A 144,179-nucleotide genomic window follows, 5' to 3' on the forward strand; every position below is an offset into this window, starting at 1 on the left:
AGATTCGATGAGTATATTTAAATAGTGATGAGTGGAACTTGAATAGAGCATTGCTAATAGGGATAGACCATGGAAGAAAGAAGTGAGAACGTGTTAGAGCGGCTGAGAAGGGGCGCCAAGCTACAGGAACTCATTGGTGACTTTCCTCATGGCATTTGCTGGTGTGTATGAGAGTTAAATGAAAAAGAGATTGGCTCCATGATGGTCCCTGATCCTTGTTTTCAAATCCCTCCAAGGCCTCACCCCTCGCTATCTCTGTAATCTCCTTCAGCCTCACAGCCCCCCGCCCCCAAGCTATCTGCGCTCCTCAAATTCTGCCCTCTTGAGCATCTCTGATTATAATCGCTCAACCATCAGTGGCTGTGCCTTCAGCTGCCTAGGCCCCGAGCTCTGGAACTCCCTCCCTAAACCACTCCACCTCTCTACCTTTCTTTCCTCCTTTAAGACGCTCCTTAAAACCTACCTATTTGTCCAAGCTTTTGGTCATCTGCCGTAACTTCTTATGTGGTTCGGTGTCAAATTTTTGTCTTAACACTCTTGTAAAATGCCTTGGGATGTTTTACTACTTTAAAGACGCTATATAATTACAAGTTGTTGTTAAGCAATTAATTAACTAATTAATAATCTGGAGACCCATAATCCACCATGTAATTATACAAATAATTTGACCTGGGATGAGAGGGTTGCTCTATGAGGAGAGATTGAGTAGAATGGGCCTATACTCTCTGGAGTTTAGAAGAATGAGAGGTGATCTCATTGAAACATATAAGATTCTGAGGGGGATTGACCAGGTAGATGCTGAGAGGTTGTTTCCCCTGTTTGGAGAATCTAGAAGTAGGGAGCATAGTCTCAGGGGTCGGCCATTTAAGATTGAGATGGGGAGGAGTTTCTTCACTCAGAGGATTGTGAATCTATGGAATTCTCTGCCCCAAACAGGTGTGGATGTGGAGTTGTTGAGTATATTCAAGGCTGAGATATAGATTTTGGACTCTAGGGGAATCAAGGAAGATGGGGATGGGGTGGGAAAGCGGAATTGAGGTCGAAAATCAGCCAGAATCTTATTGGATGGTGGAGCAGGCTTAAGAGACCGAATGGCCTACTCCTGCTCCTAGTTCTTAAGAATCCATTAATCTTTCCCTGAAACAATCGGATCTCAATTGTTGCCCATCATAATGGCAAACCTTTAATCCAAGTAACAAAGTGAAATAGCTTATGAACACTTGTCATGGAATTTGATTACCAATACTTTTTATTCTTGTAAAGGACATTCAAATAAAGGAGTTTCCATTACATTATTGTGCATATAAGCAACATAACAATACCTCTTATAACAAAAGTTAAATTATGTTAAAGTATCACAACCACAAACTATTATATACTTTTTTAAAAACATGCCACTTTTTTAAATAGTGTTCAGTATAAAAAACATTGTGCAGGTTATAACTGAGAACAAAGCTGCTTGGCTTTGTATCAAGCCAGATGTATAGTCCCAATTTAGTCATTTGCACTTGGCCATCTGTGATACAGTACCCGTTAAATAAAATGAATTTCACTTTTGCTCTGGTTATGTTTATATGATTAATAATGGTAATTATTATAAGGAATCATTGACTGCACTGAAGATAAGAGATACAACAGCTACTGAAAAACAAGGGAGATGAGATGTTCCACACTGCACTGAAAAAGACACCTATATAATAACCAGACTCTCCTTTGCCATGGGGCATATTTGCCCATTTTACTAAATTGGTAGTAATGCATCGCTTGTTTGTGTACTTCTGTGTTTCAGCTGCAAAAGAACACCTCTTCGGGCAGCTATTTTTGTACATGTCTCATCTATCCAACCTCTGATGATCTAGTGGTTGAATTTCCCAGGATTCTCTGTTGGTTGAGGGAGTCTCCATCAGTCTTGGTCAGTTTTTATTTGGCCTTTACCACAACACAAACGTTAGTGAAAGAGGAGGAGTTAAAAATGCCAATCTCAGTACAATATTTGTGCCAAGCGTGGCAGTGCCGTCCCACTCACGAAATTCGGGGAACCGCCCCCGATAGGAAGTGGAGTGCAAAATAACACACTCCACTTCCTTTCTCGCATGGTAGTGGGATGGGAGCGGGGTGCAGCGCTACGCACTGGGCCAGGTAGAGGGGCTCTTCCCTTAATTACTCGGCCTACCTGGACCACCGGGGAGCGGGGGTGCCATGCCAACAGCCCTGCAGTCAAGCAGAGTGCCTGGCTGATGAATCGCGGCAGGGGCTCCACATTCAAAGCGCCCACAGGGCAAAGGGGAAAAAGCGACAATTTTTTTTTGTTTTTAAAAGGCCCACACCTCCCCTTTAACTAGCCCCCTGCGAGCAGCCGGCCACCCTCTACGCGCTCCCTGAAGCTGTTGCTGGCATCGACCGGTCTGGGGTGCTAATGGGATGCCGCATACGGAGATGACGTTGCCATCGCAATCGCAGCAGAGCGGCGCGCTACGGGTTATTGCTGCCGCTAAACTCCCACAGAATTTAGTGGGGGTCGTTAGCGGTGCCGCGCTCAGGTGAAAAGTCACTGGCACACCATTGGTGCCCCCGGGATGCTAATGGGAGGTACAAATGACCTGACTTTTTAAGCCTATAATTTCCTCTTTTAAAATTGTACTGTGTAAAATGAAGATTTGCCATTTATTTAACTTGCATTGGCATGGATTCCTTTTAATGGTGAGACCTTTATGGAAGTTAATTTCCCACTATGAAAATACCAGGGATTAAATGCAATAAATTGGTGAGGGGGTGCAAGGTTTGTGTGCTTTTACACACAGTCGGAATCAGAGGATTAGTCTCTAGCCTTGGAATCAATTACTGATGTTACTGGAGGTATTTTCTTGAATGTAATTGCCCTTGTTAATGTTACTGTTTTCAGCCATGGAACCTGTGCAGGGTAAGGAGCGATAAAACCAAAAAACTCTCTGACCATAACTCACCTGTAATAATGCTCAATTTGCATCTCTTAAGGGAATTAACAACCACTTAATGGGCCAAGTAATAGCTAAGGATGTTAACCCAACTTCATAGAGTGGCAAGTGCAGGAAATTAAAAAAGATAAGAACAGTTAATTTGTTCTGCTTGATTTACTACTTCAGGATTGTAAAAGACTTACTGTTAGACATGTAATCAGTATCTTAGATTAAACTGCAACTGAAAATGATGTGCCTTCTCTGCATGTGTAGTTTGTAGTGAAAATATAGCTTCATTGGTTATCTCTGGCCTTTTTGTGCTTTGAATGATATATTTAAATAACGAAAGCCTGAGTTTTTTGATTTTCCATGAGGGAAGATGAAACATATGATAGAGCAGTGTAATAACACTGTTAAACAATTTACTGCTCACTTCCCTAAGGATGGAATGATGCTCAGCTGATTAAAATGCTGATGATTGCAGACCAGTTGACTGTTTAAAAGCCAGGGTGGTGGTTGGTTGCTTGGTTGGGGCGGGGGGCAAGGGGCTTAATTTCTAGGGGAGCTGGTGGTCTTGTGCAGCCCTCTGTCATAACACTGACACTGAACCAATTAATCTAACAATCACAGTCAAACCCACATTAAACAGTTACTATGTAAATGTTTAGTTGAATTAACTCCAATTCAATGGATGCGTTGATTTCTACCAAGTCATTTTAATTTCTCCCAGAGAAAACTGCTGCACCTTTCCATTAAAGTTCATTAATGACTTGCCTTTGTGAGTAATGGCAGAGTTTCCCCCCAAAAAATGACAGATTTGAATTTGCTTTTTTTTCCAGATTGGAAAGCAGGGTTTATAGTATGCTGAAAACTGCAGTCTCAGCTGATGCCCTGGTCTTCCATCAGTTTTGACAGTCATCTCTTATCTCCCTTGTTGTTTCCAATAAACTTCAGCAGAAAATTGGCTCCTATTTGATAAAAGAGAGAATCTAAAAAGGAAACAGCATGTAGTAATTAATCCATTGATAAAATACTGCTCACAATGAAATGTTTTAGCAATGTCTTCCCTCGATGCCATAGTTCTTCCTTGACCGTGCTCATTAAAAATCTTCCTCTTCATGGAAAGAATTTTATGAATGTAATGTCTTCTTGCAACGTCGTTACAAAATATTTGCTTCAAAATATTGCAATTTGAATTTTTGTCAAAACGTTGGTCATTCAAAATGCAGAGAATTAAGGTAATAGAAGGATGAACTTTTGATTGGCTGAATGGCCATTTCCTGTTCTTGGTCTTTCTTATGCTAATATTCACCTTGGTTTTTCAAAAATAAATTTTCATATTGAGGAATGAAGAATATTATACCTAAAGGGAAGTACTCTGCATTCCACCCTGACTTGGAAGTATATCGCCGTTCCTTCATCGTCGCTGGGTCAAAATCCTGGAACTCCCTCCCTAATAGAGCTGTGGGAGAATCTTCACCACATGGACTGCAGCGGTTCAAGAAGGCGGCTCACCACCACCTCCTCAAGGGCAATTCAAGATGGGCAATAAATGCTGGCCTTGCCAACGACCCCCATATCCCATGAATGAAAAAAAATTAGAACTGGTTGTCTAGTTATGCTAGTAACCATCAAGTACTGGCAACTCTTTCGGAAGAATAAAACATCTTCAACTCACGAGTCAAGGCGCAAGTGATCTACGGTGATTTTTCACGAATGAAGATTCAGCTGTAGGGAGGCATTCCGCTTATTCTATGATCACTCACCACAAAGGGAAATTGCACATGTAAAATACAACTAAACATTCCTGATATCATGGAATTGTGTCGTGGCAAATAGGATTAATTTATAAAAGGGTTCATTGAATTTTAAAAATATTTAATCTTCTAAAAATTACTTGGTTGTCACAAACCACCTTTTTTACAAAAGCTAATTGCCAACATGCATAATGGCAGTTTGATAAATTGCACCTGTATGCACTTCACTCAATTGAACGTTTTACATCGATTCTCTTTATAAGTCATCATCATAGGCAGTCTCTCGGAATCGAGGAAGACTTGCTTCCACTCCTGAAGTGAGTTCTTTGGTGGCTGAACAGTCCAATATGAGAGCCAGAGCCACAGACACTGTCACAGGCGGGACAGATAGTCGTTGAGGGAAGGGGTGGGTGGGACTGGTTTGCCACATGCTCTTTCCGCTGCCTGCGCTTGATTTCTGCACGCTCTTGACGTTGAGACTCAAAGTGCTCAGCGCCCTCTCGGATGCACTTCCTCCACTTAGGGCGGTCTTGGGCCTGGGTCTTCCAGGTGTCAGTGGGGATGTCGCACTTTATCAGGAAGGCTTTGAGGGTGTCCTTGTAGCGTTTCCTCTGCCCACCTTTGGCTCATTTGCCATGAAGGAGCTCCGAGTAGAGCACTGGCTTTGGGAGTCTTGTGTCTGGCATGAGAACTATGTGGCCTGCCCAGTGGAGCTAATCAAGTGTGGCCAGTGCTTCAATGCTGGGGATGTTAGCCTGAATGGGGACACTGATGTTGGTGCGCCTGTCCTCCCAGAGGATTTGTAAGTACACACAAGCTGGTTGTACGAATGCACACTCCCGATAGGGCGCCTTACCCGCTGGGAGTGCAATTTCATAAAATCTGCCCTATGGTCTTTGACTAGCTGCAGTTCATTTCTATGGTACCTTAAGTATTTTATAAAGATAAAGGACCATATTCTTTGAGCTCAATTCTTCCCTTTTGCAAAAATTTATCTTTTCGTCATTTACTTACTTGGTAGGGCTCAGCTGGAGGAAGATTTCCTCTGGGTGCTTGTGTAGTAAAATCATCAACACCTTTTTGAAGAATAAGTTTTGCTACCTCTAGCATGCAGAGGGAATATTCCCCCAGCCTTCAAGTGTTAATATTGAACTTGAAATTCTTTATTAATCCTCATTAGTCCAGTACTATTAATAGAAATATTATTTTTTCCAGATAAATTAGTTTGGATTCTACAGCATAATTTCTGTGGTCAATATGGATCCCTTGTTAGCATATATCCCAAAAAGCAATCAAAAGAATGCAGAAATTCAATTCTACACTTGATCAGAGTGCAGTGTAGTCATACATTTGCTTTTCATGTGTGTAAACTATCACCAACTTCTGCAATGAAATTTACCTCAAACCATCCAATGGACCTGTATGTCTTGTATCTGTTCAAAGATCAGAAGGTGGGACAGGACTATCATTGGGTTGTTACAGCTACGAGCGGACCCAGCGAGCTGGTACCCAGAATGATTCCCTTTCTATACTATCCAGAATGATTTTAAATTCATTGCATGCAGTCTGAAGGTCACCTTTCACCATGACCTTGTCGATGAGATGACCGTACTGCTCTTCAATGTCAGCTGCTGACTGAATCATTTCCTGGTATTCTTCTTCCTGCAATTGGAGAACAGAATTTTTACTGCAAGGCCAATACCATTCTGAATACAAACAAAGATTGAATTAAAAAGATAGGCAATCACACTGGAGATGGAAATCCTTTCACAAGTGGGAATGACTCAAACCACAAAGGTGCCAATTATCTAGGGCCAGATTTTGCAGTAGAAATAATGGTGAGACTTGCAGCGCTTACTGTTATTTAAGTGGCTGGCTCACCATTCAAATACATTGAACAGTGTGAAGTTGCTGTACTGATCTCGTAGACATGGACTAAACTCGCCAGAAAAAGTTAGGGACTTATCCATTCTAGTGTCAGTGCCCTTTTAATCGCGTGGTAAGTTTTAATTACTGCCAAGCAATCACTCTGACACAGAAAATTAACTCTTACAAATGTGGAGTCTCATTCTTTCAGATTTTAATTGTGGGAGATTTAAAAAAATTAAATACATTTTTAAACTTTTTTTTTCTGACTCTTTTATCTCTTAATACAATCTTTCTTTCCCTCTCCTTATTTCACTTTCTGCACCTGATTTGACATTGAATTCAATATTCCAACTTGCACTTCCTGGTTCACACTCTGCACTGCTCACTAACGATACTTCAATTCTTTTTGGTTATGGGGATACACAGTTGTTTGCCCTGTACAGGTTCCAAATTTCTTGTATAGTGCACTGGACTTTTAAGTACTCCAATTTACAGTAAGTTCCAGTGCAAAACCCCATAGAAAGCCTATGGGCAAGTTGAAGTCTAATGAGAGGCCGGCACTGCTTTTAAAATGATTTCCAAACATTGTTGGTGTACAGTCTGCCACACACTTGTATTTTGCCACTACAGTAAAATGCTATATAATTGACCTTGATGGAACCAAAGTAAGGAACCATTTTCTTGCTTCTTTCCTCTCCCACTATTTCCTCTGTCAGGGCATGTGAAAGTTAAAGTGAAATTCTCAGTAACAAAAAACCTTTACATGCAGCTTTGAACTGATTGGACTTACTCCTAATTCTTTAATAATGTCATTTCCTGATGTTTCAGCCGTTGATGAGTTTGGCTTTGGTTCTTGAATAAATGGCTTGATAAATATCACATATGGTTTAAATTCTGCTGTCCTGAGGTGTTTGATTGTCTGTAAATTTAGCAAAGGAGCAACTTACTTACACCCAAAAGAGAACTCTTACAGAATAGATCTATCTATAGAATGGATATTATATCCAGTACTAGACATCATACCCCAGTACAGGGTATATTCATAAAAGACTTACATTTATATAGCAGCTTATTACTTCTGTCAGAAAGACCTCAAAGTGCTTCACAATGAATAACTTTGAACTGCAAACTGTTGTTATGTAGCATCAAATAATGTAGTTATTTTCCACACAGTAGGATCCCACAAATAACAGAGAGATAAATGACCAGCTAATCTGTTTTTGCTGGCATTAGTTGGGGATAATGTTGGCCAACACACCAGGCTCCATGCTCTGTCAGTGCTGCATGTCAGCGTACACTAGGGGCTTGTTCAAGAGTTTGTCCTCGGCCTGCCCTAATTTAGAGGTAAGAGTATTACCAACAAACTGTTATTTATAAATGCCTAATTATAATGGCTTTCAGATTACTAAAACACTTGCTTGAGTTTCTTCATTCACTAAGAAAATCTTCCCTTTTAACAGAATTATTCAAATGGAATCTACATTACATTAGATTTAATTTCTTGTGTAACTTAAATAATCAAATTACATTGAACACTCGAGATCTAAGGGTGCATTTTTTCAAGACACTTCTCCCAGCATGGAGTCTCGCTTGATGCCAACATGGGTAGGAGAATCAGGGGCAGAGATCAGCATGCCCAATTCATGGCACGCATGCCTTTCTGGTCATTAAAATGAATGAATCTGCTCATACGATTCTCAGATCTGGGAGCGCACTGAGCAAGGCTCCACAGCAGGACCTGAGTCTCAATGACTTGGTACTTTTCTCCTCCAGGCTCAGAAGCCAACCGAACCTGTACCAGAAACAGAAAGGCCTGAATTTTCCCCTAAAATAATGGGTGGGTTTGGAGTCCGGGGGCAGTTAAATTGTAAAAGAATGGGTTTCCTAACCTGCCTCCAACCCGCCCACTTCCGGTTTTAACGGAGGCAGGGCGGGGGTCGGGGACTGCTGCATCCAGGAGGTAAGTGACTTCATACCTACCTGCTGGATCCAGGGTCTCTACCTGCTGGATCCAGGGTCTCTACCTAACCTACTCCCAGTGATCGGAGACCACCTCACAAGGCCTACGATCACACCCAAGGCCTCTGATCCCCACCACCCCCCCTCCCCCCATTAAACAGGAGGGCACGCTGCAAGCTGTGCAGTGGGGCAAGGGGCTTTCACTGTGCCACCGGGGATGATGGGTGTCTGCTGCAGCCAGGCACAGAACCGATTAAGATAGAAGCTGGAGATTCTCTGTTGTTATGGATATTGCTGCAGGCTTAGCATTGCTGAGAGAGTGAAGATATGAAAGTCAAAAGTTCTGTAATTAAGCAAAATCTTCTGCATTGACTTTATTCTTGGTTTTACCTTTACTTTTAATACATCTGATTCAGAGTTTATCACCATATGGCCTGACAGAATTTATTCTTTCAGTATCTGAAAGATGGACCACAAAAGGGTTTGTATCAATCAGTGAGTAATGAGGATTTCTGTTCAATCATAGAATCTTAGAAACTTACAGCACAGAAGGAGGCCATTTGGCCTGTCATGCCTGTTGCACATCCCCCATGAAAGTTCCTCACCCTCAAGTACCTGTCCAACTTCCTTTTAACTCCCTTATGGAATCGGCTTCCACCACCTTTTCAGGCAAGGGTTCCAGATCCCGACAACTCTCTGAGTGAAAACATTTCTCCTCATCTCCCCTTAGATCTTTTTCCAATTTATGACCTCTAATTATTGACCCACTCGAGAGAGGGGATATGTTTTCCCTATTTACTCTAGGAAACTCCACGTTACCAGGTATTGTACAGCTAAAGTCAGGAGTCAGGGCCTGCTTAAGTGAATGGTCTTTGGAGCAGAGCGTGAGAGGTATCTAGGTGGTCTAAAAACACAACAGGCGACGTGAAGGTGCAACAATATAAGGCACTGATGGGGACCAAAGCAAAAACTGGACATCATAAATGCTGGAAATAAATGCTGAATCAGAGAGACAGCTCTATACTATAAATGAGACAGTGTACATGCCTCTGATGGGATAAGGACACCAGTTTGTAACGTGGTCGTGCTCCTAGCCTTTCGTATTCCTGACCTCACAGACCTTCCCCCGGCTTTAGGGAAAATCTGTGGCCAAGGATACAAAGTGGGGAATATGACTTCTGAGTGTGTGTGCAGGTGTTGGTCATGCAGGTGCCCATCCTATGTTATGCCCCAGGGCAGGGCCTAACTCACATCTCATGAGATTCTTGAGCCACTTACTAAGGAAGAATAGCTGAGGTGACTTCCCATTGCCTTCCTCACGGTTTCTTTCAGACTACCTTTTCCTAGGGAGGCTGCAAGCAATGCTAAGGAGCCCCACCTACTCTTTATGATGTGGGGAGGAGGGTAGGTCCTGAACTCATCAGATGCAAGCACCTCAGTGGACATCAACCCAGTATTTAGAGACCATGTTCTCATCTCCAGTCAGCGGGCCTGTATGGAGTGGGTCTCAAACCCTTCACCTTCTAACGCAGAGATGGGAATGCTACCTCTAAGCAAGGCTCACTTCCACGCAGTTATACAGTTTTAATATTGCTGTCACTGCCCTTAATTCTCCTGCAGTCCTGGAACCTTCACCACGAGAACTGCAGCGGTTCAAGGTGGTGGCTCACCACTGTAATGTATTTGCTTCTTGGGTTCTTTGCTTAAGAATTCACAGCAACATATTAGCCATGAAATTCCGGTCGGAGGCTTCTTTCGGACGAACGCCTCCGACCGGAGAATTTTTACAAATTTACCTGGTGGTCCCGGAGGAGCATGTGATTCCGTTGGGGAGGCCTTCTCTTTCCACGCCGTGAAGCGCGCTCCCATCCTCCAGGTTTCCACGCAGAAGGTGTAGTCACGTGTGAATGCGCAACCATCAGGTACAGTATTCCACAGCATACTCATTAATAGCAATGAGAACTCCGTATCTACGAGTTCTCATTGCTGTTAATGAGAAAAAAAATAAACACACTAAACACCATAATAAAAAATAAAAACACACCTCTCATAATTAAAATTAATTGAAATTAAAGTTAATAAATGTCTTGGAGAAAAAAAATTCCGATTTTTGAAAAAAGTTTTTAAAATTATGGTTTAAAATAAACTTACTATAGTGGGCAGGGTTTTTAACAATAAAATGTGTTTTTAAAATGTAATTTTATTTTGTTGTTCTATGTTTTAAAACTCTTACGCCTGTAAAAGTAGGTTATGCTCCTGCTTTTATCAGGCACAAGGGTTTTTGAGAACATTTGCCCAATGGATAAATCCCGCAATCTTGCTCTTGCAAATGTCCTCACTCCCAAGGTACGGAAGATCTGTCAAGCTCCAGCCGTCCAGGGTCTGTGCACGCTCAGTACGGACCCGGGAGACTGGAATTTCCAGGCTATTGCTAATAGGAACTAGTTGGTTTATTACCAAAGTTTTAACAATCACACTACACATTACCAGATCATCCAGCAGGCTCACAACTACCTGCCTCGTCGTGGATCCCCTGAACCCAACGGGCTGGGGTTTTATTAAGTCTTGTGAACATCACGTGACTAGCTAAGTCACTCCCAACTCAACAGCTCTACAACTATTTTAGTAGAAACGTAAATCAATGCTCCCTTTTGGCAAGGGCACTAGAACCCACAAATTAACAATTTAAACTGGAATGAAACCTTAAAACAAATTAAAATTTGTTTGCCGGGGGTGATGATGCACTCCAGTCCCTCTGGCATCCACCTCTCGCAGAAGACTGCGTGCGTACCAGTGGACACCGCGTGCTCCATCTCCAGGGACACCCTAGCTCGAACATAACCGCGGAAGAGAGGCAGGCAGTCGGGCTCAATGACCCCCTTAACCGCCCGCTGCCTGGATCGGTTAATGGCCACCTTGGCCATGCCCAGGAGCAGTCCTACGAGGAGGCCTTTTGACCTGCCCGCTCCCCTCGCACAGGATGCCCAAAGATCAGGAGTGTGGGACTGAAGTGCAACCAGAATTTGAGGAGCAGCCCCTTTCAACAGCTCTGCAACTATTTTAGTTGCATCCGTAACTCTATAAATCAAATGCCCCTTTTTTAAAGGGGTAAATTAGATGGCAATCTTTAATACAAGTGCCCCCTTATTAAAGGGGGGGCACTAAAACCGACATAAACATGTTAAATTTTGGCCATCAGCTTAATTCAAATTAAAATTTGGTTGCCGGGGGTGATGATGCACTCCAGTCCCTCCGGCGCCCACCTTTCGTGAAAGGCCGCGAGCGTACCAGTGGACACCGCGTGCTCCATCTCCAGGGGCACCCTGGCTCGGATGTAACCGTGGAAGAGAGGCAGGCAGTCGAACTGAATGACTCCCTCGACTGCCCGCTGCCTGGACCCGTTGATGGGCCCCTTGGCCGTGCCCAGGAGCAGTCTTACAAGGAGGCCTTCTGACCTGCCCGCTCCCCTCCGCACAGGATGCTCAAAGATCAGGAGTGTGGGACTGAAGTGCAACTAGAATTTGAGGAGCAGCCCCTTTCAACAGCTCTGCAAACCTGTGAGCATACTCACAGGTGCATACATTACAACCACCACCTCCTTAAGGGCAATTAGGGATGGGCAATAAATGCTGGCCTTGTCAGCAACGCCCACATCCCAGGAACAAATTTTTAAAATCCTCCTGCAGTGTAAATGGAGTGAATTTGGAACATCAGGATTTTACAAGTGACTCTATAACATAAGTAAGCTCTTCAAGCTTTATTTGACAGACATATTTTCACACTTATCACACCTAGTACTGTGAATTATTCTACCTCACTATAATTGCTTTGATTGGAATGGAAAGAAACAATTACCAAAGCACTTACTTGAGGATTTGCATCCACTAAGCAAATCTTCTTTTTTAACATAACTGTACGAATGGAATCTATATTTATTCCATACAGATTGTCTTTGTATTCTCCATGCTCAACAAACCTAAAATAAAGCACAAAAAGCAACAATTCAACCTGTTGTACTCAATTTCAAACCATTTCAGTTTGAAGCATATTGGACACAGTCTGGATGCCACTTTTTGTATTGGTTACAATTTGAAGAAGACCAGAGAGTTTGCCTGGCCTTCTGGTCAGTACTGCTCCCTCGACCAACACCACCAAAAACATGAACTCAGTTGCTGTTTGTACAACCTTGGGCACACTTTGGCTGTTGAGTTTTCCTACATAACAACAGTGACTTTAAAAATAATGAATTGGTTATGATGTGCTTTGGGATGTTCTGAGGATGTGACGTTATTATATAAATACAAGGTTTTGTTCTCTTGATTCAAGGACACATTGCTGTTCATGGTGCTATTTAACAATTACTACAGGCCCACGCTGCTCTTAAAGGTGAAGAAGATTTTTCATACATGGGCTGTAAAGTTCCATTTACCTTAAAGCACTGATGCAAATACAGGTTTGACCTCCAAAATCCGGAGTTCCTGAATCCTGAATGTTCCAGAATCTGGACACCGGGCCGATCCGTGGCAGGGTCGTCTGGAAACCGGAAAATGTTTTGATATCTGGACTCCCCCTGCCTTGGCAAACTGACTTCGCCCACTCCGATTTCGCGGGGCCTGACCTCGCCCCGGCCTGACCTCGCCCCGGCCGCCTTCCCTCCCTTTACCTCGGCTGCCTGACCCTACCTACCTCGGGCCAGACAAGGAACTCCTCCACGGCGGCGGGGCCCCGCCCAATCAGGTCCTCGACGGCTTGGCCCCGCCCAATGGCCTCATTGACGGGGCCAGCGACCCGAACAGCTCCCCGGCGAGTACCCCCCCCCCCCTTGCCCTCCGCCTTTCTGACGTTCTGAAATCCGGAAATACCTGAACCTGAGCTCGGGTGTTTCTGGATTCGAGACGTTAGAAAGACGTTCCGAAGTCCGGAAAAACACGAAAAACGGTCCCGCGGTTGCCGGATTCAGGAGGTCAATCCTGTAGCAGTCCTGGCTTCAACAATAGTATGCAAAAGCAAATGAGCCAGTGCTGTTGCCTCCTGAAGCTTTATGACTGGACTAAAGTGGCAGTAGCAGGTCAGCAGACAGTGCTTTCAGAGACAGACGTTGCCATGTTTTCTGGCTGCCAGCAGGTGGAGAGGCTCAGTCTGCCTGTATTGCATAACAGTTTAGGGGGAAAATTCGCTATCGGCCCAGTTGGGGTGCTAATTTTTTTTAAGTTTGAAAAGTTAGCGCTCCAAGAAGGAAGTGGAGCACTAAATCAAGCATTCCACTTCCTTCTTGGAAGACAATCGACAGCAGGCGGAGCGGTGACTTCAGCATCGCTGCACACTGGGCCGTGCCGTGCTGCCAGGTTCAAAGGCTCCTTCCCTCCCTTAAAGGGAAGGACCATCGCCATTGGCTCTGCAAAATAAAGAGTACCTACCTGGACCACCATAGCAGCTGCGATCCTGCCCGATCAGCCCGGCACTCAAGCAGACCAAGCGGCCAGGAATTCGGGGGAGAAAACGGGCTGAGAAAAGGGAACGATTTTTTTTTTTTTTACTTACCTCGGTCACCTCGCCTTTAAGCATCAGCCCCCGAAGCGGCCGGCCACCCGATGCCCGCCTCCTGTAGTTGTCGGTGGTTTCGCCCGGCGTTGCTGCAGGGGGCAGAACGCAATTTCAGGTCCGGGGCGACGCACACGATCTTCGGGCGAAGGAGATTGGGGCGCAATGCTATAGCACCGCAGCAAAAACTCCCACCGAACATGGTGGGGGTCGATATCAGCGCCGCGCCCCGTCGCAAAAACCATTTGCGCCCCATTAGCGCTCCTCTGCTAACGGGAGGTGCAGAGGCACCCAATCTTGCCCCTGGATTTTTTGCTTTCTGATCTGCAGGAGCCTTCCTCACTTGGTGGGCCGGTGGGATTTTTGTCTTGTTACAATGCTGTCGAATTGTCCCAAATAACTGAAATAAAATGGGCTCTGCCACATTAGAAAGCTCAGCTTCTTAAATGCAGCATAAATAATTGCATTACTTCTGCCCAATCAAAAGCAAGATAAGAGACCAAGAGCACATCTTCACCCACTGAGAAATGCTCCTGAATGACAATGCTGTAACCAGCAGAGGGCAGCAAGTTTAGAAGAGATGGAGGAAGTGGAAGAACACATTGCAGTATGTTTGATAAATAAACCAGCAAATTTTAGTAACAGGATGTTGGTTTTAAGCTGACTCTTTAGGAACAGAGGAATTTATGGACAAAAAAGACCAAGGCCCATCGAGGTCGCCTTCTACCATCCTGGTAGTCACATGATACAATGATAATAGAGTTGTTGAGTAATCATAGAAATAATAAAATATTCATTGTTGCAGCAGTGTCCCAGGCAGATTGGTTAACATGGAATCCCATTTAAGGTTAACCATTTTTAATCATCTCTGTCAAAAATAAATTGACTTCATTATATAATGGCAGTTGGCCTTCCTGATGTTTAAAGGATAATTTGTTTAATAGAACTTACCTGTTCTTCTGAATATCTGCTTCAAATGATAGTTTACTGACAAAATGATACTCCATTCCTTGCCTCTCATGGACTTTCTTTTGCCGTGTTGTTGCTGCATTTAAGTAAAAGGAGCAGTTAGAGATACAGGGGCCAAAATTGTCCAACGCCCGAAACGAGTCGCATCTACCACTCTTGAAGTGTTCCGTCTGCCCCAATTCTGGAGAAATTCAGCTTTTTGGTTGCTACGGTCAGAGCGGTGTTGGTGCAGGGAGAGGGCCGGAAGTGAGGTCGGATCGGAGTGGCCGCCACTAGCGGGGTGGAAGTGGGGGTGGGTTGGAGTGGCTGACACTCAAAGTCATCAGCACTGCGCTGATGATGTCATCACGCTGACGTGTCACAACGTCCCTCCCCTTCAGTTAACGGGGAGGGCCGCTGTGAACTCTGCAGCCACTTCAGTGGCAAACACTGGGCCACCAGGGAGGGTTTCTGCCGGGCCGGCAGCCTGGCATCCAAGAGGGGGGGGGTGCCAGGCTGCCTGTTGGTGGCCCAGCCGAACCCACGGGCATAACTGACGCCTTGACCTGGCAGTCAGTCGACAAAAAAAACATGGAGTCGCCGGCAGCACCACCTCCCCCTTTAAGGGCGGCCGCACGCCAAACCACAGAAAGGACACCGACAGAAAAAGTTGTCGGGGGCACCGACCGCCGGCACAGTTCCCACGGGGCAATTTCTGAACGTCACAATTTCCCGCGGGGCAATTTCTGAACGTCACAATTTCCCGCGGGGCAATTTCTGAACGTCACAATTTCCCGCGGGGCAATTTCTGAACGTCACAATTTCCCGCGGGGCAATTTCTGAACGTCACAATTTCCCGCGGGGCAATTTCTGAACGGTGTCGCTGCTGGTCGGAAGAGGTGGACACGTGCATGACGTGGCGAGGAAATGGACGGAGCGATCCCCTACATCACTCCAAAAGTAAAGGAGGGCAATGTCAAAATGGCGGCCCCTCCGCAGCCAGTCCGCTTCGACCCATGGCCACCGCTTTCGGGCTTTATGGAAAGGGGAAATTACGGACCCCGCAGTAATCTTTGAATATAGAACACTAGGTCACTCCGTTAATTATCCATTTTGTTCATGCCAGCCTTTGAACTAATGTGATATGGGTAGTTCAGTCAGTTGAACATCATGCTCGGGACCGGGAGGTTTAAATCCCAGCGGGATTCACTCGTGCTTACAAGTTTTAGAAATGAGCAACGTGAATATTAGGATGTGGAGAGCAAAGACAAAACTGCCTGCTGTGCTTGTCACAAATTGTCACAGTATCTGTCCACAAACATCTGGAGATCAGCCCTGAACCCAATAAACAGTCACATCTCTTGGACATTAATCTAAGTAGGTAATCTCTCTTGAAAATTAGCCCCAGTGTTTATAATACAGTTTAGGTCTGAACTTGTTGTCTCTCTGCCATTTGTCCGAATAAATTGCTTACTTGAAGGTCTTACTCGCCACTTTGAGATCTGCGGTATTTTCTGATCAGCTTTCCACAGAACGGATTTGAAAAAGAAAAGTGACTTTCATTTTGTTTTTTTAAGCAAAGTGTATACTAAAAGTCTTTAAAAAAGACACTTAAGAGAAAGATCGTTACTATGCTAAATGGAAGCTGCTTTTCCCAGAGACTAAGTAATTAGAAATTCATTAGCTTGTTGAGATAATCAGAAAACACCTCCTGTGATGAGCATCATAGGCCAGGCCATTTCCAGTAGCAACACTAGAACATAAATACACCTTAGTGCACCGTAAGTTGGGTGCCTTCTGAATGGACCCAGGTGATTCATTTTGCATCAAGGATGAGCACACACAATGGCTTGAAAATGTGTTTGTCGTTTATGAGGTTTGCTCGGGTCAGAGCTTCATATAATGCCACCCGCTGGGTAGTTTCATTAAGCACAGCCGTAGGCTAAAAAATCTAAAGCTCCACTACAGGAAGTCGAGGAAAGAACGTGTATCTGAAATGGAGGTTTGGATTAACCCAACCATACTCAGCTCTATTTTATACAGGGGAAAAAAAGTCAAGAAACGTAAATCTGCTTTTACACTGAAGTGTTGGGAATAATTATTTATATGGAATAATTATTTATTGAGAATCTGGTACTGGCTACAATATAATCTCAGGATCCTGATGATGAGTGTAAAAATCTGCAGAGGTTCACTTAGGATCCGTCATTGAAAGCTTCTAATTGTACAACTGTCATGTAATGTCATTTCAGTCCAGCTGTTCCATATAAAAGGTATATTCTATTGAAATATTACAATGATGAGCTGTTGGCCTATGTGAACTTTTCCTAATTGTCATTTGGAACATGTGAGTTATTTAACATCACCAGTCTGCATAGAATTAATGTACATCACCCAAATCTGCTTAAGTTAAATGAGCAAACTAGTATACGTACAAGGAACAGCTACATTGTAGCGATTGGGATTGTCCGCTATTATTCTTTGTCTCATCTCATTAATCTTTGCTCCTATCGAACCTGTAAATAAAAAGAAAAAAGAAAGACTTGCATTTATATAGCGTCTTTCACGACTACCGGACGTCTCAATGCGCTTTATAGCCAATGAAGTACTTTTGGAGTGCAGTCACTGTGGTAATGTGTGAAACGAGGCAGCCAATTTATGCACAGCACGCTATCACAAATGGCAATGTGATAATGACCAGATAATCTATTTTTGTTATGTTGATGGAGGGATAAATATTGGCCGGGACACCAGGGATAACTCTCCTGCTCTTCTTCGAAATAGTGCCATGGGATCTTTTACATTCACCTGAAAGGGTTGACAGGGTCTCGGTATAACGTCTCAAGTGAAAGACAATACAGCACTCCCTCAGCACTGCACTGCAAAAATGTGGCAATAAAGGCAAGAGATAAAATATAATGGCTCCAAAAAGGTCTGAACTCTGCATTACTGCATACTGTTAATATACTTCTAGATTTTTATTAGTACTCAAGAAGTCTGTTTTTTAACCAGTTTAACCCATTAAGAGGTCTTATACTAGCCCAGCACTGAGCAGTGGTATGAATGAGCTTGGTGCGATAATATAAAAAATCTGGTGTCCTTTCTTCCTTGTAGCGATCTCCATCTCTCTCATTGTATGGAACTGTATAAGTCTGGAAGTGTTCATGTCATCATAACATATTTACTGAATGATGGAACTTACCAACTAGAACCACCAGTCTGTGGAAATCATTCGGGCGACGGTGGTAGACAACTACTTCTTCGTAGGTTAGATATTCTATGTTGTCGTTCTGCTCAGTCTGTTTCTCTTCATTTTGGTTTGCTTGTCGGTCTTTCCGACTTAGCCGAAAACTTCTCCGTAAACCAGCTGAAACGCAACATCAAGGACAACTTAGAAAGGACCAAGAGCTCAATGGGGCTCAGTATATACAACACTGCCACCACACTTAATGTACCTGTGCGATACACCACGGTATGAAATGCTATGTGAACACAATGTAAACTGACATGAAGGCTTTCTGTTGAAATAAATACATCTAAGTCCATTGGATAGATCACAGTGATACGAACAGCTGAGAGAGTCAATTTGGCCATGCTGCTCATCATTCTACAGAATCCGATGGTCTTCCCATGTTAACTGCAACTTATTAGGTTATAGTTATATAAGTAATCCTTAACTTTGTTCCTCATGGTTGATTCCATTATTTTGGAAGTTTCTGACTTAAGACTTAAGAGTCTGTAGTTACTTGGGTTTTTTCCTCACATTTTTTTGACTTTGGCTTGAGTTTAGTGCACTGACATCTCCTGTCTTCATTAGCTCTCTCATGGTGCTTATCTAGGACATCTATGCAAATGCTATCAAAGTCGTTAAATTTAATTGTTGAGCCTCCTATAATTAATAGCATTCTACTGGTGTCCTCTCTAGCGAATACTTCCAGAAAGTAATAAATTAGTATGTTAGCTGTTTTTAGTTTATCCTCAATATTAATCCCATTTGTATCCTTAAGGATCTCGTTTTTTTCTCTGATAACTTTCTTGCTGTTATAATATTGTTGCTTTTGCCTTCTGTAACTATATTTACTTGTACTTGCTTCTTTTTTCTCTGTTTGCCTTTTTTGGCATATTTTTGATGGTCCGGTATTCTTCCCAGTGATATTCCTCATCTTTTTCCATGCAGGTGTTGTAGAGTTCCTTTTCCTTGTTTGTCTTGGTAGTGTCATATTAAACCACTTAGGGTCGTAATTGTTTAATCTGTGCTCATTAGTCCTTCATATGTACTGCAAGCCGACTACAATGTCCATAAATTTGTCCTCAATTAAGTTTTTCTTCAGTGCTATTTCCGCAGCCCCCAACCCCGCTGATTTCTTTAAGCTCATCCCTCGTTGCCTTGAAGCTGGTCCGTTTAAAGTTGTATTCTTGAACATTGATTTGCAGTATGTTTGCTGTTGCCCAGGGGTGCTGCTACATTTATTCCTACTACGTTACCTGAATGTCATCAGATTGTCAAGGGCCATCTGATTTTCTGGAGGCCGTCAGCTGCTTTCTTTTTCATCAACATGCCACCCATTCCAGGCAGGAAGAGGACTGGTGGCACAAGAACATAAAAAATAGGAGCAGGAGTAGGCTATTTGGCCCTTCGAGTATTCTAGATGTGGTCTCACCAAGGCCCTATACAATTGCAGTAAGATTTCTTTACTCTTATATGTCAATGGCTGATCTATCTCAACTCCACTTCCCTGCACTATCCCCATATCCCTTGATTCCCTTAATATCCAAAAATCTTTTGATCTGTCTTGACTATACTCAATGACTGAGCCTCCATAGCCCTCTGGCGTAGAGAATTCCAAAGATTCACAACCCTTTGAGTGAAGAAATTTCTCCTCATCTTAATCCTAAATGGCCGTCCCCTTATTCTGAGAGTGCAATCTTTAGTTTTATACTCCCGTGCCACGGGAAACATTCTCCCAACATCTACCCTGCCAAGTCCTGTAAGAATCTTATGTTTCAATGAGATCACCTCTCATTCATCTACATTCTAAGGAATATAGGCCTAGTCTCCTCAATCTTTCCTCATAGGGAAATTCCCCCCTCCCAGGAATCAGTTTGATGAACCTTTGTTGCACTCCCTATAAGGCAATTATATCCTTCCATCGGTAAAGACACAGGCCCTATACAATTGCAGTAAAACTTCTTTACTCTTATATGCCAATCCTTTTGTAATAAAGGCCAACATACCATTTGCTTTCCTAATTGCATGCTGAACCTGCATGCTAACTTTCAGTGATTGGTGTACAAGGACATCCAGGTCCTTCTGAGGACCAACATTTTCCAATCTCTTGTCATTTAAAAAATATTCTGCTTCTCTATTTTTCCTACCAAAGTGGGTAGCTTCACATTTCGCCACATTATAATCCATCTGCCATGTTCTTGCTCACTCACTTAACCTGTCTCTATCCCTTTGCAGCCTCTTTGCATCCTCCTCACAACTTGCTTTCCCATCTAGCTTTGTATCGTCAGCAAACTTGGATACATAACACTTGGTCCCCTCATCTAAGTCATTGTTATAGATTGTAAATAGCTGAGGCTGAAACACTGATCCTTGTGGTACCCCACTAGTTACAGCCTGCCAACCCGAAAATGACCCGTTTATTCCTACTCTCCATTTTCTGTCTGTTAACCAATCCCCAATCCATGCTAGTATATTACCTCCAATCCCATTTTATCCATGCTAGTATATTACCTCCAATCCCATTAACCCTAATTTTGTTTAATCACCTCTTGTGTGGCACCTTATCAATTGCCTTTTGAAAATCCAAATACACCACAGTTCCCCTCTTATCTATTATGCTAGTTACAACCTCAAAAAACTCTAACAGATTCGTCAAACATGATTTCCCTTTCATAAATCCGTGTTGACTCTGCCCAATCCTATTATTATTTTCTAAGTGCCCTGTTACCACGTCCTTAATAATAGATTCTAGCAGTTTCCCTACTACTGATGTCAGGCTAAGTGGTCTGTAGCTGCCCCGTTTTCTCTCTCCCTCCTTTCTTAAATAGTGGGGTTACATTTGCTACCTTCTAATTCACGGGAACTGTTCTAGAATCCATGGAATTTTTGAAGATGACAACCAATGCATCCACTATCTCTATAGCCACCTCTTTCAAAACCTTAGGATGTAGACCATCAGGTCCAGGGGATTTCAGTGTCATTAAGTTCTCCAGTACTTTTTTCTTTCAGTTCCTCATTCTCGCTTGACCCTTGGTTGTCCACTATTTCTGAGAGGTTATTTGCGTGAATATTAGATTATGCAGTCACTGATTTAGAGCGAGATACAATACCAGTGCTAATGTAACAGTTTACACACAGCACTGAATAAAATATATAAGTGAACTGAGAAACATTTGGTTGAGACAAACCTTTTTAAGCAAGAGCAGAAATGACAAAGTACTAAAATTCTAATGAGATTATATTTGTGAATACGGTTTTATTGTAAGCTTGTCACATGTCTGGGAAAGCAGATATAATCAAGGCCACTGTTTATGGTATTTCAAAAGAAGCCAGATTCTGCTATCATTACCTGGGATTCTGGAATTTTTCCTGGTGTCAGGGGAATCACTTTCAATTATTCCATCAGTCTGTAATTAGGCCATTGGTTTATATCATGACTGAAGGATCAAATACTACTTTTGTTTGTGATTCCAAGATTTTTCCTGGTATTTTGGGATCAAATTTGATGCTTTTTTCCCCTTGAAAATCATAAATCTGTGGTCTTGATTTTAACTTCAAAAGAAGTACGAGATGGTTTAGCAGAATCTAGACTCTCACCTATGTACTGTCCATTCAAATACCCATCACAATCACAGTCCTCTGAAGAGACAGGGAAGCAGCAGATAGAAGGAGAAGGAATGATCAAGGTCAGAAACCAAAGAGGTTTGCTGGAGAAAACCAATCTGTGTTTGACAACAATTACACAGCACTCCATGTACAAGGGGCCAAAACCGGAAAACATTGCAAGGTGAATAAATCTCAATCCATATTTCCTGGAGTTGTTCAGCCTTGCACTGATCAATAAATCCATGAGCAATTTCAGTGTGACTTGTTATGATTTTACACATATAGTAATGATAAGGATGGAACTGTGGCTGACTCTGGTTAACCTTTTCATTGCCTACTTTGTCAGAAATGTATTTGTATTACTAGATAGTTGATAAGTTATCTAGTTGGTATTGGAAGTTTTAATTTTCTTGAATGGTTCACAATTCTCGATACAGTTAAAGGATGTTGGTTCAATTTTGAAAACAGTTCCGCCTGAGATTAATTTGTTACAATTCTAAGATTTATGAAAATTCTGTAATTTAATCATAATTCTTTCATCTTTCCAGATGTGGGCAGAAAAGAACAGTCTCCTAATATACACTGTGGCAAAATTGACCCTTTTTATAGCCTCCTTAGCAAGGCACTTTTCGCTAGGGATGGGGCCATTACCACCTCCTGGGAAATTGCACGGGAGTTTGCAGAGGTGCCTCGGGCCTCACAACCAGTGATGCAATCCCGCGCCGACCCCTTAACGCCCGACGGGGAAATTTCCCCGCGGGTCGCGAAGCTGGCGGACATCCGATCTCTGGGTGCTCCTCAAAAGGGTGGATGCCAGTGCCTCAGGCCGCCATCTTTTCTTGTCAGCCGATTCTTGGGTCGGCTCAACGATGGCAGCCCTAGTGTGGTCTGAGCCGCCCTTGTGCAGTCTGGCACTCCATCTTGGGTGCCGGGCTACTGGCCCGGTCTCACACTGCCCTGGTGGCCCAGTGGAAGCCTTGCAGAGTACGCAGCGCCCTCCCCTTTAATCGGAGTGGAGGGGCATTGAAGCGTGTTCGCTACGTGGAGTATCTGCATAGCGCTACCTTCAGCACCCCAGTAGTGCCCCGCTTACCGCCCCCAAACGAAGTGGAGCGTAAGAGATTGCACTCTGTTTCCTTGAGTGGCAGTAAGGGCCATTCCGCTGCGGGAGCGGCACTTCTGCGCCGGGCGCTAAAAGTCCCGGCCCCCAGAAGCTTACCGTCCCCAATTGGGGCGCAGTGGGGCAATTTCGCCCCACTGTTTTATGTCATGAAAACATCGAGAAGACACAATTGTTCCTTTATGCCGCTTAAAGAGTAACCAGAGCCATTGCAAGTGCTGGTGTGGTTGTGCTCAGTCCAGGATTTAGGTAGGAGATGGATGGAAAGTGAGAATAGAAATACAGAATAACTGAGACTGGGATGGAGAGATGAGTAACAAGGACTACATGGAGATGGAGTGGTGGGGGTGTGGGGGAAGAAGCAACAAAATAAAAGGTACTGCAGAAAAGGGTAAAGAAAAGGCAAAGGAAACAAGGAGGAAGGAGAAGAATATCAAAAGCACGGAATGGAAAAGCAAAGTAAATTAAGTATAAAATTACATATAAATATATAATGATATGTTTCGTACATGCTGGGCATTTTTGAAGTTTGGATTAAAATATCTCAATAGTTTAATAGTTTCTATTCTTGGTGTGCTCTCTCATGAGTATTAAAGCAAGCAATACAGGGAAAGTACAGTCTGATCACGTTTTGGGAACATTGATCTACTAACACCAATAGCACAGCTTTCAGTCGGATCTATAACAAAATAAAGGATCTCAAGCTGAGATCTCCCCTTCTGCACCAAACAGTTCTCTATCCCCAGTGCATTAATGATACATTTATAGTTTGCAAGTCAGAAATTAAGCATTATTTATATAACCAATATCCATTTCATGTTTCCATATGGATGGAAAGTGGAGCAGTGTTCCTATTCTATTTAATATTTGATGCAATTCTGCTTTGGCACATTAATTTTAAATCTAAAATATTGCAGTTCATGGCTTAATTTGTGTGCCTTAATCCTTCAGTAATCATCTTGAGCTACTTAGAAATAAATCTAACATGTCAATATATGTGCATGCCCAAATATTGATAGTCCTAAAGATTTACAATCATTACTGCGGATGTACAGGCTCTGTATAAATCTGCATGCGAATTAGAAGACTTGGAGTACGCACCTTTCTCACAGCTTTGGTCATCTAACGATAGCATTAATGGGGAAAAGGAAAATATTGAAGAGTTTCAAATTTGTCAGTAAAAGTTGATCGGGCTTATTGGGTTAGATAGGGCATAGCTTTCAAATCAATGCTTTTCAGAAATTCAAATTTATAATAACTGAAATTTCCTTTTTAAACAAAACACTTCAACTGTAACAGGGTGAACCATCAATTAACTCTTAATCAAAAGGGGGTCAATCTGCATCTGTAATGAGAAAAGAGAGATTACTAATATTTTAGGGGACAAAATTGCCCCTTTTTATAGCCCCGTTAGCGCCTCTGGCAAGACACTTTTCACCCGGGGGAGGGGAACGCTACCTGGAAGCTTGCAGAGGCACTGCCACGGCTAGCGGTTAACGCCCCGGGCCGCCGCGCAACCGACAATGACCTCATCGCCGTGCGCGGCGACCCCCTTACCGCCACGCACGGGAAATTGCCCCGTGGGCCATAAGGCTGGCGTGAGAGGATGTCAACAGCAGCTTTGTGGGTCGTGAACCTAGCTGACATCCGCTCTTGGGGTGGTGCTTCAAGGGGAGAGTGCCTGTGCCCTGGACTGCCATCTTTTTTGTGTCGGTCAAATTTCGGGTCGGCTCAACAATGGCGGCTCTCGCGTGGTCCTGGCTGTCCTCATGCAGCCCAGCAACTCCGTCTTGTGTGCCGGGCTGCTGGCCCGGTTTCACGCTGCGGGGAAGGGGCATTGAAGCACGTTAGCTCCACGTGGAGCATCCGCACAGCGCTTCCTTCAGCGCCCCGGTTATACCCACCAAAGGGAGTGGAGCGTGCGAGATTGCGCTCCGCTGCCTTTGCGGACAGTAAGGGCAATTTCACAGTGGGGACGGGGCCCCTGCGCAGGTTGCTGCCCCCAATCGGGGCGCGGGACAACTTTGCCCCCTTTGTGTGTCTACCCTTCATCAGACTCAGACTCATTCTGATGAAGAGTGCATCCCCAAAGCCTCATAACCTGTCTTTTCTCTTTACAGATGTTCTGTATTTCTAACAATTTCTCTTTTCATTTCAGATTTGCAGCATTTTTGGTTATTTCCTTTTTTATTTCAATTGAAACTCTTTGCTGGAGGTGAGGAGAATTTTTTTCACTCGGAGAGATGCTGGGATCTGAAACGCTCTGCCTGGAAGCTGTGTCCATAAATAACTTTAAAAGGGAGTTGGACAGCTACTTGGGCATGAGGAACTTACAGGGTTACGGACAAAAAGCAGGGATGTGGGATGAAGCATCACTGGTCTTTCAAAGAGCCAGCACAGGCACGATGGGCCGAATGGCCTCTTTCTGTGCTGGACCTTTCTATGATTCTATGATCTGGTACTTCAGATGCTGGTCACACTCACCAAGATCTCCGTTCTTTGTGGTTTGAGCCTAGACAATGAGTAATGACGAGCATCGGAACGGACCCCAATCCTGCCCACATACGTGCACTTGCAGCAGGGGTCACTGGGTAACAATCAGCACTGGCAACCATGCTTGAAATTTAAAAAAAACTCCTAATATGGGGTACTGAGATCAAGTGTAGCGGCCCAGTGCCATCTTGCTGAGATCTGCTAACTCAGCACAGACTAGATATTAAACCTGCAATGTTCTTCCTCTATACAACTCAGCTTCTCACTGTCCTACTTAGCTGAGGCACTATGGGTATGCTTTTGAAAACCTGCCCTGTACAATAATTTAAATTCCCCTTTTCTGAATTTTCTAGACAGCAGCAGCAAGCAACATAGGAAAATAGGAACAGGAGTAGGCCATTCAGCCCCTCGAGCCTGTAGTGCCATTCAATGAGATCATGACTGATCTGCAACCTAACTCCATATTCCTGCCTTTGGCCCGTATCTCTTAATACCTTTGGTTAACTAAAAGCTATCAGTCTCCAATTTAAAATTAACAATTGATCTAGCATCAATTGCCGTTTGTGGAAGAGAGTTCCAAACTTCTACCCCACTTTGTGTGTAGAAGTGTTCCCTAATTTCACCCCTGAAAAGTCTGGCTCTAATTTTTAGACTATGCCTCCAGTCCTAGATCCCTAACCAGCAGAAATAGTTTCTCTCTAACTACCCTATCTATTCCCCTTAATTTCCTGAAAACTTCGATCAGGTCATCCCTTAACCTTCTAAATTTTAGGGATTACAACCCTAATTTGTGTAATCTCTCCTCATAATTTAACCCTTGAAATCTGGATATCACTCAATTATACACATTGCCAAAAGGCTAGAACTACTTCCTTGAAATAACTAATGGTTGCTATGAATAACTGGAATATATTCACCTTGAAACTAGATAAATAAGATTAGGTAGGAAAGTGCCTGTGTACAAAATAAAGGTAACTTGGAACTTTCAATTAAAAAGAATTTAAAAATAATATTTGTTGTATCTTATTTACCTTTTCAAAATGCTGCCAACTTTTGGATTATGAACATGGACAGTTAATGTCACATTAGTAGAGAAATGCTCTTCCTACCTTAGTCATCGTTACAGGATACATGCAGCCACACAGTGAGGTAAGCAACCCAGACATGTTCTCAGGAGCAGATCAGCACAGCTCTGTTCTGCAATTCTTGCAGGAGCCAGAAAATAGCACTTAAATGGCACGATTTAAATAGCCAGAGCACCAGTTGAGACCCAAAGAGCTCACCCAAATGATTCAAAGACAGTCCCAGGAATGTCTTTGAATCACAGACATTCCTGGGACTCAAACTTGACGACTCAGCTTCAACAACTGGGATTAATCCACAGGAACCTGAGCATTTCAGTACTGTACAAGATTGATTTTTGGACTGGATTAGGCCATAGATAGTTAAAGCATAGTGTACAGAAAGCAAAATAAAACTCTTTTTTTTTTTTGCTGCCTCCTTACAAGATGGCCTTTTACTGCTTTTCTCTTGTTCCAAAGTAATGCTTTTTCGTCTGAAGGCAAGTCGCCTGAAAATAAAAGAGAGAGAATGTTTAATCTTGTAAGAGTGCTTTGTTGATGGTTGGTAGAAAGGAACTTCTCGTGCAAAAGCCCATAAAAAGTCTGTGGGCAAATGCAAGTGTAACAAATGGAAAATCCAACCTCATGTTTTCTCACAGGCATACCCCAAACAGTAATTTTATGGCAGAAAATATGGGCACATAGGAGCATTAAAGGATACCATTAATTGTGCATATATCTTGACAAAACATATATAAATGTGTTGCATTTCCAATGAATTAATTTATAATGTAATCTCACAAATGAAGCCTGACTGAAATAACCAACATCTCAGATTTTTAATTGTCCCAGAGGCAGCAATTTTTAATTACACATTTTAATAGGTCAACGTTTTACAGGGAAATCTTTTCTGATTATTATGAACTGGATGAAGTAGACTGAAGAAAATTGGAGTACCACAGTATTAGTTAGCAGAAGGAACAATTGAGATGAGTTGGATAATGTTTGTGTTGTATTGTTAGTGAAGCAGAACTTCTGTCATCTGAGAACAAGCCTAAATTAAGCAGATGAGGTCAAGAGGTAGTCAGCCTTCAGACTTAAACTTGCCTTGTGGCTGGATATCCATCCGTTAGCCATTTAATTTGACAGGTGAACAGGGCAATGTTAATGGTTTCTAACCCATCCTTGACCTATAAGCTGCTGAAGAACAAATATGTACAGATACTCACTTTTCTTGAAATCTTTTTGATGGAATAAGGCCTGCCCGGAGGTTTGCATCTCCAACACGCTTCGCTTGCCACCACACAGAATCATCCTGGCTCACAACCTGAAGTATGTCTCCTTTCCTGAAAGGTAACCCTGCTTCCTTACAGGGAATTGCTTTATCCTCACTTGGGTCATAGTCAAACAAGGCTCTCATGTGTATCTATGGAAAAAAAAATCATTAATTTAGAACCAGTTCATAGTTTAATAATGCTGGTGTGGCTTTCCCAGGTAACCTATTCTACAAGTTTATTATTCTTTAAGTGAAGAAAATTTGACTGACTTTACTTTTTACTCATTTTTACCTTGTGTCCCCTGGTATTCAAGCTGTTCACCAAGGTGAACAAAATTCCTTCATAATCTTGAAAACTTCCATTAGGAGACCTCAGTACTACTACTTTGCCAAAGCAGTCCAACTCCCTTAATTATTACTTAATTTTCTGATACCTGAAATGATCCTCATTGCTCACCTTTGTACCCTGTCAAGAGTAATATTCATCCTGTATTTAGGTGACCAGAACAGCACACACTACTCCAGGTGGATTTAACATCCTGTACAATATAACCACTCTACAAAAGTAACCCAATATATTATTTTCTTTTTTCCACTGTAGTTAAGCATTCTGTTGATAGTTTTGCAGTTTTATACACTATGATCCCCTGATCACTTTCTTGATCAGCATAACTCACTGCTGTTCCATTAACCCCTGCTAACTTTTTAGGTTCCTTACCCCATACCAATTATTTTAGTTATTCATATTAAACTGTTTCTACCACCTATTGGCCCTGTTTCCTAAAAGATTTAAAATAGTAAGGCCCCAACGTCAAACCCTGGAGTGTCTCATTCAGAATCTCTTTCCAGCCTGAAGGGTTCCCTTTATGGCTATCTTGGTTCCTAATTCTGAGCCAATTATTTAATCAGCACCATACTTTACCTCCTATTCCGGGACTCCTTACCTTAGACCTTAATCGTCGACGTGGAACCTTGTGAAAAGCTTTCTGAAAATCCAAGTATAAAATATCAACTTATAATGCTGCTGTACTTGAATCTTCTTGTATCTCTGTTCACAATCAAGAGAATTATCTTACTACTTAATGTTATTTGACTATAAATTCAATTAGCATCAGTTTTTTTCTTGATGCATAGCCTCTTACAGAGTTCCGCCTCACATGCCTCCAACTACCTCTTTTCACCGAGTTGCAGGTTCTGGAGCTCGTCTGCTGATCCCCAACAAAAACATAAGCTCAGACAAAAGGTCATCGACCCGAAACGTTAACTCTGTTCCTCTCTCCACAGATGCTGCCTGACCTGCTGAGTATTTCCAGCATTTTCTGTTTTTATTTAAAACTTAAGCTCGGTCGTCTGAGTTCACTGAACGGAGAATTCAGCTCCACAACTAACGATATTAGGTATAATCAACAACTCAGAGCAACTTCTGGTTTTTAACTTTTTGCACTAACTCTGCCTCTTTTGTCACGGTCTGCCTTTCTTTGACTAAATTTGGCCTCTTCTCTTCCAGTGTATGTTCAGATGCTGAGAGATCAGAAGCCTCCAACATGGTACAGCAAGGCTTGAGCATGTTTTACACTGCAATGCCAGCCAGCTCATTTGTATCCATGACAATACAAGGCATTCAGGCTGCAGCATAAAATTTCACATTTTGGGCCTAGTCAACTCCTTTCTAGTTGGACAGTATTGAGGATCAAAATAAACCTAGTGAATATTTTGTGGAAAACTATCAAACTATTCGTTTTATAAAATTTACAGCAGCAGTTAACTTATTAAATTGAAGCAGGAAATCTGACTGATCTAATACAATATTTATTTTAATTTAATAAGGGCTCTGATCCTTCTGGTGACTCATCTGATGAATTCACCTCTGGGCATGAAACCAAGCCATATAGATCACTCGGGATTCTAGGGTTATGATCACAGCTATGTAGCAGTAGGGACATCACAGTTGGTTTCAATGACCTGGATTAGAAATGAGAACAAAAAAGCAGCTAGGTTTCTCATGATTGCCCATGAGCCAGTAAACCCTGCTGGTAAGTGTGTAGGTATGAGCATCAGATAAATATACAACTGGGCTTGGCTGTGATTACCCCATAATAAAATAGTCAGCTGACACTTGCTGTGCAGGCTTGTGCATGAAGAATGGGTGAAGAACTGGAGAGCACCCATTGCCTGTTAAGCCTTACCTCAGCATTAGCCAACATCTTCAGGGGCATAAAGGAGATTGTGAATAAAATACATAATCCTGGCAACAAGGCTTTAAAATATAATTAACAGTTATTGATATATTCATGTGATGTGCATTATTATAATAAACTCCTCCTGCGTTCCTGTGGAATGTTGGCTGACAGAAGATCCCGTGTGTCTGAAAATGATAGAAGCAGAATAACTTATGAATGCTTCATGGGTCTTGAACAAATTTGTTCCAATAATGATAAGCTACTATTGCTTGAAAGTAGTTGGATCAGATAGAATTTAGACTAACACATCCACTTGCCTTTGGTGTGTGGCAAATGAACATATAATGGACAATTAGAATTTTAGTGCTGATCAATGAGATGTATAAATCAGCCTGTAGTGGAGTGTTATTTATTGTATTGAGAAATGAAGGTGTAGGGCCAAGGCCCACACTGCAGGAAACCATCAATATTGGAACAAGAGGAACAAGGCAAATCAAGCAGCAGTGATTAGATGATGCCGAGCTTGAGTTTTATAAGCCTGATGATTATAGGAGGAAGAAAAGACTAGCGGATGTCAGGAATTCTACAGCTTTGAGGTCCTGGAAAAAAAAAATCAGCTAAGCTTAGAGACTATACAATGAGTCTTGACTTCAATACAGTGAGGATATAGTGAGGAGGAAGAGTAGGCAACAGCAGGAATAGGCTAGATGTTACGCAGCTCTTCATTTCCCAGAGAGTAGTGAGCCTCTGGAATGCGTTATTAGTTAATGCTGTCTGTTTGCCTTCCTCAGGGAGCTGCACCGGTGCTTGGCTTGGGCAGAGATTGCATCATATAAACGATAAATGGATTAACAGTTAACGTATGCACGGTCAATGTGATCTCCTGTTCTGTTTTCAATCGCCTGAGAGGGTTGGAGAGAAATTGTTGAGAGTTTTTCTTTCCTCTTATTGACTGTTTTTTTGCCTCTCCCAGGGGAGTCCATGCCTGTGGGGGTCTATGGTTGAAGGATGTGGGGGAGGGAGGGGTGGGGGGTTAGGAAGTGTCTATCCATGATGCTCCAGGCCTCTTGAGTGTGAGACAGGCTTGAAGAAACCCACTGATTTTTTTCCTGCCCGTCATTTTTGCATGTTCATTTGTGGAATGGAATATTTGGAAAGTTCAGAGGAGTACGGGTCATAATTTGTATTGATGAAATAGAAAGAGACACGAAAGCTTGAAATGGAGAGAGGTTGGAGACTAACAGTAAGAAAAGGATCATCTATCAGATTCATAAGAACATAAGGATCAGGAACAGGAGTAGGCCATCTAGCCCCTCGAGCCTGCTCCACCATTCAACAAGATCACGGCTGATCTGGCTGTGGACTCAGCTTCACTTAGCCGCCCGCTCCCTATAACCCTTAATTCCCTTATTGGTTAAAAATCTATCTCTCTGTGATTTGAATACATTCAATGAGCTAGCCTCAACTGCTTCCTTGGGCAGAGAATTCCACAGATTCACAACCCTCTGGGAGAAGAAATTCCTTCTCGAACTCTGTTTTAAATTGGCTCCCCCGTATTTTGAGGCTGTGCCCCCTAGTTCTAGTCTCCCCGACCAGTGGAAACAACCTCTCTGCCTCTATCTTGTCTATCCCTTTCATTATTTTAAATGTTTCTATAAGATCACCCCTCATCCTTCTGAACTCCAACGAGTAAAGACCCAATCTACTCAATCTATTATCATAAGGTAACCCCCTCATCTCCGGAATCAGCCTAGTGATTCGTCTCTGTATCCCCTCCAAATCTAGTATATCCTTCCTTAAGTAAGGTGACCAAAACTGCACGGAGTACTCCAGGTGAGGCCTCACCAATACCCTGTACAATTGCAGCAGGACCTCCCTACTTTTGTACTCCATCCCTCTTGCAATGAAGGCCAACATTCCATTCACCTTCCTGATTACCTGCTGCACCTGCAAACTAACTTTTTGGGATTCACCGGAGGGACTGGAGTGCATCGTCACGCCCGGCAACCAAATTTTAATTTGATTTTATGTTTTTGAAGTTAATTTGTTTTAATTGCCGGTGCTTTTAGTGTCCCCTTCCCCTTTTATAGGGGGCACTTGGGAAAAAAAAATTCGATTCTGTGCCAAAAAAAAAAAAATGGCATTGTAAATGTTGGTGTTTCCCCCAGATCGGGGGGCACGGTTTAATGTTTTTCTGTTAACTCCTAAAAGAGTTTCATGCACAAGGACCCCCAGGTCCCTCTGCACCGCAGCATGTTGTAATTTCTCCCCATTCAAATAATATTCCCTTTTACTGTTTTTTTTCCAAGGTGGATGACCTCACATTTTCCGACATTGTATTCCATCTGCCAAATCTTAGCCCATTCGCTTAACCTATCTAAATCTCTTTGCAGCCTCTCTATGTCCTCTACACAACCCGCTTTCCCACTAATCTTTGTGTCATCTGCAAATTTTGTTACACTACACTCTGTCCCCTCTTCCAGGTCATCTATGTATATTGTAAACAGTTGTGGTCCCAGCACCGATCCCTGTGGCACACCAGTAACCATCGATTTCGAACCCGAAAAGGACCCATTTATCCCGACTCTCTGCTTTCTGTTAGCCAGCCAATTCTATATCCATGCTAATACATTTTCTCTGACTCCGTGTACCTTTATCTTCTGCAGTAACCTTTTGTGTGGCATCTTATCGAATGCCTTTTGGAAATCTAAATACACCACATCCATCGGTACACCTCTATCCACCATGCTCGTTATATCCTCAAAGAATTCCAGTAAATTAGTTAAACATGATTTCCCCTTCATGAATCCATGTTGTGTCTGCTTGATTGCACTATTCCTATCTAGGTGACCCGCTATTTCTTCCTTAATGATAGCTTCAAGCATTTTCACCACTACAGATGTTAAACTAACCGGTCTATAGTTACCTGCCTTTTGTCTGCCCCTTTTTTAAACAGAGGCGTTACATTAGCTGCTTTCCAATCCGCTGGTACCTCCCCAGAGTCCAGAGAATTTTGGTAGATTATAACGAATGCATCTGCTATAACTTCCGCCATCTCTTTTAATACCCTGGAATGCATTTCATCAGGACCAGGGGACTTGTCTACCTTGAGCCCCATTAGCCTGTCCAGCACTACCCCACTAGTGATAGTGATTATCTCAAGGTCCTCCCTTCCCACATTCCCGTGACCAGCAATTTTTGGCATGGTTTTTTGTGTCTTCCACTGTAAAGACCGAAGCAAAATAATTGTTTAAGGTCTCAGCCATTTCCACATTTCCCATTATTAAATCCCCCTTCTCATCTTCTAAGGGACCAACATTTACTTTAGTCACTCTTTTCCGTTTTATATATTGGTAAAAGCTTTTACTATCCGTTTTATGTTTTTCGCAAGTTTACTTTTGTAATCTATCTTTCCTTTCTTTATTGCTTTCTTAGTCATTCTTTGCTGTCATTTAAAATTTTCCCAATCTTCTAGTTTCTCACTAACCTTGGCCACCTTATACGCATTGGTTTTTAATTTGATACTCTCCTTTATTTCCTTGGTTATCCACGGCTGGTTATCCCTTCTCTTACCGCCCTTCTTTTTCACTGGAATATATTTTTGTTGAGCACTATGAAAGAGCTCATTAAAAGTCCTCCACCGTTCCTCAATTGTGCCACCATTTAGTCTGTGTTCCCAGTCTACTTTAGCCAACTCTGCCCTCACCCCACTATAGTCCCCTTTGTTTAAGCATAGTATGCTCATTTGAGACACTACTTCCTCACCCTCAATCTGCATTACAAATTCAACCATACTGTAATCACTCATTCCGAGAGGATCTTTTACTCGGAGATCGTTTATTATTCCTGTCTGATTACACAGGACCAGATCTAAAATAGCTTGCTCCCTTGTAGGTTCTGTAACATACTGTTATAAGAAACAATCCCGAATGCATTCTATAAATTCCTCCTCAAGGCTACCCCGTGCGATTTGATTTGACCAATCGATATGTAGGTTAAAATCCCCCATGATTACTGCCGTTCCTTTTTCACATGCTTCCATTATTCCCTTGATTATTGTCCGCCCCACCGTGAAGTTATTATTTGGGGGCCTATAAACTACGCCCACCAGTGACTTTTTCCCCTTACTATCTCTAATCTCCACCTACAATGATTCAACATTTTGTTCATTAGAGCCAATATCGTCTCTCGCAACTGCCCTGATATCATCCTTTATTAACAGAGCTACCCCACCTCCTTTCCCTTCTTGTCTATCTTTCCAAATTGTCAGATACCCCTGTATGTTTAATTCCCAGTCTTGGCCACCCTGCAACCATTTTTCTGTAATGGCCACCAAATCATACCCATTTTTAATGATTTGTGCCGTCAGCTCATTTACTTTATTTCGAATGTTGCGTGCGTTTAGATAGAGTGTATTAATACTAGTTTTTAAACCATGATTTTTAGTTTTGACCCCTCCTGCAGCCCCTTTATATTCATACATATTGTCCCTTCCTATCACCTTGTGGTCTACACTTACCCCAGTGCTACTCTGCTCTGTTGCCTCCTGCCTTTTGCATTCTTTCTTGGGGTCCTGTTCATCTGAGCTCTCCCCCACTCTAACTAGCTCAGAGCCCTCTCCTGGGTTCCGAATACTCCTCGCATTGAGGCACCGAGCTTTCATGCTTGCCTTTTTATTACACTTTGACTGTTTAGAATTTTGCTGTACAATGGCCCTTTTTGTTTTTTGCCTTGGGTTTCTCTCCCCTCCACTTTTACTCATCTCCTTTCTGTCTTTTGCTTCTTTCTCCATTTTGTCTCCCTCTATCTCCCTGCATTGGTTCCCATCCCCCTGCCATATTAGTTTAACTCCTCCCCAACAGCACTAGCAAACACTCCCCCTAGGACATTGGTTCCGGTCCTGCCCAGGTGCAGACCGTCCGGTTTGTACTGGTACCACCCCCCCCAGAACCGGTTCCAATGCCCCAGGAATTTGAATCCCTCCCTGCTGCACCACTGCTCAAGCCACGTATTCATCTGAGCTATCCTGCGATTCCTACTCTGACTAGCACGTGGCACTGATAGAAATCCAGAGATTACTACTTTTGAGGTCCTACGTTTTAATTTAGCTCCTAGCTCCTTAAATTCGTCTCGAAGGACCTCATCCCTTTTTTTAACCTATATCATTGGTACCAATGTGCACCACGACAACTGGCTGTTCACCCTCCCTTTTCAGAATGTCCTGCACCCGCTCCGAGACATTCTTGGCCCTTGCACCAGGGAGGCAACATACCATCCTGGAGTGTCGGTTGCAGCCACAGAAACGCCTATCTATTCCCCTTACAATCGGATCCCCTATCACTATCGCTCTCCCACTCTTTTTCCTGCCCTCCTGTGCAGCAGAGCCAGCCACGGTGCCATGAACTTGGCTGCTGCTGTCCTCCCCTGATGAGTCATCCCCCTCAACAGTACCCAAAGCAGTGTATCTGTTTTGCAGGGCTTTTTTCTCGCAGTCTGCCCAGGAGTGCTCGAGGACCATTAGAACAACCTCTTTCGACGAAAAAAGCATGTTTCAAGCCTTAGAGAGATGTATGCTTTATAGAAAGTTCAGAGTTGTTGAGGAGAAAATATATGGCATGAAAAAGAAACCAAACTTCCTGGAGCCAACGTTAGTAATGAAGGAGTTCTGTGAATTCCATTTGAGGTCAGAGGAGATAATAAGGCCAATAATGTTGATAGATGAGGGGTGAAACCAACATAAATAAGACTTATTAGAGACTTAAAGAAACTGCACCTTTACAGAAATAAATAAGAATTTCATCATCCCATTTAAAGGTATGGCGGAGATCAAAATGTAGTTACTGAGCCATTGCATCATGAAAAGACTCCTGATTGAATGCAGTGATGCTGTGCAATCTAAAGGAATTTGATGACTGGATAGTGGAATCATCTATAAAGTAGATAGGCTTGAACGATGAGTGGAATAAATCATTTCTATGAAGAAGGAACAGAGTGAAAGAGAAGACACTCCTGAAGTAATTGAAAAAGAATCCCAGGATGAGTCATCAACTGCAGCACAGATGATACCATTTGAGTGGAAACTAGATCACCATGAACATAGCTGTGGTGGAAAACCATATGGTGACATTTTCTTTTTATAACTGTACAATGACAGATCGTGTCAAAGCCTTTGGGGATTACTAAAGCAATGAAAATGTTTAAGGGTAGAATGCCAATGCATAACATAGGCAACAAGTTCACCATTAGAAAGGCCAGGCAAAAAATAAAAATACTTCCATCTTGGTTTAGGCCAGAGCTTTTAAGGTGACAGGTAATTTGAGAGCTAGCAGCTGCCATAATGTTAGGATGTGCCAATGCGCAAGGGCAATAAGATGGCAAAGGATAAGAGACATTACTGTCCTTAGAAATATGATGAACATTAACACATTTCTAGGGAACAGGAAAGATAGATTGTGGCAGCAAGAGAGTGAAGAGATGGCTTAGGACAGGGGTAAGTTCAGAAGCACACATTTAGAGTCAAAGAGAGATACCATCAGGACCAACAATCTTACTGTATTTCAGAGAGTGGAGGTTTCAACAGACTTCGTGGAGATAAAACTTGATATCAGTCACAATGTGGATTATAGTACAGCAGAGAGGTTCGCCACCAAAATCTCTGGGAGGAAAAAAGCAGGGTCCAATCGATCAGTCTTTGGAAAGCTAGCATCTACATCAGGATGGAAGATGGGTAGAGAAGGAATTCAGCAGAATTACAAGCTGCATCTTCAGCAGGAGCCTAGGCAACAACTGCTGAAGAGGCAGGAAGACAACCGTTGGAGCTTCTTTTTCTAAAGATGCATTTATTAGCTTTAATTGTAGAGTTTTGCACCATAGGAGCAAAGTTAATGTTGGTTTAGGATGCTTTTGACTGATCAAAGGGCCAGGTGTGATGTGCAGAACATTTGCAGAACAGTAGGCACAATGGAACCAAGATGCAGCAGCAGATTTGATGGAAAGGGATGAATGAGGCATCAACCTTCCATGCCAGTTGGAATACCTCATTGGCACAGGTGAAGCATCATAAGAATAGGCTTAGATGAATAAAATCAGCAGTTGGACCAAGTTTGTAACTAGAGGAAGGAGAGTGTATCTGAGTTTGATAAGTATTTTGATGACATTTTCTTCAAGGCACCAATCATTTTAAGAATTACATTACAACAGTGACTACACTTCATTGGCTGTAAAGCACTTTGAGACATTCAGTGGTCATGAAAGGCACTATATAAATGCACGTCTTTCTTTCATAAGAATTTTTAATGAAATAACCATTAGGCCCAACAAGCCCACCTACTTTTGATCATTTAAATCCCACTTACTCTCCTCCTCATCATACCCCTGAATTCCTTTGCTCTCCAATAATTTATGTATTTGCCTCAACTCTATTTATACTATCCACTTCTTTGGCATTTCCTGGTAATTTATTCCATATTTATTCTTCTTTCGTTGAAACAGTTCCTAATTTTTAACTTGTGTCCCTTGGTACAGGTATTTGAATCTTTCACCATAGTGAATAATTTCTCTAGACCAACTTTGTCAATTCCCTTTCTTGTCTAGAAAACCTCCATTTGGTCATCTTTCTAATTGCTCCAACCCTTTTGTTATTGGCCGAATAGCCAATTATTCATCCATTCAAATCTAATACATGTTTAGTGTTTGTGACAGTTCAACTGCTCAACTAATTCCTTTCAAAAACTTTAGTTAAGCTAGTGACACTGCAGTATTACCTACCAGTTTAATTAAAGAGCAAGTACACGATATACAGGCTCTCCTTACCTTGCTTTCATTGAGCGGATCCTCTTCTTTGACTGCGGGGATGAGCTTTAAGGTTATTGAACCCTGACACTGGGCCTGCATGGATAAAATGTGAAAAATATCATACCACCACTGTATCAATGGGACATTTTCACCTTCCTTTGTTTATAGCTGGAGGTAGCACTTAGCTTTCAGCTTCGGAGAATGTCTTGTTTATCTCAGGTTTAAATTAAGTCACATTCAAAATTTTACAGTAAATCTTACGAAGGATTCGAGGTTTTCCATTTTTTTGATGCTGTCAAATTATATCCAGGAATGCTCTAAAACAATAAAACAATAAAATAGCGGATTCCCTTTCAGTAAAGTACTACCTTTATGCCATTAATGCTGTTACGTCCTTATATGCGCTCGTACGTGAAGTTTACTAATTGGACCTTCTACCCTTATGATATAGAAACTAATGATGTCGGGTTATCAACAAACATTTATTTAATCTACATCAAATTCCTATCTTTGCAACTTAAAACAAAAATGTTACATTTAAATAGATCAACGCCACTGTCAAAATAGCAGAGAGAGGAATTTGATACAAATGTGTTAAGCATTCATACACAGTAATTTTCAATGTTCTGTGCAAGTAATCTTTCATATAAATTTGCATATTCAATCCTGGCACTTCACTTAGGTTTTGAGATGTTTCGATGCCTCATTTGCTTGTTAAGGCATCATTGCCTCTGTTTGTTTCCTTCTGTCTGATTAGCGTGAAATTGCTTCATCGTGCAATGCCGTCTTTTGCCAGAACTTGGGTCAAGGGCTAGCTAGCACTGAGAGAAGCATTGCTAATGGTTTCCTCCAGATGCAGACACTAAATTGATCAATAGAGGCTGAAAGGACTATTGTTCTCGCTGATTTATACCGAAGAGGAGAGTTTAAAATCCTCATTGAGCAGCCAGCTGACAGATAAGGAAGTCAATACACGCATGACTGCAAGTAAAGGTTGGCCAAATCTGAGGTCTGAATCTGTAGTTAAATAGCTATCAGTTAAGTTAAAATATTTCATGTCTGTCAGTGCAACACTAACTTAGACTTTTCTTGAATATGTATTCAATAAATAAGACTACATATTTAGAATTGATGTAGAATTTAATGACCTAACATAAAAGATGCTTGCATGCTTACTCAAAGCAAAAATAACAAATGGAAAACGAAAATCATTTTTAAAGAGAAATTATATACCAGAATCTGACTGATCTCTTCAGGTGTCTTGTGCTCAACTGGAATTTCATTGACTTCTCTTAGTTCATCTCCGACATGAACCAAACCTGTAGAGACAAAAACAAAATGAACGTACATCTTTATAAAGGAATGCTTAGTTAAAGGGAGAGATAATCCTGGCCTGTGCTGAGTGAGCTGATCCAGCCGGGGGGTGGGGGAGGGGCGGGGAGGGCAGTTGTGGGTGCTACAACTGGCCTTAGACTAGTGAGGAGAAAATCAATCAGGGTTCCCGTTCCCTTTGTATATGTTTAGATGTTGGGTGGAGATAGTGCTGGGCATAGTTGTGAAGCCCTCCACAGTCAAACAACTTAACAGCACTCACTGTCTAGGCTCACACATCAAGAATGGCTACCTGGAAGTTGACTTATACCTATTGAATGCTACCCCTGCAATAGTCAGCACCTCAAAGAGGTACAAGAAACATGGAGGGACATAAAACGCTGAAAAATTACAATTTTAATCCAATAGTACTCTCAGAGATCACAGTATGCCACTTATATTTTTTCTTTTCAAAATTAATTATTTTGCAACAAGCAGTGTGTTACAACCAAGCATAGATCAAATGCTGCATTGCAAAAGGAAATTACAATCAATTACTCTTAAAAGAATACTGAATGAGCTAGTGGTCTGAGCACGTGTCGGTGGCTGGGAAAAGCTTTAAAAGGTTTTTTTTTGCATTTCAGGAAATGGTGGACATGCTGCCCGCAATTTATGGACATACGGTGACGAGATTCCCAGCCACCAGTAGTACTTGGAAAATTATCCCCAATATGTGAAGGGGGTAATTTTGTCTTTGGGCGACAATGTGTGATATTGTTCACCCGCCTGTTCATCCGCTTCCAAATAAAAATCGGGAGAGCTATATTGACGGTGGGCCAAGATAGCCCTTTAAATTTAAGAAGCTCCCCCGCCCCCATCCCACCAACCACAGCAACCATAGATACCAGGAATGCACCAACATTTTTAAGCCTCAGTGTTTCCAGGGTTTAAATATATTGGATGATGCCCTCCCTTCATTTGTATGTCATTAGAATAGGCCTGGCCTTAATAGAGCGGACATATTCTAGGTCCCATGCCACTTCTGGCAGAAAACCCACAAGTAGCAGCAGCGAGTGAGGAACTGGTAAAATAGCTGTCAAAGAACCTTCTGCTCCGCCCCATGGAGTTATGCCAGGGATCTTGTTTAACTCTAGTGGAGAACGGTGCCCAGTTACTGCAGGACTGAAGAGCCAGTGCAGCAATAGCTGGGGAGAAAGATCCCGGATCTTTCCTCAGTTCAACTGTTACAGAGCAGCACTGTCCAAATGTGACAAAGTGGTAAATTAGAATTTTGAAAAATCGGATAAAGACTGGAAGGGGAAAAATTTGCACGGATGCAGGGAAAGGGCAAGGGAGCTGGACTAATTGGTTCGCTCTTTCGAAGAGCAAGCACAGGAGCGAATGGCCCTCTTCTGTGCCGTATCATGCTATGATTCTATGAAAAAGGATGTTTTCCCAAGGAGAACAGCATCCACCATTACAGCGCGATGGACACTTACCGCTGCGGTCTGCGGCCCCACCGCGCATGATCCGTGCAACAACAACCGCGCCCGTTTGTTCATCCATCCGAATTGTGGCTCCCTGTTGAGGTAAAAGAATGAATAGTTGCTGCCAAGCTGTGAGGAGTGGTGTTTATTCTGGCATTTTAATATTCCCACTAATCTGTCACCCATATTTCTTTCAATCAATTAATCATGCTGCGGTTTAATCACAAAACGGAAAGGCAGGCACAAACAGCTTTTCCTGCTTCTGGGTAAACTCATTTGATTATTGAGCTAAAGAATGACAGGACTGTGTAACGAAATACCTTTTATTTTATATTGCACCTTAAATCTAGCAAAATCATACAGCGCTTGAAGAGTCAGGTTCAGGTACAATATTAAAATCTTTCCAAACAACAATGACATTTCTACTGGCATTTTCAAAATTAACTTTTAAATGTTGCAAATATGTTACCACAAAAAATAATCAGTTAGATGCTAATTTGATCCTATCCTGTGACGTTACTCCTGCTCTCGGCAGAAATTACTTCATTTTCCCCCAGTCCAATTAAATGCATTTAAAGGCCTTTCTCAAACTAAAATGAAAGCAATTTGAAATAAAAGAAACGTAACTGCATTATGTACCTGACGTTGACAATATTCATTTCATATTTATTCCATTCTGCCATGAATGAGTTATGCACTTGGCCTCCCTTGAGGAATAAAGTTTGTTCTTGTTAGATGTGTATACTATAGATATACTCTCTGTGTAGCCACTGTATAATTGCATAAGATGGAGATTTGTTTACTGGAGGTACCATCAACAAGGTTCACACAGTATACATTATGCTGGCACCACCAGAGGGTGCAACTGGTGGAGGCCCAGGGGTCACCTGTACACCACAGGTTACCAGGTATAAAAGGGAGTCCATAATGTGGTATCCTCACTCTGGAATTATATTAAATGGACTAAGGTCACTACAGTTCAAGTACAATACTTTGCCTCGTGGAATCATTATCAGAGCATCTAAAGACATAACAATTGGCGACGAGATTATGGACTTTCACGCGAAAATGGCCAACCTTGGTACATTGCAGCAGTTCGCCGATGGTGATGATTGGGACGCCTTTGTGGAGAGGCTCAACCACTTCTTCACAGCAAACGACCTGGCAGGTGATAATCCGGCCACACTGGCTGATAAGCGCAGAGCTATCCTGCTCACCAGTTGTGGGCCCACCGTCTATGGCCTCATCAGGGACTTGCTGGCACCAGCGAAGACAATGACCAAGACGTACGAGGAGCTTGTAACGCTGATCCAAGAACAGCTCAAGCCCAAAGAGAGCATCCTCACAGCCAGACACCGGTTTTACATCCACCAACGGCCCGAAGGTCAGGAAATTGTGAAAGATGCTGCAGACCTCAGGAGGCTGGCGGCACTGTGTGATTTCGGCGAACACCTCACTGAAGTGCTGCGGGATATTTTGTCATCGGAATCGGCCACGAGGGCCTTTTTCACAGGCTACTATCTGCGGATACCACAGTCACACTGCAGAAGGCCATCACCATGAGCCAGGCATTCATGACCTCGACCTGCGGCTCTAGGTGGATGACTCATCCTCAGGACTCAAACCCGGCAAGTACTGTACACAGAATGGCGCCTTTTAGAGGCTGGACTGTAGAACGTGAACCTCCTCAGGGGAGAGAGAACAGGCCCCCGAGTCCCTTAACTCTGAGTCTGCCGAGGGGGGCTAATCGGTTAGCATCATGCTGGCATTGCGGAGGAAATCACCGGGCTCACCAGTGCCGTTTTATGGACTATGGGCCACCTCCAGCGAATGTGTAAAAGAAATAGGATTCACCGTGTTGATGAAGAGCCTGCAGAGGGCCATGAATCCACCGTGGATTATGAAGAGGTGGTCAGAGTCAGCTCAGTCCCACGATGAGGTGTACGGAATGTTAACCTGCACCACAGAATGTTCCCCGTTGAGGATGGAAATCGAGATAAATGGTGCTCCAGTCTTCATGGAGGTGGACATGGGGGCAAGCTCGTCAGTAATAAATCAAGAAGCCTTTGAGAGGCTATGGGACAATCAAACTGAACGACCCAAGTTGGTCCCGGTTCAGGCAAAGCTGCTCACTTTCACCAATGAACTTATCCCAGTGGTTGGTAGTGCGAATGTTAAGGTACTCCATGATGGCGCGGTGCACAAGTTACCCTTGTGGATTGTTGCAGGTGAAAGACCAACGCTAGTTGGAAGAAGGTGGACGGAGAAGATCCACTGGAGCTTGGAAGATTTCATCCCTCCAGCGATCGATATCCCCCGCGCTCAGAGGCAAAGCAAACCCCCACCTGAGGTTGGATCCGGCACCAGAGAACAGACCAGCACAGCACCCGAGGCACAGACCGCTCAGCACGACTCCGTGGAGATGATCCAGCTGAGACGACTCGAACGCACCTTCCAGCCTCCAGTGGCAGGACTCCGGAGGAAGAAAATTGGATCCAAAGGCGACTTCCCAGCTTCAGTGGCAGAACCCGGGGAGAAGAGGATCACAGCAGTCGATATCGTGGATGGAAGAAAGATGGCGCCCAAACCACAAGGTGAAGCGCTGAAGGAAAAGATGGCGGCAGCCAGACCATGAGGTGCAGCGCTGATGGAGCAACACATGGTACCAAGTGAAGAAGAGGATTGGGGTAAAGACAGCAAGGCTCTCTTAAAGGAGGCCAGCAACCCACCACATTTAAAGGGACAGTCCCACATTCGCACTCAATGTAATAACTGATATGTCCTTACTATACAGTATAAATGCACACGAGGCCCATACTTGAGAGAAGGTCACTCTGTGACCAGTTACCTTTATTATCAAGACCTCAAGTGATGAAGGTGGGTGGAGCTTCCCCTTTTATACCTGAAAGTCCAGGTTAGGAGTGTCTCCCACAAGTTCACCCCTTGTGGTCAATGTTCTCAAGGTGTACAACTTGGTTAGCTTATTCATGGGTTACAATGATAGTTGAATACATGACATCACCTCCCCCCCCCAAAGTCTTATTAGGAGCACAGGTTAAGTCTCTCTGGTGGTTCATGCTCCCTTGTAGAGCGCCTGAGTTGGGGTTCCGGTTGTTGGGCTCTGGCCTGAGTGTCTGCTGTTTGCGGTGCCTCAGGCCTGTCCGGACTGCCTACAGTGACTGGGCTCTCCTCCACTTGGTTCCGGTGTTCGGTCACCTGTGGTGGAGTAAACTCTACGTCGTGTTCTTCCTCTGCTTCTTCTATGGGGTTGCTGAACCTCCTTTTAGTTTGATCTACGTGTTTGCGGCAGATTTGTCCATTGGTAAGTTTAACTACCAAAACCCTATTCCCCTCTTTGGCAATCACAGTACCTGCAAGCCATTTGGGCCCTGCAGTGTAATTAAGGACAAAAACAAGGTCATTGACATCAATACATCGCGCCCTCGCATTCCTGTCATGGTAGTCACATTGTGACTGACGCCTGCTCTCAACAATTTCTTTCATAGTCGGGTGTATAAGGGATAACCTGGTTTTGAACATCCTTTTCTTTAGCAGCTCTGCGGGTGGAACCCGTGAGTGAATGTGGTTGGGATCTATTGGCCAACAGGAGGCGTGATAAGCGGCTTTGTAGGGAACCCCCTTGGATTCTGAGCATCCCCTGTTTGATTATCTGCACTGCTCGTTCCGCCTGGCTGTTTGAGGCCGGCTTGAACAGTGCCGTTCTGACATGGTTGATTCCATTGCCTGCCATGAAGTCCTGGAATTCAGTGCTTGTGAAGCACAGGCCATTGTCGCTGACCAAGACATCCGGTAGACCATGGGCGGCGAACATTGCCCGTAAACTTTCTACCGTGGCAGAGGATATGCTTGAATTTAAAATGGCACACTCGATCCATTTGGAGTAGACGTCTACTACAACCAAAAACATTTTCCCCTGAAAGGACCTGCGTAGTCCACATGGATACGTGACCATGGCTTGGCGGGCCAGGACCAGGGGCTAAGGGGGGCTTCCCTGGGTGCATTGCCCAGCTGAGCACACATGTTGCACCTGCGAACACAAAGTTCCAGATCTGCATCTATCCCTGGCCACCAAACGTGTGACCTGGCAATTGTCTTCATCATGACAATGCTCATTGTGAAGTTCTCTGATAAACACCTCTCTGCCAATCTGGGGTATGACTACTCGGTTTCCGCACAGTAGGCAATTGGCCTGAATCGAGAGTTCATCCTTGCGCCGATGAAACGGTTTAAATTCCTCAGGGCATGCCCCATACATGGCTGCCCAATCCCCATTCAGGATACATTTCTTGAGTAAAGACAGTAGCGGGTCTTTATTTGTCCAGATTTTAATCTGACGGGCTGTCACGGGTGAGCCTTCGCTTTCGAAAGCTTCAACAGCCATGACCATCTCAGCATCATGCTCAGCTGCCCTCTCAGTGGTGGCTAGTGGGAGCCTGCTGAGTGTATCGGTACAGTTTTCAGTCCCCGGTCTGTGCCGAATTGTGTAGTCATAGACGGCTAACGTGAGTGCCTACCTCTGTATGCGAGCTGATACATTCGCATTTATGGCCTTGTTGTCGGCCAAAAGGGACGTTAGGTGTTTGTGATCTGTCTCCAGCTCAAATTTCCTGCCAAACAGGGACTGGTGCACTTTTTTTTACTGCATATACACATGCTAGCGCTTCCTTTTCTACCATCCCGTAGCCCTTGTCTGCCTGGGACAGACTTCTGGAGGCATAAGCTACCAGCTGTAACTGACCATTGGCATTCACATGCTGCAACACACACCCGACCCCATAGGACGACGCATCGCACGTTAAAACAAGTTTCTTACACGGGTCATATAACCTTAACAATTTGTTGGAGCATAACAAATTGCGTGCTCTATCAAAAGCCCTTTCCTGGCTGTCACCCCAGACCCAATCGCGACCTTTGCGTAGGAGCACGAGTAGCGGCTCTAACAGCATGTTTAATTTGGGAAGAAAGTTACCAAAATAGTTCAGGAACCCCAGGAACGAACGCAGCTCCGTCATGTTATGGGGTCTGGGTGTTCTCTGGATCGCTTCCGTTTTGGACGCAGTAGATCTGATCCCGTCTGCTGTTACCCTCCTCCCCAGGAATTCTACCTCTGGAGCTAAGAAGACGCACTTCGCCTTTTTCAGTCGCAGCCCTACCCGGTCCAGTCTGCGTAGCACCTCCTCCAGGTTGTGGAGGTGTTCTTCAGTATCGCGACCCGTGATGAGGATGTCGTCTTGAAAAACCACCGTCCTTGGAATCGACTTGAGGAGGCTTTCCATATTTCGCTGAAAGATCGCGGCGGCCGAACGAATCCCGAACGGACATCTGTTATACTCAAACAATCCCTTGTGTGTCGTGATGGTGGTCAGCTTCTTCGACTCACTCGCCAGCTCCTGGGTCATGTAAGCTGAGGTCAGGTCCAATTTTGAAAAAAGTTTGCCACCAGATAGCTTTGCAAAGAGGTCCTCCGCTCTCGGTAGCGGGTACTAGTCTTGGAGTGACACCCGATTGATGGTGGCCTTGTTAACGCCACATATCCTGACTGACCCATCCGCCTTGAGCACTGGCACGATCGGGCTCACCCAGTCACTAAATTCGACTGGCGAGATGATGCCTTCCCTCAGCAGGCAGTCCAATTCGCATTCTATCTTTTCCCGCATCACGTACGGCACCGCTCTGGCCTTGTGGTGTACTGGCCTGGCGTCCGGGTTTATGTGAATCACTACCTTGGCCCCCATGAAAGTGCCGATGCCAGGTTGAAATAATGAGTCAAATTTGTCCAGGACCTGTGAGCATGATACTCGCTCCACAGAAGAAATTGCATTGACATCGCCCCATTTCCAGTTCATGACAGTAAGCCAACTCCTCCCCAGTAGTGCGGGACCGTCCCCCGGGACAATCCAGAGTGGCAACCTGTTCTCCGAATCTTTGTGGGTCACGACTACCGTGGCGCTGCCTAGCACCGGAATGATTTCCTTTGTATATGTCCGTAGCTGTGCGTCAATTGGCATTAATTTTGGCCTCCTGGCTTTGGACACCCACAACCTTTCAAACTGTTTGATACTCATCAGGGACTGCCTGGCCCCCTTGTCTAGCTCCATTAAAACTGGGATGGCATTGAGGAGCGCTTTCATCATTATCGGTGGAGTCCTGGTATATGAACTGTATATGTGCTCCACATGAACTCGCTGAACTTCAGCTTCCAACAATTTCCCCCAGTATTCATTTGGCCTCGTGGGGTTTACATTGGGCCCGTCCTCCTCGTACATCAACCTGGCTGCAGGCTTCCTGCACATACGTGCCAAGTGACCGCTGACGTTGCAGGTTCTGCAGGTATATTGATGATACCTGCAAGCTCTGGCTGGGTGTTTGCCTCCACACCTCCAGCATGAGCTGGAGGCCCCGTTGTTGGGAAAAAAAGGTCCATTACCAGTCAATCGTTTCTGACTCTCTGTAACTGTCCTTAAACGCACCATTAACAGGTGTTGATGGCCCCATTACTGGCCGCATTGTCCATTGCGATGGCATGAATCGCCGTTCAGCTAGCCATTGTCTCTGTTGAATTCCCCCTTTGGATTCAACTACATGTCCGATTGCCCTTGTCTGCCTAGAGAACTGTGTGCCGCGTTAACAATGTTGACTCCCTGGTCGTTTGCCACATTTGAGCCAAGATTTTTGTCATACATCATTCTGGTCTCTTCCTCCCCTGAGATAAATGTCTGGGCTATCAGAGCCACCGCTTCCAAGGTCAAGTCTTTGGTCTCAATCAGTTTCCTGAAAACCCCAACGTGCCCGATGCCTTCAATAAAAAAGTCTCACAGCAGCTCCACTCTGCATGCATCTGGGAACTTACATAGGCTCGCCAGTCGTCGGAGATCTGCCACGAAGTCTGGAACGCTTTGCCCTTCTCACTGCCGGTGCGTGTAAAACCGGTGTCTCGCTATGTTTTATTATTAAGGATGTCATAGCAGCGCATTTGGAAAGAGGTGACATGATAGGTCCAAGTCAGCATGGATTTGTGAAAGGGAAATCATGCTTGACAAATCTTCTGGAATTTTTTGAGGATGTTTCCAGTAGAGTGGACAAGGGGGAACCAGTTGATGTGGTGTATTTGGACTTTCAGAAGGCTTTCGACAAGGTCCCACACAAGAGATTAATGTGCAAAGTTAAAGCACATAGGATTGGGGATAGTGTGCTGACGTGGATTGTGAACTGGTTGGCAGACAGGAAGCAAAGAGTAGGAGTAAATGGATACTTTTCAGAATGGCAGGCAGTGACTAGTGGGGTACCGCAAGGTTCTGTGCTGGGGCCCCAGCTGTTTACATTGTACATTAATGATTTAGACGAGGGGATTAAATGTAGTATCTCCAAATTTGCGGATGACATTAAGTTGGGTGGCAGTGTGAGCTGCGAGGAGGATGCTATGAGGCTGCAGAGCGACTTGGATAGGTTAGGTGAGTGGGCAAATGCATGGCAGATGAAGTATAGTGTGGATAAATGTGAGATTATCCACTTTGGTGGTAAAAACAGAGAGACAGACTATTATCTGAATGGTGACAGATTAGGAAAAGGGGAGGTGCAACGAGACCTGGGTGTCATGGTACATCAGTCATTGAAGGTTGGCATGCAGGTATAGCAAGCGGTTAAGAAAGCAAATGGCATGTTGGCCTTCATAGCGAGGGGATTTGAGTACAGGGGCAGGGAGGTGTTACTATAGTTGTACAGGGCATTGGTGAGGCCACACCTGGAGTATTGTGTACAGTTTTCATCTCCTAACCTGAGGAAGGACATTCTTGCTATTGAGGGAGTGCAGTGAAGGTTCACCAGACTGATTCCCGGGATGGCGGGACTGACATATCAAGAAAGACTGGATCAACTGGGCTTGTATTCACTGGAGTTCAGAAGAATGAGAGGGGATCTCATAGAAACGTTTAAAATTCTGATGGGTTTAGACAGGTTAGATGCAGGAAGAATGTTCCCAATGTTGGGGAAGTCCAGAACCAGGGGTCACAGTCTAAGGATAAGGGGTAAGCCATTTAGGACCGAGATGAGGAGGAATTTCTTCACCCAGAGAGTGGTGAACCTGTGGAATTCTCTACCACAGAAAGTTGTTGAGGCCAATTCACTAAATATATTCAAAAGGGAGTTAGATGTAGTCCTTACTACTCGGGGGATCAAGGGGTATGGCGAGAAAGCAGGAATGGGGTACTGAAGTTGCATGTTCAGCCATGAACTCATTGAATGGCAGTGCAGGCTTGAAGGGCCGAATGGCCTACTCCTGCAACTATTTTCTATGTTTCTATGTGCACGCTGCTCGCCGGTTTAAGGTGTTCCCTGATCAACTTACTGAGCTCTTCGAACGTCTTGTCCGCCGGCTTCTCTGGCGCTAGAAGGTCCTTCATCAGGGAGTACGTTCTGGATCCACAAACCGTCAGGAGATGAGCCCTGTGTTTGTCGGCCGAATCCTGTCCCAACCATTCCTTAGTGACAAAACTTTGCTGTAGTCTCTCAATAAAGTCATCCCAATCATCACCAACACAGTACCTCTCTTCTGTACTGCTAGTGGCCATGCTCGCGTGGTTTAAATCCCAGTTTCTCGTCACCAATGATACTACTATACTCCTTACTATACAGTATAAATGCACACGAGGCCCATACTTGAGAGACGGTCACTCTGTGACCAGTTACCTTTATTACCAAGACATCAAGTGATGAAGGTGGGTGGAGATTCCCTTTTATACCTGAAAGTCCAGGTTAGGAGTGTCTCCCACAAGTTCACCCCTTGTGGTCAGTGTTCTCAAGGTGTACAACTTAGGTCAGCTTATACATGGGTTACAATGATAGTTGAATACATGACAATAACAACTGTGAGCTGTAAAGCTTGTAATTGATGATCAGAGTTTTATACATGTAATAAGCAAAGAAAAGTTGGGCGATTACGATTGAAGCTACAGTTTATCTACAATAAGCAATGAAACGTTGTGCGATGCAGGATTTCAACTGTATTCTTATAATGTAATGGGCAAACACCCATCGGAAGCACACAGGTCCAGCGGGCTACCCAATGCTGTAGCCTGCGCCCCTGGGACCAGAGTGATGCACCACGGAGTGTGGCCACAAGCAGCTAAAATAGACAAGCTGCAGAGCAAGTGATCTCAGGAGGGCAACGGCACCGGTATCGATACCCTGCCCCTGATCGGCTCCACCCGATGGCACCAACCGCCACGAGCCTGAAAGAGCAAACTGCGCTAAGGCGAACCTCCAAACCCCAATGGCACCAAGGCTACATCCAGGAACAAAGGGTCACCTGCAACGGTTCTCCCAATTGGGACTCGGACCAGCCAGGATCCCAAACCAAATGACGCCCAGGCCAGTGAGTTAGCAGTTCCCTGTGCACTGCTGGACGACTGATCCTCTGGGAGCATCAGTGACCCGGGGCGCAGAGAGAGGACAGGGAGGTCACAGGCATCTCGCAACCTGCCCAACACTAGGAGCAACGGCACAGGCCCCGAGAGCAGGCAACTCGAGCCAACCGGGTTCCCACTGCCAGAACCGGGCAACATGCCACCACCAGGCTGCCTGGACACCATCCAGCAGCTCTGCAACTAGCTTGTCCTCACGCACCGGTGCTGACCCCAGCACTGATCCGAAAGATGTACCATCAATATATCTCACCAGTCAAATGTACTTGCCTCACAACTGTACCACAAATGCAATGATGTAAATGCAAATTTCCTTTTCTGGACTTGAATATATATGAATGTATATGAATTTGATGAGCCATCAGCATGATCTACATGTGGGGGGGGGGAAATGAATGTATGTAGCCATGGACACACACATGGATCACACTCAGAACCCGCTGAAGCCCCACTGCATCATCGAACCATCCCAACTGGTAACCACTATCGAAGTTGTGGCAATAAGAACTTGGGGATTAACAGGGAGAGAGCCAAGCCAAAACACAGCCAAGGTGCAAGGGCTATTGGCACTTAAGTCTGGGGAGAGCTAAGCCAGAGTAGATAGTGAAAAGGTATTGGCACAAAAGACTTGGGGGAAAGTGATGTTATATATGTATACTATAGATATACTCTCTGTGTAGTCACTGTTTCGTGGCATAAGACAGAGACTTGTTTACCGGAGGTACCATCAACAAGGTTCACACTGTATACACTATGCTGGCACCACCAGAGGGTGCAACTGGTGGAGGCCCAGGGGTCACCTGTACACCACAGGTTACCAGGTATAAAAGGGAGTCCACCATTTGGTATCCTCACTCTGGACTTATATTAAATGGACTAAGGTCACTACAGTTCAAGTACAATACTTTGCCTCGTGAAGTCATTATCAGAGCATCTAAAGACAGAACAATCCTGTCCACTTCAACATGCTATATCTTATATAGGAGAGAAACTCTCACCTGCCTACACAATTGCAACACATCTAATCCCCATAGCCTCTATTTCTATGGCCTTTCTGAACAAGTTTGCTGAATTAATGCCTATCGGTGTCAAAGGTGAGGACAATATAAACTGCAGACCTTTAAGCAGTGAGTTAAATTAAAACTGCCCCAGTTCATTTAACGATGGATTTATTAAGGACTGCTTTCTCAAGGTAAAAAGGCCATGTTCTTATTTAGTACACCACCCAATCCCCAGAGCATTCAGTGCTTTCATCTTACCATTGCACTTCCACATACATTAAACATTTACATGGTTATAAATTATTACTGTTGAATTAGTAACCATACTTAATAATTCAGTGTGATCATTTTCCAGATTCTCTATAGAGCAAAACGAGAACAATCGTGGCATGGAACAAAGGAGCAGGATACAGCTGATGAAATGCAAGTCTGGACTATGGCTGGTTTTGAGGTTTGCATCAGCCCTTTTGAATAGTACTTATTGAGGTCCCAGACCCAAACTGATGGTGAACTTCCTTCTATGGTCCGACTTCAATCGCATTATCAAACAATTAAAAACATGACTATATGCTCGTACACAAACAAATTTGTTCAAATGTGATGGGCTCTGTTAATTACTTCAAATCAAAATTATTAAGATTCAAAATGTAAGCCTAAATATAAATACCAATGGCTCTTTATTTTTCACAAGACGGACGATCTTCATCGATTCTTCCTCCTCCTCAACTTCTAGGTCATCTGGCATTGGTGGTAGTACAGGGTCAAAGGCCTTGCGTGCAACTGTGTCATGGGCTGAGAGCACAGCCTGTGATTGTTAAACATAATTTAATTTCACATTAGAGCATACAGTATTTCTATCATCATCATCATAGACAGTCCCTTGAAATCGAGGAAGACTTGCTTCCATTCTAAAAGTGGCTGTACAATTCAATGCGGGAATTACAGTCTCTGTCACAGGTAGGGCAGGCAGTGGTTGAAGGAAAGGGTGGGTGGGGAACCTGATTTGCCACACACTCCTTCCGCTGCCTGCTCTTGATTGCTGCATGCTCTCGCGACAAGAGTAGAGATGCTCCGGATGCTCTTCCTCCATTTTGGGCGGTCTTGGGCCAGGGATTCCCAGGTGTCGGTGGGGATGTTGCACTTTATCAAGGAGGCTTTGAGGGTGTCCTTAAAACGTTTCCTCTGCCCACCTGGGGCTCGCTTGCCTTGTAGGAGTTCCGAGTAGAGCGCTTGCTTAGGGAGTCTCGTGTCGGGCATGCGGACAATGTGGCCTGCCCAGCGGAGCTGGTCGAGTGTGGCCAGTGCTTCGATGCTGGGGAGGTTAGCCTGAGCGAGAACACTGACGTTGGTGCGTCTATTCTCCCAGTGGATTTGCAGAATCTTGCGGAGGCAGTGTTGGTGCTACTTTGAAATGTCTGCTGTATATGGTCCACACCTCTGAGCTATATAGTATTTCTATATCTTTATGATCATGTCGTATTTGCCCCTCTGTGTTGTGTGCTGTAGAGGCTCCTAGCAGAACAAGCATTTCTAAGCTCTTACAATATATATATTGAGTCACTTTTATTTCAGAATCACTGATTGTTGATTAAGTTATTAAACCTTTGATGTGGATGTTATTGTGCATCAGTCTCAAAGATCTTGCTGGCATTCACCATTATAATTGCTGTAAAAGATCCACAGACGAATTAAGTACTCTCACAATGGTACCTATTATGTGAAAATAATAGATAGACTGGAACAACTCTGAGCCTGTAATCTCATCCCTGGATTTGTTTGATGGCATTTCATTGTTTGATGTTAATACTTGGGGTTAGAATTGGCGATACGAGTGTGGAGGGAACACTATGGTGTCTGTGTCACAAATGGCTGACCTGCTGAATTTTCCAGGGTGAGACCTTATTAAGCATTCAGAACAAGATCCATGTAATCCGCTGGTGATTACTAGCTGCCTGTTTAAGGGGCAAGATGGCGGGCCCTGCTGCAGTTATTTAAAGAGGAAAGTGTGTAAAGGGAAAAGAGAAAAAGGGTTGCCAACACCCGTTCAGCGGTGTATAGTCTTGCAATAGAGCAGCAAGGCTTCATGATTCAACAGTGGAGGTGCTGCTGGAAGCAGCAGTGCCTGGGACGGTTGCCCTGTATGGCACTCCAGGGAACCTTTCCCATGGGAGCATCGTCCAGTGCCTGGAAAGAGGTGATGCTTGTAGATTTGTATTTGTAGAGCAATAAATCAGGTTTACTTTATTATTACTTTGTTCAAGGATTTTCTTTCTACTAAAAGAAAGACTTCCATTTATATAGCGCCTTTCACGATCACTAGACGTCTCAAAGCACTTTACAGCCAATGAAGTACTTTTGGAGTGTAGTCACTGTTGTAATGGAGGAAACGCAGCAGCCAATTTGCACACAGCAAGCTCCCACAAACGGCAATGTGATAATGATCAGATAATCTGTTTTTGTTATGTTGATTGAGGGATAAATATTGGCCAGGACACCAGCTATTCTTCGAAATAGTGCCATGGGATTATTTACGTTCACTTGAGAGGGCAGTTTAAAGTCTCATCTGAAAGACGGCAGCTCTGACAGTGCAGCACTCCCTCAGCACTGCACTGGAGCATCACCCTGGAGTAGGACTTGAACCTACAACCTTCGGACTCAGAGGCGAGTTTGCTACCCACTGAGCCACAGCTGACACTTTACTGTTGCAGAATAAGGCAGCAAATCTAGGGGTGGGCTTCCCTAGTAGTTGATGAAGTGCTTTGGACAACGTTTCAGGCCAATGCATGCGTGAACAGAAGAACTGTTAGTAAGTGGGCAGGTGCGGCATTCAGGTGAAAGTCTCTTCTATAACAGCTGCTATACTACTCTTTTGTGGTCTTAAATATGTTTCCGCAGCAACATTCTCAGAGTTGTTGCTAGTGCCGTCCTGTGCTGTTGACTGTGGATGACCTCCTCCTCCATCATCTTCTCCATGCGTAGACCTCTTTGGCATCATTTGGAGCATACTGCAGAAATGGCAATCTTCGATGCCATGCCTGCTCTACACGACATCCCTTGATCGAATGAAGCCCACGCGTTGATTTCATATTTACTTCCCAAAAGACACTGGACTCTGCAGCTGACTTAATTGCTGAGATTGTTGGATGGTGAATTTCCTGGTACCTGCACACTCAAATCCTGCTGGTTGCAAAACTATCCTATGGTTTATAATATCATCTAACCCCTGTAATGAGGTCTGCAGTTTCCATCTAAAGTAGGCGTATTGATTTATATCACAGAGCCCGAGTTTGGTCAAACCTAAGTTCCGCCCATTTACCATCGAAAAGAGCGCTAAGATCCTGACGGTACTTCGGGTGGAAGTTTGGTGAAAGAATGGGAAAAAAACCGCCCGGTTTTCTTTGCACACCGATTCTGGGTGGCAGCGGGCGATAGGTCGTGTTATGTAATGATGTGTGTATCATCCTGGTACCTTAAATGTAATGTAAGCACAATGCTACACCACAGAGGGCGCTGTGGTGGGAAACCCTGGAAGTACCTGCAACAGGTGCTATATAAGGCTGACCACCACACCTGAGAGGCACTCTGGAGCTGAACAATAAAGGACGAAGGTCATAACAGTTAGACTTACACCAGACCGTGTGGAGTCAGTGATTTGTGTGCTACATACACCACAGGTCGGATTCTGGGCAGCAAATGCAATCCTCGGCAAAGTAACGCCAAGGATCAAGTCAGGCCCAGTGAGGGGGGAGCGGAAAGAAAAATCTTCAGCAAATAAAAAACAAAACATGACAAAACCTTCAGAGGACCCTATCAAACAAAATCGCTACAAAAGAAATTAAGCAAACCATCTCACTAACCTTTTCTTGCATGGTCTTCATACCTACTGCTCAGGTAAGACCTGTCTCCACGCGGAGGTCGTTTCTCCTGCGGAGGACCGCTCGAATGAATCTTGGGCGGGCGCGGGCGGAGGACTTTTTTCAGCGTTACACGCCGGCGCACACCAGCGGACGCTCCCCAGTGGTCTTTTCAAACCGCCGGAGTGAGGGCCTCAGCAAACTCGCTCCGAGGGGAGAGCGCCGAAAAAGGGAGGCCGCAGAGTTAGCTGGTGGTAGGTTGACCAAATTCGGGCCCACTATCGGTCTTTATCTCACCAGTGAATGATATACAATTGCATGCTTGTTGTGGTGTATGTAGCACACAAATCACTGACTCCACACGGTCTGGTGTAAGTCCAACTGCTGTGACCTTCGTCCTTTATTGTTCAGCTCCAGAGTGCCTCCCAGGTGTGGTGGTCACCCTTATATAGCCTTTGTTACAGGTACTACCAGGGTTTCCCACCGCAGCGCCCTCTGTGGTGTGGTATAGTACTTACAACACATTTAAGGTCTTGGGACGATACACACATCATTACATAACACTTGTATCAGGCATTGCTAGGCCCCAGATAAACCCTGATTGTTTTTGTTTGTTAGTGTATTAGTTATGTTGATTTGCAGTCCAGTTATTAATAAAATCCTGTCAGGATTGCTGGCACTGAGTGACAAGAAATATCACTGTATTGTGGGGGAGAATGCAATACAATTGGATGAAGTTATTCTGGTGCATTAGAGGCTTTGAAAAACACTACACAACACAATTGAATGCAAGAGATTGTTTACATATGTATCTGCGAATTAAGGGAGTACAACTTCGCAGTTTATAAACTATAGAAGTTTGTATGTTACTTTTTCAGGCTTCAGGTATTTTTAGAATGGGCTTTCTCAATGGTCAACCTATAGTGCATTGGTTTGCTAATGTATTTGGCTACAGGATGCTTGGATGTGAGCTTTACATTGTGATTCCCGCATTCTGGCATCAGACTGGCCATTGCTGATCCGACAACTGTCACTCATTTTGTGAAAATGAAACCGATTTTGAAGTATAGTGCTTTGAAAATAAACTCAGCTCCATATAGTTGGATAAATTTGCATTCTGTCTCATTCTTTTTGATTCCAATTGTCAGTCTGAACATTTGCCTGCTGTAGACATCATGGGGCTGAAATTCAAGGTCCGGATAAGGCCTATTACCGCCGTTTTGCGGTGGCCACGCGGCGGAATCGACTGGCCGCCTTGTTGCAGTCGATTGGCCGCCACGACCCAAAATTAATCTCGGAGATTTTTCGGCCTGTTCCCACTTCCACCACCGCTGCTGCCGACCGCCGCAAATGCGTCATCAAAGCGCGCTCCGCTTCTGAACCAATGAAGGGCCTTTGAAGTTAGTTACTGTTGTCATGTAGGTAATGCAGCAACCAATTTGCGTACATTGAGGTGCCGAAAACATCAATGAGAAAAATAACCAGATAATCTGTTTTAATAATGTTGGCTAAAAGATAAATATTGGTCAGGGCGTCACCCCTGATTTTATTTGGAATAGTGCCATGGGGTTTTCACATCTACTTGAGAAGGTAGACAGGGCCTCGGTTTGATGTCTCATCTGAAAAAGACACCTCTGACAGTGGAGCACTCCCTCAGTACTGCACCAAAATGTTAGCCTGGATTATGTGCTGGAGTTGTGGGGGTCTGTAACTCACTGCCTGGAAGGGTGATGGATGCTGAAATCCTCACCACATTTCAAAGGTGCTTGGATGGGCACTTAAAGTGCCGTAACCTTCAGGGTTGCAGACCTAGAGCTGGTAATTGGGATTAGGCTAAATAACCTCTTGTTGGCTGGCGCAGATCCGATGGTAAGTACTGCAGGGGGGGAGAACTTAACACAATCACAATCACTAAGGGGGTGGTACTCAGTAAGATAATGGGACTAAAGGCAGATAAATCCCCTGGACCTGATTTCTTGCATATTAGGGTCTTAAGAGAAGTAGCAGCAGGGATTGTGGATGCATTGCTTGTAATTTACCAAAATTCCCTGGATTCTGGGGAGGTCCCGGCAGATTGGAAAACTGCAAATTTAAAAAGGAGGCAGACAAAAAGCAGGAAACTATAGACCAGTTAGCCTAACATCTGTGGTTAGGAAAATGTTGGAGTCCATTATTAGAGAAGTTGTAGCAGGACATTTGGAAAAGCAAAATTCGGTCAGGGAGAGTCAGCATGGATTTATGAAGGGGAAGTCATGTTTGACAAATTTGCTGGAGTTCTTTGAGGAGGTAACAAACAGGGTGGATAAAGGGGAACCAGTGGATGTGGTGTATTTGGACTTCCAGAAGGCATTTGACAAGGTGCCACATAAAAGGTTACTGCACAAGATAAAAGTTCATGGGGTTGGGGGTAATATATTAGCATGGATAGAGGATTGGCTAACTAACAGAGAACAGAGAGTCTGGATAAATGGTCCATTCTCTGATTGGCAATCAGTAACTAGTGGGGTGCCGCAGGGATCAGTGCTGGGACCCCAACTATTTACAATCTATACTAACGACTTGGAAGAAGGGACTGAGTGTAACGTAGCCAAGTTTGCTGACGATACAAAGATGGGAGGAAAAGCAATGTGTGAGGAGGACACAAAAAATCTGCAAAAGGACATAGACAGTCTAAGTGACTGGGCAAAAATTTGGCAGATGGAGTATAATGTTGGAAAGTGTGAGGTCATGCACTTTGGCAGAAAAAATCAAAGATCAAGTTATTATTTAAATGGAGAAAGATTGCAAAGTGCTGCAGTACAGTGGGACCTGGGGGTACTTGTGCATGAAACACAAAAGGATAGTATGCAGGTACAGCAAGTGATCAGGAAGGCCAATGGTATCTTGGCCTTTATGGCAAAGGGGATGGAGTATAAAAGCAGGGAAGTCTTATTACAGCTATATAAGGTATTGGTGAGGCCACACCTGGAATATTGCGTGTAGTTTTGGTTTCCATATTTACGAAAGGATATACTTGCTTTGGAAGCAGTTCAGAGAAGGTTCACTAGGTTGATTCTGGGGATGAGGGGGGTTGACTTATGAAGAAAGATTGAGTAGGTTGGGCCTCTACTCATTGGAATTCAGAAGAATAAGAGGTGATCTTATCGAAACGTATAAGATTATGAGGGGGCTTGACAAGGTGGATGCAGAGAGGATGTTTCCACTGATGGGGGAGACTAGAACTAGAGGGCACTATCTTAGAATAAGGGGCCGCCCATTTAAAACAGAGGTGAGGAAAAATGCCTTCTCTCAGAGGGTTGTAAATATGTGGAATTTGCTGCCTCAGAGAGCTGTGGAAGCCAGGACATTGAATAAATTTAAGACAAAAATTGACAGTTTCTTAAATGATAAGGGGTTATGAGGAGCAGGCGGGGAAGTGGACCTGAGTCCATGATCAGATCAGCCATGATCTTATTGAATGGCGGAGCAGGCTCGAGGGGCTTATGTTCTTATGTTCTTATGAATACGGCCAAGGTGATCTGCTGGACTAGTTTTGATCGCCTGGATGGGTCGGAGAGCAATTTTCCTGGATTTTTTTCCCCCCAAATTGGCCTGGGTTTTTACCTGGTTTTTGCCCCTCACAGGGGATCACATGGCTCCAGATGGAGTGGAGTGTAAGATGTTTCAGTGCAAGGGGTGTCGCAGTTGTGTGGGGCGGACTGGTTGGGCTGGATGCTCTTTACCTTGCCGCCATTGTTCATTGTTCAAGGTTTATATGTAACCTTCAGGGCTGCTGACCGAGGGCCGTGTGGCTCTTTGTCGGCCGGCGCGGACACGATAGGCCGACATGGCCTCCTTCTGTGCTGTAAATTTCTATGTTCTATGTTTCTATGTTGGACTTGAATCCATGACCTCCTGACTCAGAGGCGAGAGAGTATTACCACTGAGCTAAAGCAGACATCTTGTTCCACATCTTTGAACCGATTTTGCTCTCACCCACTATCTAAGCTTTTTTATAGCAGACAACCTCTATGTTGACTTTGATTATGTGGGCGGATTCCATTAGGAATTAATGACATTGAAGCACAAGATAAAGATTAATTAAATAGTCCAAAGCTAAAAAGGATCATTATTCGTATACAAAAAAGCAGCTTTTTACTAAAATAAAGTGCGGCTACATTGTACAAAATTTTTACCTGAACGTGTGGTTTGGCCAATAAATGCATCAGTTCCCTCATGTCACTGTTGTGTGATCCACTCTGCAACTCCTCTGATATCTGCAAGAAATTGAAATAAAACTATAACAAAGATGTATATAATGACATACATTTATGTTTCATCTTTACACATCTCTCAAAAATGTCTCAAATTCTTGACATACATTGCATTAGAAATACAGTGACCCTGTATAGTGCGCGGCAGTGACCCTATGTAGGGCCAGGGGGTAACAAACGTCAGCTGTTGCTCAGTGGTTAGCATACTTGCCTCTGAGTCAGAAGGTTGTGGGTTCAATTCCCACTACAGGGAAAATGCACATAAATCTAAGCTGACACTCCAGTGCAGTGCTGAGGGAGTGCTGCACTGTCGGAGGTGCTGTCTTTCGGATGAGACGTTAAACCGACACCCCGTCTGCTCTCTCAGGTGGACGTAAAAGATCCCATGGCACTATTTCGAAGAAGAGCAGGGGAGTTATCCCCGGTGTCCTGGCCAATATTTATCCCTCAATCAACATAACAAAAAAAAACAGATTATCTGGTCATTATCACTTTGCTGTTTCTGGGAGCTTGCTGTGCACAAATTGGCTACCGTGTTTCAAAAGTGACTACACTTCAAAAAGTACTTCATTAGCTGTAAAGTGCTTTGAGACGTCCAGTGGTCGTGAATGGCGCTATATAAATGCGCGGGCGTGCAGCTCTCAGGACCTCCAGTGCAGCTGGCTCACTGCATTTCTAATGCAAGAAACTGCATGGCAGTATTTTGAATGTGCTGTGCAGTCCCTTAAAGGAGTCGTACACCCCAAAAAAAAATAAGGGGGAACATTGGTGGTGACCCAATATAATGGCAGGCGATGACCCTATAAAGTGCCAGTTGGTGACCCCATATAGTGCCAGGGGGTGACTCAATGTAGTGTCAAGGGGTGACCCAATATTGTGCCAGGTGGCAAACCTCTTTAGTGTCAGGTGGTGACCTGATATAGTGCCAGGTGGTGACCCCATATAGTGCCAGGTGGTGACCCCATATAGTGCCAGGGGATGACCCAATATAGTGCCAGGTAGTGACCCGATATGGTGCCAGGTGGCAAACCTCTTTAGTATCAGGTGGTGACCCTATATAGAGCCAAGCAGTGACCCTCTTTAGTGCCAGGCATTGAACATATATAGTGCCAGGTGCTAACCCTATATAGTGCAGGCACGATCCTATATAATGCCAGGCTTTGAATGTATATAGTGCCAAGCTCTAACCCTATATAATGCCAGACCCTGACCCTATATAGGGCCAGGCAATCACAATCTCACAAATAACAATGAAAAATAAATCAACTTTTTTAAATTTCCAAATTAATTTTTAGTTAATTTGTTCACTGTGAAGAAAACGTGTAATATGTTACAAATCAACTAAGGACATAGGTTAAATTTTAAAAAGCAATACAAACAGATGTTACATATTTCTGCATGTAGAAAACACACAAGATCTATTTGTATGTAATGCAGTATAAAGGGGGTAAAATTATCCCTTTTTACAGGTCCATTAGCGTCTCCAGGTGTCGCTAATGGGGCAGAAAATTGCACTGCGCCATGCGGGTAATGCCCCATGCTCCGTGCCGTTGCACAAATGGCGCCGATGACATTGCCTTACGCGGCGACCCCCTCGCTGCCCCGCGCCGACTCCTTACTGCCCGCGGGGCAAACTGGATGTCAACGCGAGCTTCACGGGTCACGATGCTGGCCAACATCCGCTCTCGGGATGCACCTTAAATGGAAGACTGCCAGCGTACCGCGCCACCATCTTTACTGGTATGTTGACTCTTGGGTCGGCTCCAGTATGTGATTCCTCGTGTGGTCCGGGCCACCATCGTGCAGCCTGGCACTCGGTTTTGGGTGATGGGCTGCAGACCTGATCCCACACTGCCCCAGTGGCCTAGTGGAGGCCATCAGCGGCCTTGCAGAATGCGAAACTGCCCTCCACTTTAAGCAAAGGGGAGGAGCGTTGAAACATGTCAGCGCTCCGCGGAGCATCCCTGGGACCGCCCCCAAAGGGAGTGAACATGCGAGATTGCGCTCCACTTCCTTTGAGGGGCGGTAAGCCCAATCCAGCGGCGGGGGCAGGGCTTCTACACCACGCGCAGAAAGTTCTGGCTCCAGCTGGTTACCACCCCCAATCGGGGTGAAGGGCAATTTTGCCCCCAAAGATTCTGAGGACGAGAAATTGACCTCCTTAGCACCTCCCGTTACCGCCTCCAGGGGGTGCTAACGGGTCACTAACCACTTACCGACCTTGCGCAGCGAGATGAATTACTCCCGCTAACTTCGGCGGGAGGTTTGCGGCGGCAGTAAGACGTTGCGCCCCGATCGTGACAGCATTGTCGTGTTCGTACGCATCGCCCCAGTAGCGCCCTGGATCCAAACTTTGCCGGGCAAAAACACCGACAGCTGCAGGAGGTGTTGTTCAGGAGGCCGAGAGCTTCGGGGGGGGGGGGTGAAAGTGAAAAGGGAGGTGGCCGAGGTAAGTGCTAACATTTATACAGTGCTGCTTTTCAATTTTTTTCATTCCTCTTCGTCCGCGATTGATCAGCCTGGCACTCTGCTGCAGTGCATCGGGCTGATCAGATCAGGTCAGATCGCGGCTGCCGTCAGGGTGGTCCCAATGCAGAGCCTGTAGCGATGGCCCTTCCCTCTAAGAGAGGGGAGGAGCCCCGGAACATGACCCAGTGTGCAATCCTACCGCCACGCCTGCATCCTGTAGCGCTCCAGTTCCTTCCTGGAGTGCAAACACCAAATGTTTTAAAAGTTGGGAATCATTAGCATCTGTCGCTAATGATTCCCAGTTTTCAAAAGTTCTCACCCTAATTGATCCTCCTGTGTTTTCCATATACTCTTCAAAAAGTTTATATTGAGCGCGGCTGCCTGAAGCTGAAGATGGCTGACACCCAAGACAAGGATCATCGGCTGTCATGGCACCTCATGAAAAATCCAGTTTATAATTTTAACAGGCTTAATATTACTTTGAATTTTCATCAATATGAAGGCAACAAAAGGTTAAAATTGAGTAGCTGTCACCAGAGTGACATACACCAGACTGATTCCTGGGATAGCTGGTCTGATATATGAGGAGAGACTGGATCTGTCCTTGGACCTGTCTTCACGAAGGAAGACACAAATAACCTTCCGGAAATACTAGGGGTTCGAGGGTCTAGCGAAAAGGAGGAACTGAAGGAAATCCTTATTAGTCAGGAAATTGTGTTAGGGAAATTGATGGGATTGAAGGTCAATAAATCCCCGGGGCCTGATAGTCTTCATCCCAGAGTACTTAAGGAAGTGGCCCTAGAAATAGTGGATGCATTTTCCAACATTCTATTGACTCTGGATCAGTTCCTATGGACTGGAGGGTAGCTAATGTAACCCCACTTTTTAAAAAAAGGAGGGAGAGAGAAAACAAGGAATTATAGACCAGTTAGCCTGACATTGGTGGTGGGGAAAATGTTGGAATCAATTATTAAAGATGAAATAGCAGCGCGTTTGAAAAGTAGTGACAGGATCGGTCCAAGTCAGCAGGGATTTATGAAAGGGAAATCATGCTTGACAAATCTTGTAGAATTTTTTCAGGATGTACCTAGTAGAGTGGACAAGTGAGAACCAGTGGATGTGGTGTATTTGGACTTTCAAAAGGCTTTTGACAAGGTCCCACACGAGATTAGTGTGCAAAATTAAAGCACATGATATTGGGGGTAATCTATTGACGTGGATAGAAAACTGGTTAGCAGACAGGAAGCAGAAAGTCAGAATAAACGGGTCCTTTTCAGAATTGCAGGCAGTGACCAGTGGGGTGCCACAGCTATTTACCATATACATTAATGATTTGGATGAGGGAATTGAGTGTAATATCTCCAAGTTTGCAGATGACACTAAGCTGGGTGACGGTGTGAGCTGTGAGGAGGATGCTAAGAGATTGCATGGTGACTTGGGCAGGTTAGGTGAGTGGGCAAATGCATGGCAGATGCAGTATAATGTGGATAAATGTGAGGTTATCCACTTTGGTGGCAAAAACATGAATACAGAATATTATCTGAATGGTGACAGATTAGGAAAAGGGGAGGTGCAACGAGACGTGGGTGTCATAGTATATCAGTCATTGAAGGTTGGCATGCAGGTACAGCAGGCGGTGAAGAAGGCAAATGGCATGTCGACTTTCATAGCTAGAGGATTTGAGTATAGGAGCAGGGAGGTCTTACTGCAGTTGTATAGAGCCTTGGTGAGGCCTCACCTGGAATATTGTGTTCAATTTTTTTCTCCTAATCTGAGGAAGGACATTCTTGCTATTGAGGGAGTACAGAGAAGGTTCACCAGACTGATTCTCGGGATGGCAGGACTGACATATGAGGAGGGACTGGATCAACTGGGCTTGTATCCACTGGAGTTTAGAAGAATGAGAGAGAATCTCATAGAAATATATAAAATTCTGATGGGATTGGACAGGTTAGAGGCAGGAAGAATGTTCCCGTTGCTGGCAAGTTCCAGAACCGGGGTCACAGTCTAAGAATAATGGGTAAGCCATTTAGGACCGAGATGAGGAGGAACTTCTTCACTCAGAGAGTGGTTAACCTGTGGAATTCTCTACCGCAGAAAGTTGTTGAGGCCAGTTCCTTAGATATATTCAAAAGGGAGTTAGATATGGCCCTTACGGCCAAAGGGATCAAGGGGTATGGAGAGAAAGCAGGAAAGGGGTACTGAGGTGAATGATCAACCATGATCTTATTGAATGGTGGTGCAGGCTCAAAGGGCCGGATGGCCTACTCCTGCGCCTGTTTTCTATGTTTCTATGTTTGTCTTCGTGTTTTTGACATGACCCCTTTAAAGCTGTAATCTACAAAGTGGGTCCAATAAATTGGGAAACGGGCACCTGGCCTGCCAAGTCTTCTTATGAAGCATTGAGCCTAGTATTTTTGGCAGGCTTACCATGGTTCTTTTCGATTCAATGTGATTTGCGCTAGAATTTTCATCAATGTGAAGGTAACAAAGAGATAAAATTGAGCTGCTGTCACCAGAGTGACATACAGAAAACCCATAGAAAAAAATATGTAAAAAGAGAAATCAGTAGATAAGAAAAGCATGTTATTCCCTAACAGCAGAATTCTAATTTTCCTTTTATCTTGACTATAGTTATCTAACAGAAGTTTCATCCTTTTTTACCAAACTGAAGTAATACAATGTTGACAACAAAGTGAAAACAAACTGGAGAAAAACACATTTAGGTAAGGGCAGTATAATGTCTTTGCTTCATAGGCTCTTGGCTTAAGAATTCATAGCAACACATTGCTCTTAAGAACTATTTATTAGCAAAGGTTTAACAAGCACACTACACATTATCATTCATCCACCAGGCTCACAACCACCTGCCTCATTGGGTATCCTCTGAACCCAACTGGCTAAGCCACTCACAACTCAACAGCTCTACAACTATTTTTGTAAAACATAAACTCAAGTGCCCCCTTATTAAAGGGGCATTAGAACCGACAAATTAACAAATGACTACTCACAGGTGCATATATTACAGGCAGTCTCCCGAACTTTTTCTATAAAATTACCATCAGCTCCTTCTCTGGTGAGGATTGGTTCTTCTTCAAATTCTAGCTTTCCATTTTTCATTCAGTGGTATGAAAGGCCATAAGGCTTGTTAAGAACAGGGAAAAACGAGTTGGCCCAACCAGCCTGTCACTGTTTGCTCAATCTGAGTGTTGCTGAGAATTGTGATTCACTCACAAGCTTTCTAAGTGTTTATATTTCTGAATGAATCACAAGCATTGAAGAAACTATAACCGGCAAGTGTTGGCAACAGTGGTATTCCAGCCCCATCCATCAGCCTTCTCACCATACCCTTCAATCCCGCAAACATATCTAATTACCTCTTGAATTAATTTTACTGCCCGCTTCAATGGCCCAGATTTGTAAATAAGAGACTAATTGATTTGTAATTGCATTTGTCTTAGTGTATTCATGGTATAACATAAGCCGTTAGCATCATAGAGTAATTATAGGATTTTACAGCTTGTATTCATGGTGGTTTTAAATAGGAAACAATGTACATGTCATGGTCACTTGTCTCTTTAATACTGTTTATTTGCCACATTCTTGATTTGATCTAATTTGAATGTAATAAAAATCTAATGTCTGGTACCAAAGAAGTTATATCGTGGAGTCTATTTATAATGAGTGATCTATAGGAAATACGATTTATATATAATATATGCTGGAAATATTTAGCAGGTCAAGCAGAATCTGTGGCGAGAGAAAGAGAGTTAACGTTTCAGGTCGATGACCCTTTGTCAGAACTCTGTTCCCTGTTTCTCTCTCCACAGACACCTGTTGAGTCGTTCCAGCATTTTCTGTTTTTATTTCAGATTTCCAGCATCGGCACTATTTCGCTTTTGTATTAGGATTTATATATATTTTAAGAAAGAGAATCAAACATTCTATTTTATTTATGATGCAACTAAATAAAACAGTTCTCCTGTTCATAATGATCTACTGCCCAGTTATAGTGTAACTCTGATGACCTTACATTACTTAGCTCGCTAGCAGCAGTGGAATAAAGCCCCCGATCAATAACACTGGTGCTTCCAGTCATAAAGTATTTCCCCTTGCCACTTACTGAATCACTTCATTACACTTGCGAGAAGTGCTTTTCCCTAGTTTTAGTTCCAGGAAGAGGTTATCCCACTTTGTAACTCAATCCCAGTTCGCTATATCTCTATCTGATTGGTTGAGTTTCGGCTCTTGCTTATTTCAAATTCTTTTTACAATGTTTCTTCTTCCTCCTTCCTCTTTTCTTATGAGTTTGCGTTTCTGAGGCAAGAGGAAAGAAATTCTAATTTCTTTTCCTATTCAGTGGTTTTGAAAATTGGGTTGTCTTTTTGCTCGATAAGTGATGATGCAGCTCTGCCCTGGATCTGTCTCTAATTTAATTTCAATTCTCTACACTATCCACTGTTCACTCAGCCACTTCCTGACTTAATGAACCCCTTATAGGGGCCAAGTTGCGGCCTGAGTTGCTCCTGTTTTTTTGGAGCAACTGGTTTAGAATGGAGTATCTTAGAAATTGCAATTCTCGGCATTTAGTTTGCTCCAGTTCTAGTCAGTTAGAACAGTTTCAGTTTGGAACAGATTTTCTTTTTCAAAAGGGGGCGTGTCCGGCCACTTACACCCGTTTTGAAAGTTTAGGCAGTGAAAACATACTCCAAACTAACTTAGAATGGAGTAAGTGTAGATTTTTGTACGCTCAGAAAAACCTTGTCTACACTTAGAAAATCAGGCGTAGGTTACAAATCAGGCGTAGGGAAGGGAGGGGGCGAGGGGGTTTAAAGGGAAGTTTACAAACATTAAACACTTCAGTTTTACAAATAAAGAGCCATCATCAATAATAAATGATAAATACATCAATAAATCAACCAATAAATCAATCCAAAAAAATTAATAAAAAATTAAAAAAATTAAAAAATCAATAAATAAAACATTTTCTACTTAGCAACTGCAGCACCGGGAGTCCTCCAACAGCATGCTGGGACGGCCCCCCCAGGGTGTCCCTGTCAGTGTCTCTCACTCTCTGTCTGTCAGTGTCTGTGTTTCTGACAGCGGGGGGAGGGGGAGGAGGGGGGGGTAAGGGAGGGGTGGGAGCAGGAGAGGAGAGGGGAGGGGGAGCAGGAGGAGGAGGAGGAGGAGGAGGGGGGAGGAGAAGAGGGGTAGGAGAGGGGGGGAAGGAGAAGTGGGAGGAGGGGGGAGGGAGGGAAGGAGAGAGGAGGGGAGGGAGGGAGGGAGACAAGGAGGCTGAACGGCCGGGCCCAAGACTTCGGGCTGGATTTACAGGTAGGTGGCATCGAGTTTTGGGTCTTGGGTCCCGAGTCCGGGGGTGGGGGGGTCGCGGAGATCGGGGGCGGGGGGAGGGGGTCGCGGCGATCGGGGGGGGGGGGTCGCTGAGATCAGGGGGGAGAGAGTCGCGGAGGTCGGCAGGGGGCAAGAGTCGCGGAGGTCGGGGGGGGGGAACGGAAGTCGGGTCGGGTCCCTGGGAGGAGGGGGGGAGCGGAGATCGGGTCCCTGGGGAGGGCGGGTGCGGAAGTCGGGTCGCCGGGGCGGGGTGGGGAGAGCGGGGGTTGGGTCGGGTTGGGTCCGGGGAGCAGGAGTCAAGTCCGGTCGGGTGGGAGGTGAGCCTTATTCACGCAGCCCCAGTGAGGCCATTCGGCCAGGGCTAAGGGCTGCGTGCTTCGGGCCCCTCCCACAGCTTTGGGCGCCTGGAGCTACTGCACATGCGCGCCCACTGTAGCGCGCATGTGCAGAGGTCCCAGCACTGTTTTCAGCGCAGGGACCTGGCTTCGCCCCCCCACAGCTCATGCTGCGCCGCGCCCAGCTCCAGAGGTCCTGCAGGGAGCCGGAGAATAGGTGAGTTTTTTTCAGGCGCACTTTGTGGCGCGAAAAACAGGCATCCAGGTCCGGGCTGTGCCGTTTTAGGCGCGGCCCGAAACTTGGGCCCATTGTTACGTTATTTAAGGCAAATTAAATTTCACTTTAAAGCGAATTTTGCTGTAGTGCTGGAAAAGTTGCTACTAATATGATTCATTTTCTGCACTTAATATGAGGCATGAAAATATGGTCAATGTACTATAACAAGTGAAAACAAATCAGTCTTTGTACTGTACCAACGGTGGGCATGGTATTGAGCAGCAAGGGTGATCCTGTGTAGCTTAATTTTGCCTTTATAAGTTCAGTATTACCAACAGGATAACTGTTGATAATCGTGAACAGGACTTGGTCTACTACTGATAGTGTCACATCCTACTGACCAATGCAGTGCGGAAAAATATCATGCTCTCGCACTGTAAGCGAATCATCCTGTGCATCTCAAAATTGCTTATAGTAGAATCATTTTCCAATGCAACCATGCGCACAGTGTTACCCTGAGGAGTGACATTTTCCTAATGCCGAGCACCCAGACTTCTGATTGTCGCTACTTACATCCTCCGCTAAAGCTGCTGCACTGTGCAGGGCTGGGGAGGGGCCTTGCCTGACAAACTGCCGGAGCTTCTGATGAATCTGTAATGGAAACAGAGACTATTTACCCAACCTTTAATCCATCCAGGCGAAGCTTTGATTAAATGAACTGCAGAGAAAAAAAACTGGGCTGCGGGGGTAAATTTTCAACACTTGCTGCCCAGCCATAAAAATGGTATTCTGATGCGTTCAGTGATAAAGCACATATCTCAGTAATGCATATATGTTGACTTGTGTGTAATAAAAACAGACAGAATTAAATTATGTTATAATGTAAGCCATCACATCCAATAGCTACTGTGGATCAGTTTACGGTGTGTTGCAGTCAATATTATTCTGCACTCTGCTTTCATTCAGGTCTACATGAAACAAATACCAATGCGGTTTCCATTTATTCCCACAAATCTTAAACTACTTCTCCCTGAAGCCAGGGTGAGCAGGGTGTTTTATGTTACAGTACAACATGGTCGATGTATAGCTCTGTGGTCTGTACTACACCATCTGCAATACTATACCTTCAAGAGTGAGTTGAAACTATTTTCGCTGAAGACTTCTGTAAGGAAGCCGATTTCTGCTGTGAGATTGGCATCTGGTCTTAGCTGTGCTGTCAGAAGAGCCAGTACCTCATGTAATCCTGCACAGAAAACATCACAGTCATACCTTTGGGACTGTCACAGAAAATCCCACATTGATACCCTATGGAACTGTCACAGAAAACATCACATTGAGACCCTATGGGACTGCCGAGTGTTTTAGCCTTGACTTCTTGACTGTTGGGCATTATTTTGAATTTTCTGTTATTTAGTAGACCGAGCAAAGCATTTGGGACCATATGGCTTTGCCCATAATCCTAAATGTTATAAAGGGATATGGCTGTACATTTACCTTGAGTCAACCTTTGTTTCACTGATTTAGATTCCGCATGGCAGCAGATACTTTGGCCGCAAAAATCTATGGACTACAATCCTGGTGGTTACACCTGTGCCCGCCAGTGCCCTTCTGCCAGAGTGTGTGGGATCACCAGGCGGGAACCTAATTGTCAGAGGGCTGGCTGGCACCCTCACCCCTGTGGACACTATTCTGGTGTCTGCCTGCCCCATACAGCCAGAAAAACAGGTATCCGCCTACCCGTTGGGGAGGAACATTATTCAGGTCACCACAGACTCCATGTTGACCCCGCCCTCCCTTCCTCCCATCATGCAAAGGGTCTGAAAAAGTACCAGTATTTCTTTTGTTCGGGTCTAGACCGCTTTTCTAGTCTGGACGTGCCCCCCACCCATACTTGTACCCAGCGGTGTGCCTCATTTCTCATGGCCTATCATGCTGAGTCTTGACTTCGGTGGGGGAATGAGAACGCTATGTATAGAGAGTTTCTGTATCCTTGGCACCATGGGCCTTGTATAGGGCATGTGGGAGTTCCATCCCTTCCTAGTCTGATCAGGAATTCCCAGATTCAGAGGGAACCCGGAGTAACTGAATCCTGCCTTTTCCTGTGGGTTTTATTCGAGTTATGGCAGGAGTCCAGTGGAACCCCCCAAGGAAATTTGGGATTTTTGTATATAAAAGCTGTCTTTCAGATAAGACGTTAAACTGTCTGCTCTCTCAGGTGGACGTAAAAGATCCCATGGCACTTGTTCGAAGAAGAGCAGGAGAGTTATCCCCAGTGTCCTGGCCAATATTTATCCCTCAATCAACTTAACAAAAAAAACAGATTAACTGGTCATTATCACATAGCTGTTTGTGGAAGTTTGCTGTATGCAATCTGATTGCTGCGTTTCCCACATTACAACAGTGACTACGCTCCAAAAGTATTTAATTGGCTGTAAAGTGCATTGAGACATCCGGTGGTAGGGAAAAGCTATATAAATGCAAACGTTGGAATAAAAACAGAAAATGTTGGAAATCTCAATGTGTCAGGCAGCATCTGTGGAGAGAAAGGAGAGTTAACGTTTCGGGTCGATGGCCCTTCGTCAGAACTGGAGAGTGTTCGGAAAGAACAGATTCTTAACCAGCACTGAAAGGGGGAGGGGGAGAAAGAACAAAAGCAAAGGTCGGTGCTAGGGTGGAAGACAGGAGAGATTAGAGAGACAACGTGAACTCTGCTTTCTCTCCACAGGTGCTGCCTGACCCGCTGGGATTTCCAGCATTTTCTGTTTTTATTCCAGATTCCAGCATCCATGGTATTTTGCTTTTATGCTATATAAATGTAAGTCTTCCTTTCCTTTCCTTATAACTCCAGTTATGTGATGAATATGAAATGCTGTGCATTATCCACTTTCACCATTCATAACGCCAAAAGAATTTCATAGTATCACGTCAGCTGGACACTAAACATTTGCTTCAGGGCTTTCTTTAAACAGCAGCAGACAAGGGGTAACTGAGAGATACCTGTAAGTGTATAGGTTTCTGACTTCCCCCTACTAACATTTATGAATTAATGATTATTCAATAAAATACTCTTCCTCTTTAAATCAAAACAATATATTTATTAAAGTGCTTCTATTTCAGACAGGAATATTTGCAGTTCCAAAAATGGATTCCAATTTTGGGAATAATATGAATGGGCCCTATTTAGATTCCATAATTCTCATTTCCAACATGGTGGTCTATTGCAAGTCTCCTGCAATCATTTCAATCATCATGAACTGTGTGATTTACATGAAGTGTGATTATAGAATCATAGAATAGTACAGCTTAGAAGGCCCATCGAGTCTGTGCCGGCTCTTTTGAAGAGCAATCCAGTTTGTCTCACTCTCCTGCTTTCCTCATATCCCTGCAATTTTTTTCTCCTGCAAGTATTTATCCAATTCCCTTTTGAAGGCTACTATTGACTCTGTATCCACCACCCTATCAGGCAGTGCATTCCAAATCCTAACCACTCATTGCGTAAAAAAGTTTCCCCTCATATCACCTTTGGTTCATTTGCCAATCACCTTAAATCTGTGACCTCTGGTTAGCGACCTTCAGTCATTGGAAACAGTTTCTCTGTATTTACTCTATTTAAACCCGTCATGATTTTAAACACCTCCATCAAATCTCCTCTTAGCGTTCTCTGCTCTAAGGAGAACAATTGACTGATAGGGAACTTAAGTACAGTGAAACATAGAAACATAGAAAATAGGTGCAGGAGTAGGCCATCCGGCCCTTTGAGCCTGCACCACCATTCAATAAGATCATGGCTGATCATTCACCTCAGTACCCCTTTCCTGCTTTCTCTCCATACCCCTTGATCCCTTTAGCCGTAAGGGCTATATCCAACTCCCTCTTGAATATATCTAACGAACTGGCATCAACAACTCACTGCGGTAGAGAATTCCACAGGTTAACAACTCTCTGAGTGAAGAAGTTTCTCCTCATCTCGGTCCTAAATGGCTTACCCCTTATGCTTAGACTGTGACCCCTGGTTCTGGACTTCCCCAACATCGGGAACATTCTTCCTGCATCTAACCGGTCCAGTCCCGTCAGAATTTCATATGTTTCTATGAGATCCCCTCTCATTCTTCTAAACTCCAGTAAATACAGGCCCAGTTGATCCAATCTCTCCTCATATGTCAGTCCTGCCATCCCGGGAATCAGTCTGATGAACCTTCGCTGAACTCCCTCAATAGCAAGAATGTCCTTCCTCAGATTAGGAGACCAAAACTGAACACAATATTCCAGGTGAGGCCTCACCAAGGCCCTGTACAATTGCATTATGACCTCCCTGCTCCTATACTCAAATCCCCTAGCTATGAAGGCCAACATGCCATTTTCCTTCTTCACCGCCTGCTGCACCTGCATGCCAACCTTCAATGACTGATGTATCATGATACCCAGGTCTCGTTGCACCTCCCCTTTTCCTAATCAGCTGCCATTCCAGTCTCTTAATTTCTAAACCATATCATTGAATGAAACAGTGCTACACATCATTGACTGTGAGGTGCTTTCAGATGTCCTGAGGAAATGCAAGGTGCGATATAAATATAAGTTATTTATTTATAACACAATTGAAAAAGTTGGGCCGTAATTTGAAGCTTCTCTGGATGTGTATGATGTGCGCACGCACCAGAAGAGGCCCTGCAGGTTCCGCATTTAGGCATGCGAAGCACAGGTGCCTAAACCCCGCACTTGCGATAGGTCCGGGAAAAGGACCTCACGGGCGGAGATTTGGGCTATTTGCCCAACTCCTGCGCAGCGAATGTCCTTCAAACGCTTACACCTGGTAAAACTATTGCTTTTACCAGCGTAAGAGTTTTAAAAGATAGAAAAAATATTTTTTTTTAACTTATTTTTATATTAAAAACCCTGCCCATGAAGATAAGTTTTTGGTTAACACTATTAAAACATTTTTTTTTAAATTTCAAAAAAATATATATTTTTTATAAAACATTGAATTTAATTTAAATTCTATTACTTAAAAAAAGTGATTGTTCTGTTTATTTATGTGTGCAGTTTTTTTGTTGTTAGGGATAATCTCATTGATAGTAATGGGAGCTCGGAGCTCAGTTACAGGAAGCCGCTGGGAGCGTTACATTTGTTGTTATTTGTTCAGTATGTAGTCAATTTTAGATTGGGTTCACAACCTAAAAAATGAGTGCAATCCAAAGGATTAGTAGATAGGCTTTAAATCACTCTTTGAATCAAAGAATGCATCAATTTTAAGTTGAGCTTACTGTTTACTGTAACCGAACTCAAGTTTGCTGCTTTCTGCATTACATCCAATGTTGAGTAACATTACTCCCTCAGCAAATCTAGCCTCAGCAAACAAGATATGATAAAAAGATTTGCTGAAAATTTTTTAAGCGTATATGAAGATTACACGGGATAAATTCCTCACATCTAGCCATGTTGCTGAGACAGCTACTGAAGCTATCTCCATGGTTCATGGTGACATTGCTGTTGGTTACAGCTGAGGTGGCTGTACTGCAATTGTTATCATAATTGCATACTTCTGCATCATCCCCAATGGGATGACAGTGCCCTTTTATGGTAAAGGAACTAGTCATGCTAATTAGATGCTTCATTTATGTCCCTTAAGCTATTAACAATAACTCTAAGCTGAGTCTGTGGGGAGAAAATTACTGAACAGTATCACTGAGTATGTGTCTACTGATCAACATACATCTTTGAAGCATAAACAGTTTCTTGCTAATTTATTGCTGAGTTGTTCCAGTTAATATTTGAAAACAGATTACAGCAAACAAACTTACATTTATATAGCACCTTTCACAACCTCAGAATATCCCAGGCACTTCACCGCCAATGAAGCACTTTTGAAGTATAGCCACTGTTGTAATGTGGCAAGTGATTTGCACACAGCAAGGTCCCACAAACAGCAATGAGATAAATAAACTGACCAATAAAGCTGTTTTAGTGATACAAAAGCAGAATACTGCGGATGCTGGAAATCGGAAATAAAAACAGAAAATGCTGGAAATGCTCAGCAGGTCAGGCAGCATCTATGGAGAGAGAAACAGAGTTAACGTTTCAGGTCGATGACCTTTTAGTGATGTCGGTTGAGGGAAAAATATTGGAAAGACAAATCCCCTGCTCCTCTTCAAATAGTGCCATGTTCTTTACATCCACCTGAGAAGGCAGTCAGGGCCTCAGTTTAACATCTGAAAGGCAGCACCTCTGACAGTACTGCCCTGTTGTGTCAACCTCTAATTCTGCCCTCTTGAGCATCCCGATTATAATCGCTCAGCCTTTTGTTGCCTAAGCCCCAAGCTCTAGAACTCCCTGTCTAAACCTCTCTGCCTCGCCACCTCTCTTTCCTCCTTCAAGACACTCCTTAAAACATACCTCTTTGACCCTTGGTCACCTGTGCTAATTTCTACTTATGCGGCTTGGTGCCAAATTTTTATTTCATAATACCCCTGTGAAGTGCCTTGGGATGTTTCACTATGTTAAAGGCGCTATATAAATACAAGTTGTTGTTGTTGTAGATTGTGTGCTCAAGTCTCTGGAGCTGGGCTTGAAGTTGTGATCTTCTGACTCCGAGGCAAGAGTGTTCACACTGAGCCAAGGCCGACACGAGGTTTTGTAGGCCACAAAGGAAAGGAAAACTCCTCAGTAGAATTTCATTCCTAAAGTTGTTTCTTGGTACTTATAGACAGAAGTATTTCAGATTGATTCCTCTTAGCCCATCTGTACCATCAGCATCCGATTTGATCTCTCAGGGTTTATATTTTGTGTCACCCTTGAGAACATTTGAATGGTGTTAAATGAATTGACAGACAAATATTGACAAGTTCTTTGGTTAAAGCTGGTCTGAAATTTACACCGAATTATTTATCCATCTGGTGTGATACAGCATTCAAACTTCAAGCACGCTGAAGTCAGCAATTGGGAGCGTTTCTTTTGATGTAAATAAGTGCACATTGAGTATTGGGTGCTGTGGAGTTTGTCAGCTACAAATTCGTAGCAAAATGTGACATTCTATCTATAGTATAAATAGTCATTTAGAAATAAACACAAAGTAGGCTATTACAAAAGCAAAATACTGCAGGTGCTGGAATCTGAAATAAAAACAGAAAATGCTGGAAATCTCAGTGGATAAGGCAGCATTTGTGGAGCGAAAAACTGAGTTAACGTTTTAGGTCGATGACCCTTTGTTAGAATTGCCGAATGTTCGAAAAGAACAGATTTTTAAGGAGCACTGAAAGGGGGAGGGGAAGAAAAAACAAAAGGGAAGGTCTGTGATAGGGTGGAAGACAGGAGAGATTAGAGTTTCAAAAGGGATGATGGGCCGACTTGAAATGGTGATGGTAGAAATTAGAAAAAGATTGATCTAGCTAGGGTGTGAATGGCAGAATAATTACTAGCTGCCATTGGAGACAGAGAGAAAAAAATTACATAAGACGAGGGAGGGGGGAGGGAGCCAAATATGGGCAGAGGTTACGCTCTGAAATTATTGAACTCAATGTTGAGTTCAGAAGGCTGTAAAGTGCCTAAACGAAAGATGAGGTGCTGTTCCTCGAGCTTGCATTGAGCTTCATTGGAACAGTATAGGAGACCGAGGAAGGAGATGTCGGAGAGGGAGTGGAGCAGGGAATTAAAGTGACAGGCGACCGGAAGCTCAGGGTCACGCTTACGGACTGAACGGAGATGTTCCGTAAAGCGGTCACCCAATCTGCGTTTGGTCTCCCCAGTGTAGAGGAGACCACATCGTGAGCAGCGAATGCAGTATACTAAATTGAAAGAAGTACAAGTAAATCGCTGTTTCACCTCGAAGGAATATTTGGGGCCCTGGATAGTGGGAAGGGAGGAGGTAAAATGGGCAGATGTTGCAGTTAGGTTATAATGGATTGGTCTGCCTTCATTATTTCAGTTGCAGTTGCAGCACTCCTGTCCAGCTGAGAGCAGCTACCTCCGCGCAGTCCAGGCACATATAACTTGTAGAAAACGAAGGAGCAATTGGAAATCCCACCACAATTGCAAGATTATATTTTGATACATTTACTTTGTATTGCTGATCTTTAACAACTAAAATAAATTTAAACTCTCAAAGTATAATTATCTCTAAATAGTTTTGAGGCAAAGCTGCATTTCTGCATCAAATAAAGAATGCAATTTAAAAATTTATTTCAAGATTGAAGTCTTCTGCTATTGTGAAACACGAATTACACTTTAAGGTAATCCTTACTGCAGGGTATTTTTCTAATTTTGAAGTTACAGACATTCAGTCCTCAAAGAGTTAACATCGCATGTTTCTAAAAGTAGATAATGTGAGACTTCTCATTTAATCAAATCAGGTCACACTGAAAGTCGAAAATGTGCTAATCACTAGGGGCTACTGCAATCATTATCACTTGTCCTCAACTCTTCTACTTCCCTAATTGGCTGATTTAATTACCCTCACCTGACATCTGCTGTGGGGCCAACTCCTGGTGTCGTTTTTATAATATAAAGTGAAGGTTTGTCTTTTATTTTCTCTGCATTTGGATGATACTTCTTTACATTGAAGTTATGTTTTAATGTATGTATTAATGACTTTTTAGCTTTGATAATTTCTCAATCTTACCTATTTATGATGGGTTTTTTTTAATGTCCACAAGAACTATGTTATTTATTATCCATGATAATTGTGCTCTATTCGTGTCAACTTGGCTCAGTCGTAGCACACTTGCTTCTGAGTCAGAAGACCATGGGTTCACATCCATCATGGACCTCAGTACATATTCTGCATTGATAATTGAGGAATTGCTGCATTATCTGAGCTTTCTCGCGTGTGATACTTTCAACTGTGACCCTACCTGCTCACGTTCAACAAAATATGTTGCATGCCCTGCAATGGGGAGTTCTCCTGGTATTTTAACCAAAACATGGTTACCTAGTCATTCATCCATTTGCTCTTTGTGGGGCCTTGCTGGGCACAAATTGGCCTCAACAACATTGACTGCATTTCAAAAGTAATCTATTAGTTGTAATGCATTTTGAGACATCATGAAGATGTGAAAGATGCTATATAAATACAAATTCTTCAAAGAAAATGTGTTTTCTTTGGATTCCCTTAAGTGCTCAGCGGACAAAGCACTCTGTGGTATGGAAAACAAGCACAGGCAGCGGAAGGAGTGTGCGGCAAACCAGACTCCCCACCCACCCTTTCCTCCAACGACTGTCTGTCCCGACTGACAGAGACTGTAATTCCCGTAACGAACTGTACAGTCACCTGACAACTCACTTTTAGAGTGGAAGCAAGTCTTCCTCGATTTCGAGGGACTGCCTATGATGATGATGGTGTGGTATGGTACAATGAGGTCCAAGTGTTGGTGTGGAGGTGCCACAATTGAGCTTGATGTCCCTGGGCTGAGGAGGTGTTGTTACTCCTGTATTTTCCAGTGACCTCCGACAGCAAGTATGTGGAGATAGTGGGTGAGGGCCAGATCAGCCTTGGCTATGCTGCCTAATGGTCAAATAATCTGCAAGCACGCAGCATATAGGGAGGGGTAATTTGCAACTTACAGCTGGAGAGTGACACTGATGTTGCAGGTCTGGCAGCGATATCCAAAGTGAAATTAATGGAAAGGAAATTTGGGTGTTTTTGATCTGTAATGCCAAATTTATGTTCCAGAGACAAGTTGACAATTAACCTCATGCCCTCCCAGAATCCAGATGAACTCTGGCTCCTGAGATGTGATACCAGACAGGTGCTGGAGTTCCAGCATCAATCAGTACCTTCAGGAGAAGAACGGCAGGAATGTTTGCTTGTTATTCTATGCGCTCTTGCCCTTGTGTGCAGTTTTGTTTATCTGGCTGTCCTTGTACATCTGTCCCTGTCTCAGTGTTTACCCATTATATATTGCCGTGCTTTGTTGTATCAAATCCACAGCTTTCACTGCTCTGTACCTGCTTACGTGTGCGCAAGATGCTGAAAACAAACAGATCCTGACTTTTTTTCCCCTTGAAAACTGCGCAGGAGCGAAGTTAACTGGTAGCTTAGCACAATGAGTCAGCCAGAATAGGAATATGAGCCTCTGCAGGAAAGTTGGTGTGGGAATTAAAAATATTAAATTAATCACATCAGCTACAGAATGTAGCCATTGGAGCCGTCTGCCTCCACTCATAGCAAAAATCAATCAGTCATGCCTTTGTTGTGCAATCATCGTTGAACATCCCCACTTCTGACCTTATGATGGAGGGAAGGTCATTGATGAAGCAGCTGAAGATGGCTGGGCCTTGGACACTGCCCTGAGGAACTCCTGCAGCGATGTCCTGGGACTGAGATGATTGGCCTCCAACAACCACAACCATCTTCCTTTGTGCTAGATATGACTCCAATTAGTGGAGAATTTTTCTATTGATTCCTATTGATACCACATTTGGTCAAATGCTGCCTAGATGTTAAGAGCATCATGAAAAATGTATATTGCACATTTTGTTGAAATGCCAAATGTTGGCTCCATTTTGAACATTTAAGAGCATGATGAATTGAGAATTGTGTTTCTCAATTAATTGGTAACAGCTCTTGTGTTTCGTAATCTCGTCATGGAAGCACCTCAGTAACAAGCAAGACTTTCTTTGAAATAGGGATGATTTAAAACATCTCTCTTTTTCCCTGGTTCTTTTTACAAACCATTATTTCAGCCTATAGCAAACCAACAGCTTATTGTCCCAGAGATGGATTTTTCTCTTCAATTCACTCCAATCACTTTTCTTTCTTAAATTATTTGACGGCATCCCTGAATGCTGCATGAACTTAAGTACATAGATAGCTGGTTCTAAATTTCAGAAGAGTCTTGAGCTGAAATCAGGTAAGGGTAGGAATTTCATGCCTTTAAAGGTATTGCCCCATGTATTGTATAGCACCATGACCCTTCGGTGCTATCAAAACTATTTAAAATATAGGCTTACTTGCAGTGATAACATGGTAAGTGAACAGTAGGCAGTATGTGGATGGCTATGCTGAATGTTCAAATCATCAAACTCCAGACTAATAAGCAACTGAAAGGATGACACTTGGCTTTAAAGATGCATTTTCAACATTCATTTCATTCCCTTGTATCAAGGCATAGCTCAAACTTTGGTTTAACACTGAGGAATTTGTTTTAGCAAAGTAGCTAATGGAAAAAAAACCTTGATGCTTGTTGTAAGGAATACACAAGAAACTCATTCAAATAATTGTAATTGAATTCTGGTAACCCAAATTCAAGCATCTTAAGTATAGAGGGAACCAAGTCAGATTTGTACCTGCTGCTGTTGACTGAACCGGCATGGTATCTGCACTGAATCTGAAGGACAAAGCTTTCACGTTTGGAGAATATTATTACTTCATTCACTGGCGTTCCTGCAAAAGAGGATACGGATCAGAACAATAAATGTGTTAACAACCAGACAACTGCAGTCATTTGCTGTACACATCCACAGGATTGCAATGTGCCAGACTACTTCCTGTTGTATAGAATTTGTGATTGTCCAATCCACAGTAATACGGACCTGACTAGCCAGGGGAAAGCATGATAGCAGATTGCAACAGGTGCCTACAGAACAATTCCTGTGCATGGATTATGGTCACGACTGTCATTTGCAGACTGACCTGACAATTCAGTTCTGTGCCCGTGAGAGAGACATCTGTTTTCAAATCCCTCCATGGCCACTCCCCTCCCTATCTCTGTAATCTCCTCCAGCCCCACAACCCCCCGAGATATCTGCACTCCTCTAATTCTGGTCTCTTGAGCATCCCAGATTTATTCGCTCAACCATTGGCTTCAGCTATATAGACCCTAATCTCTGGAATTCCCCCCCCTCCCCTCACCCCCCAAACCTCTCTCCCTTGCTTTCCTGGATATTGGATATTAAGGGAATCAAGGGATATGGGGATAGTGAAGTAGAAGAACAGCCATGGTCTTATTGAATGGTGGAGCAGGCACGAGGTGCCTACTCCTGCTCCTGTTGTGTATATATGTGTAGATGTCAGGTGAGGATCGTGCTGGGCATAGCTGTGAAGCTCTCCAAAGTCAAACAGGTTAACAGCACTCACTGTCTAGGCTCAGACATCAAGAATGGCTACCTGGACATGGGATTGGAAGTTGACTTATACCGAAGGAACTCGACCCCCACAACAATCAGCACCTCAGAGGGGGTACAAGAAACATGGAGGGACATAAAAATGACAGTGTTAATCCAATAATACTCTCGGATGTCACAGTATTGCCACTTATATCTTTTCAAAATTAATTATTTTGCTACAAGCAGTGTGTTATAACCAAGCATAGATCAAATGCTGCATTGCAAAAGGAAATTAGTCAATCACTCTTAAGAGAATACTTAATGGGCTAGTGGTCTGAGTACATGGCAGTAATGAATTTCTAGGCCCTTTGAAAATTAGTTCTGATATCAGTAAAGCGTCCTGCATGTGAAACAACCATCTTCAACATTCTGTAAAGTTAACTTCATCAGTCACAATGATGTTCTGAATTATTCCCATGCAATAACATCCACAGAATATCAGCTGTGGCTCAGTGGGTCGCACTCTCGCCTCTAAGTCAGAAGGTTCTGGGTTTAAGTCCCACTCCAGGACTTGAGCACCTAACACTAGGTTGACACTCCAGTGCAGTGCTGAGGGAGTGCTGCACTGTTGAAGGTGCGTCTTTCGGAGGGGATGTTTGCTCTCTCAGGTGGACGTAAAAGATCCCATGGCACTATTTTGAAGAAGAGCAGGGAAGTTATCCCTGGTGTCCTGGCCAATATTTATTCCTCAATTACTATTACTAAAACAGATTATCTGGTCATTATCACATTGTTATTTGTGGGAGCTTGCTCTGCACAAATTGGGAGCTGCACTTCCTATATTACAACACTGACTCTACTTCAAAACTTCATTGACTGTAAAGTGCTTTGGGATGTCCAGAGATTGTGAAAGGCGCTAGAGAAATGCAGGTCCTTTTTTCTTTCAAAATGTAAATAGTGTCTTACGATAGAATGTTTCTTTAATTTTTTTCTCCGCTAATTTCTGTTCATTATCTTCTCACCACTGTACTGTCTCGTGGCGAATGTTATCAGTGGATAGGCAGACAAACTCATCCAAGTATAATGTGGATAAGTGTGAGGTTATCGACTTTGGTGGTAAAAACAGAGAGACAGACTATTATCTGAATGGTGACAGATTAGGAAAAGGGGAGGTGCAACGAGACCTGGGTGTCATGGTACATCAGTCATTGAAGGTTGGCATGCAGGTACAGCATGCGGTTAAGAAAGCAAATGGCATGTTGGCCTTCATAGCGAGGGGATTTGAGTACAGGGGCAGGGAGCTGTTGCTACAGTTGTACAGGGCCTTGGTTGAGGCCACATCTGGAGTATTGTGTACAGTTTTGGTCTCCTAACTTGAGGAAGGACATTCTTGCTATTGAGGGAGTGCAGCGAAGATTCACCAGACAGATTCCCGGGATGGCGGGACTGACATATCAAGAAAGACTGGATCAACTGGGCTTGTATTCACTGGAGTTCAGAAGAATGAGAGGGGATCTCATAGAAACGTTTAAAATTCTGACGGGTTTAGACAGGTTAGATGCAGGAAGAATGTTCCCAATGTTGGGGAAGTCCAGAACCAGGGGTCACAGTCTAAGGATAAGGGGTAAGCCATTTAGGACCGAGATGAGGAGAAACTTCTTCACCCAGAGAGTGGTGAACCTGTGGAATTCTCTACCACAGAAAGTTGTTGAGGCCAATTCACTAAATATATTCAAAAAGGACTTAGATGTAGTCCTTACTACTAGGGGGATCAAGGGGTATGGCGAGAAAGCAGGAATGGGGTACTGAAGTTGCATGTTCAGCCATGAACTCATTGAATGGCGGTGCAGGCTCGAAGGGCTGAATGGCCTACTCCTGCACCTATTTTCTATGTTTCTATGTAAGATAAATAACCCACAGAATGCTTGAATGAGCTGCAGTCAGATGCTACCTTTCATTTGCTCTGCAGGAAGCAGCCTGCCTCTGCTGATTGACTCCGCTGCCCCGAGGAGCCATGAGTGCAACCCTTGCCGTAGCCATTGTGTGCTGCACCCTTTCAGTGTCCAACAAGACACCCTTCCCCCTTTGCCTTGAATAATCCGATCTAAATTCATACAATCGTAGCAACACTCTGTATTTTGTTCAGTCACAGACCAGCTATAAGATAGTCCTCAGAATTATTACCATGTTGTCGATTCTGAGTAAAGTATAGAAAATAAATTATTCCATCATTTGGAATGACTGTGTACACAGTTATTCCCAAAGGAACAATCTAAATTATATTTTGCATCATTTTCATATGCCATCACCAAGCATGCTTCCAAATGTTTTATAACATCTATTATAAGGATAAGTATTCAAACTTGCCAAATCTACCTATTCTGTCATAGGAATATTATCATGTTGACATTTACTATAAGTTGGCTGCCTCTATTCCAAAGGTGTTAAAGATTATCTTGATGCAGTAAGGGAATGAGCCCTGAGGATCAGCAATTAATCACGCTAATTAAATTCATCATTTTACTGTAATCATCGTAGCCTCATAAAATGATGGCAATTCCCAACATCTTTGTGGTGACCTAAAACAGTTCCACATATAGAGGATTCCAACTGCACTTTGTGAAACTGCTGCGCAGCAAAGGGAAAGTTAACCAGAAAAGAGAGTGTTTACATTATGATTCCATGCAGATTTCTCCAGTATAGAACTAAGCTGGAACACTCCTGTCCATCCGTTCAAAACTCTTCCGTTTAATTATCCATGTGAACAGGGCGCATTTTTTAAAAAAGTGCTCATATTATGCTTAAACCTTGGGTACCATAACAAGGGCGTATTATCCCTTGAGATAATTGAAACATGGTAGAAGATTTCTATGCAAAAAATCATACAATTTGTTAAAGAATTTGCGACACACAGCGCACAATGCTTATTTTTCCTTCCCCTTCCCTCCTTTCTTCCCAGGAGGTGAGATTGGGCCTACCGTACCTTCCTTTACTTCAAGGTAGAGCTCCCATTCTCTTGTGCGACCTTGTGTTTATGTCCACAGGGTGCTTCCATTGGGGTTAAATGTGAGATCCTAAAATGATTGGGTTTTACAAGGATAGAATTGGACCTTGCTTCACAGTCCTGTTATTAAACAAAGGCTTTTTGCAGAAATCGGCCACAGGGATTTTTTCCCCCCTGGTAAGTATATATAATGAACAGTGACTACACTCCAAAAGTACTTCATTGGCTGTAAAGCGCTTTGAGACGTCCGGTGGTCATGAAAGGCGCTATATAAATGCAAGTCTTTCTTTATAATGGAGTAACTTGAACTTCGCAGGGAGCGGAGAGCTGCCGGTATCGGATTGGTAGCCCACCTTGCAGCCTGCCTGATTTTCCTTTCGATTGTGTTCTCACGTGAAGAATAGCCATTGGGTCAAGGTACTGGAGGAAGCCTAGCACTAGGGTGGTCAACACTCCCGCATAGTCTGGCAGTCTCCCTGATATTGAGGAATGGTCTCCTGAGCTGCGGCAGGCAGCCCGGGAGAGAGTAGGGAAGTGGAAACTGATGGGCAGCACCAGCGCACCACCCATTGGGAGGAGGAGGGGCTTTGATGCGGTGGCCTGGAGGCCGGTCCTCGGCAGCACCGATGCAGAATGCATGATTAAGGCGGTGAGCGAAATAGTAATTTAACGTAACCAAGCGATGCGAGCGGAGCCTGCTGATTGAATATATTCAAGGCGGAGATAGACAGATTTTTGAACTATAGGGAAGTCAAGAGTTATGGGGAACGGGCACAATAGCATTTGGAAACTGCAAACAATTGTCACGTGATCGAACCTCCAGGTGTATGTCCAAGTTAGGTTGGTAACCCTACCTAGCACCCATGACCCGTGGAACCATAGTCCATGGATCTGGTACATTGCAAGAATCAGCATCTTCTAAAGAGAAGGGGGGAAATATTAAAAGCATGCATTTTATAAAAAGAAAATTGATTTATAAAACATTTCTAACCACCAGTGAGGTAGCTATATGAATCAAGATCTTAACCTGGCACATCGTAGTTCTACAGGGTGTGGGGGGAGAGTTTAAAGACTGTAGTTCAACAGAGGAAAGCTCCCTCAAGAAGCATTATCATTACAAAATGCATTTTTATTTTTGCAAAACACTGGGTTAAAATTCAATTGACCAAAACACCCAATACCTTTAAATACACTTTTATTCCTAAGAAGTTTGAGAAGTGATGAATTGAGGTGGCTATCAAACAGAAGAATATGGCTGCAGTGAATTGGAGAGCCCGTATTGCAGAGGTTTGTATTTCTGGTCAGAATTCTTTGGTCCGAAATTTTGCAGTGGATCATCACAGCAAACGAACAATGCTCGCTGTTATTACCCCTTTGAAACTGACCACAACTTCAGGATTCAGCGCGTGCGCATCCTAACGCGGGAACTCTGAAGCTGGGGTCTGTCATTCACTGTTCCGACACTGGCTGCGCTGTGCTCCCCTCCCCCAACAGTTGACAATCGGTGTAATCTGTCACATCAGGGAAACTGACGAAAACTTTGTCTCTCCTCCGCGGTAATACCGTTGTTAAATACCCCATTAAAAGTATTAGGTGTAACTGGGGTTTTAACAGCGTATTGACTGTTAAGCAAGGGTATGGCCCTGAAACACTAATTTTTATTTTGAAGAGTATTAAATTTATCCATTTTAATAAAAAATAACATTTTAAAGAAAATTTTTTTTAAAGATTAAGTTTGTTCATCATTTTTTCAGGTTTGCCTTTTCCACATATGAGATCCTCAATATTTTTTTGCTGTCTCTAACATTTTGCAAAAGTTAGAATCAAAGCAGCTTACTCACTTCCCAGTTCTCTGTCTGAGAACTCTGCATTGTGATTGGCTCTTTAGACAGCCTGTTGACGTCACAGCAGCTCGTGTTAAGGACTCCCCGTTAATTTGCATTGATTTCAGTTACTCATCGGAAAAGCCGAACTTCTCGCCACCGATATCGCAAGATCTTTGTGGGCAGCTTTCTTCGGGGCCAGTGGCGATCGGCTTTGCTTCGAAACTGACCACAAATTATGGGCTTTCGTATTTACGTTTGGTTACGGAAATTGAGTGGAGAAGACGAGAGCCAGGATGATAATCTGTGATGATCCAATCTGTATATTTATTGAGACTTTGAGGTGGTAGCCATCGCCCGTGCTAAAGGTAGTGCACCGGCACTGTCACTGCCTCAACGAGGCTATACCGAATTTCCAATGTGTATGAAGCAGCCTTGGGTTTTAAAAAATTCATTCAAGGAATGTGGGCGTCGCTGGCAAGGCCGGCATTTATTGCCCTTGAGAAGGTGGTGGTGTGCTGCCTTCTTGAACCGCAGAGGGCAGTTAAGAGTCAACCACATTGGTGTGGGTCTGGAGTCACACATCGGCCAGACCAGGTAAGGACGGCAGATTATCTTCCCAAAAGAACATTAATGAACCTGATGGGTTTTTACGTCAATCCAGTAGTTTCATGGTCACCATTACTGACAATAGATTTTTTTAGTAACTGAATTTAATTTCCCAGCTGCTGTGGTGGGATTTGAACTTGTGTCTCCGGATCAATAGTCCAGCCCTCTGGATTACTAGTCTAGTAGCATAACCACTGTGGTACCATACCCGCTACAGGAAGAACATTCAGCCATGTTTTAAACTCTCTTTTTAAGCTGAAATTGTCAGTATGATTCACCAGTAGTTTTATTTGAGTGGTTGGGGGAGGAGTGGGGGGAAATCAACCAATCACTGAAGGAATTTGGGGAACAAAAAGAAGAACGAAAGATAAAACAAATAGGTATTGGACTGCCAGCCTGCTCATTTTCTCCGTGATTTATAAAGGGGGATGGAGTAGGTCAGCACACTGACCGATAATCTCTGGAATCTGGGCTTGAATTGAGGCTCACTGTTGGATTGAAGATCTCCTCTGTCTTCTGGCTGTAAGGTTCCTATGTGAGGTGAGTCTGGGGAGACGCGACCCAATTCCTTGTTGGACATCGGCTCGCATCAAGAAATGGCCTCTAATTTGGCACGAAATTGGCAAACTCACTGTGGGGAGCCAAATGATATCTTTACACAGGAAATGGAGCATCGCACCTGTTGCATAGAAATTACAGCACGGAAATAAGCCATTCTGCCGAATCAGCCCATGTTGATAACTACTTGTGCATTAGGAGGATGGAGATGAGGAATATTTTGGAACAGAGTAACAGAAACTTTACTCTGCATACCTGATCTGAGAGTGTTCTATTCTCCAGCATCAAACATCAGAGAGTAATCTGTTTTTAAACCAGGTTTGACGCTGAACTGTATATTTCATGGGGTGTCAGATGGAAGCCCTGTGAAACTGCCTCCGCCAGGGGAACTCGTACTGCTTTCTTTTGGAGTCAGATCACTTCACAGTGATGCTAAAATTGCAGTATAAATGCACTTTGAAATGGGTTAATCTTTGAAGGTGCAGCCTGTGAATAACTGAATCTCAATTCAAAAGAAGCAAAGTAGACTTCTGATTTTCAGGTAAAGCCACAGTAGCAAAAGAAAGGATTTGTATTTATATACCGCCTTTTACGATCTCAGGCTGTCCCAAAGCACTTTACAATCACTGAGTAGTTTTGAAGCACAGTCACTGATGTAATGTAGGAAGCATGGCAGCCAATTTATGCACAGCAAGGTCCCACAAACAGCAATGAATGATCTGTTTTCAGTGTTGCTTGCGGGATAAATGTTGGACAGGACACCGGGAGAATTCCCCTGCTGTTTTTCGAATTTGCCATGGGACCTTTTACGTCCACCTGAAAGGGCAGACGGGGCCTCAGTTTAACATCTCATCCGAAGCACCTCCGACAGTATATCCCTGTCTGGCGTAAGAATAAAAAAGGGAAGGTGGCTCAACCGTGGCTAACAAGGGAAATTAGGGAAAGTGTTAAGTCCAAGGAAGAGGCATATAAATTGGCCGGAAAAAGCAGGGAAATATTTAAAATTCAGCAGAGGAGCACTAAGGGTTTAATTAAGAGGGGGAAAATAGAGTATGAGAGGAAGCTTGCAGGGAACATAAAAACTGACTGCAAAAGCTTCTATAGCTATGTGAAGAGTAAAAGATTAGTGAAGACTAATGTAGGTCCTTTGCAGTCAGAATCAGGTGAATTCATAACAGGAACAAGGAAATGACAGACCAATTGAACAAATACTTTGGTTCTGTCTTCACTAAGGAAGACACGAATAACTTCTCGAAATTACTAGGGGACCGAGGGTCTAACGAGAAGGGGGAACCGAGGGAAATCCTGATTAGTACGGAAATGGTGTTAGGGAAATTGAAGGGTCTGAAGGCCGATAAATTCCCAGGGCCTGATAGTCTGCATCCCAGAGTACTTAAGGAAGTGGCCCTAGAAATAGTAGATGCGTTGATGGTCATTTTCCAACAATCCATGGATTCTGGTTCAGTTCCTATAGATTGGAGGGTAGCTAATGTAACCCCACTTTTTTTAAAAGGGAGAGAGAAAACAGGGAATTATAGACCAGTTAGCCTGACATCGGCGGTGGGGAAAATGCTGGAATCAATTATTAAAGATGTAATAGCAGTGCATTTGGACAGCAGTGACAGGATCAGTCCAAGTCAGCATGTATTTATGAAAAGGAAATCATGCTTGACAAATCTTCCAGAGTTTTTTGAGGATGTAGCTAGTAGAGTGGATAAGGGAGAACCAGTGGCTGTGGTGTATTTGGACTTTCAAAAGGCTTTTGACAAGGTCCCACACAGGAGATTAGCGTGCAAAATTAAGGCACATGGTATTGGAGGTAATGTGTTGACGTGGATAGAGAACTAGTTGGCAGACAAGAAGCAAAGAGTGGGAATAAACGGGTCTTTTTCAGAATGGCAGGCAGTGACTAGTGGGGTATTGCAGGGTTCAGTGCTGGGACCCCAGCTATTTACAATATATATTAATGATTTAGATGAAGGAATTGAATGTAGTATCTCCAAGATTGCAGATGACACTAAGCTGGGTGACAGTGCGAGCTCCAAGGAGGATGCTCGGAGGCTGCAGGGAGTCTTGGACAGGTTAAGTGAGTGGGCAAATGCATGGCAGATGCAGTATAATGTGGATAAGTATGAGGTTATCCACTTTGGTTCAAAAAAAGAAAGGCAGGTTATTATCTGAATAGTGACAGATTAGTAAAAGGGGAGGTGCAATGAGACGTGGGTGTCATGGTACATCAGTCATTGAAGGCAGGCATGCAGGTACAGCAGGCTGTAAAGAAAGCAAATAGCATGCTGGCCTTCATAGCGAGGGAATTTAAGTATAGGAGCAGGGAGGTCTTACTGCAGTTGTACAGGGCCTTGGTGGACCACACCTTGAGTATTGTGTGCAGTTTTGGTCTCCTAATCTGAGGAAGGACAATCTTGCTATTGAGGGAGTGCAGCGAAGGTTCTCCAGACTGATTCCCGGGATGGCAGGACTGACATATGAAGAAAGACTGGATCAACTCGGCTTATATTCACTGGAATTTAGAAGAATGAGAGGAGATCTCATAGAAACATATAAAATTCTGATGGGATTGGACAGGTTAGATGCAGGAAGAATGTTTCTGATATTGGGGAAGTCCAGAACAAGGGGTCACAGTCTTAGGATAAGGGGTAAGTCATTTAGGACCAAGATGAGGAGAAACTTCTTAACTCAGAGAATTGTGAACCTGTGGAATTCTCTACCACAGAAAGTTATTGAGGCCAGTTCATTACATATATTCAAAAGGGAGTTAGATGTGGCCCTTACAGCTAAAGGGATCAAGGCGCATGGAGAGAAAGCAGGAATGGGGTACTGAAGTTGCATGATCAGCCATGATCTTATTGAATGGTGGTGCAAGCTCGAAGGGCCGAATGGCCTGCTCCTGCACCTTTTTTCTATGTTTTTATGTTTCAGCATATTGTGTTACTAACACAGATGAGACTGCACACAGGGAAGTTAAAGTAACAGTGACCTCAGTCTTTATTAAAACACTCCAGAGTGAGTAACAGGCCTTAGGGGCCGGATTATATACAGTGCTCCCAAGGGATGCTGGGATCCCTTGGGACTTCAGGGGATGCACTCCCTGGTGGCGGAACATGGGAGTGCATGCTTTACAGATACACAACATCACTCCCCCACAAAGTCAAAGTGAAAACTATTTACAAGTTGAGGCGGTCGGGAGCTTTTCTTTCCCTGGTGGACCGCCTCAGTACAAATGTCTGTTCTGGTGTGTTGGCTGTGCCCTCGCTGGGTTGGCGTGTTGTTGGCCCTGCAGGGCTGCTGGGTAAGCCTGGCCTTGCTGGGCTGTTGGGTATGATGGGTTCGATTTCCTGGTCCGGCGTGGTGTCGTTGATCCTGTGGGTGTGTGTTGTGGGCTCGAAAAAGGTGGTGTCTGCTGTGGGTTGCTCAGGGCAGTCTGTGAACCGCAGCCTCGTTTTGTCCAGGTGCTTTCTGCAAATTTGTCCATTGTCTGGTTTGACTACAAACACCCTACTCCCTTCTTTAGCTATCACCATGCCCGCGATCCACTTGGGACCATGTCCATAGTTTAGCACATACACAGGGTCATTCAGATCAATTTCCCATGACACAGTGGCGTGACCATTGTTTACATTTTGTTGCTGCTGTCTGCTCTCTACCTGATCATGCAGGTTGGGGTGAACCAGCGAGAGTCTGGTTTTAAGTGTCCTTTTCATGAGTAGCTCAGCCGGGGGCACCCCTGTGAGCGAGTGGGGTCTTGTGCGGTAGCTGAGCAGTACTCGGGACAGGCGGGTTTGGAGTGAGCTTTCTGTGACTCGTTTAAGGCTCTGTTTGATAGTTTGTACTGCCCGCTCTGCCTGCCCAATGGAGGCTAGTTTAAACAGGGCCGAGGTGACATGTTTGATCGCATTGCGGGTCATGAATTCTTTAAATTTGGCACTGGTGAAACATGGCCCGTTGTCACTGACCAGTATGTCAGGCAGGCGTGGGTCACAAATGTGGCCCTCAGCCTTTCAATGGTGGCAGTGGCAGTGCTTCCCGACATTATTTCACATTCAATCCATTTTGAAAAAGCATCCACCACCACCAGGAACATTTTACCGAGAAACGGGCCCGCATAGTTGACATGGATCCTCGACCATGGTCTGGAGGGCCAGGACCACAAACTTAGTGGTGCCTCTCTGGGCACGTTGCTCAACTGAGCACACACGCTGCATTGCCGTACACAGGACTCTAAGTCAGAGTCAATACCGGGCCACCACACGTGGGATTTGGCTATCGTTTTCATCATTACTAAAGCTGGGTGTGTGCTGTGGAGATCCGAGATGAATGTCTCCCTGCCCTTTTTGGGTAGCACTACGCGGTTACCCCACAACAGGCAGTCTGCCTGAATGGACAGCTCGTCCTTTCGCCACTGGAACGGCTTGATTAGCTCTTGCATTTCAACGGGGTTGCTGGCCCAGCTCCCATGCAGTACACAGTTTTTTACTAGAGACAGCAGAGGATCTTGGCTGGTCCAAGTCCTAATCTGGCGGGCCGTGACAGGTGATTTATCATTTTCAAACGCTTCCATGACCATCAACAAGTCTGCGGACTGCGCCACCATCAAGAAGTTTGCAGGCTGCGCCATTTCCACCCCCGTGGTGGGCAATTTTAGCTGACTGAGAGCATCCGCACAGTTCTCGGTGCCTGGCCTGTGGCGGATAGTATAGTTATATGCTGATAGCGTGAGTGCCCACCTTTGTTCGTGGGCTGAGGCATTACTATTTGTCCCCTTGTTTTCAGCGAACAGGGATATGAGGGGCTTGTGATCGGTTTCCAGCTCAAATTTGAGGCCAAACAGGTACTGATGCATTTTCTTTACCCTGAACACACATGCTAATGCCTCTTTCTCAATCATGCTGTAGACCCTCTCGGCCTTAGACAAGCTCCTGGAGGCATAGGCGACAGGTTGCAACTTCCCCACAACGTTAGCTTGTTGTAATAAACACCCAATTCCGTACAACGATGCATCACATGCTAACACAAGTCTTTTACACGGGTTATACAATACAAGCAGCTTGTTGGAGCATAAAATGTTTCTGGCTTTCTCAAAAGCAATTACTTGGCTTTTTTCCCCATACCCAGTTCTCACCTTTACGCAATAACACATATAGGGGCTCTGAGAGGGTGCTTAACCCCGGTAGGAAGTTACCAAAATAGTTGAGAAGTCCCAGGAACGACCGCAGCTCCGTAATGTTCTGTGGCCTGGTCGTGTTCCTGATAGCCTCTGTCTTGGCGTCTGTGGGCTGAATGCCGTCCGCTATGATCTTTCTCCCCAAAAACTCCACTTCTGTTGCCATGAAGACGCATTACGACCTCTTCAGCCCTACCCGATCCAGTCACTGGAAGACCTCCTCCAGGTTTTTTAGATGCTCGACGGTGCCCGACCTGTGACCAATATGTCGTCCTTAAAAACCATTGTGTGTGGTACCGACTTGAGTAGGCTCTCCATGTTTCTCTGGAAGATCGCTGCAGCTGACTGAATTCCAAACGGGCATCTGTTGTAGATGAACAGCCCCTTGTGCGTGTTGATGCAGGTGAGGCCCTTCGAAGATTCCTCCAGCTCCTGCGTCATGTAGGCTGAAGTCAGGTCGAGCTTGGTGAACGTCTTGCCTCGTGCCAGCGTCGCAAGTAGGTCGTCTGCCTTAGGTAGCGGGTATTGGTCCTGAAGCGAGAAACAATTAATAGTTACTTTATAATCGCCGCAAATCCTGACCGTGCCATCACTTTTGAGTACTGGAACAATTGGGCTGGCCCACTCATTGAATTCCACTGGGGAGATGATGCCCTAGCATTGCAGCCTGTCCAGCTCGATTTCCACTCTCTCCCTCATCATGTGAGGTACCGCTCGTGCCTTGTGGTGAATGGGTCGTGCCTCTGGGACCAAGTGGATCCGCACCTTCGCACCGGAAAGGTTTCCAATGCCTGGCTCAAAAAGGGAAGGAAATTTGTTAAGAACCTGGGTACATGAGGCCTCATCGACATGTGATAGCTCTCAGATGTCATCCCAGTTCCAGCGAATTTTGTCCAGCCAGCTCCTTCCAAGCAGTGTGGGGCCATCGCCTGGGACAATCCAGAGTGGCAGTTCATGCACCGTGCCCTCGTAGGTGACCTTGACTATGGCGCTGCCCAGGACAGTGATGAGCTCTTTGGTGTATGTTCTCAGTTTCCTGTGGATGGGGCACAGGGCTAGTCTGAGTGCCTTGTTGCACCACAGTCTCTCAAACATCTTTTTACTCATGATGGATTGGCTAGCGCCAGTGTCCAGTTCCATGGTTACGGGTAAGCCATTCAATTTTACATTTAGCATTATAGGTGGACATTTAATCGAAAATGTGTACACCCCATGTACTTCAGCATCTGCCTCCTCTCTCTGAGGCTTGAAATTGCTTTGATCCACCATGGACCGATCTTCCTCTGCCACGTGGTGGTTAGCAGGTTTTGCAGAGCTTGCAGCTCATCTGCAAGCTCGTTGGAGGTGCCCCATTGTTCTACAGCTCTTGCAAACATAGCCTTTGAAGCGACAATAGGCTGAATGGAAGCCTCCACAATGCCAACAAGGTGTGAATTGCCTTGCATTTATCCTTTGTTGCGGACTCTGAGTCATCTGGGTCACCTGAGGCCTGCTGGCATTTGCAGACTCATGGTTTCTGCCCTGTACATTTCTGCTCGTAAACACAGTTCCAGTTAATTTATGAACATTGCTAGCACTTGTGTGCTGAGAGATTTATTTGGTATTATCACTGGTGGACATAAACGCCTGTGCTTTCGCAATGGCCTTACTGAGGGTCGGTGTCTCTACAGTCAAAAGCTTTCGTAGGCTGGTCTCGTGGCCAATGCCCAGTACAAAAAAGTCTTTGAGCATTTGCTCCAGGTAGCCAGCAAACTCACATTGTCCGGCAAATCGTCTTAGCTTGACGACGTAGCTCGCCACTTCCTGACCTTCAGATCGCTGGCATGTGTAGAACCGATACCTTGCCAACTGCACGCTCTCCCTCGGGTTAAGATGCTCCAGAACCAGTGTATCCAGCTCCTCATACGACTTATCTGTGGGTTTCACCGGAGCCAGAAGATTCTTCATGAGGCTGTAGGTCGGTGCCCCGCAGACCGTGAGGAGAATCGCTCTCCTTTTTGCAGCGCTTCCTTCTCCATTCAGCTCATTGGCTACAAAGTACTGGTCTAGCCATTCAACATAGGCTTCCCAGTCCTCACCCTCTGAGAACTTCTCCAGGATGCCCACAGTTTGCTGCAGCTCTACGTTGGATTCGTATACTCGTCGCCAGTTATTGTGTTCCTAACACAGATGAGACTGCACACAGGGAGGTTAAAGTAACAGTGACCTCAGTCTTTATTTAGACACTCAGAGTAACAGGCCTTAGGAACCGGCTTATATGCAGTGCTCCCAAGGGATGCTGGGATCCCTTGGGCCTTCGGGGGGATGCGCTCCCTGGTGGCGGAACATGGAAGTGCATGCTTTACAGATATACAACACAGCACTGCACTGAAGTGTCAACCTAGATTATGATTACATCAGCACCTTGCATTCTATCTTCACTGCGCAGCAACTACAAAAGAAATGCAGGGAACAGCACCAACCCTTGTACATGACCTTCTTTGACCTCACAAAGGCCTTGCCTCCCTGGTGCAAGGGTCAAGGATGTCTCAGAGCGGGTGCAGGACATTCTGAAAAGGGAGGGTGAACAGCCAGTTGTCGTGGTGCATATAGGTACCAATGACATGGGTAAAAAACGGGATGAGGTCCTACGAGGCAAATTTAGGGAGCTAGGAGCTAAATTAAAAAGTAGGACCTCAAAAGTAGTAATCTCAGGATTGCTACCAGTGCCACGTGGTAGGCAGAGTAGGAATCGCAGGATAGCTCAGATGAATACGTGGCTTGAGCAGTGGCGCAGAAGGGAGCGTTTCAAATTCCTGGGACATTGGAACCGGTTCTGGGGGAGGTGGGACCAGTACAAACCGGACGGTCTGCACCTGGGCAGGACCGGAACCAATATCCAAGGGGGAGTGTTTGCTAGTGCTGTTGGGGAGGAGTTAAACTAATATGGCAGGGGTTGGGAACCTATGCAGGGAGACAGAGGGAAATAAAAAGGAGGCAGAAGCAAAAGATAGAAAGGAGAATAGTAAAAGTGGAGGGCAAAGAAACCCAAGGCAAAAAACAAAAAGGGCCACATTACAGCAAAATTCTAAAGGGGCAAAGTGTGTTAAAAAAACAAGCCTGAAGGCTCTGTGCCTCAATGCGAGGAGTATTCGGAATAAGGTGGATGAATTAACTGTGCAGATAGCAGTTAACGGATACGATGTGATTGGCATCACGGAGACATCGCTGCAGGGTGACCAAGGCTGGGAACTCAACATCCAAGGGTATTCAGTATTTAGGAAGGATAGACAGAAAGAAAAAGGAGGCAGGGTGGCGTTGCTGGTTAAAGATGAAATCAATGCAATTGTAAGGAAGGACATTAGCCTAGATGATGTGGAATCGGTATGGGTGGAGCTGTGGAATACCAAAGAGCTGAAAATGCTAGTGGGAGTTGTGTATAGACCACAAAATAGTAGTAGTGAGATTGGGGACAACATCAAGCAAGAAATAAGGGATGTGTGCAATAAAGGTAGAGCAGTAATCATGGGCAACTTTAATCTACACATTGATTGGGCTAACCTAACTGGTAGCAATGTGGTGGAGGAGGATTTCCTGGAATGTATTCAGGATGGTTTTCTAGACCAATATGTCGAGGAACCAACTAGGGAGCTGGCCATCCTAGACTGGGTATTGTGTAATGAGAAAGGACTAATGAGCAATCTTGTTGTGCGAGGCCCCTTGGGGAAAAGTGACCATAATATGGTAGAATTCCCTATTAAGATGGAGAGTGACAAAGTTAATTTGGAAACTAGGGTCCTGAACTTAAGGAAAGGTAACTTCGACGGTATGAGGCGTGAATTGGCTAGAATAGACTGGCAAAGGATACTTAAGGGGTTGACGGTGGATAAGTAATGGCAAACATTTCGAGATCACATGGATGAACTTCAGCAAATGTACATCCCTGTCTGGAGTAAAAATAAAACTGGGAAGGTGGCTAACAAGGGAAATTAAGGATAGTGTTAAAGCCAAGAAAGAAGCATATAAATTGGCTAGAAAAAGCAACAAACCTGAGGACTGGGAGAAATTTAGAATTCAACTGAGGAGGACTAGGGGTTTAATTAAGAGGGGGAAAATCGAGTACGAGAGGAAGCTTGCAGGGAATATAAAAACTGACTGCAAAAGCTTCTATAAATATGTGAAGAGAAAAAGATTAGTAAAGACAAACATAGGTCCCTTGCAGTCGGATTCAGGTGAAATTATAATGGGGAACAAAGAAATGGTAGACCAATTGAACCAATACTTCGGTTCTGTCTTCACGAAGGAAGATACAAATAACCTTCCGAAAGTACTAGGGGACAGTGAGTCTAGTGAGAAGGAGGAACTGAAGGATATCCTTATTAGGTGGGAAATTGTGTTCGGGAAATTGATGGGATTGAAGGCCGATAAATCCCCGGGGCCTGATAGTCTGCATCCCAGAGTGCTCAAGGAAGTGGCCCTAGAAATAGTGGATGCATTGGTGATCATTTTCCAACAGTCTATCGACTCTGGATCAGTTCGCATGGACTGGAGGGTAGCTAATGTAACACCACTTTTTTAAAAAGGAGGGAGAGAGAAAATGGGTAATTATAGACCGATTAGCTTGACATCAGTAGTGGGGAAAATGTTGGAATTGATCAGGAAGGGCGAAATAGCAGCTCATTTGGAAAGCGGTGACTGGATCGGATCAAGTCAGCATGGATTTATGAAAGGGAAATCATGCTTGACGAATCTTCTGGAATTTTTTGAGGATGTAACGAGCAGAGTGGACAAGGGAGAACCAGTGGATGTGATGTATTTGGACTTTCAGAAGGCTTTTGACAAGGTCCTGGACAAGAGATTGTTGTGCAAAGTCAAAGCACATGGTATTGGGGGTAATATACTGACGTGGATAGGGAACTGGTTGGCAGACAGGAAGCAGAGAGTCGGGATAAATGGGTCCTTTTCAGAATGGCAGGCAGTGACTAGTGGAGTGCCGCAGGGCTCAGTGCTGGGACCCCAGCTCTTTACAATATACATTAACGATTTGGATGAAGGAATAGAGTGTAATATCTCCAAGTTTGTGGATGACACTAAACTGGGTGGCGGTGTGAGCTGTGAGGAGGATGCTAAGAGGCTGCAGGGTGACTTGGCAGGTTAGGTGAGTGGGCAAATGCATGGCAGATGCAGTATAATGTGGATAAATATGAGGTTATCCATTTTGGGGGCAAAAACACGAAGGCAGATTAGGAAAAGGGGAGGTGTAACGAGACCTGGGTGTCATGGTTCATCAGTCACTGAAAGTGGGCAAGCAGGTACAGCAGGCGCTGAAGCAGGCAAATGGTATGTTGGCCTTCATAGCTAGGGGAATTGAATGTAGAAGCAGGGAGGTCTTACTGCAGTTGTACAGGGCCTTAGTGAGGCCTCACCTGGAATATTGTGTTCAGTTTTGCTCTCCTAGTCTGAGGAAGGACGTTCTTGCTATTGAGGGAGTGCAGCGAAGGTTCACCAGACTGATTCCAGGGATGGTTGGGCTGTCATATGAGGAGGGACTGGATTAACTGGGCTTTTATTCACTGGAGTTTCGAAGGATGAGAGGGAATCTCATAGTAAGGTGTAAGATTCTGACGGGACTGGACAGGTTAGATGCGGGAAGAATGTTCCCGATGTTGGGGAAGTCCAGAACCAGGGGACATAGTCTAGGATAAGGGGTAGGCCATTTAGGACTGAGATGAGGAGAAACTTCTTCACTCAGAGAGTTGTTAACCTGTGGAATTCCCTGTCGCAGAGAGTTGTTGATGCCAGTTCACTGGATATATTCAAGAGGGAGTTAGATATGGCTCTTATGGCTAAAGGGATCAAGGGGTATGGAGAGAAAGCAGGAAAGGGGTACTGAAGTGAATGATCAGCCATGATCTTATTGAATGGCGGTGCAGGCTTAAAGGGCCGAATGGCCTACTCCTGCACCTATTTTTCTATGTTTCTATGACACTGTCAACCGTGAGTGATTATGGAGTGTCCTCCTCCATTTCGGCTGCCCTCAAAAGTTTGTCAACATCCTCCGCCTGCTCCACGATGACATGCAAGCTGTGATCCTGACCAACGGATCCACCACAGACCCAGTGCATGTTCAGACCGGGGTCAAGCAGGGCTGCGTCATCGTGCCAACCCTCTTTTTGATCTTCCTTGCTGCAATGCTACAGCTCACCCTTAGCAAGCTCCCCGCCGGAGTGGAGCAAAATTATCAAACAGATGGGAATCTGTTCAACCTCCGCTGCGTCCAGGCCAGGTCCAAGCTCGTCCCATCCTCTGTCACTGAACTCCACTAAGTAGACGACGCTTGCCTCTGCGCACACTCGGAGACCGAACTCCAAGCCATCGTCAATATCCTCACCAAGGCGTAAGAGAGCATGGGCCTTAAGGTAAATATTTGTAAGACAAAGGTCCTCTACCAACCTGATCCCTCCACACAGCACTGCCTCCGATTATCAAAATCCATAATGAGGCCTTGGACAACGTGGACCATTTTCCATACCTCGGCAGCCTACTGTCAGCAAGAGCAGACATTGATGACGAGGTCCAACACCGCCTTAAGTGCACCATTGCAAGCCTTCGGTCATCTGAGGAAGGGTGTGTTTTGAAGATCAGGACCTGAAATCCGGCACCAAGCTTATGGTCTACAGGTCAGTGGTGATACCCACCCTCAGAGACATGGAATATATACAGCAGACACCTCAAAACACTGGATAAGTGACACCAGCGCTGCCTCCACAAGATCCTGCAAATCCATTGGCAGGACAGATGCACCAACGTCAGTTTTCGCGCTCAGGCCAATATCCCCTACATCGAAGCACTGATCACACTCGATCAGCTCCATTGGGCGAGCTACATCGTCCGCATGTCCGACATGAGACTCCCAAAGCAAGCGCTCTACGCGGAGCTTCGACATGGCAAGCGAGCCCCAGGTGGGCAGAGGAAACGCTTCAAGGACACCCTCAAAGCCTCCTTGATAAAGTGCAACATCCCCACCGACTCCTGGGAATCCTTGGCCCACGACCACCCAAAGTGGAGGAAGAGCACCCAAGAGGGTGCTGAGCACCTCGAGTTTTATCGCAGTGAACAAGCAGAAACCAAGCATTGTCAGCGGAAGGAGCGTGCGTCAAACCAGACTCCCCAACCACCCTTTCCTTCAACCACTGTCTGCCCTGCCTGTGACAGAGACTGTAGGTCCTGCATTGGTCTCCTCAGACACCTGAGAACTCACTTTTAGAGTGGAAGCAAGTCATCCTCGACTCCGATGGACTGCCTGTGATTTTCTTCAATTTCTCCCCTGAAAGCGCTAATTTATGCTGGGGGACATTTCCTTTGATACATCACATAACTGGCCATTCTTCATGTACAAACCTAGACAGAGAGTGTCACCAAACCTTCCAGCTGAGTCCGGTCCTGTCATTGTCCACACATGTTCACTTTCAATCATAAGTCACTAGACGGCAATCAGGACTGTGAACTCTGACATTTCTCCGCCTTTGCTCTTCCTGTTCGGCCAGCTCCCTCACCCAGGGCCACTAAAGGCAGTGCAGCCCTTCAACAACAGCAACAGCAACAACAACTTGCATCAATATCACACCTTTAATGTCGTAAAACATCCTAAGACGCTTCACAAGTTTGACACTGAGCCGCATAAGGAGATATTAGGGCAGATGACCAAAAGCTTGGTCAAATCAGTAAGCTTTAAGGAATGTTAAAGGAGGAGAGAGAGGCAAAGCGGTTTAGGTAGAAAATTCCAGAGCTTAGAGCCTAGGCAGCTTAAGGCATGGCTGCCAATGGTGGTGCGATTAAAATTGGGGTTGAGCAAGAGGCCAGAATTGGAAGAAAGCAGATATCTCGGAGGGTTGTGGGGCTTGTGGAGGTTACAGAGATAGGGAGGGGTGAGGCCATGGAGGGATTTGAAAACAAGGATGAGAATTTTAAAATTAAGGCATTGCGGGTCTGTGAGCCAATGTAGGTCACCGAGCACAGGGGTGATGGGTAAATGGGACATGGTGCGAGTTAGGATACGGGCAGCAGAGTTTTAAATTAGCTCAAGTTTATGTAAGGTGGAAGATGAGAGACGGGCCAAGAGAGCATTGGCATAGTCAAGTCTAGAGGTAACAAAGACATGAATGAGGGTTTCAGCTGCAGAAGAGTTAAGACAGGGGTGGAGTGGGGCGATGTTATGGAGATGGAAGTAGACAGTCCTGTTGACGTGTGGTGGGAAGCTCATCTGCCTGCTAACTCTGGGATCAGCCAGCTCAAGGAATTAAACTGAAGACCTTATGACCCAGTACCACAAAAAAACTGGGGAGGACGGGGGAGCTCACGAACATTGTTAGATCTGTCTAGAACATCCTAATGCATTTTCCTCAGTTTACTACAGAAAACTGTACCATCTAATAGAAGCTCTGCAGCAACTTGCCAAGGCTTCCTCGACAGGGTCTCCCAAACCCGTGACCTCTACCGCCTAGAAGGACAAGGGCAGCAGGCTCATGGGAACACGACCACCTCCAAGTTCCCCTCCAAGTCACACACCATCCTGACTATATTGCTGTTCCTTCATTGTCGCTGGGAGTAACTTTACCATGCGGACTGCCGCAGTTTAAGATGACGGCTCAAACCATCTTCTCAAGGGCAATTAGGGATGGGCAATAAATACGACCTTGCCAGCGATGCCCACATCCCAGGAACGAATAAAAAAAAGGAGGCTCATATAATAGCTAATAATTATATAGTAATATGTATTTTTGACTTCAGCCTACGAAACCTCTCTTTATCATCATGATCATTAAAGTAAATGTTGCTCCCCTAGAGGATGAGACGGGGGAATTAATAATAGAGAACAGGGAAATGGCAGAGTCGTTGAACAAATATTTTGCATTAGTCTGCACAGTAGAAGACACTAAAAACATACTAATAGTGGATAATCAAAGGGCTATAGGGAGGGAGGAACTTAATACAATCACTATCACTAATGAAGTAGTACTCGGTAAAATAATGGGATTAAAGGCGGACAAGTCCCCTGGACCTGGTGGCTTATATCCGAGGATCTTAAAACAGGTGGCTGCAGAGATAGTGGATGCATTGGTTTTAATCTACCAAAATTCCCTGGATTCTGGGGAGGTCCCAGCGGATTGGAAAACTAAATGTAATGCCCCTATTTAAAAAAGGAGGCAGACAAAAAGGCGGAAATTATAGACCAGTTAGCCTAACATCTGTCCTTGGGAAAATGCTGGAGTCCATTATTAAGGAAGCAGTAGTGGGACATTTGGAAAAGCATAATTCAATCAAGCAGAGTCAGCATGGTTTAATGAAAGGGAAATCATGTTTGAAAAATTTGCTGGAGTTCTTTGAGGATTTAATGATCAGGGTGGATAAGGGGGAACCAGTGAATGTGGTGTATTTGGATTTCCAGTGGGAATTTGATAAGGTGCCACATAAAAGGTTACTGCACAAGATAAAAGTTCACGGGATTGGGGGTAATATATTAACATGGATAGAGGATTGGCTAACTAATAGAAAACAGAGAATCGGGATAAATTGGTCATTTTCCGGTTGGCAAACAGTGACTAGTGGAGTGCCGCAGGGATCGGTGCTTGGTCCTCAACTATTTACAATCTATATTAATTGTAATGTCCTTACTCAATGGCACAAAACCCACACGAGGCACATTCTATGGGCAAGGTCACTCTTTGACCTGAACCTTTATTCACAGGACCAAGAAGTGATGACCCTGCGTGGGACCTCCCTTTATATAGCTGGATGACCAGGTGAAGAGTGTCTCCCACAAGTTCAGCCCCTGTGGTCAAGGTGTGCATTGCTTAAGTATATACAGTATTGCAGTGGTTACATAGAGGTTACATACATGACATCACCTCCCCCCGAAAGTCTTATTGGGATTATAGGTTAAGTCTTTCAGGTGATCTACGCTCCCTCGTGGAGCGCCGCAGTTAGGGCTCTGGTCGTTGAGCCTTGGCGTGAGTGTCTGTCACCTGTGGTGATTCCGGCCTGTCCGGGCTGACTGCCGAGATTGAGCATGCTGCTGAATGTTCTTGTTGCTCGTTCACTGGCGGTGGTGTGAGCACCATCTCATGATCTTCCTCGGGTTCCTCAGTGTCCATGCTGAACCTTTTTTTTACTTGGTCCAGATGCTTACGGCATATCTGCCCATTGTTAAGTTTAACCACGATGACCCTGTTCCCCTCTTTGTCTATAACAGTGCCCTCAAGCCATTTGGGCCCCACGGCATGATTGAGGACAAATACGGGGTCATTTATTTCTATACATCTTCCCCTTGAATTTCGGTCATGTTACTCGTTTTGGGACTTGCGCTTGCCCTCAACTATGTCGGTCAGGACTGGGTGAATGAGGGACAACCGAGTTTTGAGTGTTCGTTTCATAAGTAGCTCAGCGGGCGGGATCCCCGTGAGCAAGTGCGGGCGGGACCTATAGGCCAGCAGGAGGCACGACAGGCAGCATTGAAGGGAGGGTCCTTGGATTCTGAGCATGCCTTGTTTAATGATTTGTACTGCACGTTCCGCCTGGCCATTGGAGGCCGGCTTGAACGGTGCTGTCCTGACATGGTTGATGCCATTGCCCGACATGAACTCCTGGAATTCATAGCTCGTGAAACATGGGCCATTATCACTAACAAGGATGTCCGGCAAGCCGTGGGTTGCAAAGACCGCACGTAGACTCTCCACAGTGGTGGATGTCGTGCACGAATTCAAAATGATGTACTCGATCCATTTTGAGTACGCATCTACCACAAGGAGAAACATTTTTCCCATGAGCGGGCCCACATAGTCTACGTGAATACGTGACCATGGCCTGGTGGGCCAGGGCCACGGGCTGAGCGGGGCCTCCCTGGGGTCATTACCCAGCTGGGCACACGTCGTGCACCTGCAAACACAGTGTTCCAGGTCTGAATCAATTCCCTGCCACCAAACATGTGACCGGGCAATGGACTTCATCAGCACGATGCCTGGATGCTCGATGTGGAGTTCCCTGATGAATGCCTCCCTGCCCCTCTGGGGCATGACTACCCGGCTGCCTCATAGTAGGCAGTCAGCTTGGATGGAGAGCTCATCCATCTGCCTGTGGAACGGTCTGACCTCCTCAGGGCATGCTCTGTGTGCGGGCGCCCAGTCCCCAGTCAGGATACATTTCTTAATCAGAGATAGGAGGGGATCTCTGTTTGTCCAGATTTTGATCTGGCGGGCTGTAATGGGGGAGCCTGTGCTGTCAAAGGCATCGACAGCCATGACCGTCTCAGCGCTTTGCTCCGCTGCCCGCTCAGTGGTGGCCAATGAAAGCCTGCTGAGTGCGTCTGCGCAATTTTCAGTGCCGGGCCGGTGCTGGATGGAGTAGTCATAAGCAGCCAGCGTGAGAGCCCATCGCTGTATGCGAGCTGACGCATTGGCATTGACAGCCTTGCTGTCTAACAACAGGGATGTTAACGGCTTGTGGTCCATTTCTAATTCGAACCTTCTGCCAAAAAGGTACTGATGCATTTTTTTTACACCATAGACACATGCGAGTGCTTCCTTCTCAACCATCCCATATCCCCGTTCTGCTTGAGAGCACGACCTGGAAGTATAAGCCACAGGTTGCAGTTGGCCCTCAGCATTACTCTGCTGCAACAAGCACCCAACCCCATAGGACGATGCATCACATGTCAGAACCAATTTCTTACAGGGGTCGTACAGGGTTAATAACTTATTTGAACAAAGTAGGTTCCGCGCCCGATTGAAAGCCCGTTGTTGACAGTCCCCTTAAAACCAATCTCAACCCTTACACAGGAGCACGTGAAGCGGCTCCAACAACGTGCTTAAGTTCGGCAGAAAGTTCCCGAAATAGTTCAAGAGTCCCAGAAATAAACGCAACCCCGATGTGTTGCCAGGCCTGGGTGCTCGTCGAATCGCCTCTGTTTTGGATTCGGTGGGCCGAATCCCATCTGCAGCAACCCTCCTGCCCAGGAACTCAACCTCAGGAGCCAAAAACACACATTTAGACTTATTGAGTCACAGGCCTACCCGGTCCAGTCGGCGTAGCACCTCCTCCAGGTTGTGGAGGTGTTCCTCGGTGTCACGACCCGTGATGAGGATGTCGTCCTGAAATATGATTGTTACAGGAATGGATTTGAGCAAGCTTTCCATGTTTCTTTGAAAAATCGCGGCCGCTGATCGAATGCCAAACGGGCACCTGTTGTAAACGAACAGTCCCTTGTGCATAGTGATGATGGTCAGTAGTTTAGATTCGTCGGCCAGTTCCTGGGTCATGTAGGCTGAAGTGAGATCCAGCTTGGTAAACAGCTTGCCGCCTGCCAGTGTGGCGAAAAGATCCTCCGCTCTCGGGAGCGGGTATTGGTCTTGTAGGGACACCCGATTGATAGTGGCCTTGTAGTCGCCACAGATCCTGACAGAACCATCCGCTTTTAGGACGGGAACGATGGGGCTCGCCCAGTCGTTGAATTCAACGGGCGAGATGATGCCCTCTCTCAGCAAACGGTCCAATTCGCTCTCAATTTTCTCCCGCATCACATACGGCTCCGCTCTGATTTTGTGGTGCACTGGTCTGGCGTCCGGGGTGATGCTTATCACTACTTTGGTAGCTTTGAACGTCCCGACGCCAGGTTGGAATAGTGACTCAAATTGTTGTAGGACTTGTGAGCATGAACTTCGCTCCACAGATGACATTGCGTGCACATCCCCCCATTTCCAGTTCATCTCAGCTAACCAGCTCCTCCGCAACAGTGCGGGACCATTGCTCGGGACAATCCAGAACAGCAGCCGGTTCACTGATCCATTGTGTATGACCGCCAACATTGCACTGCCTAGTACTGGAATGATTTCTTTGGTATACGTCCGTAGTTGTGTCTCAATGTATTCTAATTTGGGTCTATTGGCTTTGAGTGGCCATAGCTTTTCAAATTGTTGAACGCTCATGAGTGACTGGCTGGCCCCCGTGTTCAGCTCCATGCGTACAGGGATGCCGGTTAATAAAACCTTCATCATCATTGGTGGCGTTTTGGTATTTGAGCTATGAATGTTTGCCACATGAACCCACTGAACTTCAGCATCCATTGATTTGCCCCAAGAGTCATCCTGCCTCACAGACCCTTCTTCTGGTCCATCCGCCTCATAAATTAGCCTGGTTACAGGCTTCCTGCACATTCGAGCTAAATGGCCACTGAGGTTGCAATTTCTGCAGACAAATTGTTGAAACCTGCAAGTTCTGGCAGAGTGTTTGCCCCCACACCTCCAGCATGAGCTGAGATTCCCATTGTTGTGAACAAAGGAGCTATGACCCGGCATTCCTCGCTGATTGTCCCTTTGACTGCTCTTGAGTACCCTGTTAGGGGGAGTCAATGGCCCCATCCCGGACAGCATTGTCCACTGTGATGCCGTAAATGACCGTTCAGCCTGCCATTATCTCTGTTGAAAAACTGTCCTTGCCCTCCTGCGGGGCTCTGAGTTGCGTTTATGATATTGACTCCCTGATCCCCTGCTGCGTTGGAGGCAGAATTGCGCTCGTATATTATTTTGGTTTCCTCCTCCCCCGCCATGAAAGTCTGAGCCATCAACGCTGCCGCTTCCAAGGTCAAGTCCTTGGTCTCAATTAACTTTCGGAAAATCCCCGCATGACCGATGCCCTCAATAAAGAAGTCCCTTCACATCTCCCCCCTGCAGGCGTCTGTGAACTTACAGAAGCTGGCCAAACGCCGGAGGTCCGCAACAAAGTCCGGTATGCTCAGTCCTCCACGACGTCGGTGGGTATAGAATCTGTGTCGGGCCATGTGTATGCTGCTCGCCGGTATGAGATGCTCACCGATTAGTTTGCTGAGCTCTTCAAAGGTTTTGTCCGCAGGCTTTTCGGGTGCTAGTAGGTCCTTCATGAGCGCGTAAGTCTTAGGTCCACAGCTGGTCAGCAGATGGGCCCTTTGCTTGTTGGCCGCTGCATTTCCCAGCCATTCTTTCATGACAAAGCTTTGCTGGAGCCTCTCAATGAAATCGTCCCAGTCCTCACCAACACAGTACCATTCCTCTGTGCTACCGGTGGCCATTCTCGTGGGTCGTTGATTCCCGTTTCTCGTCACCAATGTAATGTCCTTACTCAATGGCACAAAACCCACACGAGGCACATTCTATGGACAAGGTCACTCTATGACCTGAACCTTTATTCACAGGACCAAGAAGTGATGACCCTGCGTGGGACCTCCCTTTATATACCTGGATGACCAGGTAAGGAGTGTTTCCCACAAGTTCAGCCCCTGTGGTCAAGGTGTGCATTGCTTAAGTATATACAGTATTGCAGTGGTGTTACATAGAGGTTACATACATGACATTAATGACTTGGATGAAGGGATTCTGTAATGTAGCCAATTTTTGCTGATGATACAAAGATGGGTGGAAAAGCAAATTGTGAGGAGGACACAAAAAATCTGCAAAGGGATATAGACAGGCTAAGTGAATGGGCAAAAATTTGGCAGATGGAGTACAATGTGGGAAAATGTGAGGTTTTCCACTTTGGCAGAAAAAATAGAAAAGCAAATTACAATTTAAATGGAGAAAAATTGCAAAGTGTTGCAGTACAGAAGGACCTGGGGTTCTTGCGAACGAAACACAAAAGGTTAGTATCATCATCATCATCATCATAGGCAGTCCCTCGGAATCGAGGAAGACTTGCTTCCACTCTAAAAATGAGTCCTTAGGTGGCTGAACAGTCTAATACGAGAACCGCAGTCCCTGTCACAGGTGGGACAGATAGTTGTTGAGCGAAAGGGTGGGTAGACTGGTTTGCCGCACGCTCTTTCCGATGCCTGCGCTTGGTCCCTGCATGCTCTCGGCAATGAGACTTGAGGTGCTCAGCACCCTCCCAGATGCATTTCCTCCACTTCAGGCAGTCTTTGGTCAGGGACTCCCAGGTGTCAGTGGGGATGTTGCACTTTATCAGGGAGGCTTTGAGGGTGTCCTTGTAACATTTCCTCTGCCCACCTTTGGCTCGTTTGCCGTGAAGGAGTTCTGAGTAGAGCGCTTGCTTTGGGAGTCTCGTGTCTGGCATACAAACTATGTGGCCTGCCCAGCGGAACTGATCAAGTGTCGTCAGTGCTTCAATGCTGGGGATGTTGGCCTGGTCGAGGACGCTAATGTTGGTGTGTCTGTCCTCCCAGGGGATTTGTAGGATCTTGCGGAGACATCGTTGGTGGTATTTCTCCAGCGACTTGCGGTGTCTGCTGTACATGGTCCATGTCTCTGAGCCATACAGGAGGGTGGATATTACTACAGCCCTGTAGACCATGAGCTTGGTGGCAGATTTGAGGACCTGGTCTTCAATCACTCTTTTCCTCAAGCAGCCGAAGGCTGCACTGGTGCACTGGAGGCGGTGTTGAATCTCGTCATCAACGTCTGCTCTTGTTGATACAGGTACAGCAAGTAATCAGGAAGGCAAATGAAATGTTGGTCTTTATTGCAAGGGGGATAGAGTATAAAAGCAGGGAAGTCCTGCTATAACTGTACAGGGTATTAGTAAGGCCACATCTAGAGAACTGCGTACAGTTTTGCTCTCCATATTTAAGGAAGGATATACTTGCTGCTCAGAGAACGTTCACTGGGTTGATTCCAGAGATGAGGGGGTTGACTTATGAAGATGGGTTGAGTAGGTTGGGCCTGTACACATTGGAATTCAGAAGAATGAGAGGTGATCTTATCGAAACATATAAGATAATGAGGGGGCTCGACAAGGTGGATGCAAAGAGAATATTTCCACTCATAGGGGAAACTAAAACTAGGGGACTTAGGGCCGGATTTTCCCTCTAAAATCGCCCCCACGCGATTTCAACCGCCGGAATGCGGCTGGTGCGCGTTCCCGCGGTTTTCGGGTTTTCCATGTTGGCGGTGGCGAAGCGGTGTGGGAGCGAAGTGGAGCGGGCGGTGTGCGGCAGAGGAGGCCCATCGACTCGGGAATCTTTGGCTCCCAAGTTGTGCGCGCGGCTATCAAGCTCCGCCCCCTGAGAGGCACCGATGAAAGGCCAGAGACTGCCGGCCTGAGATCGCTGTGGGGGGGGAGGGAGAGAGTGAGATCACTGTCAATGGGTGGCGGGGGGCGGAAGAGTGAGATTGCTCTGTAAGGGAGAGGGGGAGAGAGTGAGATCTCTCTGTGGATGCAGGGGGTGGGGAGAGAGTGAGATCGCTTTGGAGGGGTGACGAGAGTGAGATCCTGTGTGGGGGGGGGGTGACGAGAGTGAGATCGCGGTGGGGTGAGACAGACTGGGAGGTGAGATAGACTGGTGAGGGGGTTGAGAGAGACTAGGGGGAGCAGAGATGGGGGGTGGGGGAGATGGAGGTGGGGGGGGGGGAGAGAGACTGGGAGGGGTGAGAGAGACTTGGGGATGAGAGAGACGGGGGGGAGAGAGACGGGGGGGGAGAGAGACTGGGAGGGGTGAGAGACTGGGGGATGAGAGAGACTGGGGAGGAAAGACGGGGTGGAGGGCAGAGAGACTGGGAGGGGAGAGAGACTGCGGGGGGAGAGAGACTGGGGGGTGAGAGAGACGGGGGGTAGAGAGACGGGGGGGGGAGAGAGACGGGGGGAGAGAGACTGGGGGGGAGAGAGACGGGGGGGAGAGAGACGGGGGGGAGAGAGACGGGGGGGGAGAGAGACTGGGAGGGGAGAGAGACTGGGAGGGGTGAGAGACTGGGGGATGAGAGAGACTGGGGAGGAAAGACGGGGTGGAGGGCAGAGAGACTGGGAGGGGAGAGAGACTGCGGGGGGAGAGAGACTGGGGGGTGAGAGAGACGGGGGGGGAGAGAGACGGGGGGGAGAGAGACGGGGGGCGAGAAAGACTGGGAGTGGAGAGAGACTGGGAGGGGAGAGAGACTGGGGGGTGAGAGAGACTGGGGGGTGAGAGAGACTGGGAAGTGAGAAAGACTGGGAGTGGAGAGAGACTGGGAGGGGAGAGAGACTGGGGGGTGAGAGAGACTGGGGGGTGAAAGAGACTGGGAGGGGAGAGAGATTGGGGGGTGAGAGAGACTTGGGGATGAGAGAGATGGGGGATGAGAGAGATGGGGGGGGAGAGAGATTGGGGGGTGAGAGAGACGGGGGGAGAGAGAGACGGGGGGGAGAGAGACGGGGGGGTGAGAGAGACAGGGGGTGAGAAAGACGGGGGGAGAGAGACGGGGGTAGAGAATGGAGGGAGAGAGACTGGGGGGGGGGTGAGTGAGAGTAATGTGAGTGAGACTAGTGAGTGAGAGAAACTAAAGGAGTAAATAAGGCTTTATTAGACCATTTATATTATTGCCTAACACTAGAAAATACTACAATCTATTTAAAAATATATCAAACTGTGGAGAACTATAAAGATCTGTGTAATATCAAACAAACCTGTCCGATCTGGGTCCATATCGCCCACTTAAGATCCACTTAAGATCCAGTAAGAACTGCGTTTTCAGGGCAGTATTAAGATCTGGTGGTAAACGGATCTTAATGATGAAACTTCTATTTTGGGCGGTATTTGGGTGGTAATATTTTGGCGGACAGTATCGAATACCGCCCGGCGGTAATGACTGTGAAATTTACCGCCAGGCAGTAAGTGGGCGGTAAATAGGCGATTTGAGAGGAAACTCTAGTCCATAGTCTCAGAATAAGGGGCCGCCCATTTAAAATTGATATGAGGAGGAATTTCTTCTCTCAGAGGGTTGTAAATCTATGGAATTCTCTGCCCCAGAGAGCTGTGGAGGCTGGGTCATTAAATATATTTAAGGCTGAGATTTTTGAGCGATAAGGGAGTAAAGGATTATGGGGAGCAAGCAGGGAAGTGGAGCTGAATCCATGATCAGATCAGGCATGATCTTATTGAATGGCGGAGCAGACTCGATGGGCCAAATGGCCTAATCCTGCTCCTATATCTTATGTTCTTATTTTATCAAGGAAAGAGGCCCTTCTATACACCAACATGAGAACCATGACATTATCAATTGCCAACATGAAACATGAAATGTGCCCAGGATTAGACAAATTTAACAATATAGAGGGCTGAGGATGTATTAGATAATCACATCTGACTGGGATTTCAAGGCTTTAATCTGATCTGGAAAAACTACTCGTGGTCTCCTCTCACAGCTTATGTTGTTATGTGACCCCCTTTATAAGATTAGTGTCTTTTCATCACTAACAAAATGTTTTTAAAAAATTATCTGCTGAGAATTAAGATTTTTGAAAAATGCTGATTTTTATCCTTTTGATGCTGAATTTTCCCTCGTATACATTTTCTACCCTAAAACACTTGCTCTTTAAATTCATAGTTCTGATTGTAGTAAAAGGAGAATTAAGGGAACATCTGGAGAAATCATCCCTACTCACATTATCACCTTATGTGTTGGCTTTTTCATGCTTTTTAAAAATCTGTTAAATATATGCCTGCTTCAGCAAAGCATTGTATTTGAGGATTGTTGTTTTGAAAAAAGATTGCTGGCAGTTAATAGAATCACACAGCAGAAGGGCCAACAGAACTTTTTACATCTTCAAAATGATCCATTTTATAGTCACGCTATCTGTGAGGAATAAAACAATGATCAGATATTTGCCAGACCAGAATGGACCACAAAACATACAGGCATTTGTTAAGAGAGCAATAGGGATGAAGCTGGGATTTGCTGTAGCTGGGTACATTTTGAAATCGGGCCCATTCCCACCTCCCACTTCGATTCACCAACTGATTTTTTTTTTCTCGGATTGTATAATTATTTATTCTGTTATGTTTTAACACCGAAGAAATGAAAACAACACCCACTGCTGCATTAGAGTCCTCCCTCCTCCACCTGAACAGCATTCGATGTGTTGCAACGCAAGCCTCAGCCAAAAGCATTCTGTGAACATTTAACAATGCCACTGCATAATTGATCAGCGAGCTCCATCCAGCATTCAGGATCAGCCAAAGTAAAACACACAGGTTGCTAGGTTTCTGGCAGCGTTCTGCCTTACAAAAAAAACATCAAAATGAAAGCGGGAGAAAACCATGCTACTCACAAGAGCCCGCGGTTGCTTCAGCAATAACCAGCCTGAGATTTCAATCAGCTATGCACATCGGACAGTCACAGTACAAGTGAACGAAATCCTCTCTATTTCCAGTCTGGGTAATTAGTGGCATCTCGCCTCTGCTTTCCCATAGCAAGGCAGGCACAAGCCTCATTTGAAAGTGCCTGGGACATGGGCGTGAGAACAGCTAGCGATGACACAATCCGACTTATTGTGTCAGGACCGAATGTAACATTTCTACTCTCTGCTGTTTACTCTAACAAGGTGCAGCATTTTTGCAGCCAATGTTAACTCTTTGAGGTCCAAGGCACGCGTACATTGAGCATGTCTATAACACGGAGATGGACAGTCAACTGTTTTAGTACAGGCATGTTCACGCGTATTTTTTCAGTAACTATATTTTGCATTTGAAGCTTTCGTGTTATAACTCAATTCCGGATGTTCTGGAAGAAGTGTGTTTGATAGTTGTTTTATAAACTGGAGTGGGAGAATATTTTTAAAGCAAATGTTTTGCTTGCAATTAGCCTGCTTTCCAACTTAAGAATAAAACCCAGATTTTCTCCCAATGTGTTTTCCTCTTCCCTTCCTTCTGTATTTCTTGTTGAGATGTGGGCCCATGCACAGCAACAGCACTCCTCAAACTTGCTCCATTGGTTGTGTCATGTATCCAGACATGTTTACTGCTTGTACCATATGATGAGCCACCAGAGGGCACTACTATGGGAAACTTGTACACCAGCTGTATGGTCACTAAGGTGTGCCATCAGAGGACACTGCAGTGGGAGACTTGTAGATTACCTGTACAGGTGTGCTGTATAAAGGGCATCATGTGTGATCATCACTCTGGAGTTATATTAAATGGACTAAGGTCACTACAGTTCAAGTGCAATATATCGCCTCGTGGAGTCATTATCAGAGCATCTAAAGACATAACAGGCTGTTCTTGAGTGAATGTCAGCAAACTATTTTAACGAGGTGAGGGAAGAGGCCATTTCCACCAAGTCGCGTCTTGCGGAGATCCCTGGACAGTAATAAGTACCAGAAATCCTGGTTGATTTCTGCTCCCCTTCCCTAGCCCGGGGGAAGTTGAGCCTGTCCTGTGGCTCTGCTTGCGATTAGCCAGCTTGGAAGGCCAAGTGCTCCGTCATCCATCTGTTCCCCCACTCAGGACCAGAACACACACACACAGCTCAGAGGACAGGTGGGTAAGCAGATGACCTACTTGGGCTTTGCTTGTACTGCTTTATGACTCATTTTATAAAGCAGTAGTGTCAGCTGTGGCTCAGTGGATAGTACACTCACCTCTGAGTCAGAAGGTTGTGGGTTCAAGTCCCATTCCAGGAACTTAAACACAAAAAAATCTAGGCTGACTCTCCAGAGGAGTGCTGCACTGTTGAAGGTGCCATCTTTCGGATGAGACGTTAAACCAAGGCCCCTGTCTGCCCTCTCAGATTTGCTAGTACTGTTGGGGAGGGTGTAAATTAGCCCGGCAGGGGGATGGGAACCCGAGAGTAGATTCAGTAGGGAGGGAAGTAAAGCTGGAATTGGAAAGCATGAATGTAGAAAGTAAATTTGAAGGACAGAGGAAACAAGGGCTAGAAAGTAGTCAACAAGGAGGTCTGGCTGTACTAAATGGTATATACTTCAATGCAAGGAGTATAGCGAATAAGGCAGATGAGCTGAGAGCACAGGCAGACACTTGGGAATATGATATTAAAGATACAGAAGAAGCTGCTGGACTTCTTCTGGAACAACAGGAAGCACTGGGTCTCTGCCGCGGTCTTGAGTCTCCCGCTTGGGGAGGGCGGTCAGTCGTTGGTGTGCGTCAGCACCCAGCTCGCGACTTTCCGTCTTCAGATCCTGCAGAGATACCTTTACGTCAAGCCCCCTCCTAGGTGGCATGCGCTGGTGACGTATTTCTTCCGCCAGCAGCACGGCCTCAACTACGACACGCAGCTCCTGTTTGTGAGCTTGGGGGGCGTCAGGACCGCCGTCCAGGAGCTGCCTGTCTTTTACAAGGAACTCACCAGGGTCTGGAACAAAGTCTCCACCAAGCGCAGCTCTCCACCGGCTGGAGTGGCGGCTGTCCTGCAGGAGCCGCTGCTCAGGAATCCGTACCTCCACGACCGAGGTTTTAGGTGGCAGTTGGACGAGAGGGCTGTGGCTGGTGAGGTGACCAGGGTCAGGGACCTGCTCGATGGCGGAGGAGCGGGCTGGATGGCGCCAGACACGCTGGCGCGGCGCCTAAATTCGGCCGACGTCCGCCGTGCGGCCGATGCCATCGAGTCGCTAAAAACAGCTCTGGGCCCTGACTCCATTAGGTGTATCGAGGAGGCTCAAGCACGTGGGGAGATCCCGTCCGAACTGACCCCCGTCCGGACGGAATTCCGCATCGACGCCAAACCCCGGAACCTCCCTCGGGAGCCGGCGCCTCACAACTTGAGCTGCCTCGGGGAAATCCCCTCCGTGCCTTTCAGTTCTGCGCGGAGGGGTTTCCTGTACGGGCTGCTCCTGCACACTCTCAACTTTGCCATCCTCGCCTGCCGTCCGGACACGCCATGGCGTACCATCTTGCCGTCTGGCGGAGGCGGGGGTCCCCGATGGAGGGCACTCGACGCGGGAGTCCTCCCACTATTTATCGGGGACTTGGCCCGGAGGGTGGTGCACGGAGCAGTCCCGTGCAATAAATTTTTAAGCAGGTTCACGGGCTTCCAGGCCGCCTGCAATTTCTGCGGTCTGGAGGAGTCCGTGTTCCACGTTTTTATAGAATGTGCAAGGTTGCAGCCCCTGTTCCATTATTTAAAGGGGCTGCTCCTCAAATTCTGGTTGCACTTCAGTCCCACACTCTTGATCTTTGGGCACCCTGTGCGGAGGGGAGCGGGTAGGTCCGAGGGCCTCCTCGTAGGACTGCTCCTGGGCACGGCCAAAGGTGCCATCAGCCAGTCCAGGCAGCGGGCGGTCGAGGGGGTCGTTCAACCTGACTGCCTGCCTCTCTTCCGCGCGTACATCCGCGCCAGGGTGTCCCTGGAGATGGAGCACGCGGTGTCCACCGGTACGCTCGCGGCCTTCCGCGAGAGGTGGGCGCCGGAGGGACTGGAGTGCATCGTTACCCCTGGCAACCAAATTTTTATTTGATTTTATATGTTTTAAAGTTTAATTTGTTTTATTTGCCGGTTTTAGTGTCCCCCTCCCCTTTTATAGGGGGCACTTGTAAATTATACGGTTTTAATGTCCCCCCAAAAAATCACAAAAACCCCCCCCCCAAAAAAAACCCCAAAAAAAGAACAAAAAAAAAGAGGGCAGTTAATAGTGTTTGGAGTGTCCCCCAGATCGGGAGGCACTCGATCTAATGTTTATTCCCCCCCCAAAAGAGTTGTGGGTTCAAGTCCCACTCCACGAAAATCTAGGCTGACACTCCAGCGCAGTGCTGAAGGAGTGCTGCCCTGTCGGAGGTGCTGTCTTTCGGATGAGACATTAAACCAAGGTCCCGTCAGCTCTCTCAGGTGGATGTAAAAGATCCCATGGCACTATTTCAAAGAAGAGCAGGGGAGTTATCCCCGGTATCCTGGCCAATATTTGCCCCTCAATCACCATAACAAAAACAGATTATCTGCTCATTATCACATTGCTGTCTGTGGGAGCTTGCTGTGCGCAAGTTGGCTGCTGCGTTTCCTATATCATAACAGACAACAGTGACTGCACTCCAAAAGTACTTCATTGGCTGTAAACGCTTTGAGACGTCTGATGGTCATGAAAGGCGCTATATTAATGAAAGTCTTTCTTTCGATACCTACTGAGAAGAACAAATAAAGAAAAAAATTGGAAATGCTGGGAATCGGAAATGAGATCAGGAAATACTGGCAATACACAGCAGGCCAGGCAGTATCTGAAAAAGGAGAAGATAGGGCAACATTCTGGTATAGTACCTTCATCAGAAGTGGCCGCAGGAGCCGACAATATTGGGCGGCCCTTTCATCCTTCTGGCCTGAAAAACGGTAGGTTCCAGGGCGGACCATGTTCTCGGGTGGGTGGGTGGGAGGGAGGGTGGGAGGGTGGGTGGGTGGGTGGGTGGGTGGGTGGGAGGGAGGGAGGCCTCCAGCTGCCCATGTTGCACTCCCAACCGCCTTCCAGCTACAGCTCCCTAATGGGGTTTGGCCGGGAACCTGACTGGACCTACGCAGATGCAAATGTGAGTGGAACAAACACATGTTTATGGTCCCATTTTGCATTAAGCATTGACCACGTAGAAAGGTTAACTGGGACAAAATCCAGCATTTTTGACAATTTATAACTTTGCTAATAAACTGCTGTGAGGAAATCAACCACTGCTCAAGCCCCCATTCCAGGAGTTCAGAGAACATACCTCAACTTCATTGTACGGGCTCTCCTCTGCTAACGGTTGAAATCTGTGGAGGAAGAACACAGGTATTTACACAAAATTGCTGCCTACACACAAACAATGACTCATGAACATGCACTAAAAAAGGAGAGGAACTTTGGTACCTGTAAATAACTATAGTAGCGGTAGTACAGGGTCACCACCACCATCTCAACAACAACTTGTATTTATATAGCGCCTTTAACGCAGTGAAACATCCCAAGGCGCTTCACAGGAGTATTATGAGATATTAGATATAGTTCTTACTACTAGGGGGATCAAGGGGTATGGCGAGAAAGCAGGCATGGGGTACTGAAGTTGCATGTTAAGCCATGAACTCATTGAATGGCGGTGCAGGCTCGAAGGGCCGAATGGCCTACTCCTGCACCTATTTTCTATGTTTCTATGTTTCTATGTTTCTATTAAAAATTGACACCAGGCCGTATAAAGAGAAATTAAGACAGGTGACCAAAAGCTTGGTCAAAGAGGTAGGTATTAAGGAGCATCTTAAAGGAGGAAAGAGAGGCGGAGAGGTTTATGCAGGGAGTTCCAGAGCTTGGGGCCTAGGCAACAGAAGGCACGGCCACCAATGGTTGAGCGATTATAATCAGGGAGGCTCAAGAGGGCAGAATTTGAGGAGCGCAGACATCTCGGGGGCTTGTGGGGCTGGAGGAGATTACAGAGATAGGGAGGGGCGAGGCTATGGTAGGGATTTGAAAGCAAGGATGAGAACTTTGAAATTGAGCTGTTGCTTAACCGGGAGCCAATGTAGGTCAGCCAGCACAGGGGTGATGGTGAGCGAGACTTGGTGCGAGTTAGGACACAAGTTTTGGATCACCTCCAGTTTACGTAGGGTAGAATGTGGGAGGCCAGCAAGGAGTGCGTGGAATAGTCAAGTCTAGACGTAACAAAGGCATGCATGAGAGCTTCAGCAGCAGATGAGCTGAGGCAAGGGTGGAGAGGGGCGATGTTACGGAGGTGGAAAAAGGCGGTCTTAGTTATGCTGCGGATATGTGGTCGAGAGCTCACTTCAGGGTCAAATATGACACTAAAGTTGCGAATAGTCTGGTTCAGCCTCAGACAGAAGTTGGGGAGAGGGATGGAGTCAGTGTCTGGGGAATGGAATTTGTGGCGGGGACTGAAAACAATGGCCTCGGTCTTCCCAATATTCAATTGGAGAAAATTTCTGCTCATCCGGAACTGGATGTCGGACAAGCAGCCTATCAATTTGGAGATCGTGGAGGGGGTCGAGAGAAGTGGTGGTGAGGTAGAGCTGGGTGTCCTCAGTGTACAGGAAACGGACGCTGTGTTTTCAGATGATGTCGCCAAGGGGCGGCATGTGGATGAGAAATAGGGGCAACCAAGGAGAGATTCTTGGGGGAGACCAGAGGGAACGATGCAGTGGTGGGAAGAGAAGCTGTTCCAGGTGATTCTCTGGCTACGATTAGCTCGATAAGAATGGAACCAGGCGAGTGCAGTTCCACTCAACTGGACAACGGTGGCGAGGCGTTGGAGAATATAGAATGGTCCACCGTGCCAAAGGCTGCAGACAGGTCAGGAAGGACGAGGAGGATTAGTTTGCCTTTGTCATTTGTGATTTTGATGAGAGCCGTTTCGATACTGTGGCAGGCATAGAGACCAGATTGGAGGGATTCAATCATGGAATTGTGGGAATGCTGGGCACGGATTTGGGAGGTGACAACATGTTCAAGGACTTTGGAGAGGAAAGGGAGGTTGGAGATTATAGTGTATGTTAGCATCTTTAGTAATGACTCCACGAGGCAGGGTATGATAGTTAAACCATGCAGACCTGTAGTCCTTTATTTGCAGCTCTTGAGTGCCGACAACAAGCTGTGTGTTCCTTTTTATACTGGGTTACCTGCAGTGTGCAGGTAACCCTTAGGTCTCCAGCAGCAGCACCCTCTGGTGTACAGGCAAGGTGTGTACAGTGTAAGGGTACATTAAGTGTTGCATAACAGTGTTACAGACATCACACAGTAAACAGGCATGCATACACAACAACACTTCCCTCCTAAGCATTTTTCACATCCATATTGTCATGACCAGGGGAGGTGATCAGTGGTGGGCTATGGGAGGTTGTGGTGAGGGTTGTGTGGTTGCCAGGTGAGACCCCTGTGCTTGAGGCTGGCCTTGTACGTTTCCCCTCCCTCACACACAAACCAAGTGGGTGTCACTGTTGTGGGATCCCTTGGGGAGGTAGCCATGGCAGCAGTGGGTGGTGTGTATATACTGTGATGTGGGTAGTTGTGGGCAGGGCCACAAGACTGGGTGGGCTCCTTGTCCACCAATTGGGATGAGGGTCAGGTCATCCCAGGGTTTGCCAGGGAAGCTGGAGGGTATTGGCCTCATGCTCCTGGTGTTGGCCCTGGTGGCCAGGGGCTGTAGGGCTGGTCTGGTGCAGGTTGCCATTGGTGGTGGCTGGGCTGCCCATTGACCACTGTCCCTGTAGTGGGTCTGCTCCCGCTGCCTGTGTGCGTGTCCTGCAAGGGGCATCACATTCGTTGCAAAGGTCCAGGCTTCATGGTCAGGTAACCTGCTGGACCTGGGGGTCTCCCACAGGGGTATTCCATTGGCATTAGCATGGTCCCTGTAGGATCCAATGTCCTTTGGCAGTGTCCTACCGGTATACATGACACTTTGGCTCTGATCACACATAGTCGAGCCTGCATTATACATTCTAGCATTTGTATCACTTTTAGGTGTCCTGGTTTCAACAGACATGGTTACATTAGGCATTTCACATTCTCTATCATTATTGTTAAGCATCATAAACTTGTTCTTAACCTTACTGACACCTGCATTCATATCATTAGTTACATTAGTTAAACCAGCATCACAATTCATTGTTACATTGCATATATTTTCATACTTGCACCCTTTAATCACATCTTTAGCTTTAAAGTCCGTGCACTCAAATAATTGAAACTTCCCCTTTAAATTTCTTTGATTACCGCTCTCCTTTAAGGGAGCCTTCAAATCCGATTGGCTGCTGGGTGTCATGTGATGCTCCTCCATGCTCACTGGTGACATGGCGGTGGCCATTTTGATTACAAGTGCTGCTGCTTGTGCTGCGGCAGCCATTTTCTGGTCTTGCTGCAGGTAGGCTGTGGTGCTCTTTTCTTCCACAGGTTCGATCCTGGATGTTGGGAATTAATTTCTTTCGTCGATGTTCACCTCTTGGAGTGCTGCCCCGGCCCGGAAAGTGGAGTTTGGATCCTCGGTCTCGGAGATTTTGCCGGGGTGCTGTGGGCAGTCGAGCTGGACAGTGGAATCTCCGGATGCAGCGATGGATCCATGTTCGAGGTTGATTGCCGGAGCCCGGAGGCCTGGGAGCAGCTTCGCTTGGACAGGATGCCGTTGTGGTCGATTAGCTGGATTCATCCAAAGTTCTTCAAAGGTCGCTTGGCTCATCACAGACTGGCTCGCCCCTGTGTCGCTCGCCATAGAAACTGGGACTCTGTCGACGTCTACTTTCATTGCCCATGGTGAACTTTCGGTGGAGCAGGTATGAGTTCCATAGTCTTCTTCCAGGGGTTGAGCAACTTCACCTTCCTCTGTGTCGGAGCCCCGGTGATCAGCCAACTCATCAGCGACACGGTGAGTAAAGCTTTTTCTGCACATTCTCTGAAGGTGCCCTTTCTCTTTGCAGCCTTTGCATGCATAGTCTTTGTAGCGGCACTGGTGGGCCCTGTGGTTTCCTCCACAGCGCCAGCACGGGGCCATCCGGTTTGCCCCATGTGGTGGACTCAAGGTTGCGGGACTCGGGGCAGCATTTCTGCCTTTAGAAGTATCCATGCGGTGCACTGCGCTCGCCGGTTTAGAGTCCTGGGTCAGTATTTGCCTGGAGTCGCTGGCCGAAACCATGTAGGCCTGGCTCACTTGAATTGCTTTCTGCAGGGTGACCGTGATATCAGCTGAGAACAATTTGTGTAGGAGGCCTTCGTGGCCGATTCCGATGACAAATATGTTCCTTAGTGCTTCATTAAGGTGGTCGCCAAAATCACACGGTGCAGCTAGTCTCCTTAAGTGTGCAGCATACTTGGCAATTTCTTGGCTCTCAGGTCACCGGTAAGTGTAGAACTGGTGTCTGGCTGTGAGGATGCTTTCATTCAGTTTTAGTTGTTCCTGTATGATTGTTACAAGTTGCTCATAGCTTTTGGTGGTTGTCTTCTCCGGGGCTAGCAAGTTCCTGACGAGACCGTAGATGGTGGGCCCACAACTGCTAAGCAGGATGGCCCTGCGTTTGTTCGGTAGTGTAGCTGGTGTACCCCCAGGTCGTTGGCTATAAAGAAGTGTTCCAATCTTTCCACAAAAGTGTTCCAATCTTCCCCCTCTATAAATTGCTGAAAGTTGCTGAGGTTAGACATGTTGAGCATGTAGTTTGTGACCTCGTATTCCCGTCGCCAGTTATAGTGTATGTAAGCACCTTTAGTAATGACTCCACGAGGCAGGGTATGGTGCTTAAACTGTGCAGACCTGCAGTCCTTTATTAGCAGCTCCTGAGTGCCGACAACAAGCTGTGTGTTCCTTTTTATACTGGGTTACCTGCAGTGTGCAGGCAACCCCTCGGTCTCCAGCAGTAGCACCTTCTGGTGTACAGGTAAGGTGTGTACAGTGTAAGGGTACATTCAGTGTTGCATAACAGTGTTACAGACATCACACAGTAAACAGGCATGCATACACAACAGAGATGGGGCTGTAGTTTGCAAGGACGGAGGAGTCGAGGGTTGGTTTTTAGAGGAGAGGGGTGATTACAGCAGATTTGAGGGAGAGGGGGACAGTGCCTGAGGAGAGAGAACCATTAGCAATGTCAGCTAACATGGGAGTCAACAAAGTAAGTTGGATGGTCAGCAGTTTGGTCGGAATAAGGTCGAGGGAGCAGGAAGTGGGTCTCATGGACAGGATGAGCTCAGAATGGTCCTGAGGGGAGATCGGAGAGAAACTGGAGAAAGATGTGAGGTCAGGGATAGGGCGGGAGGAATCCTTAGAGGAAGAATGGCCCGGTGGGCTAGGGGAAGGAAGGGACGAGACAGGGATGGTCTCAATCTTAGACACAAAGAAGCCCATGAGCTCCTCACACTTATTCTCAAGGGCAATGAGGAAGGGGCAATAAATGCTGGCCTTGCCAGCGACGTTCACATCTCATGAACGAATAAAAAGAAAAGTGGGAAGAATTGGAGCAATCGGGCTTGCAGAGGCCATGGCTTTTTGTGACCACATTCAATCTCCTGCCAATGAGACCATGCTGTTGATATAGGGCTCTCTTTATGAGCAGATCAAGATATTGGCTTTCAGAAGAAACTCTGCACTGTAAATACAGATACCATATCGATATCTGAATTATGTAGGTACTGGCAGCAGCAGATAATTGTAGCTGAAGTGCCTCGTACTGAACTAAGTTGACTTGCCTTCTGATTTTCCCCTGTCTTTATTCTCTGGGGACATTAACTGCTTATCTAACCTCCGCATCAGCGGGTGAAATGAGACTGTCTGCTCAACATGTGAGGAACTGCAGACACAATCCAACATGGTGATATTCACAACATTGCTGCACAGACAAGCATCTCTAGGCTGGCAAATACTATCTCAGGTGGACGTAAAAGATCTCATGGCACTATTTTGAAGAAGAGCTGGGGTGTTCTGGACAATATTTATCCCTCAACCAACATCACTAAATCAGATGATCTGGTCATTATCACATCGTTGTTTGTGGGACCTTGCTGTGAGCACATTGGCTGCCACGTTTCCTACATTAGAACAGTGACTATACTTCAAAAGGACTTAATTGACTGTAAAGTGCTTTGGGATGTTCTGAGGTAGTAAAAGGCGCTAGATAAATGCAAGTCTTTCTTTTTATTATACAGTACTAATATAAGTTACATTAACAAAATTAGCACCATATAACTTAGGAAGTCTTGGTATTAAGACTAATTAACAAAAACAAACCTTTACATTGTGTGTGTGTGTCTGAGGTAGAGAAATACATTCAAAATAAAGTGTCATCTATTTTGTTTTTTAAAAACTAAAATAGTTTTCTTCTTAGCAGTTTTATCAATCGTGACCCCCTCCCCTGCCCACTCACTTCCCGATCAGTTCACCATGACATTCTGCAACCTTGAGACTACTCTTGCCTGCTGGCACTAGAGTAGGTTACTGGCAGGCTAATCCAGAAATCAGCACTTTGATGCCAACCTGGAGATGCCTAACTCAAGAACTGCTCCTAATGCCTGAGTGTAGTGATGGTTTCTGGATCAGTTTAAGGAGCTGTGGTGAGATGCACTCTGAACCGATATAACCAGGGTAGCTCTGAGGCACAAGGGGAGACTCAAAACTCGAGGGCATAAATCAATTCTGAACATGATGTGCCCCACAATGCCTCTCTGCTTGTTTCTTTTTAGTGACTCTTGATAACCTCATGAGCAGAACCCCTAACTTAAAAGATATTAATTATTTGAAATGATATAGAAGATTGGGTGGTTTATACCAAGAGGGATTCCTTGATTTATCTCTCTCCTTTAACTTTAATATAATTTTTATATTATAATAACTTGGTTCACCGCCACTTTCTCAAGCACAATTAGGGATGAGCAATAAATGCTGCCTTGCTAGCAACGCCCGCTTGAATGAATAAATTAAAAAATATTTTGAAAACTGATGGGATCATCAGGGGAACTGACGGAGGAGTTAATGATCTGAGCGGTATGAAAGAGATGAATTAAGGTTGTTAGATACAGTCATTACTGTAAGGTGTTTCATCAAATGTGTCATCACCGCAGTCCCTGTGTTAATTGAGCTCCTTTATACTGTTAGATTCTGAAAATTCTCCAAGCCATCTCTCAATGATACAATTGGGATGGCAGGCGTGTGTGGGGTGGGGGGGAAGTGAGGGGGAAGAGATATGGGGGGGGAATGGTAGGAGGAGGGCCGAGGTGGGCAGCAATCCATGTGAAGGCCAGGGAGATTTTCACCCCCCCCGCCCCACCTGAGTCTCATCTGCAGAGGCCCAGTCAGGTTCGCACTCGAACCCGGCAGGAAGCGACAGCTGACTGGTGGGTGTGAACGCAATGTTGGGCAGCAAGAGGCCACAGTCCACCATATCCAATGGAGAACATACCCCCCCATCCTCCCCCACACACCCCAACCACCCCAACCTCCACCCCCACCATCCCCCCCGCCCCCAACCACCCCAGCTCCCCACCCATTCACCCACCCCCCGCACACCCCCCAACCACCCCAGCTCCCCACCCATTCACCCACCCCTCTCACACCCCCCAACCACCCCAGCTCCCCACCCATTCACCCACCCCTCTCACACCCCCGAACCACCCCACCCACCCACATCCCCCCACCCCCACTTCCATCCTCACTGCTGCATATAATGTTTTCTGGGCCCGGATACCGAATGGGCCCCAATATTGTGGGACCCTGGAGCCACTTCTAATGTTCCATCAAAATGTTACCCTGTTTTCTCCCTTTTCAGATCCTGCTTGACCTGCTGTTAATTGCCAGCATTTTCTGTTCTCATTTTCGAGTCCCAGCATTTCCAGTTGATTTTCTTTATCTGTACTTCTCAGTACGAATCTGTTTTACTCTAAATGTCATCAAAAGACAACTACATCATATATGATACAGGGGCTGTGAGTAATTTCCAAACCATCCATCTGGCAGACATTCACACAAACTAAAAAGGGAGGGAGAACAGCCAGTTGTCGTGGTGCACGTTGGTACCAATGACATAGGTAAAAAAAGGGATGAGTTCCTACGAAATGAATTTAAGGAGCTAGGAGCTAAATTAAAAAGTAGGACCTCAAAAGTAGTAATCTCGGGATTGCTACCAGTGCCACGTGCTAGTCAGAGTAGGAATCGCAGGATAGCTCAGATGAATACGTGGCTTGAGCAATGGTGCAGCAGGGAGGGATTCAAATTCCTGGGGCATTGGAACCAGTTCTGGGGGAGGTGGGACCAGTACAATCCGGACGGTCTGCACCTGGGCAGAATCGGAATCAATGTCCTCGGGGGAGTGTTTGCTAGTGCTGTTGGGGAGGAGTTAAACTAATATGGCAGGGGGATGGGAACCAATGCAGGGAGATAGAGGGAAACAAAAAGGAGGCAAAAACAAAAGACAGAAAGGAGATGAGGAAAAGTGGAGGGCAGAGAAACCCAAGGCAAAGAACAAAAAGGGCCATTGTACAGCAAAATTCTAAAAGGACAGAGGGTGTTAAAAAAACAAGCCTAAAGGCTTTGTGTCTTAATGCAAGGAGTATCCGCAATAAGGTGGATGAATTAACTGTGCAAATAGATGTTAACAAATATGATGTGATTGGGATTACGGAGACGTGGCTCCAGGATGAGCAGGGCTGGGAACTCAACATCCAGGGGTATTCAACATTCAGGAAGGATAGAATAAAAGGAAAAGGAGGTGGGGTAGCATTGCTGGTTAAGGAGGAGATTAAGGCAATAGTTAGGAAGGACATTAGCTTGGATGATGTGGAATCTATATGGGTAGAGCTGCAGAACACCAAAGGGCAAAAAACGTTAGTGGGAGTTGTGTACAGACCTCCAAACAGTAGTAGTGATGTTGGGGAGGGCATCAAACAGGAAATTAGGGGTGCGTGCAATAAAGGTGCAGCAGTTATAATGGGTGACTTTAATATGCACATAGATTGGGCTAACCAAACTGGAAGCAATACGGTGGAGGAGGATTTTCTGGAGTGCATAAGGGATGGTTTTTTAGACCAATATGTCGAGGAACCAACTAGGGGGGAGGCCATCTTAGACTGGGTGTTATGTAATGAGAAAGGATTAATTAGCAATCTCGTTGTGCGAGGCCCCTTGGGGAAGAGTGACCATAATATGGTGGAATTCTGCATTAGGATGGAGAATGAAACAGTTAATTCAGAGACCATGGTCCAGAACTTAAAGAAGGCTAACTTTGAAGGTATGAGGCGTGAATTGGCTGAGATGGATTGGCGAATGATACTTAAGGGGTTGACTGTGGATGGGCAATGGCAGACATTTAGAGACCGCATGGATGAACTACAACAATTGTACATTCCTGTCTGGCATAGAAATAAAAAAGGGAAGGTGGCTCAACCGTGGCTATCAAGGGAAATCAGGGATAGTATTAAAGCCAAGGAAGTGGCATACAAATTGGCCAGAAATAGCAGCGAACCTGGGGACTGGGAGAAATTTAGAACTCAGCAGAGGAGGACAAAGGGTTTGATTAGGGCAGGGAAAATGGAGTATGAGAAGAAGCTTGCAGGGAACATTAAGACGGATTGCAAAAGTTTCTATAGATATGTAAAGAGAAAAAGGTTAGTAAAGACAAACGTAGGTCCCCTGCAGTCAGAATCAGGGGAAGTCATAACGGGGAACAAAGAAATGGCGGACCAATTGAACAAGTACTTTGGTTCGGTATTCACGAAGGAGGACACGAACAACCTTCCGGTTATAAAAGGGGTCGGGGGGTCTAGTAAGGAGGAGGAACTGAGGGAAATCCTTATTAGCCGGGAAATTGTGTTGGGGAAATTGATGGGATTGAAGGCCGATAAATCCCCAGGGCCTGATGGACTGCATCCCAGAGTACTTAAGGAGGTGGCCTTGGAAATAGTGGATGCGTTGACAGTCATTTTCCAACATTCCATTGACTCTGGATCAGTTCCTATGGAGTGGAGGGTAGCCAATGTAACCCCACTTTTTAAAAAAGGAGGGAGAGAGAAAACAGGGAATTATAGACCGGTCAGCCTGACATCGGTAGTGGGTAAAATGATGGAATCAATTATTAAGGATGTCATAGCAGTGCATTTGGAAAGAGGTGACATGATAGGTCCAAGTCAGCATGGATTTGTGAAAGGGAAATCATGCTTGACAAATCTTCTGGAATTTTTTGAGGATGTTTCCAGTAGAGTGGATAAGGGAGAACCAGTTGATGTGGTATATTTGGACTTTCAGAAGGCGTTCGACAAGGTCCCACACAAGAGATTGATGTGCAAAGTTAGAGCACATGGGATTGGGGGTAGTGTACTGACATGGATTGAGAACTGGTTGTCAGACAGGAAGCAAAGAGTAGGAGTAAATGGGTACTTTTCAGAATGGCAGGCAGTGACTAGTGGGGTACCGCAGGGTTCTGTGCTGGGGCCCCAGCTGTTTACACTGTACATTAATGATTTAGATGAGGGGATTGAGTGTAGTATCTCCAAGTTTGCGGATGACACTAAGTTGGGTGGCAGTGTGAGCTGCGAGGAGGATGCTGTGAGGCTGCAGAGCGACTTGGATAGGTTAGGTGAGTGGGCAAATGCATGGCAGATGAAGTATAATGTGGATAAATGTGAGGTTATCCACTTTGGTGGTAAAAACAGAGAGACAGACTATTATCTGAATGGTGACAGATTAGGAAAAGGGGAGGTGCAAAGAGACCTGGGTGTCATGGTACATCAGTCATTGAAGGTTGGCATGCAGGTGCAGCAGGCGGTTAAGAAAGCAAATGGCATGTTGGCCTTCATAGCAAGGGGATTTGAGTACAGGGGCAGGGAGGTGTTGCTACAGTTGTACAGGGCATTGGTGAGGCCACACCTGGAGTATTGTGTACAGTTTTGGTCTCCTAACCTGAGGAAGGACATTCTTGCTATTGAGGGAGTGCAGCGAAGGTTCACCAGACTGATTCCCGGGATGGCGGGACTGACCTATCAAGAAAGACTGGATCAACTGGGCTTGTATTCACTGGAGTTCAGAAGAATGAGAGGGGACCTCATAGAAACATATAAAATTCTGACGGGGTTAGACAGGTTAGATGCAGGAAGAATGTTCCCAATGTTGGGGAAGTCCAGAACCAGGGGTCACAGTCTAAGGATAAGGGGTAAGCCATTTAGGACCGAGATGCGGAGGAACTTCTTCACCCAGAGAGTGGTGAACCTGTGGAATTCTCTACCACAGAAAGTTGTTGAGGCCAATTCACTAAATATATTCAAAAAGGAGTTAGATGAGGTCCTTACTGCTAGGGGGATCAAGGGGTATGGCGAGAAAGCAGGAATGGGGTACTGAAGTTGAATGTTCAGCCATGAACTCATTGAATGGCGGTGCAGGCTAGAAGGGCCGAATGGCCTACTCCTGCACCTATTAAAAAAAAAAAAAAAAAATAAAAAAAAAAAAAAAAGTACTGAAATACAATACAAATGGATATAAGCTCGACCAACAAAAGATGTCTGCCCTGTTCTCAGGTATTCATTGTTCCAGTAGTATACAACATGACCAGTTTACAGCATGAATCAGAGGCTGTCACTGAGATATACACAAACCAGAACAACATTACTTGATTGATGTTGTTCTATTATTTTTTTAAATCCGTGCATTGTATCTTTTTCGGGAATCCTATATATTTCTTTAGAAAATCCATAATCTCGGTCTGTGGAGGACGTGTTCTTTCTATTTCAGAAAGTGTAAAAGAAATGGAGATCAATCAGATTGCAAAAGGGATGGAGTATAAAAGCAGGGAAGTCTTGCTACAGTTATACAGGGTATTGGTGAGGCCACCCCTGGAATACTGCGTGCAGTTTTGGTTTCCATATTTACGAAAGGATATACTTGCTTTGGAGGCAGTTCAAAGAAGGTTCACAAGGTTGATTCCAGAGATGAGGGGGTTGACTTATGAGGAAAGGTTGGGTAGGTTGGGCCTCTACTCATTGGAATTCAGAAGAATGAGAGGTGACCTTATCGAAACGTATAAGATTATGAGGGGGTTTGACAAGGTGGATGCAGAGAGGATGTTTCCACTGATAGGGGAGATTAGAACTAGGGGGCTGCAATATATTTATGCTTGGGGTCACCTGACACCGGAGGGCGCCACTGTTGTCATTCCTGAACCCGGACCTTCAGTCTCTGATGTTGTTATTACCACTCCTACCAGAACTGTCACTCAACCTCCAGTCACAACTGACTTAGAACGTTCACCTAGAACTAATGTTGAACTGAGACAATCAATTAGTGAGCGGAAAGCCCCAGATCGTCTTGTATTGTAAACATAGAAACATAGAAACATAGAAAGTGACTGATACTAAGGTCTTGAAAGGGGGATGTTGTAATATATTTATGCTTGGGGTCACCTGACACCAGAGGGCACCACTGTCGGATGTCATGCAGGTAATGCAAGACGTCAACTCTTGTTCTTATCCGAAGTGGGAATAAAAGAGATCGGGTACACACCCGAAGCGAGTTTATTATAACAGGACTCTAGTGTTATAACATCTCAGAACATTATATAATAGAATAAGGGGCCGCCCATTTAAAACTGAGATGAGGAGGAATTTCTTCTCTCGGAGGGTTGTAAATCTGTGGAATTCGCTACCGCAAAGAGCTGTGGAAGCTGGGTCATTGAATAAATTTAAGACAGAGATAGACAGTTTCTTAACTGATAAGGGACTAAGGGGTTATGGGGAGAAGGCAGTGACGTGAGTCCATGATCGGATCAGCCATGATCGTATTAAATGGCGGAGCAGGCTCCAGGGGCCGTATGGCCTACTGCTCCTATTTCGTATGTACTTATGTTCTTATGTTCAATCAAAGAGTAAAGATTATTTCACTTTAAAGGACAGCAATCAACTGCAGTTCTCCCTCTGTCAATTGCAATCAAATATAAACAGCGGATGCCCAACAGCAGTGACAGCCCATTACAGTATGGGTCTATGAATTTGCTCTCGGGTTATGAATGCACGTTTCACAAAGCTAAAAGCAGGGAGCTTGCCCTGTGCATTTACACTTTTGCATCTGCGTATTACACCATGCAATCTAATGTGGTGGTACATGGAGATCACGCAACCTGTTTGTGTAAAAGGCAATTTGCTGACTTTGTGCTCGCAGTGGCAGACCTTGCTCAGCAAAGACATTACGATTTTCCAATGTACGCACTCACAGGCAAAGCATTTTATCCTGGGGAGCATGAAGTTAGAAAACTGCCCCTATAAAACCACTTTCCAATCCATCTGCACATTCAAACTCTCAGCACATTTTCAAAACGGAGATGAAAAAATAAATTATACTGCTATAATCGCTGTAAATTGCTTGCTTTCTGCAGTAACCTAATTAACATTTACTTGATTCAAAGCATGACATATGCAAATGTCAATTCTGTCAAGCAGTGCTGTTGGTTTTGAAGTGTAGGCTAGGTAAATTAAAATAAAAGAGGAAAGGAAACAGATTTGATGCCAAGTGTATGCCACGCATAATTGAACAGAGCTCCCCTTTACCTGGTCAGCGAGTGATGCAGAGTCAGCTGTAGGATTGTTGACCATTACTAGTGGACCATTTTCTCATTAGACCCTGCCTTGTAACGTGCTGGCTCTTGACGTACTATCTCTGTAATCTCTCCCTATCTCTTTAATTGCTCCCTATCTCTGTAATCTCCTCTAGCCCCACAACCCCCCGAGATGTCTGCGCTCCTCTAATTCTGCCCTCCTGAGCATCCCTGATTATAATCGCTCAACCATCGGTGGCCATGCCTTCTGTTACCTAGGCCCCAAGCTCTGGAACTCCCTGACTAAACCTCTTTGCCTCTTTACCTCTCTTTCCTCCTTCAAGACGCTCCTTAAAATATACCTCTTTGACCAAACCTGCGCTAATTTCTAGTTATGCGGCTCAGTGTCAAATATATGTGAAGCTCCTTGGGGACGTTTCACTATGTTAAAGGCGCTATATAAATACAAGTTGTTGTTGTTGTACTAGCTGAGCTTGCAGGTTATTGTTTGGGAACAAGCTGCAAGAACCAGACTTACAGAGAATAGATGGTTAACAACATAATACTGTTTAGGGACATGGCCAGAATGTACGGAATTAGACCCTAGTATAATTATAGGGCTAGTGGTCAGTGGTTTGTAGTGCTCTTGGCATGTCCACATCACCAATCTTACCGCTCGAAATCAGGGTCTGAAACTGGATTCACTAAACAAAGGTTCACTAAAATTACACGAGAAATTAGAATGTCGCAATTCCAGGGTGGCTTGGTGGTATAATTGCTTACTGTTATCATACTAATACTGTTACTGATAGATCCTTACTATACAGTATAAATGCACACGAGGCCCATGCTTGAGAGAAGGTCAATCTGTGACCTGTCCTTTATTCCACAGCACTCAAGTGATGGCAGTGGGTGGAGCTTGCCCTTTTATATCTGAAGGTCCAAGTTAGGAGTGTCTCTCACAAGTTCACCACCTAGTGGTCATTGTTCTCACAGTGTACAACTCAGGTCAATTATACATGGGTTACAATGCTGGTTGAATACATGACATCACCTCCCCCCCCAAAGTCTTATTGGGATCACAGGTTGAGTCTGGTGGTTTAAGCTCTCTTGTAGAGCGCCTGAGTTGGGGCTCCGGTTGTTGGGCGCTGGCCTGAGTGTCTGCTGTTTGCGGTGCCTCAGGCCTGTCCGAACTGCCCACAGTGACTGGGCTCTCCTCCCTTTGGTTCCTGTGTTCGGTCACCTGTGGAGGAGTGAACTCTATATCATGTTCTTCCTCTGCTTCTTCTATGGGGTTGCTGAACCTCCTTTTTGTTTGATCCACATGTTTGCGGCAGATTTGCCCATTGGTAAGTTTAACTACCAGAATCCTATTTCCCTCTTTGGCAACCACAGTGCCTGCGAGCCATTTGGGCCCTGCAGCGTAGTTGAGGACAAAAACATGGTCATTTACATCAAAACATCGCGCCCTCGCAATCTTGTTTTGTTAGTCATCTTGTGACTGGCGCCTGCTCTCGACAATTTCTTTCATGGTGGGGTGTATAAGGGATAACTGGGTTTTGAGCGTCCTTTTCATTAGCAGCTCTGCGGGTGGAACCCCTGTGAGTGAGTGTGGTCGGGATCTGTAGACCAACAGGAGGCGTGATAAGCGGCGTTAGCTTTAATAAACCATCTTTTTATGGAATTTCACCATCCAAATTCTGGCTATTACACAGTAGTCACTGCCGACCAGTGCGTATTCAAAGTGCGCGCCGCTGATCTCCTGCACCTCCATTATCAGCTCCATCTAAATTCAGCTTGAGAAATCTTCGATCTGCCGCGCGCCGCTCCCCGACAGCTTTTTCTGTTGGTGCACCGCGCTTTCTGTGTGTGGACCATGGCTGCACTGCGGCCATTAAAGGCGAGGGCCCACTGCCGCGGCTGCCATTTTAATTTTTTTTGCCGGGCGACTTCCAGGTCGGCCGGACAAATATGCCCCCCCGGGTTCGGCCGGGCCACCAACAGGCAGTCGGGCACCCCCTCTCGGGTGACAGGCTGCTGGCCCGGCTGAAACCCTTCACTGATGGCTCAGTGGACCTCACTAAAATCTTTGCAAAGCCCACAGCAGCTCTCCTCTTTAAGTGAAGGGGAGAGACGTGGTGACGCACACGCGTCATGATGTCATCACCGCTCCGCTGATGATTGACAGCGGCGGTGACTCTGTCCCACTTCCACTTCCGCCCCGCTCGTTGTCGATCTTCTGCTGACTGCCGCACTTCCGCCCCCATTATGACCGACTTCAGGTCCGCCTGAAAAAAAAACCGACAAAGAGCTAAATTTCGTGAAAGAGGCCACCTCATCCAGCACGGCGGAAAAACACTCAAAAAAATGGTAGGTGCACCAGGTTTCCAGCGGGTCTGAATTCCTACCCCCTGGTGTGGTCTCACCAAAGCTCTGTATAATTATAGCAAGACTTCCTTACTCTTGTACTCCGGCCCACTTGCAATAAAGACCAACATACCATTTGCCTTCTTAACTGCTTGCTGTAGCTGGAGGTTAACTTTCTGTGTTTCATGTACAAGCACACCCAAGTCCCTCTGAACACCAACATTTAATAGTTTCTCACCATTTCAAAAATATTCTGTTTTTCTATTCTCTCTACCAAAGTGACTGACCTCACATTTCCCCACATTGTACACTCGCTGCCCCCTTCTTGCCCATTTAACTAAACTGGATGTTATGTAATGATGTGTGTATCGTTGTCCTGCGTCCAGGTGTGGGGGGGGGAAGGTGATGTTATGTAATGATGTGTGTATCGTCCCAGTACCTTAAATGTAATATAAGTACTATGCCACACCACAGAGGGCGCTGTGGTGGGAAACCCTGGTAGTGCCTGTAACAAGGACTATATAAGGGTGACCACCACACCTGGGAGGCACTCTGGAGCTGAACAATAAAGGACGAAGGTCACAGCAGTTAGACTTACACCAGACCGTGTGGAGTCAGTGATTTGTGTGCTACATACACCACATTGGCGACGAGGAAGCGGACGAACTCCATGCAACCATGGCTACTCTGGGCTCACTAAAGGATTTTACCGTGGGCAATGATTGGGAGGCCTTTACGGAAAGGCTCGAGTACTACTTCACAGCAAATGACCTGACGGAGGACACATACGCAATGAGAGATAAGCGTAAGGCGATATTGCTCTCCAGTTGTGGAGATGAGGTTTACTGTCTCGTCAGGGATTTGCTGGCACCCGGGAGCGCCAGGGACAAGTCATACGAGGAGCTGACTGAACTCATTCGTGACCAGTTGAAACCGAAGGAGAGCATCCTCACGGCCAGATACAAATTTTACCATCACTGCAGACCTGAGGGCCAGGATGTCACCAAATATGCTGCGGACCTCAGGAGACTCGCGGCGCCGTGTGATTTTGGGGCACACCTTGACGAGGCTTTGCGGGACGTTTTCGTTATGGAAATTGGCCACGAGGGCCTCCTTCACAAGCTGCTGGCCACAGAACCCACAGTCACTCTGACAAAGGCCATCACCATCAGCCGGGCACATATGACCTCGACTTGCAGCACCAAACAAATGATCCTCACAGTCTCGAACCCGGCAGGCACTGTCCACAGGATAGCGCCCACCACGGACAAAACTGCAGAATGTGGCTCTGCCCGGGGCAGAGAACACGGACCTCGGGATCCTGGAGCTCAGAGTCCGCCGAGGGGGGCCAATCAAGCAGCACCATGCTGGCGCTGTGGAGGAAGCCATGGGGCTCACCAGTGCAGGTTTGCGGAGTATACATGCAATACCTGCCACGTTAAAGGCCACCTTCAGCGTATGTGTAAAAGAAATCGGACTCGCCATGTGGCTGAGGAGATGGGGGATGATCCACTGTTCAGCGAGGAGCAGGTAGAAGATGATGAGGTGCTTGGACTGTATACGTGTACCGACGATTCGCCCTCAGTGATAAGTGAAGTAAAAATCAACGGAGTCCCAGTGAGTATGGAAGTGGACACGGGCTCGGGTCCGTCGTTGATGAGTCGGAGAACTTTTGATAAACTGTGGATTAACCCAGCTGCACGACCCAAGCTGGTCCCAGTCACGGCGAAGCTGCGTACCTACACCAGGGAACTAATACCTGTTCTCGGCAGAGCGATGGTGCAGGTATCCCACGGGGACGAGACGCACGCTTTACCTTTGTGGGTCGTTGCAGGCGATGGGCCGAAAGTCCTCGGCCGGAGGTGGATGGGGAAGGTCCGTGGGAGCTGGGAAGACTTCATTCCTCCACAGGCTGCTGCTCCCCGGGGTGCTGCCGTGCCCCGGGTCCCCAGAGAGCAGCACCAACCGAGCTGGAGCTGCAGCCTCAATCCACCCACAGGCAAGTCCCAGGCCCGGACCCCACACAGAGATCCTGCAGCCTCAGCCCCCACAGGCAAGCAGCCCTGCACAGAGGGGCCCAAGGGGGGGTGGGGGTTGAGCCGGCGGGGCGTTGCGGGCGGGGTGCTGAGGGATCCAGGGGCCGGCGGTTCGGAAGGGCCCCGCCGAGGAGCTGGTAACGTCGGGCGGCGGCAGCCGCAGGGGAGGCCGCGGGGGGACGCGGCAAGTGCGGCCGCTGGAGAGGCGGCAAGTCAGGTGGCAGCGGAGGGGAGCGGAGGCTGCGACGGCGGAGGGCATTCGGAGCGGCGGAGAAGAAGATGGCGGCGGCATCGTGTCGGAGCTGCAGAGCATCAAAGATGGCGGCGCCCAAGGAGAAGCCTCGTGGAATCCTCCTGCATCAAAGATGGTGCCTTAAAGAGGAAATGCACCCGGGAGTCTTAAAAGGGCCTTACAAAGAGGTGGTCCCCACAAAGGACTTCTGTTAGGCAGAGCGAGTCTAAAATGAGCAATGTTAATGTGAGATAGTGAATTTATAATAAGAATGACCTTTTTTATGTTGAATGGCCACTGTGTTTGTGTAAAATAATGGATGAAGTACAATTAATGATAGCGGCTAACAAGGAAATCAAGGTTTCGCTACCAGTCAATAACCAGTTAATGTACCAGATAATATGTACCATACTAACGCACTGTCTATGCCCACCTGCCTTCCGTTGGACAAGTGTGATGTTATGTAATGATGTGTGTATCGTTGTCCTGCGTCCAGGTGTGGGGGGGGGAAGGTGATGTTATGTAATGATGTGTGTATCGTCCCAGTACCTTAAATGTAATGTAAGTACTATGCCATACCACAGAGGGCGCTGTGGTGGGAAACCCTGGTAGTGCCTGTAACAAGGACTATATAAGGGTGACCACCACACCTGGGAGGCACTCTGGAGCTGAACAATAAAGGACGAAGATCACAGCAGTTAGACTTACACCAGACCGTGTGGAGTCAGTGATTTGTGTGCTACATACACCACACTGACCATACCCCTTTGCAGACTCTTCGGGACCGAAATTGCCCCTCTCCTTAAGGCCAGTTACCACCACAAATCGGCAGCCACTCCACTCCGCAGTGTGGCAATTTCAGCCCCTTTATGTCCTCCTCACAACTTACTTTCCCACCTAGCTTTGTAACGTTAGAAAACTCAGATACATAGCTGTCTTTCCTACATTACAACGATGATTACATTTCAAAAGTACTTCATTGGCTGTAAGACACTTTGGGACATTCTGTGGTTGTGAAAGGCACTATATAAATGAAAGTTCTTCTTTCATTAGGGGTGCACTTTGTGTGATCAAACTTTGTTTTGCAGTTTTATTAACCACTACAATAATTTTAGATTCAATGGAACATATAAACAAAATAAGCAATTTCACGATAATTGTGTAACTTCTTAATAATACATGGGGGGGCGGGGGCTGAGAATTCTAGCACACAAAAAAGAGGGATTGGGTTGGGTCCGGGTCAGATGTTAAAATTTTAAAAATCTGAACCCCCCGACTCCAACCCGCCCATTTCTGGGCTTTACGGAGGCGGGACAAGGGGCGGACAGACAACCCGCTCCCAGGAGGCCGGTTGGCAAATGAAATATTTTAATGAGGCAGTCAGCCTTTGACTTAACCTGCTTTGCAGGTTTTACAGTGGGCGGCCGGATTTCCCAGGCCTCGGGAAACCTGGCAGCTGAAATGAGCTGAGGACAGATTCGGGGAGAGCACTGCTTATGGGCCAGGAGAAGGAGCAGCGCTTCCCACAGCACCCCAAGCTACCTCCTCCCCCCCCACCAGCCCCCCACCCCTACCATCAGACACCTCCCCATACAAAGGTCCCTGGACTCTGGGATCGGAACCCCCAAGGTCATGGATCGGACATACCTGGTTCTGTGGCCTGCTCTGGAATGCTCCCTGCCTGACTGGAAGCTAAAGCTGCCAATCAGGCTGACTTCTGGGCAGGAAACCGATCTGGGTCAAAAGGCGTAGGTTGTGGAGTTAAAACTCGACAGCATGCGGAGAAACCTGGGTTTCCCATCTGAAACTCCCCCTCACCCACTACCCCCCCCACTCCCCCCTCACCCACCGACGTAACCCGCCCCTGTTAATATCCAAGTCATGGTTTTGGAATATTATGAGCCCTTAATACTCGGAGCCTTCTTTTATCTGGTCTCAGCTTTGTCTCATATTTCTGTGGAGAAATTGTCAATAAATTCAGCTACCCGTGCTGCTGTCTCGTCTGTGAAATGGTTTGGTGAATGACAATGCAGAGAACAGCTTGTTTTATTTGTCTGTTTGGGCACGATTACAAATGGGATATGCTACAATACAGAGCACTGAAACACCAGACCATTGATTCGGCTCAGAAAGAAGGGTTTTGTTGAATTTCTTTAATCTCAATGAAATCATACACTAAACATCTGTGTTTGACATGTTTTTCCATTCAATTGCCCTTTTCATTCCTTCAGCTCATTCAAAGAACAAAAAGGAACTCCATTTAATGACAGCCTTGAAAATAGGAATATATTAAACGTGTCGGCCCGACTGAACTGCCATTTTGACCATTTTCAGAGAGGTTGCAGAATCATTTGTATAAAATGTATATTTTTGCATAATCTTTGAATTAGTGAATACTGAAAAATCTGATGCACTGGGACTCTCTCATACTCAATTATTGCTCACATATATCAGCTTGTAGGCACCAAAGCCACTTAGCCTTTGAAGCTTTACCCCATGGGCTTTTGGTCATTCTTAGAAAACGTGCCTAAGTTTTAACACTGTGCAGTCAGTCATGCAGAGTGAGGAAAATTAAGTACAGCTACAATTATTTTGCGCCACTTCAAACTGTGTTTCTAATGCATCTACTCTTTAATTAAAGCTGCTTAATTATCTGATTACTCAAATTTTAGCACTAAATTCTAACATTGTGTTATTTATATTGCTTAATTTAAATTATTGACTAATTCAATTTTTTTCTGTGCAAAATATAACTGCATTATCAGGGGTGGACCATACAGATTTTGTCTCATTACTTAGAACTGCATTTGACTTAAATTGGGTTGGAATTAACTTCACTGTCCAGAAAGCTCAGGGCAAAGAGATATTTATCAAGAGATGGGAAAACCCTAAATTAGGCACCTAGCATGTTTTACAGATATACAGACTGATGATACATGGGACTATTTCATTGTTCTTATAAAGAAAGGTGATTTGAGTGCATCAGCTGAAATTTGAATGACCTAGTCCTGAATCAATAAAAAAATCAGCATTTTGTAACATATATTTTCTTTTATGGAAGTGACTGTAACTCATTGCAAGGCATTTAACTGCAGATTAACAAGTCAGTAGTTTAAATGCAGGTGCCCCTCCCCTCTCAATATGTGTCCTATGGCAGAGAATGCGATTAAGAGACATAACACTGTATAATATTTCTGAACTTTGGGTTGGACTGCAAAGATCTCTTCCAGTCTTGAATAGTCCGATGTTCTTATCATTGGTAGTAACTCTTAGCTAATCAAATAGTTTAGAATAGATCAGATGATCTAAAACAACATGTCCAAAACAATGGCCCGGATTTTCCGGGGCCTATGACCACGTATATGGCCGCAAGTCCTCTGTAAGTTCCAGGTTTCCGCGTGCGTTGCGCATGTGCGAAAACCCAGAACTTGCGATCTGTCACGTTTCAGCTTGACAGATCCTCCGCATCCCTGGGAAATGGACATTCGCTGACAGAGAGTTGGGCTAATTGCCTAACTACTGCCCAGTGAATGCCCGTGAAACGCTTATGCTTGGTGGGGCCTTCTTTTACCAGCTTAAGAGTTTAAATAAATATTACATTAAAAATAAAATTATTTAAAGATTAAAAAAACCTTTAAAATTCGTTATAGGCTAATTTTAGCCCCTTTAAAATGTATACATTTATTTTTCAAAAAATTACATTTTTGTTTTAAATGTTTAATTTAATTGTATTTTGAACATGCAATGATTTATTTTTATTTAAGTTGTGTGAAATATGTGTTTTTTATAATGCTTATGGGGATTCTGTACGTAAATGGAATCCTCATAAACATAATGGGGAATCCCCCTTTGTAATTGGTTGGCTTGGCCCATGTGATCCCAGGGACGCTTGCGAACTGCATGCGTCCCTGGGATAGGTGGACCTTTACGCATGCATACATGTAGAGTCCCAGGAGCACGAGTCTACGAACCTCCGGGTCCATCAAGTAGGTTCGTATTTTTCTTGTGGTTCGGAGGCATTCGCCTACAGGAAATCTCCGACCGCAAATTCAGGCCCAGAGGTTTTACCACAATGTGGCTTAGAAATTATTATGGCTCGATGTTAAATTTTGTTTGACAACGCTTCTGTGAAACACCTTGAGATGTTTTACTATGTTAAAGGCACTATATAAATACGAGTTGTTTTTGTTGGTGACATTAGATACATACTTAGCGAGATTGTACGACGTTATTTTGCTATTAAATGTGTTACTGACTCCACTAAAACATTGCACAAAGAAAGGTCATGTGAAGACTTTAAAGTGCTGATCCGGATTGGGCATTGCCATTGGGGAATGGTGTCCTCCGGGAGCACAGGTCAGGAAACAATGTGCTGGCAGCCTTGATTTTCCATCCATTTAAATGAATGGTCGGACAATGAAGGTCATTGGACCAGCGCATCCTAAGAATGCCATTTCTTGTCAGGACCACCCGATTGGGGTATCTGCCCTTAACTGTTCAAGCTCATACAGGCTATTCATGCAAATCACAAGGAAACAATGAAAGTTTTTTTTCAGAGTATCAGTTTCCATACAAGACAGCTCATGAAATGATAATTTATTTATTGCTCTGCCAGTTAATCCCTCATTAATTTACAAAGTACAGCATTAGGTAGACAGAACTTCACACTGAAAGCAAAGAATATCATTATATTAATATCATCATAAAACCGTGTAAGAATTCTAAATTGCGTAATATATATCAAAACTGACAAGTGAACATGCCAAAAATAAAACCGTTTGTGCAGTTTGATTATTCATCGATGCATGCCAGCCATTTATTATCTTGTAAACCAGGTATTGCTGACATATCTGTGTGTGTGTGTATGTGTAAATGAGCCTCGCACTGCCTGCTGAGCACAGCTCAAGGTTTAGGTGATGCTTCAAAACCACTCGCACTCAGGGCTTTTGACATTATCAGATTGCGCAATTGCCTGCAAACTCACTCCTATCCTTCTGCCATTGTCCACATGAACAGTATGGATACATGGGATTATTTTATCAAGGAAAGTAAATCTAATAATAAATCACCACTGCCAAATGTAATCTTCCAGCCAAATCTAGCCATTGGCTCTGCCACTGGAAGTATCTCTCCAAAAAAGCTCAAAGAATTATATTGTCCAGGTTACACAGTAAAACAAAGTATTCCAGTTGTAAAATTGCATTTGTACTATTTGTGGATAGCCTATCTGCTGTAAAATTGTCTTGGCAAATTTGCCTCTTGTGAGACCCTAGGTTGTTTTAAATATAAAAATGCAATAATAATAATGTCCACAATGTAAAATACTTGAGACGCATTAAATGTCATAATATTTCTGGTGTAAAAGTATGACCACAAATTCTCAAAGGAGCTACCTACCTTTCAGAACCTTCCTTGAAATATATGTTCTATATCCTTCATGCAGAGTATATTCATTTTCAAACTATAAATTAACAGGAGCAAAAGGAAAGGATGTTCGAAGAAAGAAAACTCACTGGTCTTTCAGCAACAAGGCTTCATTAATCATGCAGGAGCTTTTTGATGACATCAGTGTTTTTTGCCTGTTGGAGGAACAACATGATTCCCTTGTGCTTTTGGAGACATTAATCTAATTCAGTGCAGTGTGTAAAACTCATCTTAGCACTAATACCAGCAAATACTTGCCGACCATATTTAACCCAGTAAGAACTGTAAGCTAGTGCATTCTACCAGCAGTTGCGATAACCCACTGGAAATCTCAAGTCTTGCTTTTAGCCTCTCCATCTTTTGATTTTAGTGTAATATGTGGACACTGACCTAGCATACCTAGAATCATTTCTCCCTCTGTCTCTGTTTCTCTCTTACATTTTGTCATTCGTGATAACACCTATTAAGATCAGCATGAGTAGCACCTCAGAATACTTCCACTGCCATTCTCTTTCTTTACCGGTATCAACAGCAGCTCTATCTACATGTCTTTTAAAAGCAGTTGAGTGAAACAGTGATTCAGCCTCGACAGTGGGTAGCACTCTTGCAGATGAATCAGAAGGTTGTGGGTTCAAATCCCACTCCAGAGACTTGAGTGCAAAAATCTAGGCTGCCAATCCAGTGCAGTGCTGAGAGAGTGCTGCACTGTCAGAGGTGATGTCTTTCGGGTCAAACTGAGGCTCTGTCTACCCTCTCAGGGGACGTAAAAGATCCCATGGTACTATTTTGAAGAAGAGCATGGAATTATCCCTGGTGTCCTGGCCAGTATTTATCCCTCAATCAACATAACAAAAAAATATATCGATTATTTGGTCATTATCACATTGCTGTTTGCCTAGTTTGCTGTGCGCAAGTTGACTGCTGTATTTCCCACATTACAACAGTGACTACACTCCAAAAGTACTTCATTGGCTGTAAAGCGCTTTGAGACATCCGGTGGTCATGAAAGGTGCTATATTAATGCAAGTCTTTCTTTCTTTGAATCAGAAAGTTGTAGGCTCTAGTCCCACACCAGGGACTAGTTCTCCTCCTAATGCACAAGAACATAAGAAATAGGAGCAGGAGTAGGCCATTTGGCCCCTCGAACCTGCTCTGCCATTCAATAAGATCATGGCTGATCTGATCTTAGGCTCAGCTCCACTTCCCTGCCCGCTCCCTATAACCCTTTGCTCCCTTATCACTCAAAAATCTGACTATCTCCACCTTAAGGTGCAGGAGGCAGAGAATTCGATAGATTTTACAACCCTCAGAGAAGAAATTCCCCTCATCTCAATTTTGAATGGGCGACCCTTTATTCTGAAACTATGCTGCCTAGTTCTAGATTCCCTGCGAGTGGAAACATCCTCTCTGCATCTAACTTCTTGAGCCCCTCAGTATCTTGTATGTTTCAATAAGATCACCTCTCATTCTTCTAAACTCCAATGAGTATAGGCCCAACCTACTCAACCTTTCCTTATGTCAACCCCTTCATCTCAAGAATCAACCTAGTGAACCTTCTCTGAACTGCCTCCAATGCAAGTATATTCCTTCTTAAATATGGAGACCAAAACAGTAAATAGTACTGTAGGTGTGGCCTCACCAATACCTGTACAGTTGTAGCAGGACTTCTCTGCTTTTATACTCAATCCCTTTTGCAATAAAGGCCAATATTCCATTTGCCTTCCTGATTAATTGCTGTACCTGCATACTAACTTTTTGTGTTTCATGTACAAGGACCCCCAGGTCTCTCTGTACTGCAGCATTTTGTAATTTTCTCTCCATTTAAATCATTATTTGCTTTTTTTATTTTTCCTGCCAAAGTGGATACCCTCACAGTTTCCCACATTATACTCCATCTGCCAAAAGTTTGCCCATTCACTTAGCCTGTCTATATCCCTTTTGAAGATTTTTTGTGTCCTCCTCACAATTTGCTTTCCCACCCATCTTTGTATCATCAGCAAAGTTGTCTAGATTACACTCGGTCCCTTCATCCAAGTCATTAATATAAATTGTAAATAGTCGAGGCCCCAGCACTGATCCCTATGGCACCCCATTAGTCACTGTTTGCCAACCAGAAAATGACCCATTTATTCCAACTCTCTGTTTTCTGTTAGTTAGCCAATCCTCTATCCATGCTAATATATTACCCCCAACTCCGTGAACTTTTTATCTTGTGCAGTAACCTTTTATGTGGCACCTTATCGAATGCCTTCTGAAAATCCAAATACACTACGTCCGCTGGTTCCCATTTATCCACCCTACTCGTTACATCCTCCAAGAACGCCAGCAAATTTGCCAAACGTGATTTCCCTTTAATAAAACCATGCTGATTCTGCTTGATTGTATTATGCTTTTCCAAATGTCCAAATTTCCGGGCTAACTGGTCTATAGTTTCCAGCTTTCCGTCTCCCTCCTTTTTTAAATAGGGGCGTTACATTTGCGGTTTTCCAATTTGCTGGGACCTCCCCAGAATCCAGGGAATTTTGGTGGATTGCAACCAATGTATCCACTATCTCTGCAGCCACTTCTTTTAAGTCCCTAGGATGCAAGCCATCAGGTCCAGGGGACTTGTCCACCTTTAGTCCCATTATTTTACCAAATACTTTTTCTTTAGTGATAGTAATTGTTTTAAGTTCCTCCCTCCATATAGCCCCTTAATTATCTATTATAACATTGCTTGAATAAACTAAAATCAGGCTGTGTTATCAGTTTTATTCATGAGAATATGTGTCAGAAGAGAGTATAATACAAATAAATCTAAGAAGGCTGTATAAGGTGTTGGTCAAACATCATCTAGAATACCGTATGTCGTTCCGATCCCCTAATCCTTTGAGATAAAGTACTGTCCTTCAGGGGGCACAAAGGCAAGCAGCCAGGATGATTCCAGGTATCAAATATTTAAAGTTATGAGGAAAGCTTAAGGAAGTTGGGTTTGTTTCCCTTTGGATAAAGGTGGGGGGTGGGGTGGGGGGGGCTTCAAGATGATCTCATTGTTTTTCGGGATTGAGAAGGGAATCTGATCCAAACAAATTGTTCATCGTGGTAAGTGGTTCGAATACAAGGAGAGAACCATTTTGAAACTATGAAGTTAATAATAAGAAAGGAAATCAGGTCAAATGTTTTCACCCAAAGCACAATAGAGGTTTGGCAAAAGTTACTACAGAATGCCATTGTATAAATGGGTTCCAGAGACCATTGGATGAATTTCTAGAGAGAGGGATTGAGGAATATAGTGCGATGGCTGATTAGTGGGGCTGGGCTTTTCTCTGTTCCAAAAATTCTTGTGTTCTTTATCTACAAGAGGACCAGACCAAAATCTGATTGGACAGATAAGGTTTTAATATCCAATTATGAAATCAAAAAATCCAACTGTGTGATTGTATACTTCAACCTGTAGATGTCCTTAATGTCAGATTGCAATTACACATACACAATGTAGGTTACAATAGATATAAATGTCACAGGAGCGCTGCATAATATAGCAAACCAAATAGACAGGAATGGAAGAACAATGGATATACAAATGAAAAGCTTGATTTATGCCATGGCTCAGTTGCTAAAACCCAGATAGCTCAGGAATAATCTTAGACACACTGCAGCCACAGTGCAGCAAACATTCACTGAAATTTACCACATGGCTTTGCCTGACACAATTACATCATCATAGGCAGTCCCTCAAAATCGAAGAAGACTTGCTTCCACTCTAAACGTGAGTTCTCAGGTGACTGTACAGTTGCACTTTATCAAGGTGGCTTTAAGGGTGTCCTTAAAATGCTTCCTCTGCCCACTTGGGGCTCGCTTGCCGTGTAGGAGTTCCGAGTAGAGTGCTTGCTTTGGGAGTCTTGTGTTGGGCATACGGACGATGTGGCCCAACCAACGGAGCTGGTCGAGTGTGGTCAGTGCTTCGATGCTGGGGATGTTGGCCTGATCGAGAACACTGATGTTGGTGCGTCTATCCTCCCAGTGGATTTGCAGGATCTTGCAGAGGCAGCGCTGGTGGTACTTCTCCAGCACTTTGAGGTGTGTTCTGTATATGGTCCATGTCTCTGAGCCATATAGGAGCGCGGGTATCACTATTGCCCTGTAGACCATAAGCTTGATGCCAGATTTGAGGTCCTGGTCTTCATTCACTCTCACTCTCAGTGCACTGGCACACTGGAGGTAGTGTTGGACCTCATCATCGATGTCTGCCCTTGCTGATAATAGGCTCCTGAGATAGGAAAATGGTCCACGTTGTCCAAGGCTGCGCCATGGATTTTGATGACCGGGGGGCAATGATGTGTGGCGGGGTCAGGTTGATGGAGGACCTTTGTCTTACGGATATTTAGTGTAAGGCCCATACTTTCGTATGCCTCGATGAAGATGTTGACGATGGCTTGGAGTCCGGCCTCTGAATATGCACAGACGCAAGCCTCATCCGCATACTGTAGTTCGGGCCTCCATCCCTCCAGCGACGTTCAGGCCTCTATCTCTCCGGTGTCGTTCTGGCCTCCCCCTGGCTGCTGACCCCACTCAACTGCGGAGCTCCTGGCGAGCGGCCACTTTGACCTCTCCGCCTTCCACGAAGCGGACCTCTGGCCAACCCAATACAATTATAATGCCCAATGGAAACAATATTGGATCCAAGTGCCCTGTGCACTTGAAATTCAATGCTTTTCCTTAATTGCATTGTGCTGTACCTCTGCTCATACTTCATTGCACTTCACTCCTCTAGCCATGTTTGTATTTCTCCTTGAAATTGCTGTGGGTTACCACGGTACTGAGAAAATCATGTCTCACCTACACACCTCAGTTGGCTAACCATCCACGTGCACAGCATCTGTATGCTGCTGACTTTCACCTCAATGCTGACTTTTGTGTTAGAGTCTTAATTACATAGAGATTCGAAGTGTGATCTTAGGAACAGAAGTAGGCCAATCAGCCCCTTGAGGCTGTTCCGCCATTCAATTAGATCATGGCTGACCTGTATCTTAACTCCAATTACTCGTCTTAGTTCCATAAATCTTAATACCTATCCCTAACAAAAACCCATCGATCTCAGGTTTGAAATTTTCAATTAACCTAGCCTCATCAACTTTTATGGAGGGTGACTTCCAGATTTCCACTGCAGGGGTCACAGTCTCAGAATAAGGGGTCGGCCATTTAGGACTGAGATGTGGAAAGACTTCTTTACTCAGGGTGGTGAATCTTTGGAATTCTCTGCCCCAGAGGGCTGTATTCTTTGAATATATTCAAGACAGAGATCGATAGATGTTTGAATATTAAGGATCAAGAGAAATGAGGACAGTGCAGCAAAGTTGAGGGAGAAGATCAGCCATGAATGGCGGAGCAGGCTCAAGGGGCTGAATAGCCTACTCCTGCTCCTAATTCTTATGTTCTTATACCATTTTGACAACTAATACAGTTTTCTAGTAAAACATGCTTTTATGATGATCATGTAAAGGACATTGCCTCTGACAATGCCATTTTCTCTCAGTACCGCACTCGAGTGGCCTCCTAGATTATGTGCTCAAGTCCTAGAATGGGTCTTGAACCAATAGCCTTCTGACTGAGATTCTACCAAATGAGCCAAGCTGTGTTGACTTCACAAGCAATATAATGCTATGTTTTGATATGATTTAAAACATCTTATACTGGGGTAGGTTTTCCTCTTCATTGCGTCTGGGGAACACTCAATTTCCGGTGGCGGCGATAAGGAGATTGGGTGAAGACCCAATGCTTCATCCCCAGTAATGCTGCCCCAGGATTCCCTATTATTGGAGATCATCCTCTACAGGACACCTTAGCTTAAACTAATTCAAAGCAGCACTGCTACACAAAGCACACAGGTCACACTGATGTCGTATTACTCTAGATACATTACTGGAAGGGATAACAATTGAGAGCACCTTACTGTTAAAATTAAAATTAAGTGTTACAAACTAGATTTTGACATAAAATAGTGGCAAAAAGATCATGGTGCCAAGTAATTACTATCTTTTTGTATTTGGGATCTTTACATTGCCGAGGTATAGATGTATACTTTGTTAGGGTCGCTGTCCAAAAGTTGGCTGAATAATAAACAGCAAGACTACAGGCATTATGCCTTTGGGGGACATTTAATATCTCCTTTGTTTAGTGTTCATTTATTTCTGATTACACCTCTGTGAAGCGCCTTGGGGGTCTTTTTCTATGTTGAAGGTGCTATATAAATGCAAGTTGTTGTTGCTTTGTAGTGATTTTATTTTTGAACAGGAATGTTAAATCTTTAATCACATTCCGTTTATTTTACGATTGATTATGGCAGTTTTACGCGGTATGACTTTTTTCCAGTAGTATATATGCTGTCGAACTGGGGAGTTCAAAGTGCAGCCTATGGTATCCCCCACAAGCTCTGGCAATCTGGCCCACGATACACAAGCAATTCTATTCTATTTGTGTATTAAGTTATATTCACCGTTTGAATATTGTGGGCCTGGAGGTTTGGAAAGGGCTGATTCCAGTCCAGTTGCATCATGAGTGCATAAGTCCTAAGTCTGATCACTAAGACTTTTGTTCATCCACACTTGGTGGCGATCTATGTAAAGGAATAGGAAATGTATATGTGGCCCACAGGGCTTTGATACCACTAATAATGCAAACAAAGAACAGAAAAGTTAAATGTACAGCAGCACTGCAGAAGATGGCAGGTATCAAATGAAATTATTTTTGATTATGCAGAATATTTCAGCAGG

At 45.2% G+C, this 144,179-nt stretch overlaps 1 protein-coding gene across 1 annotated transcript; it reads right to left on the reverse strand.

The window, feature by feature from the left end:
- Positions 1-6,175: 6,175 nt before the first annotated feature.
- Positions 6,176-78,796, reverse strand: LOC139233601 (MAGUK p55 subfamily member 3-like). Its single transcript, XM_070864005.1, has 18 exons — positions 78,766-78,796; positions 68,613-68,731; positions 68,062-68,139; positions 59,038-59,118; positions 51,676-51,813; positions 40,580-40,661; positions 39,003-39,088; positions 37,788-37,862; positions 27,749-27,945; positions 26,964-27,028; positions 24,067-24,087; positions 21,837-21,878; positions 18,213-18,377; positions 17,446-17,526; positions 15,014-15,107; positions 12,389-12,497; positions 7,353-7,481; positions 6,176-6,355 (listed from the first exon to the last, which is right to left on the reverse strand). Exons 1-18 carry the CDS (start codon positions 78,788-78,790, stop codon positions 6,176-6,178), a joined length of 1,767 nt encoding a protein of 588 aa, XP_070720106.1. The 5' UTR covers positions 78,791-78,796.
- Between the last annotated feature and the right edge of the window lie 65,383 nt (positions 78,797-144,179).

Source organism: Pristiophorus japonicus, chromosome 21, assembly GCF_044704955.1.
Source record: "Pristiophorus japonicus isolate sPriJap1 chromosome 21, sPriJap1.hap1, whole genome shotgun sequence".
Taxonomy (NCBI): Eukaryota; Metazoa; Chordata; class Chondrichthyes; family Pristiophoridae; genus Pristiophorus; species Pristiophorus japonicus.

Coding starts and splice junctions, on each gene's coding strand:
- LOC139233601 (XM_070864005.1), bottom strand. CDS start 78,790: ATGCCGGTTCAGTCAACAGCAGCAG. Junction 68,140..68,612: donor GTTTCAACTCACTCTTGAAG/GTATAGTATTGC, acceptor TTTCCATTACAG/ATTCATCAGAAGCTCCGGCA. Junction 12,498..15,013: donor GCAGATATTCAGAAGAACAG/GTAAGTTCTATT, acceptor GCTTTATTTTAG/GTTTGTTGAGCATGGAGAAT.